The sequence below is a fragment of the Macadamia integrifolia genome, chromosome 10, assembly GCF_013358625.1.
Source record: "Macadamia integrifolia cultivar HAES 741 chromosome 10, SCU_Mint_v3, whole genome shotgun sequence".
Lineage (NCBI taxonomy): Eukaryota > Viridiplantae > Streptophyta > Magnoliopsida > Proteales > Proteaceae > Macadamia > Macadamia integrifolia.
In genome coordinates this window covers 3171388-3315566 of record NC_056566.1, presented here as the reverse complement: position 1 = coordinate 3315566, position 144179 = coordinate 3171388, and the positions used below count along the sequence as shown (strand labels likewise).

Here is a 144179-nt window from a genome sequence, read left to right as displayed (position 1 = left end):
CAAAACAAGGAAAAACAGGGATGAGAAAAACAGAGGATTATTTTCCCTAAGAAATTGGGTTTTTCGGTGTTGAAGTTTGTTGGATACCCTTTGGACTAGGTTTACACAGTGATATCTTAAGAGCTTTTGCAATTATTCCATGCAATAGTATACCTGTGTTATATCATCTCATGCGATAAAGCTTTCATGTTGACGTAGGCTGTTAAAATTCTTGGGAGAATATTTGAAATCCAATTAACTGGTAGGAAGACCGGTTTACCAGGCGAGGTGGGTGCCTAACACCTTCACACTCTTATAACTTTACATGAACCTGTATCCTTGATAAGTAGACCATATGACGTCAAACTTGAGGGTTCAATCACTTATTTGGAATCCAACCCCCAATCTGAGCTGGATCCCCTAACCGGAATTGGGCTCCAAAACGGGGTACTAGGCCTTGAATCATAGATGTCGACTCCAAAAGTCATGCTTTCCCTATCCCCTACAGTTGTCGGACAGGTTTGGAGACATCAACCTGCTAGGAAAATAGGTGAGAGAAAATAAGCAGGAAAATGACAATATGAAACATTCCCAAGAACCCTAGAGAATGAAGAAGAAAAGGGTGTAGGGGTAATCTTTCTCTCTCTCTCCATCCAATCTCATTTGTCCCCCTTACAGCGTGGTTCCATCGTTTGAGTTCATTCCTACTATCTCAAGGATTTTCGTTTTCCAAAACCGATAGCTCCTTGTTCATCTACAGCCAACAAGGGATTGTTATTTATTTTCTGGTCTATGTCAATGATCTCATTATTACTGGCAACAATTATTCTTCTATTGCTGTCCCAGTTTGTGCTGTATCCACTACCTTTGCAACAAAGGACTTGGGACCTCTCCATTTCTTTCTTGAAATAGAAGTCTCTTGCACCTCTGATGGTTTATATCTTGGGCAACAAAAATATATTTTAGATCGTCTTTCTAGCACTAACATGTCAGGGGTAAAGCTGATCTCTACACTGATAGCTTCAACACCACCATTGACAACTTCATCGGGTACATCCCTCTCAGACGGAACAAAGTATCATCATTTAGTCAGTACGTTACAGTATCTCCAAATGACCTGACCTAATATTGGATTTGCCGTGAATCAGGTGGCATAATTCATGCACAACCCAACTGATTTACACTGGTCAGCAGTTAAACGTATCTTAAGATATGTTAATTTTACCTTTTCTGATAAGCTTTTGTTTCATAAACCAAAACACACCATGAGATCTTTAGTTGAGCTTCAAGCCTATTTGGACATTGATTGGCTCACATCTTATCTCATGGTGTTCTCGCAAGCAAAAAACTATCTCACGGTCCTCTACTGCGGCAGAATATAGAGATGCAGCAACATAGCCCCCCTCTTATTTGGTGTGACAACGTTAGGGCAATGTATCTTACGGCAAATCCAATTCTTTATTCACGGAACAAGCATATAGAAATCAATTTTCATTTCATCCGAGATATGGTTGCCAAAGGTCAATTTGTTGTTCGATATATCTCAACCACAGACCAAATTGTTGATGTGTTTACTAAAGGTCTCTCTTGGTCGCAAGTCAATACTCTTAAAGGCAAGCTCATTGTTGGTTCTCCCCGGCTGATCTTGAGGGAGCCTGATGAGACTCGTCAGGCCAAGGATCAAGTCTAACATAGAAAAGGTTTCTGAAGAATTTTTGAATTGGTTGGACTTGCAGAAATTAATCCACATAATCAAGTCAAAAGTACCAATTCTTCTAGTACAACTTTAAAGGGTGTAACTTTCGATTGGGGTGGAGTTACAGGAACTATAATACCTTTAAGAAATGGAAACATGTGCTCTATAGGTTGCCCAAATCAATAGGAATTCTTTGGACCATGAATTCAGGGTCAAATTCTCAATTTTAGAGTTGTACATGTTATCTAAAGTTTTGTCCATGATTTAGGGATCTTAATCTCCTTTTTTATTTTGCTATCTTATTTGGATTCCCTTCTTTTGTAATCCAACCTTCTTAAATAAAGGAAGTTTGTTTTGGACGATCATCTCAAGTTTATGAATCAAATCAGTGTTCCTTGCTCTTCTTCCCAATGGAATTAGAGTTCTATTACCTTACACAGATGATAGGACAGGGCAAAATATGTAATCTCGACATGATGCCAACCAAGAGTAAGCGGTAGGATAGATAGTAGCTAGCTCGGCTCGAAAGGGAACTGACTTTCTTCTAAACTTAGAAGATTCTTTTCCGAGTGAGATATGAGTTCGTTTGGCTCACATAGAATTTGCAATCTGATTCGAGGGGTACTAGTGCTTAGTCCTTACTGAATGAATGTGCTTTTGATCAGTGACCGTAGAAAAGTGAATGCTTTCTATGATATCCTCTTTCTGGCTACCAAACGTGCTAATTGGTCAAAAGAGCTTACTCAAACTCTTTGTCGCCGGTTTCAAGTAGACTAGCTACAAGCGAGTATAAGACGATCTGTGAGCAACATTCGACTTCATCTCTTCCTTTGGGTGATTCTCGCCTAGTTTTGTTGAAATCAAACTAGAGTTGGTAGGATATTGATAACTGACATGAGTAGGACCAAGGAGAATAGGTGAATTTCCCCAAGCCTTCTCTTCTTTAAAGCATGGATATCTCTTTCAACTAGCTCTATTGATGTATTTCATTCAATTACCCTGCGGATAATATTCGTTAGGTTCTGCTCTGGAAGCTGCTTGGTGGAATTCCACAGATTTATTAAGAGGATGGTCGAGGTTGAGCCGATCCACTAGGTAGTAGTAGAGGGGGGGTCCTAGTCCACTTGATCTATTAGCGGAACCATACCGATGGGGAGACCGATACGGCTGGGAGGATACGCATGCCTCCTTCGGCAACGATGTAAGAGCGAGGTTGCTGCTTGATTGAATTCGCTGCCACCAGCAAGCTCAATGCCTTCTCGAGGAGCGGGCTCTTTTAGTTCCCTCGAGTCATGATTTAAGCATCTTGGTGGTGAACGAGGTTTGCAAACTACATGTGTTAAGCATATGGTTAGTTCACCTCAATTCGTTGGGCTCTTCGGGTCCCCTTTAGTCGGCTTGCCAATCAACTAAACCGCTTTGGACAGTATTCGAAGAGAAGGATCCGAATCTCCCATTTTTCAAAGAATTTGGAGAGAAAACACGGAATATATCAATAGTATGAATAGACTACATGAGCTGGAGCGCCAGCGCAGCCCTTAAACCAACCAGGCTAGCGACTTTTTACTTCTTTCTTTCTATATTTATTTATTTTTTCTTTTTGTTCTGATCCCTTTTTTCGTTGGTGTTTTCTGAGTGTTATTGGTCGAATTCCCATAGCTGTGAGGCTTAACAAACAAAGAAAATGGTGGATATTTCTGCGTAGAAGGTGACGACCCTAATGAATCGACTATGAAGGTGGTTGTTAGCTACATCAGCGCTCAAATTCCTTCATCGTTATTGCCCTGGCTTCGATGATCAACCCCTGGCACATTTAGGTTTTGATCTTCTCCTTCGGACCCTCAGGACCCAATACAACTATGAATCCTTTAAAAGATGCAAAAGGTGTTGATACGTCCTATCCATAGAAAGCTTACCCTCTTCCATACCGGGTGTTTCCCCTTTAACAGGAAGCGAGAAAGCTTCAAAAGGCTAGTCCGAAAGAGCTAAGTAAGGCCATGTTAAGGTGGAGCCAGAATAGGTGGATTGGCCAGATAAGCTTTTATCTTCTCGAAGTTGAATCTACAGTCGGGCTACTACCAAGTGCGTATCGCGGAAGGAGACGAGCCAAAGACGACCTGTGTGACAAGCAAGCTATGCACCTTCTTGTACTTCCAGCCAAGTAAGGATTGGAACTGTTCAGCTAAAGCAAAGTAAGGTATTGTGGCTGTTGAGTTAGAGCTAGTAGCTAGGGAGCTAAAGCGAAACTGGAGCATCTGAGTAGGCAGCGAGCTTGACTAAAACAAACAGGTAACCCAGTGATCCAATCCTCTAAATTTGTACCCTTAGCTTCAAGCTTCTAACACCCATTAGAACTTACAGCTAAGTAAAGGAGTTGTAGCTTTGTTGCTCGCCACTCAAACGAATGGTTGCTGACTACTCCCTAAGAGAGAGAATCATAGAGGAAGAGAAACAACTAGCCAACCTAAGAGCCAAGGGGGGGAGATGGCCACCACTGATTGGCATCGATCAGAGCTACTATCATTGGCCACTAGAAAGAGATCAGTCATTGACCAATGATAGCTTATTCAAAGGGAAGAAGATGAGTAGTAATAGTTATAGCAAGATGGTTAGGGGGGTTTGCTGGTTAACGAATGAAAGATAGATATGGCGATATATACGATCCGGTGTGCCTATGCTTGTTCTTACTACTAGGTTCTGCGAGACCTTGTTTGATGCTCCCGCTCCAATTCAAATTCTTTCTATGTTGCTTCGGGCTTGCTTTGAACTTACAACATAGGGGGGATAGGTTAGGGTGGGCTTATGAATTGTGAAGAAGCCATTCCTTGTGATTGAGTGCGAAACCAATTCTTTTTCCCTGGATTCGCCAAAAATCGGAGACGGAAGGCAATGCTAAATTGTTCCAGTTGCAGTGGTCTTTTTCAATTCATTTTGTATTCTTCATACTTTTTCATCATTGCATTTATTCAGTACCTCAATCTCATTTGGTTTTGGAATTGGTTACCAACAGGGAATGTTCAATGTCCTGAGGCCACTGGCTCTATGACCGGGGTTCCTGAGTAGCAAGATGGCCAAGAAAAGGACCAGGGAGAATATAAACCTTCAAGCGAACAAAGAAGATGCCACTCAGTTGAAGTCTCTGCCAGTATCGACACCTCAGGCTCTGGGGAGTGAGAAGAAACAGCAGAATCAAGAAGAACAAGGGTGGTCGTAGATCAGCTCGACCATCGGGAGAGAGTGGTCGTAGAGCAGCTATCGAACAACTCTCATGAATATTTTACCTATGGCTATTCAAAACATTTTCTATTTCCGAATCCCAGTTCATCATATCAAATTATTGACTCTAGAGATATGGTAATATGGAGAAGATAAAACAAAATTGTTTGAAGCACCGACAGAACCGGAAGCGCCCCTTGTTTCAAAGAGAGGAGGATGGGTTATTCACATTTCATTTGATGGTCAGAGGCGAATTGAAAGCCAAGCAGTGGGGATGGTCTATAGGGAGGGCCCCAATTGGTAGAAAAAAACCCACAACCCCTTGGGGTTATCCTGCGCTTGGAAGAAGAAGTAGGAAAAGGAATAAATATAGTGATAGTTTGATTCTTCGTCGCCGTACTAAATAGGAGAGAAAATAGAATATCTTTCTTCGTCTTTACGAAAGAAAAAAAGAGAGCAATAGGAGAAGATGAGATGGGCGAACGACGGGAATTGAACCGGCGCATGGTGGTAGCTTGCTTCCACTGCCTTAATCCACTTGGCTACATCCGCCCCCTACTCTTTCTAAAAGATTCAATAGATTATATTTTTTGCATTCATGGTTAACACTAAAACGAGATCTAGCCCCTATATTTCCTATTGCATCAAAGCCTCTCCAGCAAAGCAACAAACTCCTAACGGAACATTAAGACCCAAGGCAGTTTCAGTAATAATACTCACAAGCAAAGTGTCAAAAATCAATTCGGGTCAGAGATTATGACTAATACCAAAACCAATCCACCAGTACAAATCTAAGGGTAGAAATATCTAAAAAAACAATTTTTTAAATAAACCAAAGGTAGATCCATCCAATCGTGAATAATCCGATACCCATCCGAATCAGCACCGATTGAGATCAATTCTAACTTTTGAAACTATGCTAAAAAAAGAAGTTGATAAGAGCAAAATTCTCAACTCACACAGTCTCAGGTCTCGGACACTTAGGGTATGTACTGTAACGATTCTATTTTTTAAACTTGATTCTGGGTCTGGCACACTTTTTTGCATATCTATTTTTTTGGAGTGATTCTGCGTCTTAAATGTTGTATGGTAACCCCAAAAATAAAATGTTTTTGCAACTTGGAAGAAATAGAAACCTGTATGATTCACACTTAACAGAATCAGTTCTTATTTCAAGTCATAATTTAGGATTGGACACCCCTGTTTTCAGATTTCTAGAGTTGAACTTCTAAGAAAGATCGTGGGAGAAGGGATAGGACTGATTTGGCTTAAACAAACAGAAGATAATAGGAAAAGAACAAGAATGAAATTGGCCAGGGCTGTGACCAGTACTAGTAAATAGTAGCTATAAAGAAATAACATATCACACTAGTCGTAGCATTTTGATTTAGTGACTTTATTTACAAATGGGCAAGGAAATGTAAACACCCACTTCATCAAAAGTAGTCAGTTAAAGCAGGGAACTTGTAATGATAATAACATTCATCAAATATGAAAATTTTCTGATTACATTTCAAAGGGCAAGAAGGAAGAAAATCCATCATAAAGTCCAAAGAAAGATGAATCAAAACAAATGTTTCTGAGAAACTCTTCTTTCTTGAAAGAGTTTTTGAGAAACTCCATGGTTGTCTGTCTCTACTCCAACTGAGAATCAAGTTCTACTTTCTTGAATAGCTTTTTGAGAATCTCTCTTCTTTCTATAAGCTTATCTGATTCTTCAGCATCTATCACCTTTGAAGCTTGTTCAGTAGTGGTTTGCATTTGTTCCAACTGAAAATCAACAACTTTTCTTTTCTTGAAGGGGTTGTTGTCTGGAAATTCTCTTTTTTCTTCAATGTCATCAACTTTCTGGTGGAATTCTGAAGGAGCTATTAGTTTTTCAAGGGCAGCAGCTTCCTTCAAATAGCTCCTCTTATCCAAAGTCACCTTCTGCTCTGTATCTGTTCATGACGGAAGGACTAAAACATTGTAAAAATAGAGCTGACCACAAAATATGCACAACATGCACACAGACAAGATAGAACAAGATTAGTGCATTTGGCATGCCAAGCAATCTTCACATAATTGAGGTCTCATTATGACTAATATATTACCAAATAAACAGGTAAGAAGTGGACAACTCACACAACACAGTGGAAAAGCTTCTCTATAAACTATGAAGTTGCATGATTAAAAGAAAGCTTGCATGTATTCCTTTTATCTGTTGTTTCACAAGAACAAAATATGGAAAAGCAGCTCTCTTGCGTAGACATCACCACCTGGGTCTCCGCTCTTAGCACTTGATCAGAAGCTAGAGTTACATTTGGGTCCAGACAACTTTTAGCTTTCTTTGAGTTACCAAAGGCTTCCATGGTAATTGGATCTAAGTGACCTTCAACCATGGCAGTTGCTACTGATGAAGGGATGTCTCTAAGTTCATTTATGATCAAGGAGAAGACATTTTAAACATATTGAGGATAAACAAAAGCATAATGAATCCAATGGCAGCATCGTAATCAAATATTTTAATGCATATACAATAAGGCATTAGAGTACCAATAAGAAGCGATATATTGAGCACAGTGCACAGATGAGAGAAATTTAACTTTTTTAAAAAATATACTAGATATATTTAGCCAAACCTCTTTTAGTCAGGATAAGGCTTAGTTGAGTTGATCTTTCAATACAGACTACTCTGGAAAGAATATCATCACGGTTCTTTGGATGTTAACAAAATGCCCTCAAGAATGTTCTTTGGTCTCTCATATAGTTCCTTTGGTGGAAGTTTCTGCTCTGCCACCAAAATATTGGAATCTGAGATTTGTGCACTTTACCAGATGAAAACTAACAAAGATGGTTCAACTGACCATCTATGAGGACCTCCTGAACTATGCATGTTGTATAGTGTACTTATTGATTGCAGCCCCATAAACAATTATAGCACTAGAATTTTCTAATAGAAGATGAAAAGGCAACTTTTTCCCAAGTGGAATAGGGTTGTTAGCCTGAACATGCCATGTGGAAAATCCATACTCTCATTTAAGCTACCACACATCCAATTCACAGAAAAACAGGACCCCAATCCTACTCTCTGTAAACAGATACCAGTCCCACACGATGAGATATAAAGTAATTTAGAAAGTTGAGCTTTCTTGGGATTAATTGAACTCTTAGACTGGTGATTTTAAAATGACTAAAAGAGGAAGGATACGGTCCCAGGAAATCCAGATTGCCATCTAGAGATTGCAAAATCTTTTCAAGTAGAAGTTTTATGTGTTTTATTGTCTTTGTGCCAACATCAAATCTACAAAGAAGAGAGAGGAAACAATCATTATAGGCAGAACAAGAGAGAATATGAAATTGAGTTTCAAAATAAACAACTTTAACATACATTCTGGCATGCTGAAATACAGCAACTGCTTCTCTAAAAGACTTTATGTAATCTTCAGGCACTTGATTGTGCTTAGTAAACTTCAACACAGACAAAACCTGTAAAAATATCATAGAATCCAGGCCCCAACAACGCCACAGTAAAATTTTATAAAAATAAGTATCAATCTGGAGTAGATTTCTAACCTTCAAATAAATCTATGGATCTAACCCCAACACTAGAATCTAGCAAGAATTGCAGTAACTCCACATGGAAAAGACGACCGGATTTAGAAAACCGCAGCGACTGAGACCAAACACAATGTGAAGAAATCACATTAGACGACGTTTGCAACTGATCAACGAACACTTCTCTACAAAATCCAACGAAATCAGCGACTCTCTCCATGAGGGGAAGGAACAAGAGAGAGAGAGAGAGAGAGAGAGAGAGAGAGAGAGAGAGATTCACATACCTTTCGTCGATCATCCTTCGCATTTGAGATCAAATCTCCTTCACCATATGCAGGTCGCAAGATCTTAGATTTCGGAGAAAAAGAAGGGATGTGCAATTGAAGCATTCATCGATTTAGGGTTGTGTTATGTTTGAAGTGGCAAATTTCCATTATGCCCCTCGTAAGTTAAACTCACCTTGTGTTTCTCCGCCTATTTCTCAGAATCGATTCTGAAGATGAAAAGCAACAATTTGTTGTGCCAAAAATAGGACTCAAAAGCTTGCCAAATGCCCAGTTCATTTAAAAACAAAAAACAAAAAAATGAACCGGACATACCATACAGTTTTCATCCTATTTCTATTCCAAAAAAATGAAAAAGCACCAGAATTCGTTTTTTAGAACGTTACAGTACAAACCCTTATAAGATCAGAAATGAAAAATAAGAGTGCACAAAAACAATTACTACGAAGCTCGCTAGAATCAATCGGTACCAAATTTGACAAGGAAAAACCCATCAAAATTAAGTGTACAATGTCACTTTTTCCAAAAAAAAAAATAAAATCCAAGGATGTTTTGAGGAGCACTTCTTTATATAAATAAAGTTGCGAGGAACACGTTCAGGTTATGGTCTTAAAATAAAAATAAGCCATTATTTTATACCTAAGGTTCAATACTAAAATCATTTGGATTTTTGTGACATGCAAAGGGAGAAATGGACAAAACCCTTACAGCGACCGGCACAGATCGTGGACAGCAAGAAGATGAAGAAAAAGAAGAAAACAACAATGAAGCAAGGGAGTACCTTGATTTGTACCTCCTCCCTAAAGGTTGTATTTCGAACATTCTATCCCTCACATCTCCTCCAGATGCGTGCAGATCGTCGGCTGTCTGGAAGGTGGCCAATTCTGACTCAGTATGGAAGAGATTCTTGCCCTCCGATATCCAGCAGATTCTTTCCTCATCGGTGTCTGCGTCTCTGTCGACTTTCTCATCTAAAAAGGAGCTCTTTCTTCATCTCTGCGATAATCCCCTTCTCATCGACAGAGGCACTAAGGTAAAATCAAGATCGAATCACCCTCCTTCAATGGATTGAATAGCCAATGCTTTGCCTTATTGCAGACCTTTGCAATGGAGAAACGCAGTGGGAAGAAGTGATATATGATTGGAGCAAGAGAGCTTTCTATTACTGAGGTTGATAACCCAATGTATTGGAACTGGCTTCCCCTCCCTGAATCCAGGTCTCTCTCTCTCTCTCTCTCTCTCTCTCTCTCTCACAATCAAAAGCCTCATGGCCTCCCTTATGATTCATCTTTGCATGTTACAGTTTTCAGAGGTGGCTGAGCTCTTGGATGTTTGTGGGCTTGAAATTCATGGAAAAAAAGAGGCACGAATGCTGTCTCCAAACACAAAGTACGGAGCTTACCTGGTGCTCAAGGTCACAGACATGGCCTACGGATTCAAGGAACTAGTAAAAGTCTCTGTCAAATGGGCTAGTGGTACTGGCCATGCTGAAGAGGGAGAAATGAAGTATGTCTCTTTGGATCCGGTGAACCCAGAGGAAGAATTGGAAGAATTGGATGAAATGGTGTATTCGGAGGAAGAAGAGGAAGAAGTGGCGGTTCCACAATCAGAGATACAATTGCCCAAGGAGAGAGGGGATGGGTGGATGTAGATAGAGATGGGTGAGCTCTTCAATGAAAGAGGTGAGGATGGGGAACTGGAGATGAGTCTTCAGGAGGTCCCCAGTGGTCATTGGAAGTCTAGTCTCATCATCCAAGGCATTGCGCTCAATGTTAGGATTTTTATGGCTTAACTGATACCGATTGATCTATTGAGCCCAAGCAGTTTTAGACCCACTTTAATTAGGAAACTCTTAGCTCTTTCCATTGTGAGAGTGGAATAAGGTTTTAGGGATTCTATTATAAATAGATTACTGATGGTCCCTGCAGCCATTACTTAATGTCTTATTGGTTTTACGAGCACTGCTTTCTCACAAGAGCAAGTGCCTAAAAAGAGAGGAAACCCTAGAGTAAGAGTCTGCAGAAGATCTCAGCAAAGGGACTCCACTTGCATACTTCATCATTGTCATCTTCATGGGAGTAATGTTTAACCACATGGGACAAAGGTTCGTGATCTATGCTCATGGGGCTTCTAAAAGTACTTCTCTATTCCCATTTATGGTTTATGTCATGGGTGTCCCATGCCATTGATTATTATATATATGGTAAATCTATATGATTATGCATTTTAAGATCTATGAAGGGAATACTTTATTGTTCTTGGTTTAAGGACTACACTCATGGTTAATCTTTTATGAGTGGTTTATGACTCTTGTATTCTATACCCTATGGGTTATTCATATGATTCTATGGTAAAGAATCCCCACACTCAGACCAAAGAGAACCAATGAATCGATATGACCCAAGAAGGTTGATTTGGTCTTACTTTCATGATGATGTTTAGATGCCCTTTGTCCACATTTTAGGGATACGAGCTTGTTTGCTATTGTTACCTAATTCACAATGCCCGTTACTTTATACCAATTAGGGAATATTTGCTGTCGTTAACTGGTTCACTGAGTGCAAATATTCCAGTGACTTTGAAGATTGCAGATTGAAGACAATGAAGCTTTGTAGTTGCAGAGTTAAACTATTTCTTCCAGCTTCTGCTTTTACTAAATTGTGGCTGTTCAATTTTCTATTTAGATATGTAGACTGGATCATTGCTCAACCAACACCAATATCATATTCCCATGCCTAGAGTTTAGAGTTTCCTTATAATGAAGCAAAAGTAAAAGCAAAAAAAAGAACAGAACCGAAACCTGTGGGAAGAATTTTGATAGGAACAACAAGGTTTTCTATCATCTAGGGAGACACTTCCAAGTATTGGAGACGGCGATCTTTTATTGACTCTCAAGTCCTTATTTCTCTCTCAACTGCCATTCTTTGATTCTTCCACAATTATCCTTGTTAGGGATTCTACTACATAGAATCATATGAATAACCTCATAGTGTTTAGAATACAAGTATGAATCATAAAAATGATTAACCACATGCTCACCGGTTGAACGTGAGTGTAGTCCCTAAACCAAGATCAATGTTTCACGGATCTTATAACACACAAATAAGTAGATTTACCAAATTTATGACAATCAATAGAACACCCCATTACATGAAATGGGAGTAGAGGAGTACATGAGTGTAAGTTTAGAAGCCCTACGAATATTGATCAGGAATCCCACATGCTTGAAGATTGGTCTACTCAATGGAGCTCCATCTGTTAAGATCTTCTGTAGTCTTTTACCCTTGGAATTCTCTCACATATGCACCACTCCTATAAGGGGAATCTATGCTTCCAAAACCATGAAGGTATTTAAGTAACGACTACAAGGACCATTAGCTTCTATTTATAATAGATTACCTAAAACCCTATTCCACTCCCACAATGGATTGGGTTAGCATTTTCCTACTCAGAGTGGATTTGTAATTGGTTGGGTCCAATAGATTAATCAGTATCACTTAAGCCCACATAAAAGTTCTAACAATTCTTCCTTGGATCTTGTATTGTATGGTTACTGACAATTCATATGGTTCAATGCTTTAAGTTCAAGATTCTCAGTGGTGGCAAAGCTCATATGTGTGTGTTGGCTTGAAATCCACTGTAAGATGAAGACAAGAATGTTGTCTCCATAAACAAAGAAAGTTACTTACATTGTGATCAAATATGTGGAAGACAGTGGGCTTGACCTCTTACCGATGGAAGTGTCTGAAATTTCTAAAATTTCTAAAATATATTTGAACTTTGTTTCCTTTTTATATTTTATATGTCTTGACATTGAAGCAATGGACGTCTCAGATTCACTATAATCAAATCAACAGTTTAGATTTAATGGGCTGAGTTTAATTTCTAAGTGTTGCTACCACACACCCTAAAATAATTCTGAGTCCAATTTTCTTCAATTTTCCATCCTTCTTAATGGATCTTCGTTTCCCGCATTTGGCCCTTCAAGGAGATTGAGACAAGGAGATCCGGTCTCATCTTATATCTTCATTTTATGTGCTCAAGTGTTCTCTTCTCATATGGCCAATCCTCTCAGAACCAAGCACATTCATGGAATTTGCATCTCTCGCAATAGTGAATAAGCCATCTCCCACCTTGCTTTTGCAAATGACTTCCTTCTATATCGCAGAGCAACAACCCAAGAAGCATGAGCTATGTAGAAGATTTTAGGGGAATATTGTTCTTATTCTGGTCAAAGCCTTAATTTGCATAAAACCAAAGTGCATTTTAGTCCCAATGTTTGTTCTTCTACCAAACGCCCTATGCTTGAGAGATTTGGGATTCACCATTCAAATTCCAAAGATACTTACTTGGGTCTGCCTTTCAAAATGGGTAAAATTTCAAAAGAAGATTGTCAAGCTCTTCTTGATAGAGTTACCACTCGCCTTCAATCATGGAAATCTAAATTCTTAAGCTTAGCAAGAAGACTCACTTTCACTAACTCCACTCTTTCCACTCTCTCCCAATAGCATGTCTTGTTCTCAACTTCCTATGGCACTCTCAAGGCAATAGAAAAGGCTTGTAAATCTTTCTTCTTGTCAAATGGAGATAAGAATTTTGTCCCCGCTATTGCTTGGTCTATTGCCTGTAAATCAAAGAAGTCTGGAAGGCTCAATATTAAACTTGGCATTGTGATGAATAAAGCTCTTCTCTGCAAAAAATCCTAGGAGCTTCTGTTTCCACCAAAATCTTTGTGGTGTCAGCTTATGAAATCAAAAGCATTTTCCTACGTGAAATTTCTTGCATGCTTTATGTCCTTGAACAGTTTCATGGGGTTGGAAATCAATTTTCAAACCAAACACTATTTTGTTGAAGGGGCACTTCATTAGAAATGGCATTGGGTTTTCTTTAGATCCTTGGGTTCCAAGAATTTCTATCAGTTTTTCCCCTTATCCACTTCATCATCAAGCTCTGACTATGTAGACACCCAATTTTGTCACCCTCCTCCGGCTATGATGAACTACGGATCTTAGAATCCATGCACCAATACGAGGCCAAACAGAACACTTGTCGTGGAATGAATAAGGATACGATTTTATGATTTCATATGGCCAGAGTGATAATTTCACACCCACCTATGTTTAGTTGCAGGTCTATGTAACCAAGTAATGCCCTGTTTCTCAGAAAAATATTAGACTTTTGACATAAAGTAACTCCAATCAAGTCTGGATTCATTTTATAAAATATATATATATATATATATTAAATTCCACATTTCACAAGCATGAGTTTGGTGTACATTCACCTATATGTACCTGTGAGGATCCAATTCCATTCCCATTTTATTATCAAGATTTTTTTTTTTTAATCATTACAAGGATGAAGAGGGTCAGGTGTGAAACAAGGCCGGGTTGGGCCGGGTTTCTTAAAACCCAACCCAATCTTAAGTCCCCAAATCTCAGCCGAGGCCAAACCCTACAAGGCTTAGGGTCAAGCTGAGTTGACCCTAGCTGGTCCGACATTTTTTTTCCTATAAAGATTCACAAATGTTAAGCTTATATTTACCAAAGGGGGTGGAGAGATGTTAAGACTATGGCCCACCCTTTCCACACTTAATCTATAAATTTGCAACAAGCAAGGTTGTCAATTTGGTTATATGATAGACATTTTATTCACCTGGAATCACAACATCTCCCAATAACTGGATAGACCAAAATTTGACCCAATTATTCATGATTTCAACTGTATCTAAGGTTTATATCATGACAAGAGACACAAAGACAATCTATGTAAAGAAAAGGGGGGAATAATTTAGCCATTTGATCGTCTTAGCTCAATAGGTAAAAGAATGTGGCTAGTGTAACAAATGATGTAGGTTAAAGTCATACAGACAGCTTGTATAATGCTTGTGTGATACATGATGTGGGCCTAGGGGAAGGGGAATACTATTACTAAACACAATAATAAATGGAGGTTAAAATCGGGCCAGGTTGGGCCTAAGTCTCAACCCAAGCCCACCCTAGGGTTGGGTCGAGCTAGACCTGATTGACCCTCATAATCGGATTAGACATGATTCGAATCCAAGGTGGGTTCGGGCTGTCGGGGCCAAGCTTACACCCCTAAAGAGGGATTTAAAAAAAAAAAAAAAAAAAAAAAAAAAAAAAGGTGTCTTATATCTTTTGTACCCAAATTGTAAGAAAAGTAGAGACGTAAACGGATCGAATTCGGTTTGAATACACTGTTGTCCGAATTCAAATCCTACTAGTCTAGTCAAAATTCATATTCCATTTGATTGTCCATCACACAGTAAAAACTAAACCAATTCTGAATTCGCTTAACTATCAAATTTTCAAAAATTATCCGATTCGAATGGCCCCTTCTGGCTTCTGCATAGTTGCAGAGAATCGGTGGAGAGAGAGAGAGAGAGAGAGAGAGAGAGATGCAGCCGCTAGCCGTCTCCAATTTTTTTGCCGATGATGGCGACACTACCCTCACAAAATCAATCCTCAGAGCAAAAAGAAGGAATGGGGGTAATGAAGTGGCAAGGTTTTGCGTGGGTTCAAGCACAACAACCAGAAATCAGTGAACTAGATTTGCAACAATAGATTCGAAAGGCTAGACAAATGGACTCTGAATCTAAACTGCGCAAGACCTTCTACATCGAAACCAGCATCTTCAGTGAAATCCACGATCCCTCCACGACGCCAAGAACCACTACCGTGAGATCAGAGACGAAAATTTTTCTGCCATATTGAGCGCTCTATTCGAGTGTTCATCTCCAACTGCTAAATCCCTTTCTTTTTCCCTCCTCTATTGAAACTTCAAGGGAGGAGAGGACACCCCCATGTCTTCCCACTTGTTTTCCATGTGCTACAAACCATAGTTAGCAAATTCAGATTCAGGAATTATTAGGGTGGAGAATTATTCGGAATAATTCAATTGGTTAATTTAAGGATTCTGTCAAAAAAGCAAACAAAATAAAAATCGGATTTGGATTTAAATTCGTGAATTATTCAATTAAAAAAAAAAAGTCGGGCGAAAAATTTGGATAATATTTTTATAATTTATTGTATCTATTTTATTTATTAAGTAATTAACTTGATATGTACACCTAGAAAGAGCAAATTACTATACAATAAAGTAAAAAACTAGGAAAAATTTGTCATTGAACGGTGGATGCAATGGTTATTGTAATCCAATTTCTACTCATAAAATAGATTCAACCCCAAAACAGTGAAAGCAAGATTACAACCACAATAAAACAAATAAATAAATTGACCATCAAAATTTTTCACTATCCTTTTTGTTTGAGTTCACATGACCCATACTACACCGAGACACTAATTTTTCACAATTAAAGCAACAACATAAGAGAAGATCAAGCGATACCTGAATCAAGTGTTAGGGTTTCGCAATGTGAGAAGGCCTAGACCGGTGACAAAGAACAAAAAACCGGAGTGACCGGAAAATAGAGGACTTCAGAATTTCAGATTCAAAGCTTGAAAAAAACACTCAAAAAAAAAGGGGGGGGGGGTTTAAGAAAGAACACATACCTGTGTAACTGTGTTTGTGACTTCATCTACAGTGTGCCTGCAACCAATAGAGAAGAGTCAAGAGACTCAAGACTAAGTGACCGGAGTATCACAGAAGGGACAAGAGAGAAGAGTGATTAAGCGTGAGCTGCTGAACTCACATTTTCATGGCTTCAGCTGAGCAACCTTTGAAGAAACGGAAGTTTATGAATCTATCCCAGAACCTCAAATTATCCATTAGAGCTTCATATCACCCCTATCTTAGGATGAACCGATGAACTGATTAAGTTATGAGAAAGAAATAAAACAAATAGGAGATTCGTACGATTGTTACATAAGAATTAGGTGGAGAAAGAAGTTGGGTAGAAAGAGGCGAAAATTTGGGGAGAACAGAGAAGAAGATGAAAAAAAAAACCCACAACCGAAATAGGTTTTTTTTTTTTTTTTTAGACTGTTTAAGTGGACCGAATAATTCGGTTTAATTCGATTCATCCCGCATTATTCATGTTTTAAAATCAAATTAGATAAAATTGTGCTTTTTACCGATTTTTATTTTTTTATTCGGATTCGGTCATAATTCTTTATTTAATTTGGAAAAATTCTGTTCGGCCGAATAATTCGCTATTATTCGGCCGAATTGTTAACTAGGTTCAATAGAGAGAGAGAGACAGGGTGAGACGTGGAGCACGTCTATGACGTAAAAGAGTGCCATGTTTTCTTCTTTTTTGTGCTTTTTCACTTTAGACTTTGGAGAGAATACTGAAAGGTCAAAGCCGGCGGCTATGAATAGTAAAGGAAAAATCTCTACCATGTTTTCTTCCTTCTTGTGTTTTTGCACTTTAGACTTTAGAGAGAATATTGAAGGGTGAAAGCCGGTGGGTATGGATAGTAAAGGAAAAATCTCTATCAATTTCATATATTTGACATATATGGTTACACTTATTTTAAGGGAAGAAATAAAGAGAATCCCATGTTAGATATATAGCCGTAAAGATAAAATGTGACAATTTAAAAAGATAATTTCTAATTTAAAATAATAAACGTAAATAGATGGTGACGTGATAGGGCAAGAAAATTGGTACAAAATAAATTCCTAAATCTAACCTTTAGATTGGTATATATTATTCTTAAAAAAAAAAAAAAAATTACATGAATCAATATTGTACATTTCTACATTACTATTAATGTAATAAAAATTAATATTTACTTAATCATATAATTGAAGAAACGGATTCAGAAAAATGGATACGGATATTTTGTTATCATTAGATAGCAAAACGAATTGGATAATTATCAGTCGAAAACTAAGATTATCATATTCGTATCCTCTTAATATTCGGATAGATCCGGAGAGGATTTTTTCGAAATATAAATACTCTTAAACGAATACGAACACAGATCGAATACAAATTTTCGATACATCTGACAAGTAAAACATTGACAAAGTCAGATTTTTTTTTTTTTTTTTTTTTTTTTTTTTTTTGGTGAAAGGATTATTACACATTTAATTAAGAGTGCAACCGACTAACATTCAGGGGAAGCCATTCTTCTACTTTCCCTTACGAAAAAAAAAAAATCTACTTTCTGAGGACACAAGGGAGCGATCCAGACAGACAGCGATCAGCAAGAAGAAGAAGGAAGGAGAAATGGAACAAGGGAGTGCCTTCGATCTGTACCTCCTCCCTGAAGATTGTATTTCCAACATTCTATCCCTCACAACTCCTCGAGATGTATGCAGGTCCTCGACTGTCTCTCCTGTTTTTCGATCGGCGGCCAATTCTGACTCGGTGTGGGAAAAGTTCTTACCTTCCGATATCCACCAGATCCTCTCCTCATCATCTGTTTCTCCGTCTCTGCCGACTTTCTCTTCTAAGAAGCAGCTCTTTCTCCATCTCTGTGATAATCCCCTTCTCATTGACGGAGGTACTAAGGTAAAACCACCGCATCACCCCCCCCCTCCTTCAATGGATTGATCGAATAGCTAGAGACGCCAATGTTTGTCTTAATGCAGACATTCGCATTGGAGAAATGCAGTGGGAAGAAGTGTTATATGATTGGAGCAAGAGAGCTTACCATTATCTGGGGTTCCTCCCCAGAGTATTGGAAATGGATACCCCACCCTGAATCCAGGTAATCCAGGCCTTTCTCGCTCTCTCTTTCTCTCTCTCTCTCTAAAAGTCATGATTCATCTTCGCATATGTTACAGGTTTTCAGAGGTGGCTGAGCTCTTGTGTGTGTGGTGGCTCGAAATTCGTGGCAAAATAGAGACACGACTGCTGTCTCCAAACACAACGTACGGAGCTTACCTGGTGCTGAAGTTCACAAACAGGGCCTATGGATTCGAGCCACTTGCAGAAGTCTCAGTCAAATTGGCTAGTGGTACTGGTGGTGCTGAAGAGGGAGAAGTGAAATCTGTCTCGTTGAATCCACGGAGCCTGAGGTCCAGAAACGCGTCGAGCTCAGAAGAAGCAGTGGCGGATCCACCACCAGAGGGACCCAAGGAGAGAGGGGATGGGTGGATGGAGATAGAGATGGGTGAATTCTTCAATGAAAGAGGTGAGGATGGGGAGGTAGTGATGAGTCTCATGGAGGTCAATTGTAGTATCTGTAAGTCTGGTCTCATCATCCAAGGCATTGAGCTCAGGCCCAAAGAGAACCAGCCTGTTTGATTCTAAGCTCACTCACAATACCCCTACTTTATTCTTAGCATAAGCATTGTAGATGAATACAGAGTTAAATATGTCATTTAATGTTTCTTTTGGGAAGTGTTTTCTGTCTGAAATCGGCTCAGCTCCAAGACATTGGGGCTCTTGCCCCTAAGAGGGCACAGAGACTGTTCTTAGACAGAAAAAAACTTTTCTCATTTTTATTTTGAATTTTTAAGGGATGCACTAAGAACCATTTCTAAAGATACTAGTAAAAATTTCACTACATTGTAAGAAATTGGGCTTTTTTAGTGTGTTAGTGTTCTACATGTTAGGTGATCCAAATGAGCAATTAGAATGAATCCAAAAAAAAATGGCCAATCATTATCCTGCTACTGTTTTGGTGAAAATACTCGAAAGCTTGAGTGAAATAAAAATGGAGAAGAAAAAGCTTAGACTAAAGATTTTCTGCTTTCACAAGTTGGAAGGGATGGATGTTGAGTTCAAATCCTCTGCGGTGATTGGCAGTGAGATTCAACCTGGGAGGACCCCGTCATGCACCCCACCGTTGGATCCTAGCTGCCTCTCATGATTTTTGTGCGATGAATGTCATTTTAATTTGTGATTGACCTTCTCTTCTTTTATAGGTTAGCATACCCACACATTTCAATTTCATGCAAACCAGTTCCATTTATCAGTTCATTAAGAGAACTTTGATTTCAGCCCTTTTATCAATGCTTTACAAAGACGTATACAGCAAATTAATAGATCAATGAGTGCGAATGTACCAGTGACTTTGAAGATTGAAGACGATGAAGCTTTGCAGTTGCAGAGTTAAAACAATTTGTTTCTGCTATTTACGAATTGTCGCAGTTCAGTTTTCTATTTAGATGTGTAGACTAGATCATTGCTCAATCAACACCCATATCATATCTCATGTTTCACAACTAGAGAGACAGAGAGATAGTTTAGAGATTGCCTGTAATAAAGCAAAACTAAAAGAAAAATGGAACAGGCCGGAACCTCTGTTTGTTATGAGCTAGTCTTCTGACAGATAAAGTGGGAAGAAGTTTGATGGGAGCAAGAGGGATTTCTATCCTTTGGGGAGATACTTCCCAAGGCCTTATTTCTCTCCACCTGCCCTTCTATGTTTTCCTTCCTTGGATCTTGTATTGTATAGTTACTGACAATTCATATGCTTCATGCCTTCATGTTTAAGATTCTAAGAGGTAGCAGAGCTCATCTGTGTGTAATTACAAATTACAAGGGAGAGCAGATCCCTGTCCATTTGCCCACCTCTACGCTCAGACATAGGAGGGCACGAAAAGACTGTGCTGTCTTCTCTCCACTTGGATGCCTCCATCTGACCTTCCCCATTGGTTTGCATACTGCACAAGTAGACAGGATTCTTTTGGTCAATTGCAAATTCTTTTGGATGCCTCCATCTGACCTACCAGTGGAAGTGTTGGAAATTTTTGGAGGAGGGGGTACATGGCGCTCACACACTGCTTTGATCCCAATGGAAGCAAAGGACGGCAACACCGACCTGCAAGGGAGCAGACTGGAGAGGTTCTGGAGAGAGGAGATGGGTTAAATTTTCAATGATAGTGGAGACGGTGGGGAGGTAGTGATGAGCTTGATGGAGGTGAGGGGAGGACACTGGAAGTCTGGCATCTTAATCCAAGGAATCAAACTAAGGCCTAAGTAGACAAAATAACTGTAGAATGAGTGGCTTTCTGTAGAGACACATTGTACTTTGCTCTATTTAGGGTTTTGTCTTTCCTACAGTGTCTTGATCTTTCTTTAGATTCGAAACTGAATTTATGTAATTCTTGCAAAGGATAATTTTTTTTTTTTTTAAGAGTGGTTTTAGCAGATTTCGTAACTTTACCTTCACACTCTTGTAACTTTACATGAACATGTATCCTTGATAAGCAGACTATATGAAGTCAAACTCGAGGGTTCGATCCCTCATTTGGAATCCAACCTCCAATTTGAGCTTAATCCCCTAATTGGAATTGGGCTCCGAAGCAGCGTTCTAGGCTCAAAATTCTTGATGTCGAATCCAAAAGTCATGCTTTCCCCATCCCCTATAGTCACCGGACAAGTTTGGAGACATCACCCTACAAGGCAAATAGGTGAGAGAAAATAAGCAGGAAAATGACAATATGAAACATTCCCAAGAACCCTAGAGAATGAAGAAGAAAAGGATGTAGGGGTAATCTTTCTCTCTCTCCATCCAATCTCATTCGTCCCCCTTACAGCGTGGTTCCATCGTTTGAGTTCATTCCTACTATCTCAAGGATTTTCGTTTTCGAAAACCGATAGCTCCTTGTTCATCTACAGCCAGCAAGGGATTATTATTTATTTTTTGGTCTATGTTAATGATCTCATTGTTACTGGCAACAATTATTCTTCTATTGCTGCCCTAGTTTGTGCTGTATCCACTACCTTTGCATTGAAGGACTTGGGACCTCTCCCTTTCTTTCTTGAAATAGAAGTCTCTTGCACCTCTGATGGTTTATTTCTTGGGCAACAAAAATATATTTTAGATCGTCTTTCTAGCACTAACATGTCAGGGGCGAAGCTGATCTCTACATTGATAGCTTCACAATGATGTCTTAAGAGCTTTTGCAATTATTTCGTGCAATAGTATACATGTGTTACATTATCTCACGTGATAAAGTTTCCATGTTGACTTAGACTGTTAAAATTCTTGAGAGAATATTCGAAATCCAAGTAACTGGTAGGAAGACCGGTTTACCAGGCGAGGTGGGTGCCTAATACCTTCACACTCTTGTAACTTTACATGAACCTGTATCCTTGATAAGCATACCATATGAAGTCAAACTCGAGGGTTCGATCCCTTATTTGGAATCCAACCCCCAATCTAAGCTGGTTCCCCTAATCGGAATTGTGCTCCAAAACGGGGTACTCGGCCCTGAATCATAGATGTCGACTCCAAAAGTCATGCTTTCCCTATCCCCTATAGTCGTCGGACAGGTTTGGAGACATCACCCTGCTAGGCAAATAGGTGAGAGAAAATAAGCAGGAAAATGACAATATGAAACATTCCCAAGAGCACTAGAGAATGAAGAAGAAAAGGGTGTAGAGGTAATCTTTCTCTCTCTCCATCCAATCTCATTCGTCCCCCTTACAGTGTGGTTCCATCGTTTGAGTTCATTCCTACTATCTCAAGGATTTTCGTTTTCCAAAACCGATAGCTCCTTGTTCATCTACAGCCAGCAAGGGATTATTATTTATTTTCTAGTCTATGTCAATGATCTCATTGTTACTGGCAACAATTATTCTTCTATTGCTGCCCTAGTTTGTGCTGTATCCACTACCTTTGCATTGAAGGACCTGGGACCTCTCCCTTTCTTTCTTGAAATAGAAGTCTGTTGCACCTCTGATGGTTTATATCTTGGGCAACAAAAATATATTTTAGATCGTCTTTCTAGCACTAACATGTCAGGGGCGAAGCTGATCTCTCAATTGATAGCTTCAACACCACCATTGACAACTTCATCGGGTACATCCCTCTCAGATGGAGCAAAGTATCATTATTTAGTCAGTACGTTACAGTATCTCCAAATGACCAGACCTAATATTGGATTTGCCGTGAATCAGGTGGCATAATTCATGCACAACCCAACTGATTTACACTGGTCAGCGGTTAAATGTATCTTAAGATATGTTAATTTTACCTTTTCTGATAAGTTTTTGTTTTGTAAACCAACACACACCATGAGATCTTCAGTTGAGCTTCAGGCCTATTCGGACATTGATTGGGTGGGTTGCCTTGTTGATCGTAAGTCTACTACTGCATTCTGTATTTTTCTTGGCTCACGCCATATCTCATGGTGTTGTCGCAAGCAAAAAATTGTCTCACGGTCCTCTACTGAGGCAAAATACAGAGCTACAGCAACTGAGCTTCTTTGGTCATGATCCTTAATGAGTTGGGAGTGTACATGCATAGCCCCCCTCTTATTTGGTGCGACAACGTTATCTTACGGCAAATCCAATTTTTTACTCACGGAACAAGCATATAGAAATCAATTTTCATTTCATCCGAGATATGGTTGCCAAAGGTCAGTTTGTTGTTCAATATATCTCAACCACAGACCAAACTGCTAATGTGCTTACTAAAGGTCTCTCTTGGTTGCAAGTCAATACTCTTAAAGGCAAGCTCACTGTTGGTTCTCCCCGGCTGATCTTGAGGGAGCCTGATGAGAATAGTCAGGCCAAGGATCAAGTTTGACGTAGAAAAGGTTTCTGGAGAATTTTTTGATTGGTTGGACTTGCAGAAATTAATCCACATAATCAAATCAAAAGTACTAATTCTTCTTGTACAACTTTAAAGGGTGTAACTTTCGATTGGGGTGGAGTTACAGGAACTATAATACCTTTAAGAAATGGAAACATGTGCTCCATAGGCTGCCCAAATCAATAGGAATTCTTTGGACCATGAATTCAGGGTCAAATTCCCAATTTTAGAGTTGTACAAGTTATCTAAAGTTTTGTGCATGATTTAGGGATCTTAATCTCCTATTTTATTTTGCTGTCTTATTTGGCTTCCCTTCTTTTGTAATCCAACCTTCTTAAATAAAGGTAGTTTTGGACGATCATCTCAAGTTTATGAATCAAATCAGCTTTCCCACAACCCCTTGGGGCTATCCTGCGCTTGGAAGAAGAAGTAGAAAAAGGAATAAATATAGTAATAATTTGATTCTTCGTCGCCGTACTAAATAGGAGAGAAAATAGAATATCTTTCTTCGTCTTTACAAAAGAAAAAAAGAGAGCAATAGGAGAAGATGAGATGGGCGAACGACGGGAATTGAACCCGCGCATTGTGGCAGCTTGCTTCCACTGCCTTAATCCACTTGGCTACATCCGCCCCCTACTCTTTTTAAAAGATTCAATAGATTCTATTTTTAGCATTCATGGTTAACACTAGAACGAGATCTAGCCCCTATATTTCCTATTGCATCAAAGCCTCTCCAGCAAAGCAACAAACTCCTAACGGAACATTAAGACCCAAGCCAGTTTCAGTAATAATACTCACAAGCAAAGTTTTAAAAATCAGTTCACGTCAGAGATTATGACTAATACCAAAACCAATCCACCGGTACAAATCTAAGGGTAAAAATATCTAAAAAAAAAACAATTTTTTAAATAAACCAAAGGTAGATCCATCCAATCATGAGTAATCCGATACCCATCCGAATCAGCACCGATTGAGATCAATTCTAAATTTTGAAACTATGCTAAAAAAAGAAGTTGAGAAGAGAAAAATTCTCAACTCACACAGTCTCAGGTCTCGGACACTAATAAGATCATAAATGAAAAATAAGATTGCACAAAAACAATTGCTACGAAGCTCGCTAGAATCAATCGGTACAAAATTTGACAATTTAAAACCCATTAAAATTAAGTGTACAATGTCACTTTCTCCAAAAAAAAAAAAAAAATATCCAAGGATGTTTTGAGGAGCACTTTTTTTTAGAAATAAAGTTGTGAGGAACACGTTCAGGTTATGGTCTTAAAATAAAAAATAGCCATTATTTTATACCTAAGGTTCAATACTAAAACCATTTGGATTTTTGTGACATGCAAAGGGAGAATTGGACAAAACCCTTAGAGCGACCGGCACAGATCGTGAAGAGCAAGAAGATGAAGAAAAAGAAGAAAGCAGCAATGGAGCAAGGGAGTACCTTCGATTTGTACCTCGTTCCTAAATGTTGTATTTCGAACATTCTATCCCTCACATCTCCTTCAGATGCGTGTAGATCGTCAGCTGTCTCTTCAGTTTTACGATCAGCGGCCAATTCTGACTCAATATGGGTGAGATTCTTGCCCTCCGATATCCAACAGATTCTTTCCTCATCGGTGTCTACATCTCTGCTGACTTTCTCATCTAAGAAGGAGCTCTTTCTCCATCTCTGCGATAATCCCCTTCTCATCGACAGAAGCACTAAGGTAAAATCGAGATCGAATCACCCTCCTTCAATGGATTGAATAGCCAATGCTTTACCTTATTCCAGACATTCACATTGGAGAAACGCAATGGGAAGAAGTGTTATATGATTGAAGCAAGAGAGCTTTCTATTACTGAGGTTGATAACCCAATGTATTGGAACTGGCTTCCCTTCTCTCTCTCTCTCTCTCTCTCTCTCTCTCTCTCTCTCTCTCTCACACACACACACACACACACACACACACACACACACACACAATCAAAAGCCTCATGGCCTCCCTCATGATTCATCTTTGCATGTTACAGTTTTTCAGAGGTGGCTGAGCTCTTGGATGTTTGTGGGCTTGAAATTCATGGAAAAATAAAGGCATGAATGCTGTCTCCAAACACAAAGTACGGAGCTTACCTGGTGCTCAAGCTCACAGACATGTCCTACAGATTCAAGGAACTGGTAAAATTCTCTGTCAAATGGGCTAGTGGTACTGGCCATGTTGAAGAGGGAGAAATGAAGTATGTCTCTTTGGATCCGGTGAACCCAGAGGAAGAATTGGAAGAATTGGATGAAGTGGTGTGCCCGGAGGAAGAATAGGAAGAAGTGGCGGTTCCACGATCAGAGATACAATTGCCCAAGGAGAGAGGGGATGGGTGGATGTAGATAGAGATGGGTGAGCTCTTCAATGAAAGAGGTGAGGATGGGGAACTGGAGATGAGTCTTAAGGAGGTCCCCAGTGGTCCTTGGAAGTCTGGTCTCATCATCTAAGGCATTGCGCTCAGTGTTAGGATTTTTATGTGGCTTAACTGATACCGATTGATCTATTGAGCCCAAGCAGTTTTAGACCCACTTTAATTAGGAAACTCTTAGCTCTTTCCATTGTGAGAGTGGAATAGGGTTTTAGGGATTCTATTATAAATAGATTACTGATAGTTCTTGCAGCCATTACTTAATGTCTTATTGGTTTTAGGAGCACTGCTTTCTCACAAGAGCAAGTGCCTAGAAAGAGAGGAAACCCTAGAGTAAGAGGTTGCAGAAGATCTCAGTAAAGGGACTCCACTTGCGTACTTCGTCATTGTCATCTTCATGGGAGTAATGTTTAACCACATGGGACAGAGGTTCGTGATCTATGCTCATGGGGCTTCTAAAAGTACTTCTCTATTCCCACTTATGGTTTATGTCATGGGTGTCCCATTCCTTTGATTATTATAGATATGGTAAATCTATATGATTATGCATTTTAAGATCTATGAAGTGAATACTTTATTGTTCTTGGTTTAGGGACTATACTCATGGTTAATCTTTTATGAGTGGTTTATGACTCTTGTATTCTATACCCTATGGGTTATTCATATGATTCTACGGTAAAGAATCCCCACACTCAGACCAAAGAGAACCAATGAATCTATATGACCCAAGAAGGTTGATTTGGTCTTACTTTCATGATGATGTTTAGATGCCCTTTGTCCACATTTTAGGGATACGAGCTTGTTTGCTATTATTACCTAATTCACAATGCCAGTTACTTTATACCAATTAGGGAATATTTGTTGTCGTTAACTGGTTCACTGAGTGCAAATGTGCCAGTGACTTTGAAGATTGCAGATTGAAGACAATGAAGCTTTGTATTTGCAGAGTTAAACTATTTCTTCCTGCTTCTGCTTTTACTGAATTGTGGTTGTTCAATTTTCTATTTAGATATGTAGACTGGATCATTGCTCAACCAACACCAATATCATATTCCCATGCCTAGAGTTTAGATTTTCCTTATAATGAAGCAAAAGTAAAAGCAAAAAAAAGAACATAACCGAAACCTATGGGAAGAATTTTGATAGGAACAACAAGGTTTTCTATCATCTGGGGAGACAGTTCCAAGTATTGGAGGTGGCAATCTTTTATTGACTCTCAAGTCCTTATTTCTCTCTCAACTGCCATTCTTTGACTCTTCCACAATTATCCTTGTTAGGGATTCTACTACATAGAATCATATGAATAACCTCATAGTGTTTAGAATACAAGTATGAATCATAAAGGTGATTAACCACAGGCTCACCGGTTGAGCGTGAGTGTAGTCCCTAAACCAAGATCAATGTTTCACGGATCTTATAACACACAAATATGTAGATTTACCATATTTATGATAATCAATAGAACACCCCATTACATGAAATGGGAGTAGAGGAGTACATGAGTGTAAGTTTAGAATCCCTATGAGTATTGATCAGGAATCCCACGTGCTTGAAGATTGGTCTACTCAATGGAGCTCCATCCGTTAAGATCTTCTGTAGTCTTTTACCCTTGGAATTCTCTCACATATGCACTACTCCTATGAGGGGAATCTATGCTTCCAAAACCATGAAGGTATTTAAGTAACGACTACAAGGACCATTAGCTTCTATTTATAATAGATTACCAAAAACCCTATTCCACTCCCACAATGGATTGGGTTAGCATTTTCCTAATCAGGGTGGATTTATAACTGCTTGGGTCCAATAGATTAATCAGTATCACTTAAGCCCACATAAAAGTCCTAACAATTCTTCTTTGGATCTTGTATTGTATGGTTACTGACAATTCATATGGTTCAATGCTTTAAGTTCATGATTCTCAATGGTGGCAGAGCCCATATGTGTGTGTTGGCTTGAAATCCACTATAAGATGAAGACAAGAATGTTGTCTCCATAAACAAAGAAAGTTACTTACATTGTGATCAAATATGTGGAATACAGTGTGCTTGACCTCTTACCGATGAAAGTGTAATACCCTACATCTTAAACCCGGCCTGATTACACGGTTGACCCGATTTAACTATGTAGGACCCGAACCAGAGAGAGTTAGAGCGGGTTCCTTATGGACTATGATGGCAAGGGTGACCTTAAACACCGGCTGGCCCGACAAGTCCGAGCCAATGCCAGAAAATACGAGAATACCCAAGCCATATACATGCACCTATCATAACGCCATGTACGGATAAAGCAGGTATATAGTCGTATATTGAGGTGCATACGTATATTACATTGTACGCCAAGAGTGAGATTCGTGCCGAGGGCCGAATTCTGTCAAAATCCTAAGTTTTGGCCCTTAGGTGGGCGGACCGGTGGGCGCATCCACCCACCTGAGTGACCCACCTATGTGAATTACTTAGTGTTTTAAAGAAGTATATATATATAGCATTTATTTTCTTTTCTTCCTCATTTATGACACTCGGACATTGGTGAGAAGAGTAAAGAGGAGAGAGAAAGAAAGGAAAGAAAAGGAGAAGAGAAGGAAGAGGAAGAAGAGATGGATGTTAACGGCGCCGAAGCGTGATCTTCCCATTTCGACGCCGGAAGAGTGATCTTCAGCACTAGATCTACATTTAGAGGTGAGCAAAGTTTGGGTTCCTTAAACCTTCACCATACCCAAGTAAAACCCTTGATTTGGGTAGGGTTTCTTGAGATCTTGTAAATCCCCCTTGAAATGATGAATCTAAGGTTTAATAGATGATTTATGTGTTGATCTTGAAGGATTTGAAGAATTATTTACAAGGTTGGAGAAGCATTGTGGATTTGAAGTAATTTGGAGGTTTTGAAGGTGTTCTTGTGCAAGAAGTTAAGATGGCTTCCCATTCCTAAAATCTAACCTAGATCTAGGTTAGAACCATCCTATAAGACCTTGAATGTGTGAAGAATGGGTTTGGAAAAGCCCCATTTGAATCCCCAAATAATGGGGGAAGTTGGGAAGAAAAAGCAGGTTTCCCGCCAAGACCGGTGGGCCAGACCAGTGGGCCATCTGGCCCTCCTGTGGGCACCCGCCTGAGAGGGCAGGGCCTCGGGCACAACCGGCGGGCCAACTAGCGGGCCACCCTGCCCGCCGGTCTTAGCAGACCCCCTAGCCCAACCGGTGGACCAGACTGGCGGGCCAACCGATGGCCGACCTACCCACCGGTCCAGACCGGTGGGTCTGACTGGTGGGTCAGACAGGTGGGTTGTCAGACACACCCGAGAGGCTCCGAATGTGATTCTTTCGTCCGATTGCAACCAAATCAGACGTGTCATTGGATCATGTTAATCTTGATTCCAAAATGGTGAAATACTAACCCCGCTCACTCGTGATAGGTTCACCAAATCCTACGCTTCTCGCACCAGATCTCACCCGTCCCGAGCGTGAATCCTTGTAAACTACAGGTAAGTGGGGAAAGGACGTTTGGCCTTATTTCAAGGCATTGTTTGGCATTCATTTAATCATATCTAATCTAGCCATGTCATCATGAAAATGCTATGTAGATTAGTCATCCTCACATTGTTATGCATGGGTGTTGTGTTTATTTTCTAAATGCTAAGTGATGATATGCTTATGTGATGAATGTTGACATCATTGTGCATGATGCATTAATAGACTAGATGCCGTAGTCGACTTGGAAATGAGTGCATTGGTGGCCCGTGGTATGGGACGCGATGGCACTATGCAATCGTACTATTGTCATATAGGAGCATGAGGTTTAGGATAATCACCTTCCCGTGCTACGACCCTTTCCAATAGGGGTTAAGGTGTTGGGTTATCATTTGGGGGGAAGCAGTGGTTGCAATTGTCGGGTCACTGTGGCGGTTAGACATTACGCCCGGCTGGTCATTAGGACAGTCGGTAACCCCGGTGATATATTCAAGAGGGCCAATCGTACTGCTTTTAAATTGCTGGAGTCAGCACCTTTAATTTCTGTCATTTATTTTATGTTGAGAGCCGGTGGTCGGCATGTTTTTATTTTTCTGAGTACTCATGGTGGGCCTTCTCCGACAGCCCTATGAGCGTATCGCGGGATGGAGTTCGCGGCTCGTACCCGGAGCATACGCGCACTGTGGTTGTAGTAGCACTAAATCAAAGACTTAGTAATGTTCCTTAGGTGGATGTGATTTAAAATGTACTGCATAGCATATAGTGCATATGGTTGTGATTTGTTGTGTAGACTGCTGTGTGGTCCATCTTTCCACTTACTGAGCTAGTGAGCTCATCCCACGTGTGCACCTCTTTTAGATGATTTTACAGGTCATCCATCCGATGAGCACAGGGCAGGTCCCACAGTTGAGTTCCCTGAAGAGGACTGGTGGGTCCCTGAGGAGTTAGGGCACGGCACTGATTGCTCGTGAGAGAGTTGTGCTGCGAGATCGCAGTTCTGAGGCAGAGCTGAGCTCCACTTTTGATGCCGAGCCGAGCTCTACCTTGTGAAGCCGAGCTGGGCTCAACCTTTAATACCGAGCTGAGCTCTAGGTTCTGATACCGAGCCGAGCAGTATACTCTGATTTTGATGATTTCTTTTATGTACTTGATGTGTGAATTGTACTTTCATTATGTAAATATCATGCCTTCGGGCCCACGTGTATATACCTATTGTATCACAATTCGGGTATCAAGTATTATGGGGATATTCACAGGTAAAACCAAGTCTTCCACTGATCTGATAAGCTTTTATTAGTTGTGTGTATGCTGTGGTGGAATACAATATCAGATGATCCTGACAGGTTTGAGTTAACTGGTGTTAACCCGGTCACTGACCCGATTCGGTGTGAACGGGGTGTGACAGGAAGTATCTAAAATTTCTAAAATTTCTAAAATATAGTTGAACTGTGTTTCCCTTTTATATTTTACATGTCTTGACATTGAAGCAATGGACGTCTCAGATTCACTATATTCAAATCAATAGTTCAAATTTAATGGACTGAGTTTAATTTCTAAGTGTTGCTACCACACACCCTAAAATAATTCTGAGTCCAATTTTCTTCAATTTTCCATCCTTCTTAATGGATCTTCGTTTCCCGCATTTGGCCCTTCAAGGAGATTGAGACAAGGAGATCCGGTCTCATCTTATATCTTCATTTTATGTGCTCAAGTGCTCTCTTCTCATACGGCCAATCCTCTCAAAACCAAGCACATTCATGGAATTTGCATCTCCCGCAATAGTGAATAAGCCATCTCCCACCTTGCTTTTGCAAATGACTTCCTTCTATTTCAAAGAGCAACAACCCAAGAAGCATGAGCTATGTAGAAGATTTTAGGGGAATATTGTTCTTATTCTGGTCAAAGCCTTAATTTGCATAAAACCAAAGTGCATTTTAGTTCCAATGTTTGTTCTTCTACCAAACGCCCTTTGCTTGAGAGATTTGGGATTCACCATTCAAATTCCAAAGATACTTACTTGGGTCTGCCTTTCAAAATGGGTAAAATTTCAAAAGAAGATTGTCAAGCTCTTCTTGATAGAGTTACCACTCGCCTTCAATCATAGAAATCTAAAATCTTAAGCTTAGCAAGAAGACTCACTTTCACTAACTCCACTCTTTCCACTCTCTCCCAATAGCATGTCTTGTTCTCAACTTCCTATGGCACTCTCAAGGCAATAGACAAGGCTTGTAAATCTTTCTTCTTGTCAAATGGAGATAAGAATTTTGTTTCCGCTGTTGCTTGGTCTATTGCCTGTAAATCAAAGAAGTCTGGAAGGCTCAATATTAAACTTGGCATTGTGATGAATAAAGCTCTTCTCTGCAAAAAAAACCTAGGAGCTTCTGTTTCCACCAAAATCTTTCTGGTGTCAGCTTATGAAATCAAAAGCATTTTCCTACGTGAAATTTCTTTCATGCTTTATGTCTTTGAACAGTTTCATGGGGTTGGAAATCAATTTTCAAACCAAACACTATTTTGTTGAAGGGGCACTTCATTAGAACTGGCTGTGGGTTTTCTTTAGATCCTTGGGTTCCAAGAATTTCTATCAGTTTTTTCCCTTATCCTCTTCATCATCAAGCTCTGACTATGTAGACACCCAATTTTGTCACCCTCCTCCGGCTATGATGAACTACAGATCTTAGAATCCATGCACCAATACGAGGCCAAACAGAACACTTGTCGTGGAATGAATAAGGATATGATTTTATGATTTCATATGGGCAGAGTGATAATTTCACACCCACCTATGTTTAGTTGCAGGTCTATGTAACCAAGTAATGCTCTGTTTCTAAGAAAAATATTAGACTTTTGACATAAAGTAACTCCAATCGAGTCTGGATTCATTTTATAAATATATATATATATATATATTAAATTCCACATTTCACAAGCATGAGTTTGGTGTACATTCACCTATATGTACATGTGAGGATCCAATTCCATTCCCACTTTATTATCAAGATTTTTTTTTTTTTAATCATTACAAGGATGAAGAAGGATAGGTGTGAAACAAGGTCGGGTTGGGCCGGGTTTCTTAAAACCTAACCCAATCTTAAGTCCCCAAATCTCAGCCGAGGCCAAACCCTACAAGGCTTAGGGTCAAGCTGAGTTGACCCTAGCTGATCCTACATTTTTTTTCCTATAAAGATTCACAAATGTTAAGCTTATATTTACCAAAGGGGGTGGAGAGATGTTAAGACTATGGCCCACCCTTTCCACACTTAATCTATAAATTTGCAACAAGCAAGGTTGTTAATTTGGTTATATGATAGACATTTTATTCGCCTGGAATCACATCTCCCAAGAACTGGATAGACCAAAATTTGACCCAATTATTCATGATTTCAACTGTATCTAAGGTTTATATCATGACAGGAGACACAAATACAATCTATATAAAGAAAAGGGGGGAAATAATTTAGCCATTTGATCATCTTAGCTCAATAGGTAAAAGTATGTGGCTAGTGTAACAAATGATGTAGGTTAAAGTCATACAAACAGCTTGTGTAATGCTTGGGTGATACATGATGTGGGCCTAGGGGAAGGAGAATACTATTACTAAACACAATAATAAATGGGGGTTAAAATCGGGCCGGGTTGGGCCTAAGTCTCAACCCAAGCCCACCCTAGGGTTGGGTCGAGCTAGACCTGATTGACCCTCATAATCGGATTAGACATGATTCGAATCCAAGGTGGGTTCGGGCTCTCGAGGCCAAGCTTACACCCCTAAAGAGGGATATAAAAAAAAATAAAAAATAAAAAAAAAGGTGTCTTATATCTTTTGTACCCAAAATGTAAGAAAAGTAGAGACGTAAACGGATCGAATTCAGTTTGAATATACTGTTGTCCGAATTCAAATCCGACTAGTCTAGTCAAAATTCATATTCCATTTGATTGTCCATCACACAGTAAAAACTAAACCAATTCTGAATTCGCTTAACTGTCAAATTTTCAAAAATTATCCGATTCGAATGGGCCCTTCTGGCTTCTGCATAGTTGCAAAGAATAGGTGGAGAGAGAGAGAGAGAGAGAGATGCAGCCGCTAGCCATCTCCGATTTTTGTGCCGATGATGGTGACCCTACTCTCACAAAATCAATCCTCAGAGCAAAAAGAAGGAATGGGGGTAATGAAGTGGCAAGGTTTTGCGTGGGTTCAAACACAACAATCAGAAATCAGTGAACTAGATTTGCAACAATAGATTCGAAAGACTAGACAAATGGACTCTGAATCTAAACTGCGCAAGACCTTCTACATCGAAACCAACATCTTCAGTGAAATCCACGATCCCTCCATGACGCCAAGAACCACTACCGTGAGATCAGAGACGAAAATTTTTTTGCCATATTGAGCACTCTATTCGAGTGTTCATCTCCAACTGCTAAATTTTTCTGCCTAGATTCGGGAATTATTCATTTTAAAAAAAAAAAATCGGGCAAAAAATTTGGATAATATTTTTATTATTTATTGTATCTGTTTTATTTTGTTAAGTAATTAACTTGATATGTACACCTAGAAAGAGCAAATTACTATACAATAAAGTAAAAAAACTAGGAAAAAATTGTCATTGAGCAGTGGATGCAATGGTTATTGTAATCCAATTTCTACTCATAAAATAGATTCAGCCCCAAAACAGTGAAAGCAAGATTACAACCACAATAAAACAAATAAATAAATTGACCATCAAAATTTTCACTATCCTTTTTGTTTGAGTTCACATGACCCATATTACACTGAGACACACTAATTTTTCACAATTAAAGCAACAACATAAGAGAAGATCGACTGATACCTGAATCGAGTGTTAGGGTTTCGCAATGTGAGAAGGCCTAGACCGGTGACAAAGAACAAAAAACCGAAGTGACCAGAAAATAGAGGACTTCAGAATTTCAGATTCAAAGATTGAACAAAACACTCAAAAAAAGGGGGGGGGGGTTTAAGAAATAACACATACCTGTGTAACTGTGTTTGTGACTTCATCTACAGTGTGCCTGCAACCAATAGAGAAGAGTCAAGAGACTCAAGACTAAATGACCGAAGTATCACAGAAGGGACAAGAGAGAAGAGTGATTAAGCGTGAGCTGCTGAACTCACATTTTCATGGCTTCAGCTGAGCAACGTTTGAAGAAACGGAAGTTTATGAATCTATCCCAGAACCTCAAATTATCCATCAGAGCTTCATATCACCCCTATCTTAGGATGAACCGATGAACTGATTAAGTTATGAGAAAGAAATGAAACAAATAGGAGATTCGTACGATTGTTACATAAGAATTAGGTGGAGAAAGAAGTTGGGTAGAAAGAGGCGAAAATTTGGGGAGAACAGAGAAGAAGATGAAAAAAAAAACCCACAACCGAAATAGGTTTTTTTTTTTTTTTAGACTGTTTAAGTGGACCGAATAATTCGGTTTAATTCGATTCAACCCGCATTATTCACGTTTTGAAATCAAATTAGAAAAAATTGTGCTTTTTACCGATTTTTATTTTTTTATTCGGATTCGGTCATAATTCTTTATTTAATTTGGAAAAATTCTGTTCGGCCGAATAATTCGCTATTATTAGGCCGAATTGCTAACTAGGCTACAAACAATTAATTCAATAGAGAGAGAGAGAGAGAGAGAGAGAGAGAGAGAGAGAGAGGGTGAGACGTCGAGCACGTCTATGACATAAAAGAGTGCCATGTTTTCTTCCTTTTTGTGCGTTTCCACTTTAGACTTTGGAAAGAATACTCAAGGGTGAAAGTCGGTGAGTATGGACAGTAAAGGAAAAATCTCTACCATGTTTTTTTTCCTTTTTGTGCTTTTCCACTTTAGACTTTGGAGAGAATACTGAAAGGTGAAAGCCGGCGGGTATGGATAGTAAAGGAAAAATCTCTATCAACTTCATATATTTGACATATACGGTTACACTTAAGGGAAGAAATAAGGAGAATCCCATGTTAGATATATAGGCGTAAAGATAAAATGTGACAATTTAAAAAGATAATTTCTAATTTAAAATAATAAATGTAAATGGATGATGAGGTAATAGGGCAAGAAAACTGGTACAAAATTAATTCTTAAATCCAACCTTTAGATTGGTATATATTATTCTTAAAAAAAATAAAAATTAACATGCATCAATATTATACATTTCTACATTACTATTAATGTAATAAAAATTAATATTTATTTAATCTTATAATTGAAGAAACGGATTCAGATAAATGGACACGGATATTTTATTACCATTGGATAGCTAAACGAATCGGATAATAATCGGTCAAAAACTAGGATTATCATATTCGTATCCTCTTAATATTTAATATTTGGACAGATTCAAATAGGATTTTTTTGAATAAAAGTACTCTTAAACGAATACAAACACTGATCGAATACAAATTTTCGATACATCTAAAAAATAACACATTGACACGTCAATGACACAGCCAGTCACCAAAGTCAGATTTTTTTATTTTTTATTTTTTTGTGCCCTTATGGTGAAGGGATTATTACACATTTAATCAAGAGTGCAACCGACTAACATTCAGGGGAAGCCATTCTTCTACTTTCCCTCACCAAAAAAAAAAAATCTACTTTCAGAGGACACAAGGGAGCGATCCAGACAGACAGCGATGAGCAATAAGAAGGAGGGAGAAATGGAACAAGGGAGTGCCTTCGATCTGTACCTCCTCCCTGAAGGTTGTATTTCCAACATTCTATCCCTCACAACTCCTCGAGATGTATGCAGGTCCTCGACTGTCTCTCCAGTTTTTCGATCGGCGGCCAATTCTGACTCGGTGTGGGAAAAGTTCTTACCTTCCAATATCCACCAGATCCTCTCCTCATCATCGGTTTCTCCGTCTCTGCCGACTTTCTCTTCTAAGAAGCAGCTCTTTCTCCATCTTTGTGATAATCCCCTTCTCATCGACAGAGGCACTAAGGTAAAACCACCGCATCACCCCCCCCCCTCCTTCAATGGATTGATCGAATAGCTAGAGACGCCAATGTTTATCTTAATGCAGACATTCGCATTGGAGAAATGCAGTGGGAAGAAGTGTTATATGATTGGAGCAACAGAGCTTACCATTACCTGGGGTTCCTCCCCAGAGTATTGGAAATGGATACCCCACCCTGAATCCAGGTAATCCAGGTCTTTCTCGCTCTCTCTTTCTCTCTCTCTCTCTCTCTAAAAGTCATGATTCATCTTCGCATATGTTACAGGTTTTCAGAGGTGGCTGAGCTCTTGTGTGTGTGGTGGCTCGAAATTCATGGCAAAATAGAGACACGACTGCTGTCTTCAAACACAACGTACGGAGCTTACCTGGTACTGAAGTTCACAAACAGGGCCTATGGATTCGAGCCACTTGCAGAAGTCTCAGTCAAATTGGCTAGTGGTACTGGTGGTGCTGAAGAGGGAGAAGTGAAATCTGTCTCGTTGAATCCTGGGTGGCCTGTCCATTCGAATAATGGAAGGACAAGGAGACGGGCGATGCAGCGTAGAGTTAACATGGGAACACTTCAGTTGTTTCCACGGAGCCTGAGGTCCAGAAACGCGTCGAGCTCAGAAGAAGCAGTGGCGGATCCACCACCAGAGGGACCCAAGGAGAGAGAGGATGGGTGGATGGAGATAGAGATGGGTGAGTTCTTCAACGAAAGAGGTGAGGATGGGGAGGTAGTGATGAGTCTCATGGAGGTCAAGGGTGGTACCTGTAAGTCTGGTCTCATCATCCAAGGCATTGAGCTCAGGCCCAGAGAGAAACAGCCTGTTTGATTCTAACCTCACTCACAATACCTCTACTTTATACTTAGCATAAGCATTGTAGATGAATACAAGAGGTAAATATGTCATTTAAATATTTAATGTTTTTTTGGGAAGTGTTTTCTGTCTGAAATCGGCTCCTAGACATTGGGGCTCTGGCCCCTAAGAGGGCACGGTGATTATTGCGCACCAATAATCTAGGGCACAGAGACTGTTCTTAGACAGAAAACTTAAAAACTTTTCTCATTTTTATTTTGAATTTTTAAGGGATACATTAAGAACCATTTCTAAAGATACTAGTATAAATTTCACAACATTGTAAAAAATTGAGTTTTTTTAGTGTGTTAGTGTTCTACATGTTAGGTGATCCAAATGAGCAATTAAAATGAATCCAAAAAAAAAAATGGCCAATCATTTTCCTGCTACCCGATTTGGTGAAAATACTCGAAAGCTTGAGTGAAATAAAATTGGAGAAGAAAAAGCTTAGACTAAAGATTTTCTGCTTTCACAAGTTGGAAGGGATGGATGTTGAGTTCAAATCCTCTGCGGTGATTGGCAGTGAGATTCAACCTGGGAGGACCCCGCCATGCACCCCACCGTTGGATCCTAGCTGCCTCTCATGATTTTTGTGCGATGAATGTCATTTTAATTTGTGATTGACCTTCTCTTCTTTTATATGTTAGCATACCCACACATTTCAATTTCATGCAAACCAGTTCCATTTATCAGTTCATTAAGAGAACTTTGATTTCAGCCCTTTCATCAATGCTTTACAAAGACGTATACAGCAAATTAATAGATCAATGAGTGCAAATGTACCACTGACTTTGAAGATTGAAGATGATGAAGCTTTGCAGTTGCAGAGTTAAAACAATTTGTTTCTGCTATTTACAAATTGTCGCAGTTCAGTTTTCTATTTAGATGTGTAGACTAGATCATTGCTCAATCAACACCCATATCATATCTCATGTCTCACAACTAGAGAGACAGAGTTTAGAGTTTGCTTGTAATAAAGCAAAACTAAAAGAAAAATGGAACAGGCCAGAACCTCTGTTTGTTATGAGCTAGTCTTCTGACAGATAAAGTGGGAAGAAGTTTGATGGGAGCAAGAGGGATTTCTATCCTTAGGGGAGATAGTGCCCAAGGCCTTATTTCTCTCCACCTGCCCTTCTATGTTTTCCTTCCTTGGATCTTGTATTGTATGTTTACTGACAATTCATATGCTTCATGCCTTCATGTTTAAGATTCTAAGAGGTAGCAGAGCTCATCTGTGTGTAATTACAAATTACAAGGGAGAGCAGATCCCTGTCCATTTGCCCACCTCTACGCTCAGATAAAGGAGGGCACGAAAAGACTGCTGTCTTCTCTCCACTTGGATGCCTCCATCTGACCTCCCCCATTGGTTTGCATACTGCACAAGTAGACAAGTAGACAGGATTCTTTTGGTCAATTGCAAATTATAAAGCTTATAATATGATCAAATTTGTGAAAGGTAATGGGCTTGACCGTATACCAGTGGAAGTGTTGGAAATTTATGGGAGGAGGGGGTACATGGCGCTCACACACTGCTTTGACCCAATGGAAGCAAAGGACGGCAACACCGACCTGCAAGGGAGCAGACTGGAGAGGTTCTGGAGAGAGGAGATGGGTTACATTTTCAATGATAGTGGAGACAGTGGGGAGGTAGTGATGAGCTTGATGGAGGTGAGGGGAGGACACTGGAAGTCTGGCATCTTAATCCAAGGAATCAAACTCAGGCCTAAGTAGACGAAATAATTGTAGAATGAGTGGCTTTCCGTAGAGACACATTGTACTTTGCTCTATTTAGGGTTTTGTCTTTCCTACAGTGTCTTGATCTTTCTTTAGATTCGAAACTGAATTTATGTAATTCTTGCAAAGGTTGATTTTTTTTTTTTTTTTTTTTTTTTTTGTAAGAGTGGTTTTAGCAGATTTCGTGGTTTTAATTTGAAATTTTGGGTGTAATTTTGAGAGGCTTGAGGATTTGCTGTTTGAGGATTTCGTGGTTTTAATTTGTTTGTGGGTATTGATGTTTTTCTATTTTAAGCTCCGATTCCAATTGGGTTTCTATTGTTTTAAGGAACTTTGGGAGTGGAAGGGAACCTGTTATTTCTTCATCTTTGGTATGAATAGGGCAAGTGAGATTCGATTTTGGGATTTCGTGGAAGTCTGTGTTGGCAATTGGAGCATTTAGTTGCAATTCTTGGATGCAGAACGATTGTTTGCAGTTTGGTATGAACTAGGGTAACTGTGATTCGATAGTTTGGTAAATATGTTACTGTTTCTTTGTCATTTTAAACATATAGAATTTTCAGGTTCTTATTGAGTTTGATGCTAGTCTTTGGTATCAATTGTTAGTGCGTTGTTAGTTGCTATGATTTCAAATTAAAAGCTATAAGAAATTTTTTTTTTTTTTCATGTTATATGAATAATTACATGACTTCCTAATTAATTGAACCAGTTCCTTCATTGGCCTTTAGGAAAGTAAAACAGAGCACTTGATCAAGGAAGCCCCTCTTCAATCTTTTGATGGAATTGCAGTCCGACCCCAGGGAATCCATTTTCATGCCCATCCGGTCAGCTCAAGACCCACCAGCCCTTAAACCATGTCGATGGGAGTTCTGGCTTCAATATATTTGTCTATCACCTACAATCGTCGCCTGTTAACGTCGCTTGCAACCATCACCTGATCACCAATTCACTGGAGATGGTGAATACCTCACTCAGATGGGAAAAAATGGTTTGAGAAGAAATATAGGGTAAAATAGGTATTTAAATGGTTGTTAAACTACAAAAGGTTAAAATCGTCTTTTATGATTGAAAACTAACACCACACTAACAACATCAGCTAACAGGGAGATAAGTGTAATTTTTTAAAACACAGGAGAAGGGAATGTAATAAGAGCAACAGGGAGGTAAGTGTAATTTTTTAAAACACAGGAGAAGGGAATGTAATAAGAGCAACGTACAGGGAAGAGGGATGTAAATTACTTATGAATCTATATAGGATGCTCCTTAAATTCTGATTGGCCCAAACTTGACAATTATTGGACCAGCATCACTGATTCACAGCACTTATCTTCATTTTCTAGGCTAATGGTGTATGTAAATTCCCAACTAAACTCTGGAATTTAATGTTTTATCAAGGTTTAAAAGGCATATGTTACACCTATTTGTTAGAAATGGATACATATTCCCTTTTTCAATGATGACAAGTATTATGCTCCAATCCAAATAGAATGGATCAGACGAATATCGTAACACAACCATGGAGGGATAATTCTACCATCATTTAACATCCCAATAAGAAGATCTCTGTCAGCTGAATTCTCTCCAATTGTTGTGGAGGTTCAATCAGATGATGAAGGTGAAATGAATGTGGTCGCATCAGTGGATACCGATGTCGCTGCTGTGGTAGAATTGGTAAAAATCCCTTGGGCTTCCATGGCTTCATGTGCCGCTTTCTCCTTTGCCTGCTTTGCTCTCTCCAACACTTCCTCCTGCATCACTGTGTTACATTAGCTATATGTTCTTATAAAAAAAAAAAATTAGCCATATGTAATTTGGTAGCACTCAGTAATGCCCAATAGAAAGATGACGAGTGAGGATCCCCCATTTCATGTTTTATCAAGTATCATAGGCAGTTAATTTGTTTCCTTTAAAGTTCAATCATATTCAACTGCGTATTAAAACAGCAGAAATTTCTAAATGCTTTACTATTCACTAGAGAGGTAAAGAGTATGACTGATTTTCAGCATTTTCCTCTTCTGAGTGGTTACATCCAGAAATCAAACACACATGTCCAGTTTTTCCGTTTCCAAATTTTGGCAAGTTTCCTTGTTAGAAACTGTCTATTGACATATAACCATGTTCATGTCCACATATCACAGGAGCATCGACAAATAACAATGGAACTAAGAATGCAGAAGCTATTCAGAAATTGGATGTGAGTTACCTGGAATTCTTGGACTTGCTTTTGTTGCTCAGCTTGCAGATTGCCAACTGCACTCAACAACTCCCCAACTGTAGATTCTATGCGTCGATTAATTGCTTCAGCCACAGCCTTGCCTAAGAAAAAGGCATCTAGAATGGTCCTGTTATCATTATCACCTGCAAGATACAAATCCTAACATCATCAAAAACAACATAAGCAGCAGCATACATGACAAAAATTCTTGCTAAATCTTTTTTGTTGGGCAAAATCAACCACATCATCGACAGAAAAGACAGGAAGCTGCAACCAGCAGGCAATTACGAACATCATCCCAAGACACGCATGGCTATTGGAACATGAACTTGTAAGAAAACACAACTGAACATCATGCCTCCCCTCCCCACCCCCAACCCAAAAAGAAAAAAAATGAAAAGTACATAGCCTCCAAAGTACACAAGCAACACATGACAGGCATGGATGATGAAACATGAATACGTAAGTAAACACATACGCACATCATACAATACCTAAAGAATGCCACATCTAAGGTTGATTGGCACTGTATATTGGGTAGAAGAGGGTAAGGCTGGAAGGGAGAAGAATTCACCACAGCAGGCACCTAAAGTTTACTTAAACATGTGCCACAGGCGGCAAGTGGAAATTTCTTGAGCATGTGGCACAGCAGCCGCCTGAGTATCAAAATAACAATAAAATTAAAGGATCAAAACAATTAATCGGGAAATGTGAACCTAAACCATTTGTACCTGACATACTTAACGGGTTACTTAACTTAAACCAAGGATTGACATTATAAATCATTTCCTCTTTCGAGAAACTGAGCTTTAATAAGAACCTCATACAACAACAACAACAACAACAACAACAACAACAACAACAAAGCCTTATCCCAGATGCGTGCAAATATGAACCTCATCTAATTCATTAATATATTATGTGATTAAATCCGATCTTAAAAAACTGCTCCCAGAGAAGTATAAAAAGCCCTGCCCTAACCAACAAATATTTGTTAGAGAGTCTTAGTTCTTGCAACTAAACAATGATGAATTTGAAGAACAAAAAATCAGAAAAATAAAAAAGAGAAACATTAGCCTGATAGAAAACAACATTGATTATGAAAATAATAGAAAATAGAATTAATATATTTGAAAAAATTTAGGGCATGAAGCACAAAATGTATCTTAGGTGCCACTAGCTTCCTCCTTTTTATAGTACCAACCCAATAACTTCTACAACAATAGTATCCTAATACAACCTTACACACATCTGGACAACAATAACAAACAATAACAAAAAACTCAGCCTTGTTCCAACTTAACGCTACATGGATCCGTGCAAAACAAAGAGAAGAAATGAAAGTAAATAGAAAGAAGCACAGCATCAGCAAGTCATGAAAATCTCAGCTAAATGGGATCGGCTACATGGATCCTTACCTTCCAATCGGCTCCATCTAAGGCCATACTTGGGACAAGACCTAGATTATGCACGTCATTCCTCACTACTTCTTTTATGGTCATTCTAGGCCCGCCCCTAGCTCTTTTAGTTCCTTCAATCAAAATCAAATCACTCCTCTCTATTGGGGCATCCCCAAGCCTCTGTTGAACATGGTCTTACCACTTTAAGCGACTTTATCGATACTTGTCATTGATCGCAGCAACTCCCAAATAAGTTCTAATACGTTTATTCATTACCTTATCCTTCTTAGCATTGTTGCGCATCCATCTTAACATCATTATCTCTACTACACATAGCCTCTCTATATGAAACTTCTTAACTACCCAACATTTCACCTCAAACATCATAGCCAGTCATACAACAGTTCTATAGAATTTTCTTTTAATCTTTAAAGGAATATGTTGGTCACATAACACTCTCGTCGCACTTCTCCACTTCATCCATCCCACTTTAATTCACTGTGAAACATCATCCTCTATGTCACATTATTTATATATCTAAAATAGTCACTTTGTGGTATCTCTCTTTTCTCAATTTTCACCATATCGTTATCCATCGTAGTGTGACTAAAGTTACACATCATTTGCATGTGTTTGGACAATATGGATGGAAAAAGAAATCATCACAGTAAATAGTAAGAGTAAGAGTAACATATTGTTTCAACTATAAAAGAGTCAAATGGCATTTCATAATGAGAAGGAACGAGGAGTGGGGTGAGTGGATATCATAAACTCTATCTCAACCTTATAAGGCGAGAATATAGGTCGTAGCAAACAATTCTCCCATGAATAAGGAACTCACAACAGCAATATAATGGAAGTCAAGGAAATCTACAAGGACGGTTTCCTCAGGTTGTAGCTGCTAAATTCACATTCATATTTTTTTTATCAGTATTGGCATCAACACCACCAGCCCACTGGAGGTGACACCAATTCCCCATCAGCATTAGATTACATCCATTTCAAGAACAATGGAGGAAAGATAAGTTTCTCAGGAAACATGTTCTTTTTCTATTAGTGATAATACATAAAAAATTCAGTAAAAAGAGGAAATACAATAAAAAAGTACTACTCCATAAAAATAGCAAAGGGGAGAGTATACAATAGACAAGAATAAAGACTGCAACTAATACAATGGAAAATTGCTACCCAAAGGCATTGCCATGACATTCCCCAGTGACCAAATCCTTTAGATCAATTTTTCCTTTATGCCTGAAAGTCATTGATGGTTCTTTCAATTTTCATTAATTTTCAAATGCATATCAAATATGAAGGCTCCATCTCTTTCGTCGTCCAGTACTCTTCTTCTCACCCTAAACCCCCCACACCCCCCCCCAAAAAAAAAAAAACTCTCTCCACAATCAAGGACCCAAAAAAAATTGCAGGGAACAAGAAGCAATATGATGCCAAGTTTCCTATGAACTCTATCTGAGAAACATGAGACAAACCTGATACCCAAAACTAAAAACAAGAGGAGATGATGAGATTTGCTATGGTAAATCACTCCCAGCATATAATTTCTCTCTAACAAATTTGCTTTTAGTTGCAGTCAACATGTCAAGCATACTAGGCATCCATAACCAAGGATTAAACCTATCCAGAAAAGCAGCTAACTCCAAAGGCACAAAAAGACACAAGGCAATCTCAATCTCGGCAATAATACTCATAACAGAATGATATTAGCCCTCAACCACAAGTCTAATATATTCAAAGGGAAATGGCAAAGTTCCTCCTCACACAGTCTCAAACACTTGTGGGATCAGAAATGGCATATAAGACCGCACCAATTACTAAGTAACCCACCAGCATCAATCGGTACCAGATTTGATAAGGGGAAAAATCCATCAAAATTAAGTTGATTACTTTTGATTCAATGTTATCTATATATAGAAGGGGGAGGGGTAGAACTAACTTTAGAGAACCGATATCTCAAAGTCAGACAAGGAAATGCAATCAAAGAATCTGGAAATTCAACAAAACAAGATTAACAAATAGAAGCTCACGATCAACCCGGAAGAATGGAAAATAAAAGAAACTCGTTTCACACATCAAACCAACTCTTCTTTCGCAGCAGAAATATGAAATTTATATACCAAGAGATCCATGAAGCCCCACTAACACTCTTATGTGATACATTCACCGCGTAATCGCAGAAACAAGAAGTCAATCCAATCCAATAAGTAGAATATCTTAACAAAAAATGAAATTTAGAAAGCAGAAAAAACTCATTTGCGTAATTCACCTGGCTCAGGAGCTCCAGATCTGCGGCTGCGACACTGTAAACTGAGCTTGGGGAACCCTGCTCTGAGGCTAATGCTCTTGAATTCAGATTCTGAAGAATAAAAAGGGCGTCGAGAACAAACGCAGTAAGCAACAGAAGAAGTAGAGGGAGAAACACAACTGTTACTTTTCATTTTCAGTTGAGAAGGAGAAAGGGTAGGTGGCGGAGCCGAAATCCCACTCATCATTGATCTCTCTCTCTCTGTGTCGTGTCTCCGCAACGACGGCAAGTGAAATGGTGTTTAGGCGTCGTTTTTGTCGGGGTCGGCGTGTATTGTGTGTGAGACTACAGGTAGTTTTTTTTTTTTTTTTTTTGGTTATGAGACTACAGGTAGTTTGGTGCATACGAGCTGCCAAGCGTCGGATTAGTATCCTCTCAAAAGTATTAAAAACCAGACTGGAGCTTGGACCATTCCGGCCAAATGGTCGAGCTGCGAACTAGAATCTTAGGTCCCGTTTGATTTTGTTTTCAGAAACGTTTTTTTCCATTTTTCTATGCTCAGAAACAGAAAAATACCCGATAGTTCACTCGACCTACTCAAACCTCAATCCATTGTTGAAACTTTTTGCTATCCAGATGCGGCAATTCCAACTTGTCGTGTGAACTCACAGTTTTGGATTGCCTTCATCCTTCTAAAGCTCATCTTTATGAAGCATACCTACAACTCCAAAGTGATGCCTTCACTTCTGAGTTGCATTCCTACAATGTCGTGCCATCACTTATGTCTTAAACTCGACTACACTGTTGAAAATGTTTTGAGAAACAAAAAAATCAAACACCTTTTTTCAATTCAAAAAATCGTTTCTTAGCACACAAACGGAAAAATCCGTTTCTGATGTTTCTAGACACAAAAACGAGAGAAATAAAATCAAACGGGCCCTTAGGGACTCTGGAACATAGGGAAATTATTAAGTTGCGTTTGGTAGTTATCCAAAAAAAACATTTTTGACATTTTTTCTGTTCTATGGGAACAAAAAAATGGAATAAAGTGTTTGGTGTCAACTTAGTGGTTTTCAGTTTTTTTTTTTTTTTTTTATCTTTTCTTTTCTTTTTAAATGAAAAAGGGGGGAAAAACGTTAGAAACACAAAGTGATGGAATGACGAAACCTTATTCTATCATTTCGGTTTCGTTCCAAATCAAAAAAAAAAAAAAAAAAAAGAAGGTGAACAACTAGGGTAATCGTGCTTGAAATAGGTTCACTAAATACCATTTTTTGTTTTAAAACAACATTTTGACACATAAACTAAATATTATATTTCTTATACGAAACGTCGTTTTTGGAACTAAATGACTACCAAACGTAGCCTTGGTTGGAAAAAACAATGCTACCCATTGTGGTTGCGCAGGTGCACGTCAAGACATAGCATGTGCAGAAAGACTGAAGATGCTTTTGTGAGCCTTCCCATTGGCTCATACGTTGGCGTTTACCTATGCTAGTAAGGTAGAGTTATCTTGCCCTTAAGAGTGAATTTTGTTTTCAGAGAATCAGAGGAGCGTTCTCTCATGAGCGAAGGGTGCACTGGCACCTTCCACTACCTCTCTCTCTTCTGGGCAAATATGTCATTTCATATGAGAGAGGAAAGAAAAAGATAGTGGGAAATGCTAGCGCACCCTTCGCACCCAAAATTGTCCCTTATTTTTGTTTGGGAAAAAAATAAGCCTAGAAGGTAGCATGGCCTCTACACCTAGATATAAGGAGGGTCAAATGACCACCCACCTCCCATAAAAAATAGAATTCCTACCACTATTGATGCTTCTATGTGTGGTTCTATCACTCCACATGCAAGTGCAGAAGTTACATTGCATTTTAGGAATCCTCTCCCTTTTTGTTTTTATAATGGGCAAGAGAACGCTACCTTGCTAGCATAGGTACACTCCAGAGCATGGCCCAATGGGAGGGTGTGAGGGAGCTTCTTCAGCATGAGGGCGGCATAGTCTTTCCACACCCGCTGTGTTCAGGTGTGTAATTGCACCAACAGGCATGGTTTTAAGTATCGATACATATTGTATCGTATTGGTCGATACGTATCTGTATCAGCCCTTACTATTGCGATACACACCAAAATTTTTAAAACCCTTTCGTATCGATATGTATCCTACGATACACATTGATACACCATTGATACACATCGATATGATACGATACACACTGATACATACCTATACTCTATGGAAAAAATAAAATCAAGTGAAATGTACATTTCAGTATGTATTAGTATATATCGATCGATACATACCGATACGATATAGTGCGCTACAATCATATAATGGCCAAGTTGGGTCATTTTTTAGAAAAACATGATTTTTTAGGGGTTTTTGTTTCAAAGTTGTTGCCATCTATATTTCTCTATAACTAAAGTGGAAATCAAGGTTGGGAACAAAAATTTTACATTTATTGGACAACTACAAACATTGAATTCTTAGTACGATACCTTCAATTTAGTGTTTATACATAATACATGTTACAAATAGCTTTTTTTTTTAACAAATTTTTTATGCAAAAGTGTATAAAAAAGTATTTCCTATCCATTTATGTGTATATCTTTAGCGTATCTCCGATATATACAATACCCTCCAATTTTTATCTTAATTTTGACCGATCGATACGACGACCAATAACGATACTTTAATCATTGCCAACAGGTAGCATTATTTTTCATTTTATAATACAATAATGATGAGAGAGGAGCCACGCTTTGTATCTAGTGTAGGAGCCACACTGCTTTTTAGGCTTCTTTTTCCCTATATTTTGTTGAAGCCTTTGGATTTATCTAAAAAATTGGAAGTGTGTGATCAATGTAACACAATAACCTTTATTAGATTCAAGGGAATACCATGGTCAATCTATTTTTACCCGAAGCTAATAGAAGACATGTTGTCGTATTACAACAATGGGATAGAGTTTTCTGTTCAAGAGCAACCTCTATGCCACAAACACAAGGGTGCACAATGACCACCATGGCCTTTTGGGGTGCAAACCTTTGTGTATGGGCAAGGGTGTTAATCTGGTCGGTTTCGATATAGACAGGTCGATGCAAGATTTGTTAAGTAAAACAAAAATTGAATAATTTAATAAACAGTTTAACATATTAAAACTGAAAATCATTTATAAATTGTTTTGATTTAAACAGTTTCCTTATGTTTTTTATTTTCTTATCCAAACAACTTCTTACCTTTAAAAACAACAAAGCTCTGAGTCCACGCGATGTGTTGTAACTCCTCACACCCACCCCTTAATTCTCTCTCTCTCTCTCTCTCTCTCTTACTTTTCCCATCCAACGATGGTGATCTTTCTTCCTTTCTTTTCTTCCTTCTTGGCTCCGTAGAGTGACTGCTCCAACCAACGTGGCTCTGCTCAGTGCCCTGATGATCTCTTTCTCATCCTCGTTTTGCCTTCTTGATAAGGGCTCCTATCAAGTACGTGGCACGAACTTGATGCTTTGAGAATTGTTAATCCCTTTTCCTCTTCTTCCCACTTTCTCTATCCCTTTCTTTCCTGTCTCCTTTTTCTTACTCTAGCTGCTTCTCGATGGACCACAAAAGCCACTTTCTACCCAACCTGCTATTCGCCCAGTCTTCATCTCTATTCTCCCATCTTCTTATAATCCCTCTGCATTCTCCAACCGTCCTCGAACCTACGCTTCTTTGGCACGATCAGTTTAAGGTATCTGTCTACCTGGACTCTCTAAAGAAGACCCTCTCACTCGACACTGCACCACATCCCCTATTACCCTTTTCGGTGCCTTTGTTGGCCTTCCCAAACCTCGTCGTGATCAACTCTACAGCTTACTCTTCGACCTGTGGCCTCCGATGGGTGCAAAATTCATCGTGTGCTTTGAGAAAGGCTTTTTCTATGCGGAGTTCTCCTCGGAGGAAGAAAGGAATCGGATGCTTACGCTGGCTCCATGGTGGTTCACTGGGGACTTGCTCCAACTGGGGGTTTTTGAGTTGGATCCTGAAAACTCCATCGATGAACTTGACTGCGTCCCTTTGTGGTTCATGTGTTGGATATTCCTTCATACTGCTTCAATCCAGTCTCCATCAAAGCTATTGTTCTGGTGTGGGGAGCATGATCCAGATTAATCTCAACTTTATCTCGCTAGGTTTGGTCCCTGGTACAGACCGTGTCAAAATCTCCTTCAAGAAAAAGCAAAGTAGTCTGCCTTACTTCGCACATCCACAATGCCAAAGATGAGATCTTCCCAGTCAGATTGAATTGTTTACCTTTTGCTCATATTGCAACAAAATCACCCATCTGACTCAGTCATGCAATAGCTTGAAGTGCACCTCCAAAGAAGCTCTGCTCGCTCCTATGACTTTCTCTTAAGCAACTGTTACGCCTCTGATGATCAATGGCACTCGGGTGACTCCACTAAGTAATACCCTTCCCCCTTCAATATCCCTTATTGTCTCCCCTGCTCCCTTGCCTTCTTTTTGCGGTGTTGAGCCGCAACCTCTCCCTCCTTTTTCTCTCATCCCACCACCATCCCCACCCCTCCATTCTCATCCCACCCCCCTCTATTCCTCCCCCATCGCTAGCTTTGGAACCTATTGCCACCTTTGTGGCTTTCATTTTTGTCTCGTCCCTCGCCTCTGTTGATGACATCTTTGATTCCATAGCTCTCTGTCCTCTGGAATAGCTGCCTGAAGCTCTCCCTTATCCCCAAGTACTTCTGACATCAACTTCGAGCCTCTTCCTTGAGGTTCTTGATGTGGGCGGGTCTTCTGGATTCCAGTTTATGGATACCCCATGCATTACTCCGGTTGCCACTGATGCAGTTCATTGCACCCCTACCCCACCCCGAGCTTAATGCCTTTGGAACCAAACCTTCACTGTGAAGATATCCCTTTCTTCCGCTTTCACCGCTCTAAGAACATCACCATACACCAATAAAACTTTCGGGTTGACTCCTATTCCTCCCTTGGTCTTCAACAAGCCCAGTTCGAGACTCTAACTCATCCTCTTGTGCCACATGCAACCTTACCATTCAAACGTAAAACGAGCTCTGCATCCAATTCTGTTGATTCCGAGGAAATCATTGGCCTTCTCCAGAGGTCCCTGGCTCAAACAACCAACCCCCATGATCTCCTCCAGAAAATCAAGGATGTGATTTGAGTGAAGGAAGCTGAGGAGGCCCCCCTCCCCTACCGAGTTGACAATCCTGATCTTTTCGACTCTGGGGATGGTACGAGCCATGGTGGTGTTTTGGAGCATTCACTAAGGGAACGGATAAATGTATCTTGCTCTACCCCTGATTTTGTCATTTTCCTTTCTACATTCTACTGTGTGTTGCTTGGCTTGTGCATATCTTGGTTCAAATTACACTCTCGTTATCTTTTGTACCGGTTCATCCCTAGGTGTTCTTGCTCCTTTCTTTGCTCACACTGGTGGCGATTCTTGTGGAAACTCCATATCCACCCCAAATTTAAGTTTTTCTTTTGGCGACTATTGCACAATGGCCTTCCGACAACAAATATCATTGGACAGTGGACTCCTGTGGACACATCCTGTGCCTTGTGCAAGACCTACAATGAAACCCTATGGCATCTCTTCCTTTCTTGTGAGATTACCAAGCATATATGGGCGGCAAACTCTCTGGGTTGCAAACTTCAGCCTTTGCGGGTTCATCATTTCATTCCCTCATCATGTACTTTTTTAATCAAATGCACCTTAAAGGGAAGGACCTTAAGCTTTTGTTTTCAACATTTATTATGTTTTGCTATTTCATTTGGTACAATAGAAATAAAATTTTATTCTCTGCTTGGAAACTCAATCCACATCAAATTACCAAGCATGCCTCATGGTGGGCTAACTGGTATACTAAGCCACTGCATCTAAATGGAGGAATTTAAACCAATTGGGTCGATCATACAATGCAACATCTCCTTGCTCCACAAACTTGTTATGATTTGTGCTATCCATACCAATCAATCGACTATAGGATGGGTTGTGCGTTTTATCTATAATGGTTATTGTCTCTTACTAACAACTGATTATACAATGACAGAAGACATTTATGAGGAATGCGCGAGGGCTCAGCTATCCGGGCTCAAGATTGCCTTAGATAGAAATTGGGAAGTAGAGGGAGTTTGGAGCAATACTACGTTTTTGTCAAAACTAACTTTTGATCTCTCCTCCACTTTTTGGCCATTTAGTGTGGCACCATTATTTTTGGATGTTTACATTGGCAACATCTAATATTTTGTTTCAAGCCAAATATAGACATTGTAAGCTCAGTCTCTGATCTCGCCTTCCAAACTCTCACACAGAAGGAAATGATGCATATTACCCCCTGGAGATAGATGTACTCTTGTTTCTAGCCTTTTTCATTCTCATTAAAAAAAAAAAATTTCTTACCTTTAAAAAATTCATCGAAATGGATGTTAATTGTAACATTGAATTGAATTATTTATTTTTATATGTTTCTTTTCAATAGTTGTTTATTTAATGTAAACTTATTTTTATTGAAATGTATGTAAAATTAAGATCGAATAATTTAAACTACTACGCATATGTTAATCGGTTTAACAGTTTATTTAAATGGTTTACTATGGGTTTAAACTTTAAATCAAAATCGAACCATTTAATAAATAGTTTACGATTTCGATGTGAACAATTCAAAATGATTTCGAAAATGATTTCAATTTTAAATTCACATCCTTAGTTAGTCTAGGCGCATGAGCCACTCTCGGACAAAAAACACTTACCCTATAACAATTGTGATCCTATCCACACAATGGAAGCCATGTTGATTCATTATGAATTTCTTGATACTCCAAAACTTTCAAAGTTCTCAATTCATGGTCATGTAGTGTGTTTAACGTGTAAACTCCCAACACCCCTGACAACCCCTCCGGGCTCTTTACTCAGGAAAATAATCCTCTGTTTTTCTCATCCATGTTTTTCCTTGTTTTGCTACCTGCAGAACACGACACGTGGACAACTTTAAGACCAACGCACTGGATGTAATAATCCTCACCCAACCTTGACTGTTGGATCTTCTGTTGTCCACGTGTCGTGTTCTGCAGGTAGCAAAACAAGGAAAAACATGGATGAGAAAAACAGAGAATTTTGATCCCTTTACCCATAGCAACCAGCCTTTTTCCTGACCCGGTTGCGTGGCATCAGTTCTGGGTCAACCAAATCATACCGGTTCAGTAAGAAAAGACCAGTCGCCAGACTCAGCCATTCGCCAGTTAACCTACGTTGTCGACACCCCTGCACAGTTAGTACACCCGTCCAAGAGGTAGTCCTCTTTACACGCGCCAAGCACTCATGCGATCTGAAAAATTAATTAAGCAAACAGAATGAAACGCAGGGACAATTCTGTAAATTAGTGATGTCTGGATATGGTTTCCTTCCCTCCGTCACTGCAATTCTTCGTTACCCCTTTTCCCCTTTTCGTATTTCCCAAAGTATATGATGCGAGGGTTTCAATCAACCATTATTTTTTCATTTTTTAGACAGATTCATATAAAAAATTATGTTTGTTCTGATTCAATCGGATCTGTGATCTAAATTCCGAATCTTAATTGTCAAGAATTCGAATTTCCTGCTGAACTCAATTTTTTTCTCGTCTGATGATCGTCTTTCGAGCTTGAGGTAATTTTTTTTTTCTAGTTTCCTTATTTTTTCATTTGCATGCATTCGTTTCTAGGGTTTTACTGGTTCTTGTTTTATTGGGACATTGTGTTGGACGAAATGGTAGCTTTGGAGTGAGGGTTTAGTCCGTTTATTTGATAGTTATGTGATGGAATTGTCTCTGGAGTTGCTTGTTCAGTTGAATTAGGTTCATGAGAAGCAGTTCGTACTAAATATGAATACATTTTGTTTCTTCTTGGTGGCTAAGGATAATACATTGTGCTGTTGAATTTTTCCTCCTTTATCTGTTTATTTGTATTTGTAATAAGAGATTTCATATTCATTTTCCTATGTTTTTGGTTTTGATCTTGACTGCGTCTCAGTTAGGGGGTACGAAAACTCTGTACCTACTAGTTTTCAGTTGTTTTGGAATTGTGTTGTTGTGAAAGCCACTTAACAGTTCGTTTGTTCAGAAGCCACTTAATCCAGTGAGAAGGATCAGTTTGGGTGACAGTAATAGTTATGCTGTTATGCATCAGAATTCTAAACCCATCATAATCTCATTGACAAACTTATTCTTTCACTGCAAGCACACGGAATTTGAGTCGGTGTTTTTGAGTTGTCTTATATTCTGACTGATACCTATACATTAACTAAGTGGCTGAAAGAAATATGAATTACTGTGGTTTTGTATTTTCCTTTGTTGGGTTGGGAGCAGGAGATTGGTATTTGGGGAATATGAGACATCACGCATGCATCTTGTATGTGATGCATCATTCTTATTCCATAATTGATTCTCTTGATTGGTCATCAGCAATGGGTTGCTAATCAGTTCTTCAGAGTATGTGGAGCACATGGTATGTTATAGGATGCTCCAGTCTTGTGCCATTTGTCCTATACCTGATATGACCCAAGTGATCAAACCTTTTATTTTGATACCTGTGAGGTACCAGATTAGGAAGTGTAATGTTACTGGAGTTAGTTAATGACCAGACCATACTGATGGTTACTGAAGTTTGGGAATGATATTGTGGTCTTATTGAATATCCCCTCCTAAAGCAACTCTTATATAATGTCATAAATTTGCTTCCCTGTTACCCTACCACTTTCGGTAGCAATAATCTCCCTTTCGTTGTTCACTGCCATTTCCTCCCTTCTACCTAACTTCAATGGTAGAATAAAAGCCTTTCCATTTGCTATAGTCGAGACCAGCCCACACATTTGTGCCGTCAGACTTATAGCCCACTAAGAATGTCATCTCAGTTTGTCTCTTTAACATTTTGGGCGGTAAACTCATCAGTAATGTATCAAGACACTCATAAGTATTGGCTCATCAACCTTGTTATACCCTGTGTGAGAATATTTATAGTACTTAATTTTAGAGAGATTTTCTGGTCAAATTTACAGAATATTTGTAGAACACAAAGTGCCTGAAGTACTATGAATGGTTTCCTATTTAACACCCAACATTTCATATCCTTGAGAGTCTTTGTTACTAATTTCCTGAGAACTGTATAGATCATAAGCAGGGAGTTGTGGCTCATATACTCATGTTTGCAGTATTTGGGTGACAAATGTTCTCTTCATGTGGTTCTGAATCTGAAATCAGGAGACTCTCCCTGAATTTACCTTGAAAGAGATCGAGACTGTGAATCTGTTGATGTTTCAATCAAATATACCAATGGTTTTGAGTGTGGGTGTTTTGTTGATTGTAGCATCTGAATTCTGCTATATTTTCCATACCTCTATTATTATTTAGAGGCCCGAAGGAGAGGAAAAATACTTTCCAGATGCTAATTGCATACTTGCACTACCCAGCGAAACAATGCAGTGAGATCACCCATCTTTTTTTTTGGGGGGGGGGGCGTTAAAGGTTTTTTGAATCCCACTGTATCGTGCAATATGGTGCGATACAATGTGATACCGTCGATACCTCTCTTAAAACCCCCATGTGTATTTTATCTCAGTTGGGAATTTTGGAGGTCATTTTTTTTTTCCTGGTTTCCTTAGGTTCTGAATCGAGAATGAATCCACATGGGGTTGTCAATTTTTTATTTCTGAAAATAACCGAAGTATTTGGATTGGGGTCAATATTGTGCCTATGTTTGATCGATGGACAACATCATCCTAGTTACTCCTATTCTTAAAAACCCTTTGAGCTATGAGTTTGAACAACCTTGACATTGTTCATGGCATTAGACTCTTACTACATGTTAGAAACCTCATCCTTTATAACGATTTTAATTGAATTTATTTAATTATACATTGTTCTTTGTTTTTGTGTTTATGCATGATACATGTTTTATATTGTTGATTTAATACTATTTTTTGTTCTAGAAGTGTATTTCCATCGTATCTTGACCATTTATGTGTGTTGTGTCTTCCGTATCTTATATGATACGTCTCTCAAAATCACCCGATCAATACGATACGTGATATTGATACTTTAAACATTGCTTGCGCTCGATAATGAATCGACATTATTGTGTTTGGGTTAGGGATTTGCGGTTCTACTCACCAACTTGGAAATCTCTAATTCACTAAGGCCCAGTTTGTTTCATGGAGAAAAGTGGAAAAGGTAAAAAGGGGTGGGATAATTTGGGTCTTTTCCATGAAATCCCAAAAACAGTGGTTGTTTGGACGCCTTTACCATGATACTACTAGACAACTTGAAGCTACCTCCCCTCCCCTCCCCTCCCCTCCCCTCAACAAAATCTTTCCATTTTCTGTAGAACTTTGTGGGAAAAGGAGGGGAAAGTGCAACCAACGTTGCAAAAACTGAGACAACTTGAAGCTACTCATTCACCAGAGAGATTTTTGTGATCGGATGTTTCCGTAGATAGCAATGCTGCAATTGCGGGAGTTGTACTTTGAGAAGGGTTTTTGAGATCGGACGTTTCCGTCGGGCAACTCAATTCACCACTATTACTACTTGAGCTCATGACAAGCTTGCTCTCTCTCTCTCTCCAAGAATTTTTGTCTGGGCTTTGTGGAATTGGTGGCTTGAAGGTTAAAGGAGAGGAGAAATGGGGGATAGAACGAAGCTGATGATGAATGTGTTCAAGGGAGCAAATGTGTTCATGCCTTGGAAGCTCGTTCTGCCTGAAATCTTCGATACTCTTCATGAGGCTCTTGAGCAGAACAATGCCGAGGCTCATCTCCGCCACAATCTGTCGCGAGCCGGTCCTAACGATAAAATCGAAGGCAGTAAAGGTGAAGAAGTCGTCTTATTTATTGGGCTGATTTCTTTGTTGGGGAACATATCTGGATTACTCAATTGGATTCGATAGTAGGAGGTGGCCAATTTCTTTGCCTGCCGAACAATGGATTCCATCATGGACTGAAAAGTATTATCTTCCTATATGTAATCTTCTTGTTGAGGCATTGCAGCAATGATGGGTGGGGCAGAGGAGAATTGCAACAACAATGGATGAGGCGAAGGGGTGTTGTGACGACCTTGTTGTTTCGTCGGTTGTCTCCACAAAGAAGAAGAAAAGAAAGGAAAAACAAAGTAGAAATTTGCTATTTTATTAATGTGGGGCCCTCAACAACAATTTCCCATTTTTCCTTTCCTTTCCTTTCCTTTGCTGTTCCTTCACCCCATTTATAGTGGGCCCACTCCCTTCACTATCCTACCCCTTTTTCTCCAGCATACAAACAAGGCCCAAGTTCTTTGGTTATGTGCTGACTCAATGCATTGATTTTTGGGGTACTTCCTAGGTATGCATGTTAGTGGTTAGTGATTAGTGGTTGGAGATGGGGATCTGTCATATCCACTCTCTTTATTGATGAAGCAAGATGTCAATGTCTTGCTTATCTAATTTATAGTTGATGCAGATTAATCATCAAAAAATGATTATTTTATTAAGAATAAGCCTAGGGTTGGGTTCCATACATGTTGGGCCTTTGATCCCATGTGTTTTGAGTGTAATAGACCACTTGATGGTCTAAAATGGGGCTCTAAGATTGAGTACGAGATTACTAGTTAGTTTCAATTTTTCATGAGTTTCCTTTTTAGTTGGGTTTGATTTGAGTTATATTTGTTTCCTTAGGAGTCAATTTATTAATTAAGTTAAGTCATTAGTAGTTAGTTTCCTTTTTCAACTAGTTTCTAATTTCAGTTCTTAAGAACTATTGTATTAGGAGAATATTTGGTTTCCTTTTTTAGGAACCTTCTATTTTGTAATTCCCTCCCCCATCATCATAAATAAAGAGGAGGCACCTAAAGCTGAGATGATTTTGATAAAAGAATTAATGGCTGCTGCTATTGTCTTCTCCATGAAGATTTGTCTTATGTTGGATCAAGGCTGATGGATTTGGTGTTTGATCCAATTGACTCTCTGCGGTGTGAAGCCCGAGAGGTTCCTTCAACTTATTTCTCTTCTCTTCTATTATATTCAAGGTGTTGTAGAACTGGTCTACTGTTACAGGTACTTAAATCACTTTTCTCTCAATTCTGACCAGCCAATTTGAGATATTAGAAATCTCTGATTTCTTGTCCTGTAGTGGTTTTACTGGAGCAGAACCAGAATCGATTGCCTGAGCAGTCCTACCCTGTTTCTGTAGTGTCTACTGCTGATTTGGGACTGTTAGCATCTTAGTACTACTGCTGGTTCATCCTTTTTTTGATCGATACTGATCTGTTCTAAGTAATACTGGATGTTCAAGTCAATTGCTGCTGGTTTGCCTTATATTTCTGTTGGTCTGATTTTATTGGTTTGTGTTGGTTGGCATCTGGTTGTTCTTTGATCAAAAGTTCCTGCAATTGAGACTTGGTTAGACCCCCTATCATAGTCTACATTACAGTCTATTTATATATTTCATCTTTTGTTTGAGTTGTTTAATTTTGGGTTGTGAGCCCACAACTAGGAAAAGGTATTTCTTAGAATTGATGGGCCCGTTTTTATTTGAAGTTTAGAATTGATTGGCTAGGTCTGAAATAAATCTGCGAGATCTTAAAAATCCTACTGCTTAAGCTCATCAAACCATGGTAAGTAGAAATAACAAGTAATCTCTAACCCCCCACCCCCCCAAAAAAAAAGTAGAAAGAACAAGTAATCAGGGGCTTCTAGAACAATGTAATGTCGTTAGCATCACAAACATTAACTCTCAAAGATCATATTCTTTGCAATCTGTTGACCAGAATTTGCTTTTAATGTGCCTTTGAGCTCCCAGTCTTTCATATATTTCATCTTTTGTTTGAGTTGCTTAATTTTGGGTTGTGGGCCCATAACTAGAAAAAGGTATTTCTTAGAATTGATGGGCCTATTGGAATTTGAAGATTAGAATTGATTGGCTAGGTCTGAAATAAATCTGCGAGATTTTTCGGTTCTAAGACACTCTTCAGGCTATGGCTTTGTACATTTTGTTAGTTCTATGATACATTGATACTAACTTCATGAGTGAGTCGGCCACTAGGATTAAAGTATCGGTATCGGTCGTCGTATTGGTGAGTTAGATTTAAGATACGTATCGGAGGGTATTGTATCGGTATCGGAGATACTTTAAACCTGACTTCATCATTTGAGTCATTTGTGGAACTGATGTTTCTTTCAGTTCTATTTCAATCTTTTCCTTTATATATAAGACAATCGATGGTACTTTATTTATTAATACAGTAGGTTTGTTTTCATATCTCTGTTAACAATTAGTTCACACTCAGAAGGCAGCATTCTTAGCAGATCAGGTGATAATCAAAATAGTTGGGCTTTGATTCCTAAATTTCTGCCATCTTTAATGAAAATATTTTACACTTATTTCAATCCTTTGTTGACCTTTTTAAGGATTAAAGGTTACTTCAGATCTGATGCACAGATTCGTGGCTTAACCCGGCTTGACCAGTCTAGCCAATTAGATTGATGTGAACTGGGTCCCAGTAATGTATGACTAGATTTGACGAACCAAACTAGACCCAAACTGCAGGAAAGTTTGAACCAAAGAACAACCACATAACCTCCACAATAATCCACAGCAGACTAATATTAAACTGATATAACAGAAAAATTCTGAATTTCTGATAGTTGAAATCAACAGTTGTAGGAACACTATAATGAACTAACAGCCAAGGAAATATTGTTGCAATCCACAAAATTAAGAGGCCAAACACTAGGTTACATACTCAACAGATTTCAGCAAAAACAAAATAGAAATCAGAATTCAAATCTGGGCAGAATCCATAATCGGCCAGAACTGAAGAACAGTCCACATTAGCTGAACCAATGGCCTGATTAGCCTAAAAATTGGGTTGAGTCCCCTTCTGAGTAAGACTGACCTTTGACCAGAATTATAAGGCCATCGGATGGCCAGAGCTCCCAAAACAGATAGGCGACACTAGAGAAAACAGAGAACCTCAACCCAGAAATTCGTAGACAGAATAGAGCACTTACCTGACTGGCTGAATGAGATTAAGAACAATAAGAAAACCAGAAAATATGAAGATCCACTCGGACTTCTTGCCGCAGAGTGTTGACTGGATCAAACACCAGTCCCTAGACCTTGATCAGACACAAGGAACAACCATAGAAGCCAGCGGCAGCAGCAACAAGTTAATTTTTGTCAAACAGAAATCGTGGGCTGTAGTGTGCCCTCTTCTTTATTTATAATAATGATGGGGTAGTGTTTACAAAATAGAAACTTAAAAGCTTCTAAATATTGACTTACTAAACTACTAACATGTTGTTACTAAAACTGAAAATCGTAAACAACTGAAATTAGAAACTAACGAGGACTGAAATTAGAAACTAATTTAGAACTTGAAAGTAGGAACTAAATTATGACTAATTAAGTAACTAATATAACCCATTAGTAGCCCAACCGTGGGCTATCTTAGGCCAGATCTGGTCGACCCAGTCAGCCACTTGGGTCGACCCTCTTGTTCCTCCTAGTGTAGACCTTCGGTACTGCATCAACTCTCCCCAGCTTAAAAACATTCGTCTCCGATGAATGGACAAGGGACATGTAGCGCTCATCTAAGTCGGGATCAAGCCTCTTGAAGTCATCAGCATGAATTGAAGTACAATCACTACGGGGACGGCCCTTCTACTTGACAAGAAAACTGTGTTAATTGGTGCCACAACGGGAGGTCTTGTAATTGTCATCCAAGGCGTCTTCAATAACTTCAGAAGTAGGTGGCTTCAGTTGGGGCTGCCTCAAAATTTGTTCTGTGTCTCCATCATCCGAATGGTGCCCAACACAAAGGTGAAGATCAGCCACATTAAACATGTTGCTTATGGTCACATCATTAGGCAACTCAAGCACATAAGCATTGGGTCTTATACGTTTCAGCACCTTATAGGGACCCATCTTCCATGGATGTAGCTTGGTATTGACACCTGTCTGAAACTGTTCAGGATTTACTTGAATAATCACCTTGTCCCCGTGAACTCCACATAACACCGATGACGATCAGCAGAAGCCTTATACACCTCATTGTTCAAGGCAATATGTCATCAGATGTTGGCATGTACCTCAGTAATATGGCGCAAGAACTCATCAACCTCAATACTAACTCGAGCTTGGGGTGGGAGTGACATAAGATCAATAGGTCGCTTAGACTGAACTCCAAGCAATATCTCAAAAGGAGTACGACCCGTTGTCCTATTCACTTAGCTGTTGTAGGCAAATTCTACAATATCAAGAATGGAAGGCCATGTCTTCTCATAATCTCGAACCAAACACCTCAACAAGTTTCCCAAGCTACTACTCACCGCCGCTGTCTGTCCGTCCGTCTGTGGATGAAATGCAGTTGAAAAATTCAGCTTTATATTTGTCTGCAACCACAATGTCTTTCAAAAATAACTCATGAACTTAACATTACGGTCAGACACAATACTAGTTGGCAGCCCATGTAGTCGCACTACCTCTTTGAAGAAGAGCTTTGCAACCTGATAAGCATTAAAAGTCTTACGACAAGGTATGAAATGAGCCATCTTAGAGAAGCGATCCACAACCACCATAATGGAATCATATCGTTGTCTAGTAGGGAGTAGTCTAAGAACAAAATCCATGCTAACATCAAGCCACGGTGTATGAGGAATAGGTAGTGGAGAGTATAAACCTGTGTTCAGTTTTCCTCTTGCCAACTGACATACACGGCATCTCTTGATCACATGATCGACATCCTTTGCAATGCATGGCCAATAATATCGATCCGTCACCTGTGCAAGAGTCTTATCCTTCCTAAAGTGTCCTCCCAATCCTCATCCATGTAATTCCCGTATGATGTGATGACGTATGGAAGAGTTTAGAATACAAAGCCGTGCCAAAGAATAAGTACCCATCATGACTGGAGTACTTTAGGTGTTGTCCACCCTATTGCAACTCTATAAAGACAGTGCTGAAATCAGGATCAGATGTGTACTCACCCCGTATCTGATCGATGTTAATAACATGTGCTGAAAAAGTGTTAAGTGTGAGCACTTTCCGGCTAAGTGCATCAACCACTGTGTTCTCTTTTCTCGCCTTGTACTTCATAGAAAATATAAACTCTTGCAAGTAAGCTACCCATTTGGCATGTCTGTGGCTAATTGACTTCTGTGAGTGAAGGTGCTTCAAGGCCTCATGATCAATGTATAAAATGAACTCCTTACCAATAAGGTAGTGTCTCCAATGGCGTAGCACTTGGACGACTGCATATAACTCCAGATCTTATGTCAAATAGCGCTTCTTGGTCTCATTCAGTTTCTTGCTATAGAAAGCGATGGGGTGTCCTCCTTGCATTAACACTCCTCCTAGCCCAACATGTGAAGCATCTGTGGTTACCTCAAATACTCTGTCAAAATGTGGTAGGTTTAGAATGGGTGCCTCTATCATCTTCCTCTTCACAAGAGCATAGGCTTTGGTCGCTATTGTTGTCCATTCAAATTTTCCCTTACTTGCCTTTATACATTTAGTGATGTGTGCTATAACTGCACTGAAATTTCGAACAAATCTCCTGTAGAAGGAAGCCAAACCATGGAAGCTACGGACTTCTGTTTGTGTCTTAGGTATAGGCCAATCAGTGATGCTCTTGATCTTCTCCGGATCAGCTTCAACCCTCTTTGATGACACTATAAATCCAAGGAATACAACCTTGGGCAGCATAAAGGAACACTTCTTGAGATTGATGTATAACTTCTCTGCACGGAGTACTCTCAAGACTTGCCTCAAGTGATCCAAATGCTCTTATTGGTTCTTATTGTATATCAAAGTATCATCAAAGTAAACAACCAAAAAGCGACCAATGAAAGGATGAAGTACCTGTGTCATAACTCGCATGAAGGTGCTAGGTGCATTCGTCAGACCGAAAGGCATGACTTTCTACTCATATAAGCCATCCTTAGTCTTAAAGGCGGTCTTCCACTCATCTCTAGAACAGATGCGAATCTGATGATAGCCACTCAGATCTAATTTGGAAAATACCTTTGCCCCAGACAGCATATCCAACATATCATCTAGTCGTGGTATAGGGAACCTATACTTGACTGTTATCTTGTTGATAACACGACTGTCCACACACATATGCCAAGAACCATCCTTCTTTGGTGTGAGTAAAGCTGGTACTGCACAAGGACTTAAACTCTCCTCAATGAAGCCCTTCTGTAATAACCCATCCACTTGCCGTTTCAGCTCGGCATGTTCAGTAGGGCTAAGTTTGTAAGCGGGAAGGTTGGGTAAAACCGAACCGGGTACCAAATCAATAGCATGCTGTATGTCTCGCATGAAAGGTAGCTCATTTAGGAGATCATTAGGGACTAAGTCAGAAAAATCAGATAGGAGCTCTCTGATAGGTGCACTATGCATTACCTTAGGTTGGGGAGTGACTTCCTGAGTAACAAGAGCCATAACCATTCCAGTCTCATGACTTATGCGTACGAGCTGCTTGCGGGGAATAGTTAGCAACTTCTTTGTGGGTATAGCTACTACCTTCTTCTCAATGTCAATATCTTTCTGATTTGATCTTAGGGATCTCCGTCGCCGTATTTCAGCCGGCACATTTACCGGGTAGAAAGTAGTAGGAACACCCTTCCACATGAAGGTACACTGATTTTTCTTCCCTCCAACCATGGCATCGTTGTCATACATCCAGAGATGACCAAGCAATACATCTGTGAGTTTCATTGCATCACATCACACCAAACTTTCTCTTCATATTGGTAAAGTTTCAGAGGGACTGAGCACTTCTTGTTCATCTCCAAGGTATTGTCATTCAGTAAGGATACCTTATAAGGTTGATGATGTGGCTCAGATTTCAAGGTTGTTTTGTTCACAAAGGCTTCAGAGACAACGTTGACACAACTGCCACTAACAATAATAAACTGACAAGTATGCTCACCTGACTTCATATGGCTATAGAATATGCAGTTACGTCGCCATTCCTCTCCTTTGATTTCTGCCACCAAAATGCACGTAACAATATGTATTCCATGGGTGCCATCCTCATTAGGGTCTTCCATGTCATAGTCATATCCGCCATCATCATCATCATCATCATCATCTAAAGGGTAGGGTAAAAGAGCTGACTCATCTTCCTCACTGTAGTCTTCAACCGGATGCAGTTGCACGATGGACTTAGAAAGAAAAAATATCTTTTGATTTGATTTTCTATTGTTTTAGAAATAATTTCTTTTTAAATTAGCTAGCTTCTAATTTTAGAATAGTTTCCTTTCAAGTAGTTTCCATTAATTGTTTGATTTTTTTCCTTTATATTGGACATGTTAATGATGGAGAAGTTCAGTTTTAGATTTTGAAGAATAGAAATTTGAAGGTTTTTTTTTCTTGGTTTTGAAACCATGGCTGCCGATTCTCTCTATCTTCCCCTTTTTTTCTTTCTTTGATATTCTTCTTTCTTCCTCTCTATTAGTCTGATTTTTTCTCTTCTCATCTGCTTCTTTTCCCCTGTTTTCTTTTCCTTCTATTATTCTTCTTCTTTTCTGGTTTGCTTGTTCTTTTTTCTGGTTCAGTCCGGGCGGTACTGGCAGCCAGTGAAGGAGTTTGAACTCCTTCGTTTCTGCAGCTATCAACCTGAAATTTGGGGCATAAGTGCTTCCCCTTGAGGCGATTTAAACCTAGCTTCCATTCCAAGCTTTTGCGAGTAAGCGGATATAACATCTGAAAACCAGAACTCAGATTTGAGTCCTCCGGCAGGTTCAGGTCGCAGGATCCTCCCCGAGGCTGTAGCTTCTCCTTTTGAACTGATATTGGTTGTAATCAAGAGCAATTTGAGTTCCGATCCCTCTCCCAAAGTTTCGGTTTGATTGGATTACAATTGAGAGAGCTCTGCCGATCGAAGCCAGCAAGAGGTTTCGTTTCTAATGTCTTGTTCTCTAACGTTACCTAAGGTTGAAGATGATGATTCCTTTATTTACACTCTTTTAACCTATTTTCTTTAAAATCCCAGAATAAAGTCCTTATGCTTAATTTTCAGTTCTAAAACTACTTAGCTGCCATCTAATTACTTTTAAAGCCCTGTTTGTTTCTGAAATTACAAGAATACCCCCTAACCATTAAATTTGAGATTTTTAGTCATTTTTGGGGCCCTAAGAGATCCGATTTCAGTCATTGGAATCTGGATCCGCATCACAACCTTAGCTTCTGCATTAACCCTCTGTTTATGTGGGCAAGACTTAGCAAAATGTCCTACCTTTTCGCAATGAAAGCACTGTACCTTATTACTACCTATCATGGGTGCCTTTCCTTTGTGATAAGCCCGTGGAGGAAAAGTGGACCTTAGGGGTGCTGAGCTACTAGGTTTAGTGGCTGGAAAATTTTTCTTGACCTTCCCCGCTTGAAAACCAAACCTTCTACCTGACTGTGCTATAAGTTCCTTTGCTCGTTGCCAGTCGTAGGGCATTGTCAAAGCAATCCCTCATTGAGTACACATCAACCACACCAATCCCCCTGTTGATTTCAGCCCGCAATCCCAGTCGAAACCGAGATAATAGTTGCCTCTCATTCTCCCTTATGCCTATGCGAGAATAAAATGCATCAAACCTGTTCATGCACTCTGCAACAGTCATAGTCCCTTGATGAAGAGAATTCAGCTGGCCTTGTATACGAGCTCTGAAGTTGTGTGGCAAGTATTTGTCAGATAGTTCAAGCTTCATTTCCTCCCAAGTGGTAGGCTTTCTACCACGGTCTTCCAATTCTTGCTCATAAGTCCACCAATCACGAGCAACCTCAACTAGCTTAGCACGAGCTAGTTTCATCTTCCGTTCCTCAGGTAAGTCATAATAGTCAAAATAGTCATCCAAAACCACTACCCAATCATAGAACAGTTGGGGGTCATGTCTCCCATCAAACTCCTTCAAGTCAAGCTTAACCTTATGTGAGTCTCTGGAGTACCTCTGTTGTACAAGACGTTCAGTCTCAAAGTATCCCCTTATGTGTTCGTCAAAAGTAGGTTGCTCTACAGGAACCCTCTGTGGTGGTCTCAGATTAGGGACAGCCCGGACAGGTCTCCTGTTGGCCAACTGAGCAGTTACATTTAATGGGGCTTCTACCTCAGGTGGTGTATGAGAAGCACGGGTATGTTGTTGTGATTGGGTCTCCATAGCCAACAACCTTACATTCAGTTCATTCCGCAAAACTTGTTGTTCAACCTTCATCTCAGTTCTCATATTCTGTAGCATCTCCATAAGAGAAACTAGGATGGGGGTGTTATTTTCAGTCATGCTCTGATACCACTTAATGTAAGACTAGATTTGACAAACCAAACTAGACCCAAACTGCAGGAAAGTTTAAACCAAAGAACAACCACATAACCTCCACAATAATCCACAGTAGACTAATATTAAACTCATAGTTTTTAAGGCGCTGGTAAGGCGACGCCTTAGCAGCGCCTTGGCGCTGATGCGGTCTAGAGATGGTAAGGCAGTGCTCCGCCTTATGTGAAGTGCCGCCTTATGGGGTTTTTTTTTTTTTTTTTAAACACATTTTAAAATTACTTGATGAAGATTCCAAATATAGATTTTTTATTGGTAGGTGTATGGTTTTGTTAACACTTGAGATGTATGGGATCAACTTTACTCCATCAAAAATAACCAAAACAAACAAAACAAAAACACGATTCACAAACAAGGGTTTGGATTTTGTCAAGGGTTTTAAGAAAGGGCTTTGAGAAGGAATCAAGGAACAAGGAAGAACCATTGATCCAGGCCACCATTTTGCTCTGGCAGCATTGAACTTCATTCTTCTTTGACGGGAGTAGAAATATAGTGGATGACCTTAGGACTTAGGCACTCATTTTGGCATCATAGAGGTAAGTATAATAAATACTTGTATTTTTTATGTCTTCTTTTCTTTATATTTATAATTTTGTTTTATAATTATGTATTTATATTATATGTTAATATGTTATGATGATTAATGAATGAAGATGAACTTAGTTTATTCACTTTATTGATTTGTTTTCATTGGTATGAATATGAACCTTTAATATTTATTTAACATATGAGTAATAGGATTCAACTAGGATTTGAGCCAAATAGATTGGTTTTATAAAAAAATTACACATAAACGCTTTAGTCGATAAGGCGATGCTTTATGCCCGCCTTATCACTAAGGCGCTCTGAAAGACCCTCAAACGCCTCCATCGCCTTACCGCCTTAAAAACTATGATTAAACTGATATGACAGAGTAAAATTCTGATAGTTGAAATCAATAGAGTAAAATTCTTCAGTTCTTCAATCTGGTAGAATCCATAATCGGCCAGAACTGAAGAACAGTCTACATCAGCATAAACCAGTGGTCCGATTGGCCTAAAAATTGGATTGAACCCCCTTCTGAATAGGACTAACCTTCGATCAAAATTAGAAGGCCATCGGATGGCCAGAACTTCCAAACTAGGCCGATAGTAGATGAAACAGAGAATCTTAACCCAGAAATTCTGCAGACAGATTAGAGCACTTACTTGACTGGCTGAATGAGATTAGAAACAATAAGAAAACTAGAAATATGAAGATCCACTTGGACTTCTCGTCACAGAGTGTCGATTGGATCAAACACCGGTCCCTAGGCCATAATCAAACACAAGGAGCAGCCATAGAAGCCAGCGGCAGCAGTAAAAAGAAATTTTTGTCAAATATAAATCGTGGGCTATAGCGTGCCTTCCTCTTTATTTATACTAATGATGGGGTATTGTTTACAAAGTAGAAACTTAAAAGCTTCTAAATATTGACTTATTAAACTACTAACATGTAGTTACTAAAACTGGAAATTGTAAACAACTGAAATTAGAAACTGACAAGGGCTGAAATTAGAAACTAGTTTAGGACTTGAAAATAGAAGTTAAATTATGACTAATTAAGCAACTAATATAACCCCATCAGTAGCCCAACCATGGTATCTTGGACCAGATCTGGTCGACCCAGCAACTATATAACCTAGTGTTGGCTTCTTACTTTGGTGGTTTGCGACAGTAGTCCTTGGCTGTTAGTTCATTACATTATTCCTGAATTGTTGGTTTTCATCTATCAGAATTCTACTCTGTTATATCAGTTTATTACTGGTCTACTGTGGACTGTTGTGGAGATTATTTGGTTGTTCTTTGGTTTAAACTTTCCTGCAGTTTGGGTCTAGTTTGACTTGTCAAATCTAGTCCTACATTAAGTGGTATCAGAGCATAGCTAAGAACAACACCCTTACCCTAGTTTCTCTTATGGAGATGCTACAGAATGAGAACTGAGATGAAGGCTGAACAACAATCTTTGCGGACTGAACTGAATGTGAGGTTTCCTATGGAGACCCAATCACAACATACCCGTGATTCTCATACACCACCTGAGGTGGAAGTCCCATTGAATATAACTGCTCAGTTGGCTAATAGGGGATTTGTCCCTATTCTGAGACCACCACAGAAGGTTCTTGTAGAACAACCTACGTTTGAAGAACACATAAGGGGATACTTTGAGACTGAAAGTACTATACAACAGAGGTACTCTAGAGACTCATAGAAGGTTAAGGTTGACTTAAAGGAGTTTGATGGGAGACATGACCCTCAACTGTTCTTTGATTGGGTAGTGGCTTTGGATGACTATTTTGACTATTATGACTTACCTGAGGAACGAAAGATGAAACTAGCTCGTGCTAAGCTAGTTGAGGCTGCTCGTGAATTGGTGGAGGATTTATGAACGAGAGTTGGAAGATCGTGGTAGAGAGCTTACCACTTGGGTGGAGATGAAGCTTGAGCTATCTGACAAATACTTGCCACGCAACTTCAGAGCTCGCATACAAGACTAGCTAAATTCTCTTTGTCAAGGGACTATGACTGTTGCAGAGTATATGAACAAGTTTGATGCACTTTATTCTTGCAGAGGCATTAGGGATAATGAAAGGAAACTATTATCTCGGTTTCGACTGGGATTACGAGCTAAAATCAACAGGGGGATTGGTGTTGTTGATGTGTACTTAGTGAGGGATTGCTTTGACAAGGCCCTACGAGCAGAGGAGCTAATAGCACAATCAGGTAGAAGGTTTGGTTTTCAAGCTGGGGAGGTAAAGAAAAATTTTTCAGCCACTAAACCTAGTAGCTCAGTACTCCCGAAGTCCACTTTTCCTCCACGAGTTGATCACAAAGGAAAGTCACCCATGATAGGTAGTAATAAGGTACAGTGCTTCCATTGCCAAGAGGTAGGACACTTTGTTAAGTCTTGCCCACATAAGCAGAGGGTTAATGCAGTAGCTGAGGTGGAAGACTTCAATGAGGAAGATGAGTCAGCTCTTTACCCCTACCCTTTAGATAATGAAGATGGTGGATATGATTATGACATAGAAGACCCTAATGAGGATGGCACTCATGGAATACATATTGTTACTCGCATTTTGGTGGCTAAAACCAAAGGAGAGGATTGGCGACGTAACTGCATATTAGCATACTTGTCAGATTATCATTGATAGTGGCAGTTGTGTCAACCTTGTCTCTGAAGCCTTTATGACGATAGCAACCTTGAAATCTGACCACATCCTCAACCTTATAAGGTATCCCTGCTGAATGGCAATACCTTGGAGGTGAACAAGAGGTGCTCAGTTCCTCTGAAACTTTACCGTTATGAAGAGAAAGTTTGGTATGATGTGATTCCAATGAAACTCACAGATGTATTGCTTGGTCGTCCCTGAATGGATGACAATGATGCCATGGTTGGAGGGAAGAAAAATCTGTGTACCTTCATGTGAAAGGGTGTTCTTACAACTTTCTACCCGGTAAATGTGCCAGCTGAAATACGGCAACGGAGATACTTAAGATCAAATCAGAAGGATATTGACATTGAGAAGAAGGTAGTAGCTATACCCACAATGGAGTTGCTAGCTATTCCCTGCAAGCAGTTCTTACACACAAGTCATGAGAGTGGAATGGTTATGGCTGTTGTTACTCAGGAAGTCACTCTCCAACCTGAGGTAACGCATAGTGCACCTATCAGAGAGCTCTTATCTGATTTTTCTGACTTAGTCCCTAATGATCTCCTGGATGAGTTACCTCCTATGCGAGACATACAACATGCTATTGATTTGGTACCCGGTTTGGTTTTTCCCAACTTTCCCGCTTACAAACTTAGCCCTACTGAACATGCCGAGCTAAAACGGAAAGTGGATGGGTTATTACAGAAGGGCTTCATTGAGGAGAGTTTAAGTCCTTGTGCAGTACCAGTTTTATTCACACCAAAGAAGGATGGTTTTTAGCATATGTGTGTGGACAGTCGTGTTATCAACAAGATAACAGTCAAGTATAGGTTCCCTATACCACAACTAGATGGTATGTTGGATATGCTGTTCGGGGCAAAGGTTTTTTTCAAATTAGATATGAGGAGTGGTTATCATCAGATTCGCATCCGTTCTGGAGATGAGTGGAAGACCGCCTTTAAGACCAAGGATGGCTTATATGAGTAGAAAGTCATGCCTTTCGTCTGACGAATGCGCCTTGCACCTTCATGCGAGTTATGACACAGGTACTTCATCCTCCCATTTGTCGCTTTTTGGTTGTTTACTTTGATGATATTTTGATATACAGTAAGAACCAAGAAGAGCATTTGGATCACTTGAGGCAAGTCTTGAGAGTACTCCGTGTAGAGAAGTTATACATCAATCTCAAGAAGTGTTCCTTTATGCTGCCCAAGGTTGTATTCCTTGGATTTATAGTGTCATCAAAAGGGGTTGAAGTTGATCTGGAGAAGATCAAGAGCATCACTGATTGGCCTATACCTAAGACACTAACAAAAGTTCGTAGCTTCCATGGTTTGGCTTCCTTCTACAGGAGATTTATCCGGAATTTCTGTGCACCCATCACTGAATGTATGAAGGCAAGTTAGGGGAAGTTTGAATGGACAGCAGCAGCGATCAAAGCCTTTGCTCTTGTGAAGAGGAAATGACAGAGGCACCCATTCTACGCCTACCAGATTTTGATAGAGTATTCGAGGTAGCCACAGATGCTTCACATGTTGGGCTTAGACGAATGTTAATGCAAAGAGGGCATCCCATCGCTTTCTATAGCGAGAAACTGAATGAGGCCAAGAAGCGCTATTCAACATATGATCTGGAGTTATATATAGTTGTCCAAGTGCTACGCCATTGGAGACACTACTTCATTGGTAAGGAGTTCATTTTATACACTGATCATGAGGCCTTGAAGCACCTTCACTCACAGAAGTTGTTTAGCCACAAGCATGCCAAATGGGTAGCTTACTTGCAGGAGTTGTATTTGCTATGAAGTACAAGGCGAGAATAGAGAACACAGTGGCTGATGCACTTAACGGGAAAGTGCTCGCATTTAACACTTTTTTAGCACATGTTATTAACATTGATCAGATACGGGGTGAGTACTTATCTGATCCTGATATCAACACTGTCTTTGCGGAGTTGCAACAGGGTGGACGATGCCTAAAGTACTCCATTCATGATGTGTACTTATTCCTTGGCTCACGGCTTTGTATTCCAAACTCTTCCCTACGCCATCACATCATACAAGAGTTACATGGAGGAGAATTGGGAGGACACTTTAGGAAGGATAAGACTCTTGCACAGGTGACGGATCGATATTATTGGCCATGCATTGCAAAGGATGTCGATCATGTGATTAAGAGATGTTGTGTATGTTAGTTGGCAAAAGGGGGAAAACAGAACACAGGTTTAGCATGCATTTTGTTTTTGGACTACCCCTACTAGAGAACGATATAATTCCATTATAGTGGTTGTGGATCGCTTCTCTAAGATGTCTCATTTCATATCTTGTCATAAGATTTTTGATGCTTGTCAGGTTGCAAAGCTTTTCTTCAAGGAGGTAGTGCGACTACATGGGCTGCCAACTAGTATTGTGTCTGACCGTGATGTTAGGTTCTTAAGTTATTTTTGGAAGACATTTTGGTTGAAGACAAATACAAAGCTAAATTTTTCAATTGTATTTCATCCACAAACGGATGGACAGACAGAGGTGGTGAACCGTAGCTTGGGAAACTTGTTGAGGTGTTTGGTTTGAGATTATGAGAAGGCATGGCCTTCCATTCTTGATATTGTAGAATTTGTCTACAACAGCTCAGTGAATAGGCCAACTGGTTGTATTCCTTTTGAGATATTGCTTGGAGTTCAGCCTAAGCGACCTATTGATCTTATGTTACTCCCACCCCAAGCTCGAGTTAGTATTGAGGCTGATGAGTTCTTGCATCATATTATTGAGGTGCATACCAACGTTCGACGACGTATTGCCTTGAACAATGAGGTGTTTAAGGCTTCTGTTGATTGTCATCAGCGTATTGTGGAGTTCAAACCTGGGGGCATGGTGATGATTCGAGTAAATCTTGAACGGTTTTAGACGGGTGTCAATACCAAGCTCCATCCACGGAAGATGGGTCCTTATAAGGTGCTGAAACGTAGAGGACCTAATGCTTATGTGCTTGAGTTGCCTGATGATGTGACCATAAGCAACGTTTTTAATGTGGCTGATCTTCACCTTTATGTTGGGCACCATTCGGATGATGGAGACACGGAACAAATGTTAAGGCTGCCCCAACTGAAGCCACCTACTTCTGAAGTTATTGAAGACGTCTTGGATAATAATTACAAGACCTCCTGCCGTGGCACCGGTTATCACACTTTTCTTGTCAAGTGGAAGGGCCGTCCCCGTAGTGATTGTACTTGGGTTCATGCTGATGACTTCAAGAGGCTTGATCCCGATTTATATGAGCGCTACATGTCCCTTGTCCGTTCGTCGGAGACGAATGTTTTCAAGCCGGGGAGAGTTGATGCAGTTTCGAAGGTCTAACCAAGAGGAACAAGAGGGTCGACCCAAGTAGTTGACTGGGTTGACCAGATCTGGTCCAAGATAGCACACAGTTGGGCTACTGATGGGGTTATATTAGTTACTTAATTAGTCATAATTTAGTTTCTATTTTCAAGTCCTAAATTAGTTTCTAATTTCAGTTGTTTACAATTTCCAGTTTTAGTAACTACATGTTAGTAGTTTAGGAAGTCAATATTTAGAAGCTTTTAAATTTCTACTTTGTAAACAATACCCCATCATTATTATAAATAAAGAGGAGGGCACACTATAGCCCACGATTTATATTTTGACAAAAATTTCTTGTTGCTGCTGCCACTGGCTTCTATGGCTGCTCCTTGTGTTTGATCAAGGTCTAGGGACTAGTGTTTGATCCAGTCGACACTCTACGGCGAGAAGTCCAAGTGGATCTTCATATTTCTGATTTTCTTATTCTTTCTTATCTCAGTCAGGTAAGTGCTCTAATCTGTCTGGAGAATTTCTGGGTTAAGAGTCTCTGTTTCATCTACTGTCGGCCTAGCTGTTTTGGAAGTTCTGGTCATCCGATGGCCTTCTAATTTTGATCGAAGGTTAGTCCTATTCAGAAGGGGGTTCGATCCAATTTTTAGGACAATCAGACCACTGGTTCATGCTGATGTGGACTGTTCTTCAGTTCTGGCCGATTATGAATTATGCCCAGATTTGAATTCTGATTTCTGTTTTGTTTTGTTGAAGTCTGTTGACTATATAACCTAGTGTTGGCTTCTTACTTTGGTGGTTTGCGACAGTAGTCCTTGGCTGTTAGTTCATTACATTATTCTTGAACTGTTGATTTTCATCTATTAGAATTCTACTCTGTTATATCAGTTTATTACTAGTCTGCTGTGGACTGTTGTGGAGATTATTTGGTTGTTCTTTGGTTTAAGCTTTCCTGCAGTTTGGGTCTAGTTTGACTTGTCAAATCTAGTCCTACATCAAAGGGTGACATTAACACGACTCATTGCCCAAACAACTCAGCTGGTTCAGAAATCAGGTACATCTCCATATCTGGTTTCAGTACTACCGCCAGGCTTGGTTTGCAGAGAAATTATCAGTTTGTTATTTTAAGATTTGAAGTTGTCGTTGATCGATCTTAAGAGGGATTGGTGTTATGAGCTTATGCCAAAAATCCTACCTTGAAAGGTGCTTAACTTTGAGAGTTCTATAGCCTGCAACTGAGCCTTGTTCTTCTGCTGGTTGTTGGTTCAAAGGTTGAAGACAACCTCATTGAGGGTTGTTGAAAACCCTTCTTTTGTTCTGTCCTTTAATACTCCTGCACTTTATTTCTTATTCTCTTTTGTCCTTTTATTTTGGTTTGTTCCTTACCGTTAATAAATTCTAACATCCTTCATATCCTTCTCTACCAAGTAGCACCTTAAGATATCTGGTTAGTTACCGGATTGCTTACAACCCCCGTGCAAACTTGGAGTTATTTACAGGATTGCCATTATTTATCAAATTTTAGCTATTGTACGCTTGAGTTGTGGGTCCATGGCGAACCCAAACAGGGTTTTCAAACCCCAGGATTGCAACAAATTTGTATAAGAGCAAACCTGGCTGATGGATCCAACCCTCTTGCAGAGAATTTCAAAGAGACTCAATGACAATGCAAGGAATTCCAAAATCAATTGCTGGTCACATTTGATCGTATGTACTCTTCCTTCAACAAATTGATCTCAGTCGTTCAGCAATGGATGGAAGAGCCAGAAGATGAGCCATAGATGATGGGGGACAAGATGGCACAGCTGATGGGAATTCATGCAGATTCGTGGCTGAACCAGCTTGACCAGTCTGGCCATCCAGGCCAAGATTCGTGGTTGAACCAGATCCCCTCCCCCTGGGGGATCGTTCTTCTTCATTCGCTTGGTTCTCCTTTGTTTCCCTTCTTTTTTCTGTTCTGTTGCCCTGATGTAAGGCTAGATCAAATAGGACCTAACCCCAGGAAGGATCTGAACATCTGGGCTGAAATAGTATAAAATTGAGAACTCACACATCGGGGCTTGGATGAGCCTGAAATTTTGGCTGAAGATGGCCAATAATGTTCCCAAACTATCCTCCAAATTTGGCTTGAACCGAATAAGTAGGGGTACGAAACCAATCACGATCACAGATACCACAGACAGGAAAAATAGGGTTTGGAGAGTTCAATATGGAGAAAACTAGTAGACGGCAGACCTGACCACCAATGGGCACCAAGGCTGGTCGAGTGCTTATTTTATGGGGACGAACAAGTCCTCAAAAGGCTTGGTTGAATGGCCAACAGATCTGAGAGATCTGGTTGTCGACCAAGGGAGAGAAATCCTTGCAACGGCTTGGATCGAATTATGTATTTCGGGGATGATCTTCAATCTTCAATATATGATTGTCTTTAAGGCTTCTTCAATATATGATTGTCTTTAAGGCTTCAAGTAGGCTTGATTTGGTCACTCAATCACTCAATAACAAAGGTAAAACAGAAAATAAAGAAAGGGAAGAGTGAGAAAAGATTGTAGAAGAAGGGGGAGGGTAGGGGAATGGCTATCTCAGCCTGGGTCTCTCACCCCTAACTCTCTCAGTTGATGAACTACACCTGTCTCATGCTGAATAATTGCAAGCAAGCAACTTTGTTTAATTAGTCCATCTGCCTATTACAATCGATGGGGGCCTTTTATATAGGGCTACACAAAACTGATTACAAATTAGGAAACACTGAAAATAGAAACCAACTCCTAAGACTTGGAGACTAAGAGACAAATAAATATAGAACCAAATAAACTCTTAACTTTTCTAATAAATAAAAGGAAGCAAATAGGAAACTAACGTCTACTAACAATAAAACTAACTTGCTTCCTAAGAAAAGACTAAAAAGGAAACAAAATCCTTACCAAGTATGCAGAAATCGATGGAATGCTAGCTGGTTCTTCTAGAGTCTTCTTCCTTACATATCTGATAGGATGGCTGTATTCTTCTAGAAAGGACCATATGGGGCACCAGCTGTGTTCACAGTTAATGTTCACGTGAACAGTACTTCCTGTTCACTCTCTTCTTCCTCATGCTTTGATCTACATCATGCCTTGTCCAGGTCATTATATGTGATGAATAGAGAGTGCCCTCGATCTTTCTCGTTTCTTGTTCTTTGGGTTTCATAGTAACGCTAGACTCTTGCCCCCAACAACTCAACTGGTGGAGAGAATCAAACGCATCTCCAGATCTGGTTTCAGTTCTACTGCCAGGCTTGGTTTGCAGAGAAATTTTCAGTTTATTGCCTGAAATTTGGGAGCCTTTGCTGATTGATCGTAAGAGGGATAGGTGTTATGAACTTATGCTTAAACTCCTTGATGCAGTAGGGCGAAGGAATTTTTAGTTACCTTTTTATGTTTGATTTACTTCTTTATTTAAAATAGTTTGGGAGTCAAGTTTTATGTGATTTGGATTCTATATTTGTTTCAGTTTTAGAATAGGAAAGTAGGTTATTTCCAAGTCTTTAAATAGAGTTTTGTACCCAAAGATGGGACTGGATTTTTGAAGAATGGATGGATGTTTGCCTGATTAAACTATGGCTGCTGTGAGGCTTGCGTAGCCCTCCCTCCTTTTATCTTCTTCTTCTTCTTTTGAATTCTTCCTTATTTTCCTGCTGTACTTTCCCTTTATCTGGAACTACTCTGTTTATGGTGACAGTTGCAGCCCTACGCAAGCTAATCGATCTCCTTTGTGGTTGACCTGCTCAGGCTGAGGCTTTGGTCGAAGGCTTTCCTCGCTTGGGCGACCCTAGCCCTCACTTCTCACCGCTAACAACTCGACCTGTTGAAATATTCAACCTATTTCCACATCTGAAACCCTAACTACTGACAGTTTCAGTTGCAGGAGCCTTCCCTAGCCTCATATCTGCCTTCCTGGTATGATTAATGCTTGCATCTGATAGGGACATGAGTTACAAACTTGCTCTTCCAATTTCAGCCTGGTTGGGTGTTTGATAGTTGAATTTCATCACCTGGATCTGAGAGACATCCACCGCTGGTTCGATTTCAGGTTGATGAAGAAACCCTCTTCTTCTTAGTTGTTGATAAAGACATAATTTCTGGTATTTTCATAAAAGCCCTCTTGTTCATTGAATACTTATATTTCATCTACTCTTCAGTTAATTTACAGACCACTTTTCCAAACTAAAATTACTGTTTATCCCAGACTCTTTTAATCCTTTTCACAAGGGTTCTAATTGTGCTGAGAATTTACCAGATTGCCTCTCAACCATAAATTTGAGCTATCTATCACACTTGTGGGCCCATTAGCGATCCGATTCCCGTTTTGGAACCCGGATCTGCATCACTCCTACCTTGAAAGGTACTTAAGTGAGAGTTCTATTGCCTGCAACTGAGCCTTGTTCTTCCGCTCATTGTTGGTTCGAAGGTTGAAGACAACCCCATCAAGGGTTGTTTAAGAAAGGTTCTTTCCTTTGGTACCCCTGCCCTGTATCTCTTATCCTCTTTTGTCCTTTTCTTTTGGTTTGTTCCAATTTTACCCACACTTAGGAAGTACTAATTCCCTTCATATCCTTGTCTACCAAGTAGCACCATAAGAAATCTGGTTAGTTACCAGATTGCGACTACCCCTTGCAAACTTGGGAGTTATTACAGTATTGCCATTATTTATTAACTTTTTGGCTATTGTACAGTTGGGGGTGGGCCCATAGAGAACCCAAACAGTGTTCTCAAACCCTGGGATCACACCAGGATCTTTTTGCTTGTTTAACTTACAAATAGCTAGCCTTCCATGATTTTTCTATTGCATTTTGGGGGTTTGAGTAGTTCTTTATTGAAGATGAATTGTTTTATGTTTTAATTTTTTATTTTTGTTTGATCATTTCTGGAGAAGAGATGTCATTACTTTTCTTCAAATCCCTTTTAATAGGAAGGTTGTCCTATTCTTGTAAAAGAATGCTGTAAATTGTCTCAGTTTGTCCGTTAAATGTTGATAATTTTCTCATCTGACTTTCTTTTTTGTGGAACATCTTGTTGACTGTTGATTAATGCTGCATCAGTAAATATTTCAATGTGATTTTAGGTGCTTGAGATTGATGATCTCAGATTACATTTTTAATAGCATATCTTCCCTTTTATTTTTTGTTTCATCTGGTTTGTGATACATATTTTTGTGACTGCTCATTTATATGGTTTTCCTTAATGGGTAGTGTAGTCTCTCTCTTCGTTCATAGATGAATCTCTGGAAATCCTATGCCAAAAAAAGAATTCTTGTGCATAATGCTAGTACCCCATCTACAATATTTCCTTTTATTTCCACATGGATCAATCAATGTTTATGGCATTACTCTTCTATTTGGCTTTGATTTGTCTGTGTTAGTAGTTAATGGATTTTTTCTCCCTAATTCTTTTTGTTCCCTCCTGGTGCAGCATCTGTACATCATTCATAAAAAGAGACTCCCTGGAAAATTGTAGGTGCTTCAAACATCAATAAATGCCTTCCGGGATCATGATTGCCATAACACCCACACAATTTATTTGTTGAAAGTTTCTCAGTGGGATTTATGCGTTTGCAATACCAAGGATACCTACATTTGGGGAGCATAAATTTTCCGCGGATGGTATGAGCAGAAGCTTTTGTATCACCAAATAACTGTATCGTTTCATATTGGTGGATTTATGGCCAACAATTCTCTAGTTCTGGCCGACAATTCTCTAGTTTTGGCTGACAATTCTCTACTTCTGGCTGACAATTCTCTAGTTGCAAATTCTCTAGTTGCGACTGATAATTCCTTGGTTATTGGACAAGAATTCCCTGATGTTGAAACTTGCAGAAGAACTTTAAAAGAGATTGCTATTGCTTTGCATTTTGATCTTCGAATAGTAAAATCGGATCGAAGTCGGTTTATTGCCAAGTGCTCGAAGGAAGGATGTCCATGGCGTGTCCATGTGGCTAAGTGTCCAGGTGTTTCAACCTTTACAATTAGAACCTTACATGGAGAGCACACTTGTGAAGGAGTTCGCAACCTTCACCATCAGCAGGCATCAGTAGGTTGGGTTGCCAGATCTGTAGAGGCACGGCTTCGAGATAATCCACAATACAAACCAAAGGAAATATTGCATGACATACGTGAACAGCATGGAGTTGCTGTGTCTTATATGCAAGCTTGGCGTGGGAAGGAACGTAGCATGGCTGCGGTTCATGGAACTTTTGAAGAAGGATATCGCCTACTTCCTGCATACTGTGAGCAAATCAGAAAGACAAACCCAGGAAGTATTGCATCAGTATTTGCCACTGGGCAGGAAAACTGCTTCCAGCGCCTCTTTGTTTCCTATCGTGCATCAATCTATGGCTTTATTAATGCATGTAGGCCACTTTTGGAGCTTGACAGAGCACATTTGAAAGGAAAATACCTGGGAACTTTATTTTGTGCTTCTGCTGTTGATGCTGATGATGCATTATTTCCATTGGCATTTGCTATTGTTGATATGGAGAGTGATGAGAATTGGATGTGGTTCTTGTCTGAGTTGCGGAAGCTTCTTGGAGTAAACACAGAGAACATGCCCAGACTTACAATATTGTCTGACAGATCAAAAGGCATCGTAGAAGCTGTGGAGACGCATTTTCCAAGTGCTTTCCATGGGTTTTGTCTGCGTTATGTTAGTGAAAATTTCCGTGATGAATTTAAGAACACAAAGTTGGTGAACATATTCTGGAACGCTGTTTATGCCTTGACAGCTGTTGAATTTGAAGCCAAAATCACTGAGATGGTAGAGATTTCACGGGATGTCTTGCAATGGTTTCAGCGCTTCCCACCTCGCCTTTGGGCTGTAGCATATTTTGAGGGTGTGCGATATGGCCACTTTACCTTGGGTATCACAGAGTTGTTGTACAACTGGGCACTTGAGGGTCATGAACTCCCTATTGTGCAAATGATGGAGTTTATTCGTCATCAGCTGACATCTTGGTTTGATGATCATCGTAACAGGAGCGTAGGGTGGACTTCAGTTTTAGTGCCTTCTGCTGAGAAGCGCATTCACGAAGCGATTGCAGATGCTCGTTGCTATCAGGTGCTTCGTGCAAATGAGGTCGAGTTCGAGATTGTGTCAACTGAGCGGACAAACATTGTGGACATACGCAGCCGCCACTGTTCATGTCGCCGCTGGCAGATCTATGGTTTACCTTGTGCACATGCTGTTGCTGCACTGATCTCTTGTGGGCAAAATGCCCATGTATTCGTAGAGCATTGTTTTACAGTGACCAGCTATCGTGACGCCTATTCACAGATGATTAATCCAATTCCAGATAAAAGCCAATGGAGAGAGCCTGGTGAAGGAGCAGATGGTGGAGGTGCTAAAGCTGATATCACAATACGCCCTCCTAAGACTCGTCGACCACCTGGCCGGCCCAAAAAGAAAGTGCTCCGTATAGAGAGTTTTAAGCGCCCAAAGAGGATTGTTCAATGTGGTCGTTGTCATATGTTAGGACATTCTCAAAAGAAATGCACAATGCAAGTTTGATATTATATTTGAAATTAGCTTTAGGTGAGTCTATTTATTATCTTTAATGTCAAATAGAAGTAATGGTGTGCCCCTGTAATTTTAGTGGTATTTTATTTATTTTATCATAATTAAAGTGTTTATTCCCCCATTAGGCAATTTCCATCTCTACTCCGTCTTTCTTCTGGTGTTCTCAGATCCATTACCTCCAGGAGTTTCGTGGTTCTGAACCAGAGACGTAATGTAAATCTTGGGTGATCAAGTATCAACCACATTCAGTAATATCAAGATATGATGATATTTTAAGAAACTGTACTCACACAGTTATATCGCAGTGGAATGGGCACATCTGTACTATTGAAACCGAATGGTCAAGAATCATATGACCATAAGCCCCACCTTTCATGTGTGTGTGCGAGGTTTAGGAGGCAAGAACTATTTAGTCATAGTTAGTAAATTCACGTATAATACGTGGATTTTTGTCGTATCCGAACGTTTAAATTAAAAAGTCATAATTTGGCATATCAATCCAAAAAATTCATATTATATGTGTATTCTATAAGTACACATATTATACATGTTTTAACCGTGTATAATACGTTTTATTTTTACCAATACGTTTAATTTGGAAAAAGAAAAACTCAACCCCAAAAGTCAAAATGACACTTCTCCCTTTCTGTAGGTTTTTTAATTTTGAGAAAAATGTGGATGACACATGTCTTCCTTTCTAATTTTATTAATTCCAATTCCTCTTTCCATATTGCCTCTCTCTCTCTCTCTCTCTCTCTCTCATCTGTTATCTTATACCTTTTATTTAACTTCATTGCAAATTTATCTTAAATCTATTAATAAGAACCTTATGTGTCCATCCTCTTGTTCCTATCCATTAGCCTTTTTTTTTTTTTTTTTGTTGGTAGAATCCATTAGCCTATTAAGTCTACTTAATTATAATTTTGCTATCCAATTTAAAATATTCCCCTAATTATGAATCTACCGTTAGATTTTATGATTGAATTATTAAATATTTAAATAGATTTATAAACGATCTGATTCCAGTTTTAGAATATGGATCCACATCAATAAGGGTTGCTGTGGGTTTTCTTGTTTGATAAGATAATATCAATAATGATATTTTAATTTGTTAAATAATTATCCACATGCTATTATTATTATTATTATTATTATTATTATTATTATTATTATTATTATTAGTATTATTATTATTATTTTGACAAATATATGTTATTATTTACTATGATAGAAAGTGGTTGATGGGTCACCTATCAACATTGGTTATGATAGACATGACTAAACTTAATAAATATTAGATGTAAAAAAAAAAAAAAAAAGAAATGATCTCCAATTAGAAACCTAGATTGGATTTAGGTGTTCATGAGAGCATATGATATTAGAATTTAGTTGTAAATAACTAGTTTTAGTTCATTCTTAATACAAAAAAGAAACACGTATTTTTGCTCCCGGATTTTTACATAGCAATTGTATTAAACACGTACCGTATCATTGCCGTGCACGTTTTATTGCACCAAATTTCTAAAAATGTATTATTTTCATATGGCCCATTTAATTACCATACATATCCGTTCCTGAACTTACTAACTATGGTCTTACATCGAGAATGTTAAGAGATTGTTTCGATTGCTTAACCACCAGGTTGTAACATTGTGTTTTCTGAACTCGCAAACCCTTCATCTTTGAAATTTGGAGAGAAAAGTGCTTACTTGGTTGCAAAAGAATCCACCTTTTGTGACTTGATTATTTCAAATGATCCGTGTAATAAACATGCCAAATCAAAGTTTGTTGCTTACATTGATGATAGCCATTGTAGCCCATACCTTATGGTTCGGTCGAAATAGGGTGGTTTCAAAGTGTCAAGATTCTCAAGACAATAGATATAGATAAAACATGAGCTATGTTGTGATAATGCTCATTTCATGTCCCAGAGGAGCTGGTGTTTCTATCCTGCCCAAGTTAAAAAATCCCCTCTTATCTTTTCTTTTCTTCTTCTTCTTCTTCTTTTTTTTTTTTTTTCATTTAGCATTTTTATTAAAACTGGCCATTGAGCACTTGGATAGGGGAAATGTTGGTTTTGTCTGAGAGAGGATAGGTGACAACAGTATAGAATTTTATTTCTGAAAGACAGGTGAGTTCCCCTAGTACGATTCAATTGGGGTGGTGGGGTGGGGTGGGGGGGGGGGGGGGTGTTTACTTGCTAGATAGAAACTCCATTTTTGAATAGAAACTTATTCACAAAAAATGTTCAATGCGATGATGTTGTGTGTAGGAAGGGGTTGCCTCTACCTTCTCATTGTGAGTTGTGTTATGATCACCTAGAATCCTTTCATCATATGTTCTAAAATGTGATTTTTTTTGGGGGGGTGGGGGTGTGAGGTACAAACATGTGATATGGATATGGTTGGTGTACCAAGTAGTTCACATTTGTAGACTTGAAGTGTTGGTACCTAATAATGTTAGCCATACATCTCTTCAATTTTCATGGGCTCTTGTGTTCCATTGGTTAAATAGAACGTTTTGCTTAAAGCTGTTAGGAATCAATCAATAATAGTTAAGAGCTAGCAGTTCAACCAATGAGAGGGGCATAGGAGAGATATAGACATAGATATTGGTAGTTTCGATTTTTATAAGGGTATTTTTGTGTTTGAAAACAAAAAATTATCCAATTGATGTCATACCTTAAGGAATATTTCCAAATAAAGATTGACGAAAAAGGGTCTAGTTTTAATTGTCAATAAGGTAAAGACTAGAGAGTGTTTTGTTAGTAATGGCATTCTTTACAAGGTGAAATTACCATAAAATAAATGATAACTTACAGTGCCACCCCCTAGAGGATGATAGTATTATAGAAGCACCCTCCTATGTAATACCAAATTCAGTCTCTGTTACAGAATATATCGTAAATGCTAACATCATAATGTTTTTTTTTTTTTTTTACCCTATTACCCTTCAAAATGTTGAAGTACCAATATGACCATCACTTATCAACACATAACCCTTAACCCCAAATCGTCTAAAACCCTAACTCCTCGAACTTTAGTTCTAATGGATCACCGAGCGACAATTAACCGACAACGACCGAGCGGCCATTAACCGGCGGTCAAAGCTATTCATTAAAAAGAGTCTATTCTATGATTCTTTCATGAATGTAATTGACAGAACCAATCATTCAAGATCTTGCCTGTGTCTGTCCCTTCTCTTTCGGATTTCTCCACTTTGAAATATATGGTCCGGTTACCAAGAAAAATAGCAATGATCCGATGGGTGATGAAATTGAACCCAATTTATGACAATAAAAATCCATGTGGAAATTGGGATAATGGGATGCCTAATTTCATCGTTGATTCATATTAGCTGTATGCATATGCACCTAAAGAGCATCTAAAACCATCAATGGAGTCTCTTATCTCCCTTCGTTTTTTCAAGTTTTTTCTACCCGTCTGCTTCCACTATTGGGATTTGGGACTTTAACACATGTGGGACCACCATGATTTATTGATTTTTTTTTTCCTGCTGGGAGCCCATATGAGCTATCTCACAGTACTGGGAGAAAGAGCGGAGCTGGCAAACCTTCTGATGCCACTATTGCTTACCGTTGTTGACGGTTTGAGGTTGATAAAAGAAGGTGCGAAGGGAGAGAGAAGAAACATCGTTTCTCTTCTGCATTCCCTTATCCTTAAGCATTGGTTATCATTCTCGACCGTGGGTCGAGCTCAAAATTGGACATAAAAACATAATTTTTGTATTTTATTCAAAAGGATTAAAACGTCATTTCATAGTATCACTTAACAGCGACTAACGGTAATAGGACTAAATGTAATTTGATATTAAACAAGAGTGTTTCTGTAATACTGACATTCTCTAAGGTCGAAGCTGTAAATTACCCAAAAATAAAACCCCACTTGCCGGCACGCTATTGTTTTCCCGCCAAGAAAGCAAAAAACTTTGCCTTGGGTTTTCCTTTTCCCAACATTTCTGGTCTCCTGACTCTCCTCGCGCCTTGGCGAAGGATTTTTTCCGCTATCAGTGAACATGGACATGGACGTTCCCCTTCCGGAAGAACTCGAATGGCTCGAATCGAACGCTCTGATCCAAGAAGAAGAAGAAGATTACTACTATCCAGAGGAAGAAGAAGAAGTTCAAGAACAGCAGCAACAACAACAACAACAACGAAAAGCTCTTGAACCTCCTCGTACAAATCAACCTAGTTCATCCACCTCCACTTCACATATTGAATCAACCTCCGTAGCAGATCTATCCTTGGATCCTAAAAACCTTCTCAATGGCAAGAAGAGGCCGCGGTCGGACAATTGCGGCTCTGATGTGTTATTTTCCGGTGATGAATCATCCGATGGAAAGCGAAACAGAGTGGATCCTCCTCCTGATATTGAAATTGATGACGAATGGCTTCAGAATTTACAGCCAAAGGAGAATTCTGACTCCGCACTGCCGGTCGTTGAGGAGGAAAAGTTTATTTCTCGGTTTGCATCGGAGATCAAAGGAGCTTATATGCCGATAACTGGACCTTCTGGAGATAGGGTTTATGCGAAGATGAGCTGGGCAGAGGTGAATGATGATTTTAAGAAACTAAGGGTACAAGGATACGGAAATGGTATGCCCATTTCTCTGTGAAACCTTAAGTGTGAGCTATTCCATTTTGTTTTTTTAATGCAATTTCTGGATTTCAGAATAAATTCCCAAACACATAAGCTTAGATTTGTTTGGGTTTGAGATAGATGTTGATGAACTCTTTCTACTATATTTTTGCTTTGGAGTTTTACTTTCCGTTGTAGTTAGCCCAATTGTTATATATTCTTGTTAACAGCGGATGCATATCCTGCTGTTTCCTCCAAATAATGTGTTTGGGAATTGGCCAACTGTTATGTAGTCATAGTCATGGTTTAAACATGACTAAACATTATTGGTTACTGGAACGATTTCCTGAACTTAAGTCCTTACACTTTATGCAGATTTAATCTCAAAGCCTATCAATGTTCTAATGGAAAACGTGGAACAGGAGGCATTGGCAAAGGTATACATTCTTGCCGATAATGTCTTCATTGAAGTATATATTGTATAAGATAAGCTTAAAATTTATATCCTGATTCTAACTTTGAGAATTATGCTTCGCCGTTTCCTAATTTTCTTTCTTAAAGTTTTTCTTGTCTCCTCACTCCTAGCATGTATTCTCAGTGATAAGTAATGTTGTAAGCCCATGAACAAATTCTCTTCTTAATCACTTAAAATTTCATTCTCTCATAGGAACCCAGTCAAAACCATACTGAGTCTTCTTATCAATTTTATTAAATAGTTATAAGTGAAAGTATGTGCTTATTAAAAGTTGAGTGCAAACTGTGAAGGAATTCTGAAAATGCAAATGCTTGTTCACATTGAAGGTTTTGCAAACAAGCTCAGAATCTCCCAATGATTTGATTCTTCCTGAAGTGCCAGTGGTTACTGAACAACTTTGGGTGGATAAATATGCACCAAATTCCTTTACTGAGCTTCTTAGTGTTGAACAGACAAACCGTGAGGCAAGTTTTCTTAACCAGTTGTGATTTTATGGGATGTTGTTGATTTATTTTGGAGCATCTATCTGTTTTGGCCTTGTGATTCAATATTTATTTCTAGTGTTTTTGATGATCTGCAGGTCTTACTATGGCTGAAACAATGGGATTCTTGTGTATTTGGATCTGAAATTAGGAATACCACGGATGATGTATTGTCTGCATTGAGACGACATTCTGTGCGCTCTCAAAATAAAACATATTCTGATATGAGTTCTTTTGGAAAGAAGAAAGGATTCCCATTGAGTTATCAAACTTTAGGACACTCAAACAACGTGTTCAAAGAAAATGACAAATTGGAAGGCATTCAGGAATTATGGAACAAGAAATCAAGAACTACTAGTCCACTAGAGCAGAAGGTGAGTCAGTGGTTTTCTTTTAAATATGTAACTAGCAGAGTAAACTAGTGACATCATTCACAACACTCAATATATTATATACTTGTGTCATTCTTTTTCTATGTATTGAATGCAAAATTTCTTTACTAGTTTGTTTAACCTGCACTGACTTTCTTATATGTTTTGATAAAGATAGCTTAATTTATAGAAAATATTTGAGAATTATTATAATCATAAACACCTTAATATATATATATATATATAGAGAGAGAGAGATAGATAGATAGATAGATAGATATAGATATAGATAAATAAATGTTGAGATATCAAGGCTTAGTTAAATTTTACCTAGTAGTCTCATATCAATGTGTGTTTAGTTACTGTAAATCTTAATTCCTTGCAGTAACCGCTTTAAACATTTTTTAAAAACCACTTGTATTGAACCCAGTTACTTCATTGAGATCGTATTAAGCAATTCAGCATTCAGAAAATGTAAAGCACTCCTTGGATTTCAACAACAAAATGATTACTGAGAAGTATCATAAGAAAATGAAGGAACAAATCTGCATCAAGAAATTCATTTGAGTTTTCTAATTCAAAAGGCCTCTTTTATTAAAAATAGGAAAAAAGTATTGACATCTTTATGTATAGATGTATGTTCAATATATACTACTTATATTCATATTATATATTGTTGTATCGGGTGGCAACCCAAGAGGGGGTGAATTGGGTTATGTGGAAAGATACAACAATTTGAGAACTTTCACCCAAATCAAAAGGATGAAAGAAATTTTTGTTAAGGAAAATAAAGCACAATTGAGAGAAGGGGGAAAGGGACAATGGTAGATTCAATATGATATAGAGTGGTTCGAAAACCTTGCCTACATCTACTACCAACTGATACACACTTGGATTTCCAAAATGCTTCTTACAATTGTTTTCCAAGATCACAAAATCCTTGCAATGTAGTTTTCCACTTGGCTCACCACAAATTTTTTTTTTCTGGCTCACAACAAACCTGAGTGTTTTAGCTAGCACTCAAACCTTACAACGATGGAGATTCATCAATCTCCCACTACAACTCTTTGAAGAGTGATTGAGAGTTTTCACTCAAGATGCAAAGCCCCTAAAAGGAAATATTTACAAATGAAGGCTCAAAGAACAAACCTTTAGGAAGGTAGAGTAAGCAAACAAACCATACCTTAATGAATCTCAAAAACCTTTTAAAATAATACTAAAAGATTCGAAAATGATGTGCCAAAGCCTTCTAGGAAATTACCCCAAAGTCCTATATTTATAGGTCAAGCAATCCCTGTTCAAAAACTAACCATTAGGGCTCAAAATAGTAATTAAACTGTCATTTTTCAACTTGTACGGATGTCTGTGGTCTGTGGGGACGTCTGCACAAGAGCATGGATGTTTGCACATCAGTTCATATGCACTCAAATGCCTCCGAACAATGCTCGGTAATTTGGCCATAACTTTGGATTGACTTGATTCTTGAACCATTAGAAAAAAGACTCAGAGAGCTACGCTTTTCATATTTTGAGCTCAGGCCAACTATGAATGCAGGGGGTTCAAAATTACTCGTGAAGTTGCTACATGTGTAGAAGCAGGGTTCTGAAGAGCATGGACACTGTCCTGTGTGTGACCCATAACTTCTTCTCCTTATATCCGATAACTTGATTTCGAAAACCCAATGAGAGAAGACTTGATCACTTCATGGAAAACTCATTCTAAGTTCAATCATTGCATCCATGAAGTGCTTGGATGGGTTAAGTCAGCCGTAGCTCGCATGCGGATGTCTGCACAAAGGCACGAACGCCCTCAAACAAAGGACCTGAGAACATCTCAATAAGTTCCTTTTTTGTTCGAATGTCCATGCAAGGGTGCAGAGGTTTGCACTTGAGTCAAGTGCGGACATCCATGATACAGATTTTTTGTGTCTAGATGAAGCTAAGTCGCAAAATAAAATCACCTAAGTTTGGGGGTATGTTCTTTGTAGCTCTTTACTCTTTAGTGACATAATTAGGGCATTTTAGGCGCGAGAGATATACAAATATAGGGTTACAAAGAATATGCAAATTAAAGTAGAAACCCTATGCTATGGAGCTTGATCCCAACTTGATTGCTTCCAAGATTTCATGTCTTCAACTCTTGATGCCTTTGCGTCATGATAAAGCTTTCCATTGTAATTCTTCAAGCTTTTATGACTTTGCTTATGAGAGATACTTGCTAAACAAATGATGAATCTCTTTGAGGCTGCTTCACAGTTTGGGATTGATTAGTCCTTGCAAGGCTCATACACGTTAGAGATCCAATGAACCATCATCCATCTGTTTTCATCATGAAAACAAGAGGCATGAACCTATAGTTCAACATATGTATGCCAATATAGATATGATTATGCATGGAAAAAGTATTCCTAAGCCCTTGGAGCGTTCATTCCCCATCCCAGGCTTCACAAACCCCTCTAGGGTTTTAGTATCTTCCTAAAATACCCTCCCGATACCCCTAGCATGCATCTCGGGCTGTCTATTATAATTCAAACGAATAGTGCAAAATGGATCACTACAATTGCAACCGAATTGAAGTAGCACAGGTTTTTCTTGAAGTGAAAATAAAATTATAAGTGTACAGTAAGGGGGCCATACTCAATGGATTGTACATTCTGAAATCTGAAGAAGAATCCAAAAATCCATTGTTTATTTGATCAAAAAGGTGTTCATCTGAGTGAGCCAATGCGTAACTATTATGTCATTTGGGGTGGAATAGAAAATGTGAATGAGATTCTTTTAAGAACAGATAAGTCATTAGGCTTTGTTTATTTATCTCTTGATCTCCAATCACTTTTTTTCTTTTCCGTGGCTGCCAGTAAATCCAAAAACCAGTCATCAGATATTGAATCTTATCACTTTTGCAGGTTCTTTTACTATGTGGATCCCCAGGGCTTGGGAAAACAACACTTGCGCATATAGCTGCTAGACACTGTGGCTACCGTGTAGTAGAGGTTTGGAGCTTTATAAGTAAAATGTTCTTATGCTTTGTTAGCGTCCACTTTACTGCCTTATGTGTTCCTTGGCCATTGTCTTTTGGTTACTCTTAGCTTCTTTTACTTGGTTAGTTTCTGAAGGTAAAGATTTAACATGGGACAACTCTGCAAGGATTTCTTCTCATAATTATGACTCAAGATTTAGAACCCACATTCATCTTAATGCATCTGATTTGTTCAAGTTTTTTTGATACATTGACACATGTGAGGATTTTCTCTTCCCTGATTGGATTTGTTTGCAGTCATCTATTGATGCATCTCTATGGTTTACAGCTCCTCTCTCTCTCTCTCTCTATATATATATATATATATATATAAATTCTATTAAATTTTTAACCCATTATCTATTATCGTTAAGAAATTTAGCACCCACTCATGCAATTCCATAATCTCATGTAATCTACTGTTCGTGGTGGGGGTATGGGATTCAAACTAGATGTGCAGAAAGCATATGATACCTTGGCATGGAATTATTTATTTGCTGTTCTCAGGAAATTTGGGTTTTTAGAAAAATGGATAGGGTGGATCCATGAAATATTGGTGTCGTTAAGAGTTTTGGTTCTCTTAAATGGGGGTCCGGTGGGGTTTTTTGGTGTGGAAAGGGGTTTGCAACAGGGAGATCCTTTCTCTCCCATTTATTTATTTTGGCTGAAGAGGTATTGTGTAGAGGCTTGAAGATGCTTCTGAACAAGGGGAAAATAAAAGCTCTCCCATGGCCGAGGGGGGTCAAAGTTCCAAGTCATTTACTTTTCGCTAATGACTTTTTCATCTTTATGAATGCATCGGCCAGATATGTGAAAAATTTGAATTGTTTTATTGACAAATATCAGGAGTTCTCGGGGCAAAAAATTAATCTTGAGAAGAGCAAGCTGTTCTTGGTAGAGTTGCTCCTCATAGGAAGAGATTTATTTCATACTCTGGGTATTCCTGTGGCTGTGTGCTCTCTTCCTACTCGATACCTTGGAGTAGAAACTTTTAAAAGTTGTGCTAGTGAGGAGAGATTGATGCCGATGATGGAAAAAATTAAATCTCGCCTACAGGGATGGAAGGGGAAGCTGATGTCGATGGCTGGGCGGGTTAAGCTTATTAAGTCTGCGGTGACAGTAAGCCAATTCATAACTTTGCGGTATATTGGTGGCCTAACACAGTGATCAAAAGAAGAGAAAAATGGATGTGAAATTATATCTAGATGGGAGAAATTGACACAACAAAAAAAATAGTTGTGAGATGGTCGGACATGTGTAAGGCTATCAAGGAAGGAGGGTTAGGGATCAGGCGTTTGAGAGATGTAAATAGAACTTGTCTTTCTAAGCTCGTGTGGCAGGTCAAGCATTGAGATTCTGCTCTGAGTCGCTTTCTGAGAGCAAGATTTGTGAACTGTGGCGGCTCATTAAAGGGATCTTATAAGTCTTCCTCTATGTGGCCAGGGATCAGGAATCTTTGGAGCTTTGTTGCAAAGAATGAGAGATGGTCAGTGGGGAATGGCAGGAAAATATTGTTTCGGCAAGATAGATGGTTAGGCTCAAAGGCGTTAATGGAGTTAGCTCCTATGCATCCTTACTTTTTCCATCGCCAAGATATGGTCTCTAACTTTATTGTTAATGGAGATTGGTCTTTCCCATTAGTCCAGTCAGACTTTTTGAAGGCTGCGGTAGAGAAGGCGGTGGAGATGGATATTCCTATGGAGGGAGAGGACCTATGTAGTTGGAGCTTATCCCCTTTGGGTGATTTCACAGTGAAATCTGCTTGGGAAGGTCTAAGGAATAGAAATTCCGATGTGAGTTGGGCAAAGCTGATATGGGGTAAGCAGGTTCTTCCCAGACAGTTTTTGTTTGCTTGGAAACTGATTCTTGGCAAGCTGAGTTGTGATAATTTAGTTAAACAAAATGGTATTTGTTTCCCTTCTAGGTGTGAGTTGTGTCATAAGCAGAAGGAATCTATTCACCATCTGTTTATTGAGTGTGAATGCATTAAGTTTCTATGGTCTTCTTTCTCGGAGTGCTTTGGAGTGGTTTGTCCTAGTAACATGGCAAGGTGTGTGGAGATTAGCAGGTGGTGGCAGCGTAAGGCTAAGGTGTTGGGCTGAAGGATGCTTGGAATGCAGGTTTTATCCTGATTCCATATTTTGTTTGGATGGAACGAAATGCAAGGAGATTTAATGAGTTTTCGAGAACCAGGGAGCAGATTTAATGAAGGTGATAAGAGAGCTCAGGTAATTAGCGGGTCATCATAGAGGAAGAATTTGCACGGTTGCTGATCTAATGTGTGCGAATCGTTTGGGTGTGAAAATCCCAAGAAGTCATCCTCAGATTATAAGGGAAGTTTTTTTGTTTGTGCCTTTCCCGGGCTGGGTCAAATTAAATATAGATGGTTGCTCTCTCGGTAACCCTGGTAAAGCAGGGGCTGGTGGGGTTTTAAGAGATTGTGGAGCTCAGATCTTAGGCTATTTTAGAGATCTTTTGGGAGTAACAACAAATTATGAGGTGGAGTTTTGAGTGCTAATGGTGGGTCTTAAAATGGCTAAGCTTCTTGATATTAAGAAGCTATGGATTGAAAGTGATTCAGCAGTGGTGGTGGTGATGGTTTCTAAGCGGGTTCTTCCTTGGTACTGGGTTACAATGGTACCTTAATCATATTGAGTGGAAAATAACTCATTGCTTCAGAGAGGCAAATATGGTAGCAGATTTTCTGGCAAGCCAGCGGCTAAGCATGAAGCATTGAATCCTCTTTCTGAGTGGCCTTCTATTATTCAGAATTTCTTAAGTGAAGGCGGTCTTGGTCGTCCTTGGTATAGGATGGATTAAGTCTGGTGCAGTGTTTTTGCTGTTTTTTTAGTTCCTTCTAGTTTCTTCTCCTGCTGATGGCAATGCCGAAGGTGGGGTTGGATCTAGTGGATTATTGTTGATGCATTTCTTTTTCCTGGTGTATTGTCCAGGTTCTGTATTATTCTCATATTTTTTCCTTCAATTCAAAGTATCTTTTAGAGGAAAAAAAAAAATGAAATTCAGCACCTGTGTCAGTGCCATGTCCATCTCTGACATATGTTAGACTTGACAAGAACACCACCTATTTTGAAGTTTCTGGGTGGCATATCTAACAGCTCTATAGCGATTTAGTTTTTCCTTTTTTTTTTTTAATAATATATTTTCACATCTTGGGATTTCTTATATTGAATATAATTTAGAAGAAAAAATATTTTTTTGTTGGTCTTCAAACTTGACATTTTTTTTGTGCACAATACACCTGAATTTGGTAGAGTGAGAACCATACTTCAGTGACAGGGAATTGTCCTACAACAGCTTTAACTTTCTATTTATGATGCCAATTTTCCGCATGTTCTTTAATTTGTAGGCTGTTTCATTTTATGATCTGAATATGGATACACATTAACTTTCCTTCAAGGGCATTATTGAAGCACTCATTTTAAATTTTGTAAATTCTTCACAGATTAATGCTAGTGACGATCGGTCATCATCAACAATCGAAGCCAAAATTCTTGATGTTGTGCAGATGAATTCTGTCATGGCCGACTTGAAACCTAAGTGTTTGGTGGGTTTTATTTTGTAAAACCTGCAGGAAAATTTCCATTTCTTTTGTAAAACTTGCGGTAAATTCTTCATACAAGTAAAAAATAATTAGATTTCTACAGGTAATTGATGAAATAGATGGAGCTCTTGGTGATGGTAAAGGGGCAGTGGAGGTTATACTAAAGATGGTAACCAGTAAATAATTTCTAAAACTTTGTTTCTTTAAGGAAACTTTCATTATTTCCAGGTTTTCATTCTTTGCTGGTTGTCATTTTCTATACTAATTGTTTTCTTCTCTCAATAAAACATCTTACCTTTTTGTGTGTATATGCATCTTTGCCATGATATGTGAACTTGAAAATTTTGAGACATGGTCAATGGTGTGATTTTTGGGGAACTCAAATTTTTAGAATTGATTTTGGATCTATATCATAGGGTGGCTTATGTTCTTTTTTTTTTTGGTTCTTTCATATTTTCCTTGGAATATTAATTTGGTTTTTGAGTTGCTGTATTTTTTTTTTTTTTTCCAGAAATTTTGTTGTTGAACTTCATTTATGGAGAACTGTTTCTACATTGTACTGGGAATAACTTCTCGCCCTTATGACTGATTTGCGGCATGCATTAGTTAATAATAATCAAATCAAACAGTTGAAAATTTTCTGGTAGCATGAACTTATTTGAGCAAGTTTGGATTATTTCTGTGGAGCTTGATTTGATCCTTTTCCACGGTAAACTATAGATGTAGATCCAATATTTGATTATTTCTGTGGAGCTTGATTCTATAACCGAGCAGAAGAGAAATATGTTGCTAGATTAAAAGTTAAATAGATCATACAACATACATGGGTACTTTTAAGCAATTAATTTGATTAGTTTTTCTTTTAGAATCATGAGAAGGAAAAGGAAATTGACTCCAAGTTATAGGTGGATTTAGTATTGTCCTTTATTAAAGTCCTCTTTCTTTTGTGATATGTTTCTTTGTTCAAGTCATATTGAAATTCCTTTGGAATTCAGTGAGGACTAGATTCAAATTATCCATAGCAACTCATTTTGCGCAATTTTATTGAGGATGGTATGTTTATAAAAATCAAATCATACCCTCATTTGTGCTCACCCGTATATGCTACAACAATGATAAACCAAAAAATAAATTAAGAAGTAGCTGAATCTCCTACATGCAATTCTCAATTTCTAGCAAATTTCTTAATTGCAGTCACCTTTAGGATAGATACCTCGTCAATTGAAAGCCAATAATTACCCTAATAAATATTTTTGAAGGTGTCGTGGCTCTTTGTTGTGTCTGCATATTTCTTTTTTATATAAGATGCAGGGGAAAGATTTTAAGTGATTAGGAAAGCATGCAAAGACTAAGAGAAAATATATTATTTTACAGTTGTAGAGATTTTTTTTTTTTTTTTTTTTTTTTTTTTTTTTTTTTTTTTTTTTTTTTTTTTTTTTTTTTTTTTTTTTTTTTTTTTTTTTTTTTTAAATATAGTTTTATGCTTTGAAGGATGTTGAATGTACTTCTTTTCCTCCTCTCTGAAGGTTGCAGCTGAAAAGAAATATGAAGTTGGAAAAGGCAATCTTGCTCAAGAGGAAAAGCCTGGAAAGATTTCCTCCAAAAAAGGACGTAAAACGACATCACTGTCAAGACCTGTAAGTTTTAGAATGATCAACCTACATTATCTCTTATGTGTTTGAAAGTGAATGTGTAATGATGTTGTGTTGGATATTTGTTGAAAATGAAAGGTGATATGCATTTGCAATGACCTATTTGCACCTGCCTTGAGGCCATTGCGCCAGGTAGCAAAGTAAGTTTTCACTAATTTCAATTGAATTTTTTTTTTACACCTTCATTCTGAACTTCTATAGGACTCTGTATTAGCACGAAGTGGAGACATTATGCTTAGTTTTTGGTAAGCAATGTGATTTCTCATGATAAGTTCCCTGTTTGCTTCATAGGGTGCACATGTTTGTTCAACCAACAGTTAGTCGTGTTGTGAACAGGTAAACCACTAACTGCTGATTTTCCTCATTGGTGTAAAATTTTCAAGTATGCTGAAGAAAATTTCATTTTTTAAATTGTCATTTTCTTTTTTCAAGGTTATATGATAAGATTCAATGTTTCTTTCAAAAATGAGATCTTGATTTATCCAACACTTTTTATTGCAGACTTAAATATATTTGTAACAAGGAAGGATTCAGGGCAAGCTCAATTGCATTAACTGCACTTGCTGAGTATACTGGTACTTAGCCGTTATCCTCACATTGAAGATCAACTTTATAGACTTAAGTTTAGATTTTGATCTCATTTTCTCCCCCTCTTGAAAGCTGAAATTTTTGTCTTAAATAAGCAGAAATTGCTAAAGGGAGTTCTTAAAGTAGGAAATTTTGCACTTCAAGAAAATGATCGTATACTATACTTATTTTCCAAGGATAAATAAGTTCTTTATGCCCTGGGAGCTTTCAACAGCTATAGAGAATCAAAGTATATGTAATCTAGTTCCTGGAAAAGTGAAATTTTTTTGAGAACGGACTACCCCATCTTTATGTGTTGAAATCTACTTGAAATCTTATTCAATTCCATCAAGGGGATGTTTCAAAAGAAGAGTATGAGTATGGTAATGCCTGGATGAACCCTAAGAATTTGAACAAAGCTCACTGGATAGAACTACATATGCAAGGATTGATGCATGTTTCCATTGATGGTTGATTTCACAGCATATTTTTCTCTTTTTAACTTTGGATTCAATGATTCCTTGATTCTCTGATCTAAGTTGAACTTTAACCATTGATGGAGAACCCTTAGGGAAAAAAGGGGAAATCAGAGTAGAGAGGGGGAAAAAGGAGAAGCACTCACTTCACTAGTGCACAAACTCAGTATATTCATTCAATAATCAAAATCACTCTCCAAATCTTCAATCGATTACAACCAATATATAGGAAAATAGGAACATGAAATTAGAAACTTAACTGAAATGGAAACTAGCCTAAACTAGGAAACAACTATAAAAAGGAAACCAGAGCAAGGAAATAAATCCTACTCCTACGTTCAAGTCTGGAAAATAAAAGCATGAAATAAAATACTAAGTAAACTACTAATTTTATTTCCAACCCTTGTTGGACCAAAACCCTGGGCTGGACCGGTTCTTCTTGGCTTTTGGCTTCCAAAGCCAGTCATGCTGGTCCAACCAAGAAAGGGCAGCCGTATCTGCATCAACCATCCATTATTTTGATGGATCAACATCTAACCATTTCTGGATTGAGAACTGTTGTTCGGGAGCATATAGTCAATCTTCCATGATTCCTTAAGGATATCTGAATAGAAAGGTGTACAGCAAGGGGGTGGGAAAGCTTGTTGAGAAAATTTCAAGAATTGAATAATTGCTCAGCTTTGTTTTAGTGCCTTGAAGATTTCTCTTAGTGTTTGTACTCCCCTCATACACCACATAGAGAAAAAGAAGAGAACCTTCAAGTTGCACTTGTCCATAATTACCAGGAAGAGAAAACTGTTTACAATGCATTGAATGCAAATCTTCTAAAGATAAAAAATCAGTATACTATATTGGTATAAGGGGATGGATTTATTCCAGTCGATCTTGATCCTATCCAGTGGCATGATTGGACAACCCACTGTGGATGGATAGATATTGATCACATCACCAATGATGATGCATAGGGTTGAGGCTCCCTAAGAGACCTTTCCTGCTAGAGTTGAACCAACCAATAACTATATCTGAATCACCCTCTATCACCAAATCCATAAAAGAATCATTTTAAATCCATTCAGTAGGACCTGAGAAAACCTGTATCACTTTATATGAACTGCCTCTGGATGCACCACGATCCCTGAATACACAGGTTTCCCAGAAACATTCATCAAATTGAATTGACAATGCTAAAGATGGAGCACATTATGACTAGATGTGAAATTGGAGGGAAGAAGAATTGAACACCTCTGTCCAAATGATATCATCATCATCAGCAGCAGCAGCAGAGGGAGCATTATTTCTTTTCTTTTACAATTAATAGCAAAATTTTAACTACTTGACTCTTGTGTGAGGACTTGCAATCACAAAATTTACCTTAAAACCATTTCTTTCTTTTTCTTCATTACATTTCTCTTTCAACATTTTCAGCTTCATTTCATCTCTAACCCTGATGAAGAAGAAGAAAAAAATTTAGTGAAATAGTGTTAAGAAATTTCTTGCTGTTCATGGCAATTCATGAACATTCTTAAGCATTTTATCCCCTACTATGGACCATTGGATAAGTTTTCTGGGTTTTAGGAGATTTATTGATGATCTTCCTGATGTGGGAAATGGCATTATCTTCAATTATAAAAAACGACAACAATTATGTAATTTATCTTTCAGTTTTGTTACAATTTGTTTCTCAATCTGGATCTTTATCTTTATCTATTTATTTCATTGCTCGTGTGTTTTGATATTTCCTTTTATTCAGATTCAGATTTCTTCTTTCTTCTCCAGATTGTGACATACGTTCATGCCTGAACACACTTCAATTTCTCAACAAGAAAAAAGAAACTCTCAATGTGGTATGCTATTGATGTGCCATTTCTCTCCTAAAATAACTGTGACCCTATACAAGTTCATTTACTTATTCTGGAGTGCAGTTGGAGCTTGGTTCTCAAGTGGTTGGTCGAAAGGACATGACAAGAAGTGTTTTTGATGTTTGGAGAGGGGTATTGTATAGCAAGTTATGCTTATCACTGTGTTTACTAATACACTATTTGATGTCTAATTTGCTTAAAAAAACATGAGGACATCTATCATCTATGTGCCCTTAGGTTTTTCAAAAAAAGAATGTGAAACATGGAAGAAAATCTGTAAACGGGTGCATCAGTACTGCCAGTGATTTCGACTCTTTGCACTCTCTCATATCCAACTGGTTGGTTCAAAATTCCCACAATTGTTCTTGTTTCCCTTACATATTTTCCAGCAGTAGCTGTTGTCCTTACAATTTAATAGTATTGTGCAGTGGCGATTATGAATTGACTATGGGTGGGATTCATGAAAACATTTTGCAGCTTCGATATCATGATCCAAGGATGCAAAAGACTGTGAGCCTTAAACCACATTCCTGTTCCACTTGTCTATGATTTTCGTAAAACATCTCCAATGGTAGATTTAGGTCTAGAAAATATCTGACTTTTCAATCATTTGATTTGAAGGTCAAATGCTTGGATGTTCTTGGCGTTTCTGATTCCTTGCACAAGTACATCATGCGGACTCAGCAGATGCCACTTTATGGTAAACATAGCTTGCTTATCCTTCAATATTTGCATCCTCCTGAGGATATTTGAACTGGGTAATCTGTTGATTCCTGTGCTTCCTTTTCAGTTTATCAACCTATTGTTGCAATAGCTATTCATAATCTAATAGCCCAGGTTGAGAAACCAATTATTGAGTGGCCAAAATCTTTTCAAAGGTAATGCTCTTTTTATCTGAAGATTAGAACTGTTGCAATGTAGCACCATGACAATCCACTAATTCTCACTTTCAGATACCGAACAATGTTCATGGAAAAGAAGGATATTTTAAGGTCTTGGAACAACAAAATCTCACCATCTATTTCAAGACATCTATCAGTGGAGTGTTTTGTAGAAGATGTTGTTTCTTCATTGTTACATATTCTATCACCTCCAACCCTGAGGCCGGTAACTAACTCACTCAAACTTCATTTATGTTGTTGTGCTTCTTTTGGTTCTTCCGTCTTTTCCATTTGAGTGCTAGGATATTTTACTTATTACCTGCATATATGTTGGAGTTTTAGAAGCATAATGAAAACATTAGGTAGCAGGAGCATGTATTCCTTTTTTCATAATTTTTTCACTTCATATTTTGTCCATAGTTGGGAGTATTTTAAAGTTGCATAAGCAAGTCATTTAAGAATCTGTTGAAAACTCTGATAACTGTATTACTTTCCAAAAAGTGATTTTTAAGGTTAACTGTAATTTTTTTTGCAATTTTGGATGGCTGACTTAGTTCAAGAGGAGATTCATGTCAATACAGCTTGCTATGAGTTTTGAGTATGTTCGAATTGTCCAGAATTGACACCGCACATGACAAACCCATTAAATCCTTTGCCTTGCTGATCTCTTTTCCCTGTCATGTTCTTGTGATGTACATAGACCAGCATTGATTCATTCAAACTGGACCCAAGAGATAAGAAATTGTGATTTTTTTTTTTATTTTTTGGGTTTCTGAAACATATAGAAGAGAAGCCTGTATTAAGAGGTCAAACTACTGACTCTACAGGTGACTAAAGCCCACAGAAATAAGCCTACTACGTAAACCGCTTCTTAGTCGTTGACAGCAAGGACCAAAAGAAGATTAGGTCTTTAATTTGAGGAGTCACTCTTGGACATAAGCAAAGTTGTCATTCGATTTTCCCCCCTTTCAGGATGCTCCATCAATGCTGAAATAGAGATCTTCCAAAAAATGCTGAATGCCCCCCAAAAAAATCTGAACATTGATTCACAATTGTAAATAGGATTGATCAGCCCCCTTAGTAAATCAAAGAAATACCTACGAAGAAGACAACGAACTACCACTCCTATCTGGCAAAAGCGTGTTAGTAAATCAAAAGAACACCTAAGAAGAAGACAACAAACTCCTACCACACCTATCTGGCAAAAGCATGCTGCATAAGGATGCATCTGCTGGTTCCCATTTTATCTGCAGAGAAATCACATTTTGTCAAGGATCATACTCCTGTTCATGAGATTGCCCACAATAAGAATTTAATCGGGGAAACCTGTGTAGCGATAAGGCTATATTGCTAGACTGGAGGCTCCAAAATCCATTTCATAGGGAAAAAGTTGAAGGATGTGAATCATAGGAGTGCCAATTGAACTGACCTTCACCTATCCTTCAGCCTCAAATCTCCAAGTCTGATGGTCATGAACCCCCTATAACTGTTGAGTTATGTTCTTTTTCCTTTTTTGGTTTAATTTGGTGAATAGGCTAACTATAGAATCTCTTTCCTTTGACTTGTGGATGGTTGTTATTTTTCTTTCAGGTGGCATTGCACATGCTTTCAGACAGAGAGAAGGATGATGTGGCTCAGCTGGTTGATACAATGGTCTCATACTCTATAACATATAAGAATATGAAAACTGAGACTCTGCCCAGTACTCCAAGACATGAAGGAGCTTTAGACACCTTGGCACTTTCTTTTGAGCCCCCTACCAGAGACTTTATAAACTTTAAGGCACGAATTATTGAATTTGCTTTTTTATGCATGAAATATAGCTAATATTGTTTATTCTTTTGACTGGATCTCTTTCCACTGTTTTTAAACAGGGTTATATATCTGGACACTCTGGACTCTCTTTAGCTATGAAGCAAATCTTGGTGCATGAGGTGAGTGATGTAATTTGTTTAGGCAGGGTAGCTTTATTCTAGAGGTCTTTAACTCATCCTTGGATACACACAGATGGCAGTCATTGGTAGATTGATAGAATGAAGCCAAAATAACCTAGGCTGCTATCAATCCAACTGACCTAGGGCTTATAATGGTCTGACGTGTTAGGTCAGTTCGAGCATGTTTAGATCTGTCTTGGGTCCAAGATTGATAATCTATATCTGATACAAGATCTAGATGGATCCTAAATATGGATTGTATGACTCAATACTGGATATTAAAGCCTGTTTAGCTCTTTTTTATATATAGTAGATGCATAGAGACAATCCTTTTTAAGATCCCAAATTTGATCTTGATCTGACGGACTGACTTACAGAAATTGGATCCAACTGAAATTTAAGACAGATTTGCTTTTCAAAATCTTTAAATATAGTGGATCTATGGATGCATAAGGCCCTCTAAATAAGTTGCTGCATTAATGATGGGTTTCTAGAAGCCTAATGGTTTTGGATCAGAAACTCAGTAATAAACCAGAACCACAGTGAAGAATTAATGCCTGGAATCAAAGAAAATTCAATAAAACAAGATCAGGATATCAGGGTTAGAATGTAAGGATGGGTAGAGAACAAGAGGATGGAAGGTTCACGAAGAAGAGGAAGAGGAAGAAGAAGAAGAAGAGAAAGAAGGAGAAGAGAGAAGAGAATAGTGGAATGTTTTGTGCAGAGAAAAGATTCTCTACCACATATATATTACTTTAGTAACAAGATGTAAAGAATTACATAGGGAGGTAAAAGGGAAAAATAGAAAATAATATAAGAGACAAGAATATGATAAACTTGTTCCAAAAGTACCCTTATTACATAAACTCTAACACCTCCTCAAGCTGGAGAATAAATATCATACATTCCCAGCTTGCATAGAAGGATACTAAACTGGTGACAAATGAGCCCATTGGTGAAGATGCTTGCCAACTAATGCTTTGTCTTCACAAAGCAGTATGAAGATGTTTGTCAACTAATCATTTGTCTTCACAAAAGGAGTGCAAATGTAACCAGAGCCTATCTTCTCCTTTATGAAATGCCGGTCCACTTTAATGTGCTTTGTCCCGTCATGTTGCATCGGATTGTGAGTAATGCTTATGGCTGCCTTGTTATCATAGTAGAGCCGCATAGGCCCTTCAATGCCAAATCCCAACTCTTGAACTAGCTGTCTCAACTATGTAAGTTCAAACTCCATGAGGCATTGCCCTAAATTCTGCCTCTGCACTTGACCTAACCTCAATAGGCTGTTTTTTGCTCTTCCATGTGACCAAGTTGCCACCCACAAGGCAATAGCATGATGTAGACTGTCTGTAAGAGATAGATCCAGCCCAATCAGCATTTTTTTATAGCCTTCTATCTTCAAGTAATTGTTCCTGGCATACAATAGTCATTTCCCTAGAGAGGACTTCAAGTATCTGAGGATGCAGTATACATCATCTAAGTGCCTGCTTTTGGGAGCTTGCATGAACTGGCTCACCACTCCTACTGAATAAGTAATATCTGGTCAGAGACCGATAGGTCAACTTCCCCACTATCCTCTAGTATTTCCCTACATCAACAAGGGAGGGACCACAGATCTCTCCTAACTGGTGATTCCACTCAATAGGGGAACTTACAGGTACAACCCAACATCCATGTTTCTTACAATAGGTCAACACAAATTTCCTTTGGCATATATTGATTCCCTTCTTAGACCTTGACACTTCAATTCCCAAGAAATACTTCAAGTGTCCTAGAACTATAATCTCAAATTGTTTGGCTAAGTAGGCTTTCAACCTAGCTATTTCATCTTTGTCATCTCTAGCCACCACAATATCATCAACATAAACAATAAACGCTTTGATGGTACCATTACCATGCCGAGTAAATAATGTGTGATCAACTTGACTCTGGGAATATCCATTCTTTAGAATGGCTTGCCTGAACCTCTCAAAACAAGCCTTTGGTGACCGGTTGAGACTATATAATGCTTTCTTGATGAGACACACCTTGCCATCAGCTACTGAAAACTTGAAGCTAGGAGGGGGCTGCATATACACTTTCTCCTCTAAGTAACCATTGGAGGAAGACATTCTTCACATCCAACTGATATAAGGGCCAATCTCTGTTTGCCACTACAGATAAAAAAGATTCAGATTCCAAGATACAGAAGAAATCCACTTGGAGAGAACTCTCAAGAAGTGATATCAGCGAAGGTGGACTGGTCTTAGAACGATAACATGATGTGATCAGATCAGAAAAACAGAACTTAGGTGCAATACTTGATGATTTAATGGAGGACAGAAACCCAAAATAGTGTTTAGATGATAGTATTAGCAAATTTAAGAACTTAGGATTCCGAATAATCTTATGAACAAATATAATGAACGGATTTTGAAATCAATCAAACCATGCAGTGACTCAGAATAGCATCTGATTGCAAGATATATTATCATATTTGAAATCAGGGACACATTCATTGAGAAATCTCAGATTCAAATAACAGTGTATGTGCAGGAATTTAGAGTTAACCTGGTTGGAGGGAACAATGAGGAAGATATGTCTAAGCATCCCACCTAGCCACAACTGGGATCCCACCAGCCATTATTGGCATCCCACCAATAGATTGCCTCATCTCATAGAATAAAAGAAGGCAAAGAGTTGAAATAAAAGAATGTGAGAATGATTCGGCTTGTCTAATACGAAAGAGGCCACTTTTATTTATAACAAGAGATTAGGGTTACAAGTAGCATAAGGATGAGTCACAGGTCTAGATACATCGAATCTGGTTACTTTAATACTCCCCCTCAGGTTGGTGCATATATGTCACGCATGCTCAACTTGCAAGGTAAAGGTTGAAAAACGTTACACGATAAACCTTTTGTGAACACCTCCAGCTAGCTGATTCTCTGAGGTGACAAAGAACACCTCCAGCTAGCTGATTCTCTGAGGTGACAAACAGAATACAAATGGAACCTTGTTCCAGTTTTTCCTGATGAAATGCTAGTCTATCTCAATATTCTTGTCCGGTCATGGTTTGAGCGATGTTGATAGCAATCTTATTTTCACAGTAGAGCCGCATAGGACCAGAAGTAACAATCCCAAGATCACTGAGTAGAGCCCTGAGCCAGAATAATGCAGAAATCCCCTAAACCATAGCATGGTATTCAACCTCAACACTGGACCTCAAGACAACATTATTGTTTCTCGCCCCTGCAGAGCGACGATCATCAACAAAACCTGCCCAATTAGCATCAGTAAAGACTTTGAGTCTAGTATTGTTGTTGTTCGAGAGCAAGGGCCCTTTCTTGGAGCAGATTCAAATATCTCACAATACGATACAACGGAGCATGGAAGAATTGACTCAATCCCTACAGCATATGTATTGTCCAGATGGGTGTGAGAAAGATAAATCAACTTGCCAACAAGTCACTGATACCTTTCTTGATCAACTGGATCTCCACCATCATTGCCAAGATGATGATTAACCTCAATAAGGTTATCTGTAGGTTTGCACCCAAGCATGTCTGCTTCACTAAGAAGATCCAAGACAAATTTCCTTTGTGAGATGAAAATGCCTTTGTCAGATCGAGCAACTTAATACCAAGGAAACATTAAAGAGGGCCCAGATCCTTAATCTCAAACTCCATAGCAAGTTGAGCCTTGATCTTGGAAATTTCATTATCATCTCTCTTTGTGATCACTGTATCGTCCACATAAACATAAAAGCAATAATTATCACCATCACGCCCGACAAATAAAGTGTTATCGGCTTGACTTTGCTTATAACAAAAAATGTAGCATAGCCTTACGGAGCCAACCAAACCAGACCTGGGGAGACTGCTTTAGACCAGAGAGTGATTTTTGTAATGGGTATACTTTCCCAACAGTGGATGGAGACTCAAAACCTGGTGAGATGCCCATATAGACCTCTTCTTCCAAATCACCATTCAGAAAGGCATTTTTGATATCTAATTGTTGGAGATTCTACCCAAGGTTGACAACATAGGATAGTAAAGCCTAAGCAGAGTTCATCTTAGCCACTGGAGCAAAGGTCTCTTGGTAGTCAATGCCATAGGTCTGAGTGAAGTCCTTGGGAACCAATCTGGCCCTGTACCTCTCAATGGTGCCATCTGTTTGGTCTTTACAGTAAAGACCCATTTACACCTGAACAATTTCTTTCCCTTTGGAGAAGGAACAAGCTTCTAATATCATTCTTCTGAAGAGTCTGCATCTCCTCCACCATATCACCTTTCCACTTACGATCAACCATAGCATCTTTCCAACCCTGCGGAATAGAAAAAGAGGACAAAGTGGAAACAAAGGCACTGTAGGATAGAGATAGGGATCAATAGGAAACAAAGTTAGAAATAGGATATTTAGTGCATGTCCTAACTCCTTTTCCTAACAACTATGGAAATATCAATATCAGAAGAACCAATAGCAGTAATGGGGGGGATCATATTACCTGACTGAGTCATAGGATGTGGATCTAGGAGCATTGATCTGTGGGGAGTCGCATGCAAGTTGTTTCTCCCTGTAAGAATATGTAGGTAAGCCCCCTTTACTACTTACCTTGAGAGGTGGCTCCCCCTCAAGAGATTGAGGTGGAGGTTGCTCTCTTCAAGATAAACATGCTCCCCCTCAAGATGAGTAGTGTCAATGATAAATGGACTTGAAGGAAGCTCAGACATTGCATTCTCCCCCTCGAGAGGTGACTGGAAATAAGGCTCAGATTCATGGAAAGTGACATCCATGGTACAAAGAGCCGCCAAGAGGGGGTGATAGCATTTGGAGCCCTTCTGGGTAGTGGCATAGCCAAGGAAAATGCAACAGAAGGCACGACGATCAAGTTTAAAATGCCTAGGGGGTAGAGTTGTGAGCATAACAGACACAACCAAAGACCCGAGGGGCAAGATGGGAGGCAAGGGAGGGTCTGGGAGATGCCTAACAAGGGTTTTAAAGTCCAAAACACTTGAGGGAACCCCATTGATAAGATAAGCAGTAGTAAGGATTGCATCCCCTTAATAACCCTCAGAACATTCATGGTAAGCATGAGGAAGCGGGTGACATCGAGAAGATGACAATTTTTCCACTAAGGAATACCATTATGTTTTGGAGTGCAAACACAGGAAGTCTGAAACACAATGCCCTAACTATCAAGGTACTGGCGGAAGTTAGCATCAATATATTTAGTTCCATTGTCACTCCATAGGATCCAAACCTTGGCATCAAATTAGGTCCAGACTATGGTGAGGAGCAATTGGAAGCACTAAAAAGCCTTAGATTTATGACAAAAAAGACACAGGTTAAACGGGTGCAACCTGAGATGGACCCCACACATTAAAATGAATAACAGAAAAAGGATGCTCACTTTTATTAAAAGAAATAGAATAAGAAGTTCTAGTGTGTTTAGCAAGTTCACAAGTTTTGCAATGAAAAGTCTCATGACTACAATGCTTTATTAACTGAGGAAATAATAAATGCAAAGGACGAAAGGAAAGATGACCGAGGCACTGATGCCATCGGTGTACACTTATTAAAGGACACTATCAGCTAGAAGAGTGTGAGCAGAAAGAGGGTGTGCACAGCAATTGGGGGCTGATTCCAGATAGTACAGCACGTCCCATACCCTACCATAGCCAATCGTTGCGGCCGTAACCAGATCCTGAAAAAGACAATGGGTGGAATTAAATGAGACGACAATTGAGTTCAACGGTAAGACGATAATTGAAAGCAGGTTAGCACAAAGTTTGGGGAAATGAAGAACAAAAGATAAAGAAATAGTAGGGGAGTATTGGACAAAACCTTTACCAGAAATAGAGGTCAAGGAGCCATTTGCAACCTGGATATTTTCCTTATCAAAGCTAGGGAGGTAGGAACAGAACAAATCTGATGACTAGTCATATACTCGAGGTATATTGTATCTGTATTTTAAATGGTGAATATATAGCATATATGCATGCAACGATTGATGTTCTGTTACGTTATTGTGCTTGTAAATTTGTATATTATGGATGAATGCATACTTGATAACATAGTGATAATGGCTAGTATCCATGTTTGAGTATATATAACCAAAAGGATTGTTTGTCATAGCATAGGTAGTTGTATTATATTTGGTTGTTATCTTAAAATTCATATTTATTCTTATGTGAGCATCATGCAGATTATTATTTTAATGCATCCTTTTTTCTGTCTATTTTTTGTGTATATTAAATTATTCAATTGTGTAACATGATACTGATTACTGATTCCTCATATTAATAGTTTCAACGAACCCATCCTCCCTATGGGTGGTTTTGCTGCTGCATGCCAACATGTGTTCCTCACAAATAAATAGTATATTTATCCATCTCAAGCTTTTATATTTCATGAAACATTGAATTATTTTCCAGGTGGAAAAGCAAAAGATTCTGCGAGAAAGCATTGGTGGACCTAGATACTCAAATGAAGAAGGCAATAAGGAAGACAAAGCTTTGCTCAGGGGAGAAAGTGATGAAGCATTCTCTACTAAGACTTATGGAATGGCTTCATTAAAGAGCATAGAAAATGGAAAGGACAAGTCGAAATACATGCTATCAAAAGCCAATAGCTTCGCAAATTCATCAACGTCAGGCCTCAACAGAAATGCTACAACAAGCACAAAGGGGACAGCCTCCAAAAATTCATCAACATTAGACCTCAACAGGAATGCCACAATAAGCACAAAGGGGACAGCCTCCACTGCTTCAAAGATTCGTACTACTAGTTCCTCTAGTTTCTTTGACAGGTGATGATCTAGCTCTACTCATTATTTTTTTTCTCTCACTTCTTTAAAACATGGAGATCGGTGAAGATGAAGATTGGAGGAAAAGAGAAGGAAGAAAGAAGAAGGGAGAACCCCACCAAGGTTTACGTGGTTTGGCTATGGGAGCCTACACCCATGCTAGAGGAGAGACTGTTTTCTGATTGTTTCACATAATTAGAGTCCTACTTTAAAGAAAACCCTAACTAGGAGATGGATACGTGTTGGTGTTTGTTGATATACATTGTTGTGGCCCTCACTAGACCGTTTGAGCTTTTGGGATAAACATTGTAACAATACTCCTAGTCCCTCTCAGGTCCCACACCAAAGTGGGTGTGGACCCAACCCAATATATCGAACACTCCCCCTCAACTGTGAGCTTCACATTTGGATCTATTGAGTATCCAAAGGCTTGGACCCTAACATTCCAGTCTATGTCAGCAAATCTAGAACATATTCCTCTTAGAGAGGGAAACACCTTTTCTTGATTGAGCGACCTCAATACCCAAGAAATACTTCAACCGTCCTAGATCCTTGGTCTGAAACTTCTGCTGTAGATGTGTTTTTAGACTTTGGATCCTTTCAATATTATCTCCAATAATGACAATATCATCAATATAAACAACCATAAATATCCTTCTTGTACCAGATTTTCGATAGAACATTGAATGATCACTGTCACACCTGGACAACCCAAACTCATGAACCACATCAGTGAACTTGCCAAACCATACCGGAGGAGATTGCTTCAAACCATATAAAGATTTCTTTAGTTTGCACACCATTCCAGACTAAAGCAAGACCATTCTAGATGAGGTTCCTTGATGTATGCTCTTCGCGGATGACATTGTTTTAGTGGATGAGACTAAAACAGGGATTGACGCTTAGTCGGAGCTATGGAGATCTACCTTGGAAACAAGAGGCTTTAAGATTAGTAGATCGAAGGTGGAGTATATGATGTGTAACTTTAGCCACTCAATAATGGACAATGAAATGGTGAAATTTGGGGAGAGAAAGATTCCTCAAATGACTATTTTAGATATCTGGGGTCAATTATGAATAAAAAATGTGACATAAAGGATGATGTTTCATAGAGAATTAAAGTGGGATGGATGAAGCGGAGAGGTGCGTCCGGACTGTTGTGTGACATACGGATCCCTTTAAAGCTTAAGGGGAAATTCTATAGGACTATTGTGTGACCAACTATGATGTATGGGAAGAGTGCTAGGTAGTTAAGAAGTGTCATATAAAGGAGCTATGTGTAGCTAAGATGAGGATGTTAAATGGATGTGCGGCAAAACTAGGAAGAATAAAGTAAGGAATGACCATATTAAAGGTAATTTGGGAGTTGCACTGATCAACGACAAGCTTCGCGAATGTCGTCTGAGGTTGTATGACCATGTTCAAAGGATGCCTGAGTGCGCCCCATTAAGGAGTGATCTTATTCAGATTGAGGGAACTAAAAGAGCTAGGGGCAAGCCTAAAATGACCATAGACGAAGTGGTGAAGAATGACATGCATATTCTCGGTTTTGTCCGAGTATGACCTTTGATAGAGCCTATTGGAGGGTTAGTATCCATGCAGCCGACTCCATGTAGCTAAGGTTCTCGACTTGTTGGCTTGTTCCTCTTTCCTCTTACTCTCATCTTTTTACTGTCACCCTTCTTCTCTCTTCTCTCATCTTGACATTGTTATTTGGATTTTTTTTCCTATTATGTTTTGATTGGATCCATGTTAATGACCCCATTAAGTTGGGATTAAGGTTGAGATTGTTGTTGTTGTTGTTGCACACTATACCGGATTCTGTCTGAGCAACAAATGCCGGTGGTTGCTCCATATAAACCTGTTCATGTAAATCTCCATGAAGAAAAGCATTCTTCACATTGAGTTGATATAACAACCAATGAGAAGAAGTAGCAAGAGATATCAGAATACGAATATAAGCTAACTTGGCCACAAGAGAAAAAGTGTCCAGGTAATTAACTCTATACACCTATGCATAGCCCTTAGCCACTAACCAAGCCTTCAAGCAAGCAAGAGAACCATCTGGGCTTACTTTAATGGTATAAACACATCGACAACTAATAGCGGACTTACCCTGAGGTAACTGTACAAGATTCTAAGTATGATTTGCATCCAAAGCCAGTAACTCCTCTTTCATAATTGTCCTCCAGTCAGGACTAGATAATGCCTCTGCAACAGACTTAGGAACAGGATGACAAGACAAAGTAGACGGAGAATTATGAAAAGAGGAAGAGATACCAGAATAAGAAACAAAGTTTGAAATGGGATGTTGGGTATAACTCCGAACGCCCTTACATTGTGCAGTAAGAACATCAATATCAGAAAGAGAAATACCTGGGTTAGACCGTAGGCGAAGATGATGAGTTAGGGACCATAGAGACAGGGGGTACTGCTTCTTTACAAGGAAACAATTGATCAACGAGTGGTGGGGCACTACCATGGAAGGCGGAGGCACCACTAGTGGTGATGCAGATTAATCACCAAAATAGGCTTATTTTATTAGGAATGAGCCTAGGGTTGGGTTCCATACATGTTGGGCCTTTGATCCCATGTGTTTTGAGTGTCACTTTTATGGGTCTAAAAGGGGGGCTCTAAGATTGAGTACGGGATTACTAGTTAGTTTCCATTTTCATTAGTTTCCTTTTTAGTTGGGCTTGATTTGAGTTATATTTGTTTCCTTAGGAGTCAAGTTATTAATTAAGTTAAGTCATTAGTAGTTAGTTTCCTTTTTCAACTAGTTTCTAATTTCAGTTAGTTTCTAATTTCAGTTTTTAGTAACTATTGTATTAGGAGAATATTTGGTTTCCTTTTTGAGGAACCTTCTATTTTTTAATTCCCTCACCCATTAACATTATAAATAAAGAAGAGGAGGCTCCTAAAAGCCAAGAATGATTTTGATAAAAAAATAATGACTGATACTATTGTCTTCTTCATGAAGAGTTGTCTTGTGTTTGATCAAGGCTGAAGGAATTGGTGTTTGATCCAATTGACTCTTTGCGTGAAGTCCAAGAGGTCTCTTCAACTATTCTTTCTTTCTTTTCAAAGTTAATTGCAAGGTTTTTCAAACCAGGTAAGGGATTTGAACTGCTTTTGATTTCTGGTTCTGGAAATCTCAAGTTTCTCTCCCGCTGCCCCTATATTGTTCTGAAGATCCAGCCATCCGATGGCTCTCCCCTTTTGATTGATTGTTGGGTTTATTAAGAGGGAGGTTTGACCTTAATTTGGGACCAATCAGACCATGGGTTTGTCTGATCTGAGGTGTTTTATATTTCTGGCCGACTGTGTTTCTGCCCAGATTTCAGATCTTGTTTGACTTACCTGTTCCTGTAGTAATTGTTTCTGATTGTGGCTTATCTAGTACTCTATACCTACTGCTGGTTAGTCTATTTGTTTGGTGCAATATCTGTTTCGGAAATTCCAAATTTTGAGTTTGAACATTCTGGTTTACAAGGACTGTTTGACTCTTACTTCTGGACTGTTGTTTGCTGCCTAATTTTGGGTGATTATTGGTTGTTCTTTGGTTTAACTTTCCTGCAGTCTTGGGTCTGGTTTGGTTGTCAAATCCATTCCTACATTAAGTGGAGGTGGTGGTGGCACCACTACATCTACGGTAACCTGTGGAAAATAATATTGAACAACATAGAGAGGAAGATCATCATCCATTTCAGACACAATAACGGACTCATCTGGATAAGAAATAGATTCAAAGAAGGAAACATCAGCAGTAACAATATTTCTGAAGTGTAGGGCAATAAGAACTATAACTTTTTGAGTACGTGAATATCCCAAAAAGGAACACCTGGATCCAACTTCGACAAACCTGGACGATGATCACGAATAAAACAAACAAAACCGAAAATACGAGTAATAAACAAAGGGAAGGAAACAATAGAGAATGAGGAATAAAACCTTGTATAAATGAGGAAGGCATTCGATTAATAAGATAACAAGCAATTAAAATTGCATCTGATCAAAATTGTTTGGACACCTTCATCTCAAACAAAAGAGATCGAGCAACCTCTATCATGCAGGAAGATTGATGTTTTATACCACAACCAGTCATAAACTGAGAGAAAGGGCTAGAAAAGTATTCCTTGTCAATTATCACTATGTAAAATCTTGATAGTTAAATTAAACTGATTCTTAATTTCAGCAACAAATGCACAAAAAATAGAGAAAAAATCAAAACGATGCTTCATTAAATAAATCCAGGTAATTTGGAATGGTCATTAATAAAAGTAACGAAATATCGAAAAGCTAATTTGGAAGTAATGAGACAAGGACCCCATACATCCGAATGGACCAAAGAAAAAGGGTGTGTAGACTGTCTTACACGGTGAAGCTTCCCTAATTGAAATGACTCACAATCTAAACTGGAAATAGAACGAAAACAAAGATCAATCTTCTATAAACTTTGTAAAGATGGATGACCTAGTTGACAATGGATCTTATGGGGGCTGAGAATTCTTGAACATGCAATAGAAGAAGAATTGTCCTAAAAAAGATAAAGCCCTCAACTCTACTACCTCTACCAGTTGTCTTCCTCGTTGTAAGATTTTGAAAAACACATGAATCAAGAGAAAGAGTTACGGAGTAATTGTAAGCTTGAGTAAACTTACTCACAGATAAAAGATTAAAAGGAAAATTTGGTAACTCAAGAACAAAGATAATGACAAAAAAGAGTTGAGACGAAAATTTCTAGTGCCTTTAACTTTAACAATAGACCCATTAACCAACAGGACAGTAGCAAATGACTCTTGAAAGGAGGAGAATATACCTGTCATACGAAACATATGATCTAATGCTCTTGAATTAATTATCCAGGGTTGAGAAGATGAAGAAAATCATGCAGTAGCATTAACTGTCTGGACAAAAGTTATCGTGGAAGGTTGAGGAGATGGAGTTTGAAACTGAGTATACCGTGCAAATTCTACATTTGTCATCTTAACCAATTTACCTTTAGTTTGTCCAGTCTGAGAAGGTTGAGAAGACTCAGTAATGTTGCTGAATTGGAAAACTATTTCTGAAGGGTTTGCCATGAAGTTTCCAACAAAAGCGCTGGATATGTCCTGGTTTACCATAATGATGGCATGTTCGTGTTGTCCCTTAACCATCTGAAGTGTTGGAAGTACCAGAAGGTTGCCCCTTGCCACTTCCACTGCTAGTATTACGAACCCTACCTCAATTATTATTTTGAGACTCAAGAGCAGAGCCACTTCAAGAAGCTTTCTTTGGTTGCAACAAGTAACCGATTTTGGTATGGTTATTCGCCAAAAACATGCTCCACCCCTTCATTGGAGGAAAAAAGAATGAAATTTTCCCTTCCAAGGAGGCTGTGGTTCCTCCCCTAATCTTCATAACCATTTTTGGAATTTTGTCAGATTTTTTTAACTGACTGAACCATCCAAGAAAAGGTTCTCAGAAATTTGGTAGATCAGATAATCTCTTTACATCAAGATTGAGGTTCTCCGCATTTTATCTGCTGGCCTTTATCATAAGATAATATCAATCGAGCAATTTTTCCCTAATCTCGTAAACATCGCTCCCTTGATTTACTTCATGAATTCAAAGTGCTTCTTTATCCGTTTCTGATTTGAAGCAATTGAATCTCTCTCTCCCCCCCCGGCGCCCGGTAATATAACACAGTTGCACATGCACAAACACAGCTCTTTAGCCTCTATGTCTGCCACATGACAGCTTAGTTGGCATCTGAAAATGGTCCAGATGTTGCATGCAATGTCCCTATTTCATATGGGAAGTCCCAGCTTTGAGTACAGTTTTCCACATAACAAGGTAAAGTTCCTTTTTGTTTGTTGACCTACATCAGTAGGCCATCAATGATAAGTGCTAACCAGAAAACCAATTTCTGAATACATAGACCTATATTTGTTTATCTTTTATCAGTTGTCATCATTCTACTTCATTTCAATTAGCAAAAAATATTGGTGGTTTCACCTGAATATTTTGATCACACTAGATCTTACTACTACTTTCTATAGGAGATTTTTGTCACTTTGTTATTCAGTGAAATTAAAAGATGGGTGCAAGTCCATTGATTTGGCAAATTCAGTTTCTTGATATAGTTGAAATTCTTACTGTTGCCAGTGTTTTGTGAAGAGGTGCGGGAGAGACTATTTTTCCACCAGTGCTTTAGCTATATTGTCCCTTTAAAGAATATGGAGCTACATCTCAAATCATGTTGTTCTCACTCCTGGCCCCTGAAAATCGAATGCAATTCTGATTTGGTTTGGTCTTGAACAATTTTTCCAGATCATGGTGAATCAAGTAAAACAATCATCAGGAATGTGGTATTTGAATAGAAGTTATCCTGAGCAGTTGAATAGCCATGCTAGCATTTACACCAATGTAACTGTGCTTAAACTTGATTGTTATTGTTCTGACCTCTTCAGTTTTCTTTCAATTCAGGTTTAGAAAATCTGCAAGCAATGATTCACAAAATTCTGGGAATGCATTGCCAAATCCAGAGACGTTAGAGAGAGATTCACGTCCTCTGCTATTCAAATTCAATGAGGTATCTATCCTTTGAAAATAGTGATTTCAGTCCCCCACCCGACTCAAAAAACTTGATACAAGCCATGCAACATACATATGCATCCAATTATGTTCATCGGATACCAAGATGTTCTTCTACGCATAGGCTATTGTTTAACACCTATGAGTAAATTCATGGGGAAATTACCTGCTAAAAAACATGTTGATGCAAAACAGTGAACATAATGGACTAATGTGGAGACCGGGTTTGAGTTTCACCCATTACTCAACCATTCTTCCTGTCATCTGTTTTTCTTGCCAAACACTTGTTGCTTGATGAATTGTTTTGTTAACTTATTTGAAGGTCAAACTCATAGTTTCTCTTTTTTCCCCGATGGCAGGGTTTTACAAATGCGATAAAAAGGCCGGTCAGAATACGTGAGTTACTGATATGAGGAGGCAAACTTTTTGTAAGAAAATGCACCAGTAATTATTCTTCTTCTTCATGAATTTTATGGCATGAGTATTCTCTCTACTTTATTAACCTTGTAATTAATCTCTTTAAAGCTTCAGTTGGTTCAACAGAAAAATTTTCACTGGAAAAGGGATCGGAAATTATTTTACTTAATGTGGTACACAAGTGTAAAATGGCATCCATGTAATCTTTTTGGATGTACCCACCTCCCCCCCCTCCCCCCCAAAAAAAAAAAAATTGTTGTATTATTGCTCATGATAAATTTCCTTTCTTGGAGGATACCATGCCATCATGCATTCTTTTCATCACTCAGTTATGCCAGCATATGCTTCCTTGTTATATACAATCAGAAATTAAAGTTTTATAAATTAAAGTTGATTTTTGAGGAAATTTTTGCCCATTGAATCAAAATAAAGCCATATATAGTCTGTTTTAGGCCTATCTATTTTTTTTTTATTTGTAATGGTATACAAACTTCTAACCTTTTTTTTTTTTTTTTTTTTTTGGTAAATACAAACTTCTAACCTCAAGTAACCAAAAAAAGAGGTCTCACAGCAAACTGAGCTGTTTGTGAGAAGCCTCATAACGAGATGTATTCTTATTTTAAATTGTTCATGATAATATATCTTGGCTTTTTTTTTTTTTTTTAAATTGTTAAATATGATTGGAGTAGAAGGTTGAAGATGGGATAAAGATCCCAAGACCAATGCCAGCTTCCAAGGATGGATTTTCATGGCCGATACTTGATGAGCTGTTGTCTCATATAGAGAAATTCTTTTCTCACTGGTCTGAATTTTCCACGCGGTATAGATTATAGGTTGGTGACCTAAATCTGTGACAAGATTACTGCGTGTTGGCTTTGTATGATCCAAGCCCTCTAACAATAGGTCCCTTCTAGGTGCTCCCAGGCACACTGTAGTAAAGAGAATCTCATAAATTCTCCCCCCCAAAAAAAAAAAATCTCATAATTGATATAGGAGAAAAGAACATTTGCCCACTTGTGTGGCTTTATGCCGGGACACAGGTGAGAGTAAAAAGACCATGTTCCCTCCACCCAGATGGTTTCGTGCAGTCCCCAATTGGTTTGTGTGTTGGTGCAGTGATTCTATTTAAAAATTTTGGTGCCACTTTCACTTGCTTTTGGTCTCGGCTGCATGATCCATCCTCTTGTCTCCTCCAATGGTAAGATTAGGAACATAATTTGATAAGCATCATCTATATCTATATATATATATATATATATATATTAATTTTTAATTGCTGAGGTGGGGAATAGGTTGAGAGAAGCAATCATAGAAAGATATTGAACCCTAGGCCCCAACTGATGATCTTTTATAATTTATTAGGAAAAAGAAGTCTGAAATGTAATGTGACCCTAGACCAAACATAAAGGAGCCAAAATGTTCGCATTGCCCCTCATGAAAGGTGGATATCTCTTATAATATTGTTTTGGGAAATTTATATCCACCACTCCTTGTGTTTGCCCTTGATATATCGTCTCCCTTCGAGTTTCATTTATTACCTTTAAACCCAAAAATCTATTAAACCCAAAATTCTAAGATTGGTGTTAGTTTTAAAATTAAAAAGACATAATTGCCCCTTCACATACCCTTTGACACATTTTATAAAACAAAATATGAGTCACAAAAGTTTGCCTAGCTGTAAGCATAAAAAATTAAGAGTGCTAAAATCAAGCAATTGGATTCTACGATAAAAATTGTCACTACCTTGTCTTCCGTTGTAGGAATCTAGTTGTTGTTGGCAAACGTTTGCCTCTTGATCTTGCTCATCATCTTTCTGTAATTGCACACAAATCAATCAAGGTCCCAAAGCATTTCCTTGTCCAGAATCTCAATGTCCAGCTCAATCTCATCTCCATGTTGTGCCACATTAGCATTCCTCTTCCTTATGATATGCACCACCTAATCCATTTTCTCCTGTGGGAGATTCTGCAAATTCATTCCTAGCTTTTGTTTCTCTTCGAAGCTCATCTCCCGTTTGTTTGGATCCTTTGCTTTGGGCTTTGGCTGCTTAACGGTAGATGATCTTCCTGTCGAAAATGGTCTTTTAGGAGCCAATGCTGATGTTGATGCAGGAGTGTGCACTAGTGATGGGTTCGAAGGAGGAGCCACATTGGGGATCGAGATCGGATCAGGTTTCTTCGCACCAATCTCTGTAGTTGGATGCCCAGCACATGAGTTTCCCGGCATCTCTTCCGTGGGAAACACTCGCCGCTACGTATTATGCAATTTATTGTACGCGAGTTCAAACATACCGAGCCAGCAATTGCTCCACCATTGCGTAAACATCGTGGCCCTTGGGATTATAAATCAAGCCATTGTTGAAGGTCAACCGCACATCATAGGCAAAATCAAGAGATGACCCATAGAAGTTCTTGTTGAGCTTAGTTTTCATGGTCCCAAGTAGGGGTGTCAATTCCTAAATCGAACCGGTAAAACCGGCCGGATCGAACCGATAACAACACGGATCGAATCGAACCGAAGCCTTATTGGTTCCGTTCGGTTTGGAGTATTGCAACCCCAAAACCAAATCGAACCGCACCGGAAAATGGATGAACCCAAAATCAAACCGAAACCGGCTCAAAACCCAGACCGAAACTGAAACCAAACCGGTAAGAAACCGAAACACTCCAAAATTCGTTAAAAAAAATCAAAATTTGCATAGTTTTGTATACATTTGTATGGAAAGTCGAATCCAAACTAGACCAAAAACCAAAACCAACCCAGTTACAAATCGATTTAAGAAACCGAAGACAAACCGAAATCAAACCGCATCGAAACCGAAACCAAACTGAAACCGGAATTTCCTTATTGGTTCGGTTTCGATTTCAACTTTCCCACACCGAAACTGACTCAACCCGGATCGAAACTGAGCCGGACGGACCGATTGACACCCCTAGTCCCAAGATGTATGGGATGCTTGATAATCTGGTTGTAGTCGTGAAGACCCAAAAATTTAGACCACAAAATGGAGAGCTTAGGGTATCACCGTCACCTAAGAAGCTAAATTGGGGAAGAACGAACAAACCTTAGGGTATCACTTCTTTCATGTATAAAGGCATCAATTTCACTGGAAAAAAACCATAGACCGTCGAAGAAGATAGAGCCATTGGGACTTCTTTATCGCTGGAGAAGGTAGCTGCTATGAAACCTTTGCCGGAGAAGATAAGAGTCGCAATGACTCTTTACTTGGCTTGAGAAGAACATGTCTTTCTCTTGTTCGTTGGAAGGTTGAAGTCAATATAGAAGGGCAAAGTGGGTATTAAGTAAAAAGTGTCTCCCCTTAACGGACTGGCAGTCAAAAGTCTCTCATGATATTAGATTTTTGAGTTTAAATGTAATAAACAAAACTCGTGGGGATAATGTAATAAGGACAAATGCAAAGGAAAATGAATATAAATTTTTTTATTATTTTTGCCGATGTGAGATGAAGGGCAGCCATGTACATACACGACCATAAATGAAAACCAAATCCAAAAAACTAACGAAATTCATGGAAGTCGATTACTCATTACAGGGGAAATGAAACCCCAAATCAAGACTGTATAGAAGTGCTTGGAATACGACGTCCCAATCATTTAAGATTATCATCACCTACCACTAACAAGACTGAGAACAAACATTCTTACCTTATTGAGGAACCTAATTCTAAAGCAAATAAATAAATTAATAAATTGGAATATCAACTTAAAAATCCAAACAGCATAAAGAATACATTAAAGATAGCTGCAATCTTCAACTACTCCTATATTTAAATAAGTAAAAAAATCCCATTATAATTTAGGCAACCAGCTCCTATCTCTGTGTGTGAGAGAGAGAGAGAGAGAGAGAGAGAGAGAGAGAGAGACCCTAGTATTAAGCAACATGGAGATCTCCTTATATGAAGCAACTTGTGCTTGAAATTTATAAAGTTATATACTTTTAACAGCAATCTACTTTAAAATAAGGAAAACCAACGAGAAGTGTGTTCATATTTTATATAAAAAAATAGTTATGTGATAAAATTGGTCATATTATTTTAAGGAAGAAAGAAAGCTATCCTAGGAGTAATGATTGTCTACCGTGGGTGTGGTGGTGCAGTGAGCATCGGACGGTCGAGATGATATCGGCACGTGCCTTGATGTCGTCTCGATCATCTAATGCTCACCGTATCGCCATATCCACGGCAAAGGATGTTTTCACATCCACTAGTGTGTATATCTAGACGCAATGGGTTCAAAAAGACTGCATTTGCTCACATTGAAGATGTTTATGCATGTTCTCTCATTGGCGATATCTTAACATGTACCTATGTCAGCAGGTAGCATTCTCTCTATTTAATACGTGGAATAAGAATTTTATTATTATTATTATTATTATTGTTATTATTATTATTATTATTTATGATTACCATTTAAAAATCATACAAAGGACCCACATAGGAATCAAAGAAAGGATCGACAGATTTCAAACTTGGATCAAAACTCCATCAGATGCATTACATGACACAGATAATACTAAACATCATGGAAACCCACAAATTCTGCCGCTCACCCAACATGTAAACATCATGGAATAGGACAAACAATGAATATTATGACTGAAGCATATAGATACTTTTCGTCGGAAAACAATTAGCTGCTGCCTGGGTTGTAACTACTTGGCTGCAACCCCATGTTGCAGTCAAGGGAATGGAATATCAGAGACAAGTTTGAAAATATCCACTTTGGATGAATTTTTATATTCTTACCCTGAGATTCCATTCCCTTGGCTGCACCCAGGCAGCTACCAAGTTTCGTTACAACTCACGCATAGCTAGACCGGGAAAGACCCAATAGTGACCAATAGAGACCCACAATGGGTTTAAATAAGTCTCAAAGTGGCCAGCTGGGAGCCTCCAAATAATTTGCAGTGAGTGGTGAAGTTCCCCAATCGTTGGATATTTACTCACTATACCTCACCGTCTCAACGTAGATGATTTTGACGCTAGAAGGGAGGTTAATGGGCCACAATTACTGCAATACTTAAACTATTACTATATATATTTTTTTTAAGAAGCTAAAAGGGTTAGGACCCTAGAACGGTTGAACCGATGACGTTCCCTAAACCTATACTAGAACCCAACTGATAACTGCTTTCTAGCTCATCCCATGGGAACTCATAGGCATGGATTTAGGGGACGATATAGGTATCAGTATTTGTGATCCGGACCAGATCAGATCGGTGAGAATTGATTGTTTTACCTTCACTTTTTTTTTTAAGGTTTCTTTTCTTACTATTTTACCCTTGAAACGATACGAATAATCGATCCAAATCGGTCTCAATCGATATTGATACGATACAACCAATACGATATCGATACTTGAAACCATGCCCACAGTTCAAGAGGGTCATAGAAATGAAAAAGATCCGATGATTATTCTATCTACATCGTCATTTTCATCGTGGCCTCCTATTATTCTTCCTTAAAATGTATAAAGATTCTAAAAGAAAAGTAGATTATATGGGAAGAACCGAGGAAGGCTTTTTTCTGTTGTCGCTTCTTAAGAACGGGACCTCTTATGGGCAAGGATTTGGGGGATGGTATCGGAATTGGTATTGGTATTGGTATTGGTGTTTGTCGATAATAGGATTGATGGGTATCAATCGATTTTCCCTGCTTTTTCTGAAAAGTATTAATTTTTTATTATTTTACCCTTAAAACAATACGAATAATCAATCCAAATCGATGAAGAATAAGGGATTGATCTCAACCAATACCAATCAAATATAACCGATACGAGAGCCATACTTCAAACCATGCTTATGGGTCATACTCACGCCTTTTATATAAATATATATCTATATATATATATATATATTTTTTTTTTTTTCTTTTATATTTATATTTATAGTACTTAGAAGTATGAAAAGGAAATCCGAACAATAATAAATAGAAGATGTCACTCTCACGTCTCACCTCATGAAAATGGACGTGGACCGCCCAGCTTGTTGATGATGGTTGGGGCGTTGAAATTCCGGTTTTAACCCTCCATGCATATCATATTTTCATTCCCTCAAATTGAGCAACCCTTTTTTAACCATAGGAGGACATTATAAGTTTATAACCCTTGGTTTATTTCAATACGACAAATATAACTTGTTATGTCTATATGTGCCTAATATAATCATTTGGGACATAGAAGTATAAAAGGCAGAATGGCTCCTATGCTTAGACACATTGCAGGTCGAAATGACAGTCTCATCCTTCATGAAAGGTGGAATTTTTACCTTTGTTGATGTTTCTAGTAGTGTTCTCATTGGCTCATGCATTGTTGTAGAGGTTACGCTGTCTTTTATGGATTCCTCTCCCTAATCATATTATTGATTTTATCTTAATAACCTCACCCTCCAATGGAGAGAGAGAGAGAGAGTTTTTGCATGCCCATATAAAAAACGAGGGGTGTCAATCGGTCTGGATCAATCAAGTTGAATTGGTTTTAGGAATAACCGGTGGTCAACATATCAATGTAACTAAAATGTGGCAAAATTGCAAAGATTTTTTGGACCAAGAATCTTGGAAAATATTTTGCCATGCGAAGTCCAAGCAGGCAACTCAAGAACTTGTAATTGTAATTTAGCCATTTGGAGGGTCCATGTGGCTAATACTCACTCAGCATGGCTAATGCAAAACCAGTGTTTTTATGTATATGACTACCACAAATCAATTTTATGATGTCAAACCTGAATGTTACACTCTTATAATTCTTATTTTGACTTTATAGGTAAATATTGACCATTATTTTCCTGTGTAAGAGTCCATTTGTACACATGGAAGAGTCAATCAGTTTGGTTCCAATCAACGTAAAGAGTAGCCCATTGCATGAGGATTCTGCCATTGTAGGGTTTGGGAGAGGCACATATGTCCCTAGCCTTACCCCACAGAAAAGGTTGTTTCCAAGTTTCATATTTGAATAAAAATTTTTAGCGCTAAATATGTTGCCATATGGTAATAATAAATTATACACGTTACATGCCTCTTCATGATATCTGTACAACTACTCCTTTTAAAATTTAAGATCCATTCCTCATGAAAAATGAAAATTTCATCTTTAATGATAATTTCATGTCTCTTATTGGTCCTCACGCTGCCCTCTCCCAGAAGGAGAGAATTATAAGAAACAATGGCATTCTTGATATTATCTCTGTAGAAGGAGGGTAGTTTAATAAATTGGGCTTCACAAGTAGTGGAGGTGTGGACCTACCTTCTTTCTCTCTCGCAGTTTTGTTCTCTCGGGTCGCTATATTTCCTTATTCCCAGACATATCTTATCTATATAAATACTTTATTTCGGCTCCTGCGCCGAATATTTCTCCGAATAAGAAAAACCAGAAAAATCAATCCATCGTTCTCCGATTGTTTCGCTCTCTCCCTCTCTCTTTCTCTAAAGTTCGCTTCCATTATCTGAGTCTCTGCGTCTCTGCAACTGCTAGCGTTAGTGTTAGGGCTCGTAAGATGGGGCAGCAGTCGTTGATCTACAGTTTCGTTGCTAGAGGAACGGTGATCCTTGCTGAATACACAGAATTTAATGGCAATTTCACCAAAATCGCATATCAATGCCTTCAAAAGCTTCCAGCTAGCAGCGACAAGTTCACTTACAACTGCGATAACCACACCTTCAATTATCTCGTTGTGGACGGTTTCAGTAAGTCATCATTTTCCCTCCTGGATTTGTAGATTTTGTCCCCTTTTTTTTTTCCGTTTTTGTGTAAGGATAGGTGTTCTGTTTTAATGTTCCTGTTGGTTTTTATGGCGGTGATTCGTTTTTATCGGACTATTTCTTAGCTTTTCCTGTTTATTGTTTCTTATGTCGATACAAAATTTCTATATTCTGGTTCATTTTCTTTCCTAGAGAGGAAAAAAAAAACCGTCATTCCCCCCCCCCCCACGGGTTTTTGTTCTCCCCTTTTCTTTTATCTGATCGTATCTGTTTCTCGCTTCTTGTGATTCGATTCTGTCTGCCTGATCTGTTAAACAATGATCAGATTTTTTTTTTCAGAATACGCTGTGGTCTGAAACACAAGGCGTTTGGGTATAGATTTTTTGTAATAGAAGAACGATCGTGGATTCGTGATATTCACGCCAATATTTTTTATGGTGTTGTTTCCTCTTTTGTTTCTATGTGCCTTTATTTTCTGGTTAGAATAAGTTGTTCAACTGGAAACTCAAGATTGGTATCTAAAAGCCTTGGATTATACTATTTGTAGGAAAAAAAAAAAACTTGAAAGTCCAGTAAACTGCCTTGTAAGTAGCAATTCAAGGATGTTTATAGAGGTACTGCCTGCTGCTTGGTTCTGTGAGCTTCTCTGTTATCTGATTTTCTGGTTAGATCGCTTGTCCACACCTAGCTGATGTCCTCTCTTCTGTTACCAGAAGCTTTATCCCTGTAATATTCAATTGAATGTCATGACTTGTGGAGATGTTGGCTGTGTTTGGTATGCATTCTTAGAACGAGAATGCACATTCCCATTCTGAGTACCCAGAATGCATTCTTAGCTGTGAATCAGAACATTGTTTGGATACCACTTTCACTAAAATGTATTATTGAGTATAGAGTGTTCATACATTTCATCAAACAACTCATGGGTGATTTTCCATTACATATAGAACAACAGAATTCATAATAACAAAGGATTCAAGTCCTTTCCAACTTGAATTTAATGTAGATTTTCAATGGATAAAAGAAAAGAAGAATTCAAATATACTAAAGCCAGAGGTATCTCTATTGAACCATCAATCTGCGACTTGCAACCTGCAACCACAACTCCAAGGGCACTTCTTCCCACCATTCTCCGGCCACCGAACCACAGAAAATGGAACAAGAAGAAAGCAATCCTTCAAATTTGAACCCATTAAGGAATCCATCATCTCTTGTGAGATGACCCGTCGATACATGATGGATATGATCACCTATGCTGATACTGATGTCGTCATTGGTGCCAACTTGGTGATCTCTCCTATGCCTACGAACTCAGTAAGAACCCATCAGTCCATCATGAGCAAACTCGTGGCCAGGCCTAACTTCAAGCTCTTCAATGCTGTGATTGTGGAGGATTTGATTGTGAAACAGGGGAGGGTTTTCTGGTGTGGTTACTAATTGGACTCTAGTGTAGATGAATCAAGATACACAGTCATGTATGGATCCTAATGTGATAGAATTAAAGATGGTCCTGAGCTCTTGTGGTCACCAATGTATTGGATGCCCTTTGTATCTGATTTTCGAATTTCTCTGCAGCAGCACCATGTTCGAAGAAGCCACTTCTATGGGAACAAGAACGCCAGAATGGGGCTTTTAGTCCGTTCCAGAATGAGGCTTGTTCTTGAGCCCATTCCAGGGATTTAGAATGGGAATGTATATCAAACAACGTTTCTATCGTTCCAAACGTGTTCTACACTTAGAATGTGTTCCAAGAATGAATACCAAACACAGCCGTTGTATTATTATGGATTTTGTTCTAGTTCTGGGTATTAGTTTCCTAGTTTTTTCAGTAGGTCATTTTCGTGATTAGGTTTCTTTTCTAGTCCCACTTATTTACCCATATTTGCTATCTATCACTGGAACACTTAAAAGTTTTCTCCTAAAATTTACTATCAGTTTTTCTAAACAACCAGCATTTAAATAATGGAATGGTCTTTGTTGGAGATTGTTTATTTGGCTTCGTGACTTATTGTAGTGTAGGAGTTCAGGTACTTTACAACCTGCCTTTTGACAAACTGTTGACTTGGGTTTGGTCTAATAATTTCAAATCCTACATCGTTTTTAACTGAAATGTTTCATTACCTGCTACATCATGTGTTGATCAAATGAAGTAATTTTATTTTCTTAGTCATGTAAGGGTTTTAATATGGTGTGATGATGGTAAATCTGCCAGCATGAGGATGCAGTTTTGAGTATCAGGGAAATCACTTCATGAAAAAGATAGCCGAAGTTAGGACCGACACTAGGGTCTACTTGTGCACCATATTTATTGGTTTGGTGGATTGCCATGTGGAACATGTCAGTTGGGATGTGTTGTTAAGCTTGGCTACACATTCTCACCTACCCAAACTTAAAATGAAAGTTAATAAAATTGTAAAGTGCTTTAATAATATGAATAGAAAACTTATAACCTACCAATAGGCTACCATTATGGGTATGTTTCAGATACTTATTAGATTCTTCAAGTTTGATTCCTCATAAGTACAGAACTTTTAGAATATCAGAGATCCTATTCAATTAAACTTGGTGGTCTGCTGGAAAACCTGCTGTATTTAATGTGTTGTCGTTAGGGACATTGTTCAGAAATTCTCTGTGCTGCATCAAATCTTTGTTATCATTTGTTAGTTAAAAGGGAGAGAATCACTGTTTTTCCCTTCATTTTAATTATAGGTGCTTCCTCTTCTTGGGTTCTAGGACTTCTCCCCAAGAATCAAAGTTTAGCTCTTCATGTTGCTGTGATTGTTTTCATTTGTGTGTGATATGTTTGCTTGCTGAGCAGCGTAGTTTGATTTTCTTCAGGTTTGTGATTACCTCAGATGGAGTTGAGGAAGGTAAGGAAAAGGTAAGAGCCATAGTGGCCTACACCGAAATCTCTCATAGAAGTTTGAAGCTTCCATAGTCTAGGTACTTTCTACAGGTGCTTCATCAAGAACTTTTAACAGCCAAGACCTTGTACCCCCCCCCCCCCTAGACTAAATATCTGTTTGAACACTTCTATCCAGAACCTCCTAGTGAACCTAGGGTCCTGTCATTGATGATGGTCTGGGGTATGCCCTAGTCAAACAAGACTAAGAATGGATGTTCTGAAAGGACACTCCTTCAGTCTCTCAGATTTCGATGGATATAAAATTGTCTCACTGCCAAACCTTGCGAAGATGGAAATCCTAGACAGTCAGTCAAAGTCTAGTCCTAGTATTGCCTAGCAGATCCTTGTTGCGCATAGTTCTTTCTTTCTCTGTTTGATCATTCTCCACACCTTTTCTAGGAGGGGCCTCTTTGTGTTTGTCCCATTAATGACAGGATTTTTGTTGGCTGTCAGCCATGAAGTTAGACCTCTAACCAGTTAAGAGTAGCCCCCTAGTCACTAGAAAGAGGGCGAAATGCCGACTACTTCATTCCTGGTCAGGTTTGATAACGCTTTGGTATAAGGTCAATGGATCCCTTCCGACCTGGAGAATGTGTACTTTAGACCCAGCTTGAAGATATAAGTTTTATAGTCTAGTAACCTCTGTCTCACATAGTTGTCACGGCGTCTTGGCAACCCAAGGCGTTGGGGAGGGCCTAGACACAAACTCCCGTGAGTGAGTCCTGCCTAGGCAACCTAAGGCGTTGGAGGGGACCTAGACACAAGGCATCTGGACGCCTAGGTGACACCTTGACAACTATACTTTCTCGGAAGTATAAAACATTGGAATGAGGTATGTACACCTGTGACCTGAACTGCTCTCTCAATGCGTGTTTGATGCTCCTCTATTGTGCTTCCTTATATAAATGTATCGAATTAATGTTTTGTACACAGAAGGAGATTGAAGGCACGAGTTCGACCTTGATGTAGTGATTAGTGAGTTTTGGAATGGGTGTATAATTGAAATGTCATTCACAAAAACTTTCTATCCATTGGCAAGTCAAAGTAGAGGAAGAGGGTAGGATGCTTGGTTGCTTGATGAATGGTTTTCTGCGACGCTAGTGAAAGAATAGTCCAAACCAAAACTAACTAAGCCCAACCACTACACTACACATACAGACGCAAAACCCCCTCGTACTGTTCGTGGGACTCTACCTGCATACGGCTTGTGCACAAACTCCTAAATCCATCAGGGGCAATTTATTCCACCTCTCCTCCCCAATCCTCAATCAAAATTGTGTTTCCCAGGTGTGTGAATTTTTTTTTTTTTTGGGGGGGGGGGGTGGTGGTGTGCTTCCTTCACCTATTGTATGTATTGACTTGGCCTTCACTCATGCTGGGCTCACTGCCTTTCATTTCCAAGCACAGTGACTAGATGTGGGTTTGAATTAAGCTCAACACCTCTGTGGTCACCCCCTTTAGTGGCTCACTGCCAGTCCGTTTGTTGTCTATGTTTGCATGCAAGGGTTATAGATCTTACGTAGTGTTTTTTGTTTAGGTTTCACCATATTTCTTACAAACTCTTAAAATTTTCTGACTCACAATTTGTGTTCTTTGATTCAATCCCATGTTTACTTAGAGATCTGAATCTTAGATAAAAGTCTAAATGTTTGATTCAATTTTGCTTCTTATGGTTAACCACTAGAGCTAGAGGTAGGCCTAAAATAACAAAAGAGAAGTGGTGAGGAAAGATGTGTATGGCTTAGGACTGGAATCTTGTTTGGCTTTGAATAGAGCTGATTGGAGAAATAGGATCCATATAGCTGTCAGCTGAGCCCACTAGTTGGGATAAGGCTGAGTCCAGTGGTTTTAAATCTGTTGCTGTTGCATCCTTGTGTGTGATGTTTTTCTCTCCCCATGAAAATGTACACCCCTGCCTTTTTTTTTCCTTTTTTGTGAAACTAGCTGGTGATTCTGCCCCCCTTTTTTGTTTTTTTGGGGAATTGCTGTAACTGCCTTTAGCATGTGATCTGTCCATTATAAGAATGGAGAGATTGGTCATTACAATGATTCTATATGATCCGTCAATTTGAATGAGACAATGGAGTAGGCCATAATATGTAGGAAATGAACTAAACCATGTATGTTGTAGTAGATATTTTGATGATTTCCATAATTGAATGGTAGATGGGAACGTGAGTTTTGATGTTTTTGGGTCTCAAATAAGATGTCTGTCCACCTTGTTTGGGTAGTATGTTGTCCAAGTTCATATCTTTGACCCTAAACATTCTCTTGATGTGGATCTGAGTGATTTATCTGGACACTGTAGCCTTTTGTGTGGTAGCAGTGGAGTCTGTTGGTAGACAAATTCCTATTGCATTCCTTGACCGAGTTAAGGAGGATTTTAACAAGAGATATGGAGGAGGAAAAGCTTCAACTGCGGTTGCCAACAGCCTGAACAAAGAGTTTGGGTAATTCTATTTTTGTAACCCTTTATCAGAATGTCCTTTGTATTCATCAAACCATGGAACTAATAAAAAACCTCATCATTAATGTTTTAGGTCAAAACTGAAGGAGCACATGCAGTATTGTGCAGATCATCCTGAGGAAATCAGCAAGCTTGAAAAAGTAAAAGCTCAGGTTACGGAAGTTAAGGGAGTGATGATGGAAAACATAGATAAGGCAAGAGATTGTGGTTTACCGTGTAACTGTTACAATAAAATTTACTTTATGTATTTTTATTTGGAAATTGAGATGCAGTTAAGTTACCCAATCTGATTTTTGATTAGGTTCTTGATCGTGGTGAGAAGATAGAACTTCTGGTGGACAAAACAGAGAATCTTCATTCACAGGTTAGAAGAGGCATAAACCTAATATATTTTGCAGTAATTTGACTGCAGCAGACTCTCTCCCTCTTCTTGTTTTGGTGGGGTGGGGGTTGGGGGGAATAAACTTTTTTTATTATATATTTTATAGCTGACAACAGCTTAAGCCCCTAGAACTAAGTCATGCTTTCAGGTGAGATTCCAGATTGGTTAGATCAAGCTCTTTCTGTGAGGTTATATATGTACAGGAAAAAAGAATATGGAGGTCATTTCTCTCCAGTTTGATGGAGATTGTTGGATTTTAACCTAGTTTTTTAGTCTGCATTTCATTCCATTTGCTCCATCATTCCTGCTATTTAAACTGTGATGTGATGTTGGCTTCCATATTATGTTTTGTTACAGGCCCAAGGTTTCCGGGAACAGGGAACCAAGATGAGGAGGAAGATGTGGCTGCAAAATATGAAGGTTAAGCTGATTGTTTTGGGTATTATCATTGCTTTGATCCTCATCATAATTTTGTCAGTATGCCATGGCTTTAAATGTTGATTCGGCCCTCCTACTTCCGCTGGATGTGCTCAACTTACACAATTATGCATAGATACATCTTACATACAAGGTTGGTGTCCGGCATTCTGTTCAAATGTCCCTGTGAATGAGTTCTCTTGCCATCGCCCACCTCTTGTTCTGTATTCTTTTTTCTCCCTCGTCTTAGTCTTGTTTTTGGATATCCTGCTTCCGTTTCTGCTAGCCCTTTGGCGTGGGAGTGTTTTGTGTTGTATAACATTGCTTGTACAGGTTGAATCCTTTGTATCCGAGTAGGCAGTTTCCTTGAGGCTGATGTGAAATTTGTTTGAATGTCATTACTGTTTCCTTATTGTTATTGAGGGTTGTCGGAAGGAATATTATATGGGTTGTAGAACTATCTTTTCTGTGCAACGTCTAATGCCACTATTTTTTTGGTTCTTGAGCATATCTAATAACCCTATAACCTGTGTAACGACCTCCCTGGCCCCTGCCTCCCTTTAATTATACCACTTGGGAGGGGGGGAGGGGGGGATGAGTGGGTGTTTCCTATATTTCCGGACCGGAAACATTTTCCCAAGAGTTTTCAAAAATATTAAAAAAGTGCTTGGAGTCATTAGGTCAGCTATTAAAAGTCGAATATTATTCGAGTAGGCATGTGAAATGATAGGATTTACCTTCAATGGAAAAAATGAAACATGTAAGTTTTTTTTCTTTTTCACCAACATTGGTACAAGAAGATTTTCCCTTAATATTACACATAAGGGTAACATAAATCTTACAAAGAAATCCATTTATATATGATGCACAATCATAACAGGGGAAGGAACATCATTGAGAAAGATACTTTTATTCCAAAGAAACCAAATATTATACATGGTTATTGCATAAACGAAAGCAACCAAGAGATTTTCAGATTTGGATGGTGTTGGAAATAAAACATATATAACTAGGGGAATAAGGTACTTATTTTAACTACAGACAAATCCGGGTTGTTGATGAAAAATTCAAACACCAAACATAGCGTCATGAACCAAAAAATACATGGAGAAAATTAAGGAATCGGTGGAGCTAAGTTGAGTCACCAGTCACTCTCTTTAGAAATATAGATGCCTCAACCTCTATGGTGCAAATCGGGTTTTTGTATATCAGACTCCCAAGATAAAGTAGCCCCACAAGCCCCTCCAATAGTTGTTACACTTGCTTATTAAACCATGTCGAGACACTTCAGAGCTGCACTCATTTGAACAAAACAAAACCAAAGTGTAGAGAAGGCCGAAAGAAAACAATATTTGGGGATTTTTTTTCAACTGTTTGAAATGAGTTTAACCTTCTCTTTATACATAGGAATCGAAGGGACGCAACTGAAGAGTGTCTCTAAAAGACATGCCCAAACAACATGTCTTCTCCAAAAGACACGCTTAAACAACATGTCTTGTGGGAAAAGACATGTTTGGGCTCAAGATTCCTTAGTTTTCTCACAAGACATGTTTGTTGACAATTCAAACATATTTTTTAGTAGACAAACATATTGGTAATTTAAGTGTTTATTAGGAAAAGACATAACCCTCTAACACACCATTTACAAAATAATATTTATTTTGAATGATCTATTTTAAAAACATTTAAAATTTTAACAATCCCTCATATAATTCAAAATATACAAAACAATTAGCAAATCCAATTGGGCACATTAGAAAAGTAGAAGGACACATTGTTGCAAATATCTTTTAGACTTGAATTTATACTAAGTTTGATAAACCACGCTACAAATTACGAGTAAAGTCAAATTTTTTAAACATTTCCTCATAAGTCCCTTTTGATTACGTGGACATTTATGGCATTTTCTCCAGTTCAGAATCATGGATATTTAAGGAGTTCCCTCTAAAATTCTAATCGATAAGTGCTCTCACCGCCTACATTCACTCAGGTCTTCTCATAGTGTGCATCATGGTTAACATGCCCCTACGATTGTAGAATATATGGCTAATTAAGAGTTTATACGCATCCTCTATTCATCATGATGAGTGCTCCACTTTCCCATCTAACCAGATTGAGTAAAAATATTAGTATTGGTCAAGTCATTTGGTGACTTCTTCTATATCCTTTGAACTTAATTTCAGAGATCTCTTATCATATAAGTTGTGTATCCATCACATTTCACGGACTTTAGGGCTCATTCCTTTAGAAGATATCACTTTAGTATTCATATAAATCCAAGACAGATTATTTTTTAATTTATACAGAGTTGATAACGCTATCTCAGTAGCCTCACGAAATATCTATCCAAGACATATATGCATGTTTTCTTTATGTTAATGACATTTATTCTCCTTTATAAAGAGGCACTGCCTTAAGTTCTAACAATATAAATGTCACTTATATTTTTAGCCATTTGGACTTTTGATCTAGCCTTTTTTCCTAAATAAGCTTTGCTTCTACGGTGTATTTTAAATCATAAGCTTGATTAACCAATTTCTATAAAATCGTCAAATAATATAAATATATAATCACCAACAACCACAAGTCCGTTTGAGTCAGAAAAAACTTGTTTTCACAAAATATGATAATGAATTTTCATAACCTAATCTAAGCTTTTCCTCTAGATTCTGTTCAAAGCCTTCTAAGCAAAATTTACATCAATAGACTAATATCATCTCTTTGACCACAACATGCAATGAATTCTTAACAATATATCCCCACAATATTGGATTTATTGAAATATTTTATTTCCATATGCTAACCTACATTGATAGAATAACAATACACTAGTGGGTAATTAAAAACCCCACAAACCAATAGTCTTTTCTATCATGATAATATATAAACACTTGCATGTAACAGTTGTATGTTATAAAGCAATACATGTATAGCCAATAAACCAACAAAATACTTCTAAATATTGATATACTAAATATATAAAAATTCAAATTCATAAAAACCCTGGCATTGCTTCAGTTTACCAAGTCACCAAGTGGGCATGATTTGGGTTAAAAAAATCCATTGACAGGTCCTTATAATAGTTTTCTAAGAAACAAACAGGCCTTAATGATAAGTTAGAATATGATTTTCAAATATCATCTTCTCTCTCCACAAATGAAGAAGTTGTCAATGCATGACTCCTGGTCCAAGTCATCTTAAAAGATAAGCATCAACAACACTTGGTACACTTGACTTGTGGTGCCAATCAATTCTTTAGATTAGACCCCACAAGGTTATTAGGCCTTAAATCTCACAAATTTGGGCCCCACGGATTCTAAGTGTTGAAACCTGCCTTGCACATGGTCTGGGTTACTTATGCTTGACCAAGACTTGTGAGTCTGTGGTTTGTGTTGAGGCCCATGGTGTGCGACTTTGCTTCAGCTATGTTGTTGTTGACATGGATGTTGCTACAACAATGCTAACACCCTAGCAAGCTTGCTTGAGGCTTGCACACATGGCAAGACAGACAACCATCCTGGCTCTTACACCGGCTGACCTATATCAGCCTTGCTCACACCCAAATTGGTCTCTGTATCAAGGTTAAAATAGGCAAAAGTGGAAGGGTAGAATATGGTAAAAGTCTGGAATGATTTGGTGGACGTGCATAACCTGATTCAGGATACTAGCACCTGTTCAAGGTCTTGAAGTGTTGTTCCTTTTTTTTTTGAATATTTATAATTTATGTTATTATTTAAACAAATTGCCTACCTTGTTATGCATAAGGGATTAAAGTTTTTGACAAGGGAATTAAAATGGATGTTTTAAACAATCTCAGTTAATGAAGTTTTTATTTTCCCATAATTTTTTTTTTTTAAACAGGTGTTAAAACCGACGAAAAGCTTGAAATAGCCCATTGATTGGAATCTCAACGAAAGAGTGAAACAATGACTACAAGTATACCTACTAATCTAGTTTACACACCTTGTAATTTAAGACATTAAATTCAAATTTCCTAACATCATTAAGTCAGTAAGCACAATGTAACCTTAAGTTCAAAAGTCACCAAACCGCCAACATGTGGTGACCAAACATCGTCAACTGACACCACATTTTAGACCAAACACTGTCAGTAGTAGTTGTAATTCAAGATTCGGCTCTTCTCCAGAGCTGTGATCGTCTAGGTCTTGTTCATAACTACTTGGACAATTGGTACTTGTTCAGGCGTTGATTCAATAGTTCTTAGAACCTCGTTCTCCATGCTTCTTTCAAAGCGTTGGATTATCGTCTTGACACATAGCACTCGCCTAGTAACTATAGGCCGATATGAGCAAACAACGCTAAGGAGAGGAGTTGGATCCTGTGATTCAACCTACATCTTCATTATTTTAAGAATTCTTTTCTTCAAAGGAGGTGTGCATGGATGGGATCATCTCTCAGGCATTGTTATTATGATTCAATGGTGAGCTTTGGGCCATAGACTAGACATTGTCATGGCAACAACGATTTTTCTTTGCACAATTTGTTCCCTTGGCTATTGTCTCATTGTCTATAAAAAATTTCTTGATCATTATGCCTCTTACCAACCATAGTAAAAACCAATCCAAAGACATCATCTAGATCATACATGAATTAAAAATATTTTAATGGTCATTAATAAAGTTATTTGACTATATTATTTTTAATGGGTTTGTCAAATTGGTAATCAGAATTGCAATAAGTAATTCTACGATCTTAAAAATTGTTGAAAATAATTATCTAAAACATACATATCAACATATGTAGCTAAGGGTATAAGATACTTATCTTAACCGTAGACCAAGGTCACCAAATATAACATTATGAACTTGAAAATACATGGAAAACTTGATGCCTTATGGTGCAAACTGACTAACTGAACTCTTGCGAACCAACCTCGAGGACCAAACAATCCCGTAGGCCCCTCCAATAGCCATTGCACTGGCTTGTTGGGTCATGTTGGGATACTTCATAGTTGTACTCAATTAGATAAAACAAAATCGATGTGTAGAGAAAGCCAAGAGAAAACAATTTTTGGATTTTTTTTAAATTGTTTGAAAAATAGGCTTAACCTCCTCTCTATGTATAGGAGAGGAAGAGACTACCACTAAGGGGTGTCTCTCAAAGAAATGCTCAAACAACATGTTTTTTCTCCCAAGACAGGTTTGTTAATCATTTAAACATATCTTCTATTAGACAAACTTCTTGTTCATTTTAGATGTCTATTAGGAAAGATACAACCCTTTAATACACCTTTTACAAAATAAATTATTTTTTTAATCATCTATTTAAAACACATTAAAAGCTCCAACATATAGAGAGCTGGACAAAAGAAGAGATTCATAGAGGTTAACAATAAAGAATGGAAGTACACTATGTGAATCCTCTAAAGCCCAGCCACCCAAATGTGTTTAGAAACATTACAAGACGAGAGAAGATGCCATACAGAGTCATTTACAAATTTTCAAAGGGAGCAACGAGGGTCAATTGAAATTAATTTAATCAATTTATCTTTAGTAGTAATTTCTCCACTTAAAATTTTTTTCACAAAAAAGGTTTAAATTTGGGATGTATTTTCAGTTTCCATAAAGCTATTCACATTTTTCTTTAACCCTTCATACATCTATCACCAAAACCATTTTAAAGTAGATACTTAACAATGAAATGGGTTTTAAATTGGAGTTTGAAATGGGTATTTAAATTGAAGTTTAACTACGCCTAACAATACATAGAGGAAACATGTTATACAATATATCAGAGTTCCAGAATTAGGGAGATATTGAGTGATTCACAAGAACTTGAACAGCTATTTTTGAATCATAGTACACCCCGTGGCCTTGGGGCATTATTCCTCTTTTTTTTTTAGATGTATATCATTTTTTTTTTTTCCTTATCCTATTTTTTGTCTCAGACCTAATAAGAAGTGGTACTAGAAATGCATAAGATAGTGCTTATGGTGATAACTAAACAATGCTTCTGGTGATAACTAAACAATCTCATATTTCTTTCCTCAAATCTTACAGTGATGTACTATGGTTTCTTTTATCTTAATGAATCTTTGTTGTTTCTCCCACAAAAAAAAAAAAAGTTAAAACAATCACTAAGAAAATCATTCACAGAGAGGATATTAGTATTGTTGACACGGTAAGTAGAATTTTTGACACAGGAACTAATGTGGATGTTCTAAATTATCTTAATTAATGAAGTTTTTATTTTTCTCATAAAAATAATTTTAAAATAGGGGGGCAAATGATTTAAATTTGTTAGAATAAAACCATCCAAAAGCTGGGTTGACTTCAAATCAAATAGCCCATTGATTGGAACGTCAATAAAAGAACAAAACAATGACTACAAGTACACCAACTACTCTAGTTTACACACCTTGTAATGTAAAATATTAAATTAAAATTCCTATCATCATGAAGTCAGTAAACAGAATGACCTTAAGTTCAAAAGTCACCAAACCGCCAACATGTGGTGTGACCAAACATCGTCAACTGACACCACGTTAGACTAAACACTATGAGAGTAGTTGTGATTCAACCAACAACTTTGTGAGTCTACATTCTTTGCAGCGAGCGGTGAATTAGAATAAGTATTAGACGATTGAGAGTATTTAAACAAATGCTTCAATGGGTTCCCAATCACGTGATTGTGAATGTCTTTCACACCATCTCTGTCATTGTAAGAATTAATTCTTTTCTTCAAAGGAGGTCTGCGTAGATGGTTCATCACAGACATTGTTACTATGATTGAATGGTGAGTTTTGGCCACGGAATAGACCTTGTCACTGCAACAACAATTTTTCCTTGCACAATTTGTTTCATTGGCTATTGTCTCATTAGCCATAAGAGGTTTCTTAATCAGTATGCCTCTTGCCAACCGTAGTAAAAATCAATCCAAATAAATTATCTAGATCATGCATTAATCAAAGAATTGCAATAAGTAATTCTACAGTCTAAGGAATTGTCGAAAATAATTATCAAAAATATACATATCAACATATGTAACTAAGAGAATAAGATACTTGTTTGAATCGTAGACAAACCAAGGTTGATGATGGGAATTACAATCACCAAATATAACGTCAGAAATCTGAAAATACATGGAGAAATTTAAGGTATTGGTGGGCTAAGTCATACCACTGGTCACTCTCTTTAAGACTCTGGATGCCCTATATTGCAAACTGTGTTCTTTTGAATGAGCTTCGAAGATCAAACAACTCCACAAGCCCCTCCAGTAGTCGTTCACTAACTTACTGGGCCACGTCGGGATACTTCAGCATTGTACTCAATTAGACAAACAAAACTGAAGTGTAGAGAAAGCCAAGAGAAAACAATATCTGGGATTGTTCGAACTGTTTGAGAAATGAGTTTAATTTCCTCTTTATGTATAGGAGAGGAAGAGACACCACTAAGAGGTTTCTCTAAAAGACATGCATGCTCAAACAATATGTTTTTTTTCTAACAACATATAGATATGTTTGTTGATCATTCAAACATATCTTCCATTAGATAAAATTCGTGTTCATTTAGGTGCCTATTAGAAAAAGATACAACCCTCTCACACATCTTTTACAAAATAAAATATATATATCTTTTAATCAATTATTTTAAAAATATTTAAAATTCCAACAGATAGAGAACTGAACAAAAGAAGAGATTCATAGAGGTTAACAATAGAGGAAGGATAGAAGTACTCTATGCAAATCCCAAATGGCACAGCCATCCAAATGTGTTTAGAAACATTACAAGACAACAGAAGATGCCATATAGAGTCATTTACAATTTTTCAAAGGAGGCAACGAGGGTCAATTGAAATTAATTTAACCAATTTATCTTTAGTAGCAATTTCTCCCTTAAATTTTTTCATAAAAATAGAGCTTAAATCTGGGATATATTTTCAGTTTTCATAAAGTTTCACATTTTATTTGACCCTCCATAGACCTACCAACAAAACCATTTTTAAGCAAATAATGAACAATGAAAAAAATGATTCAAGTTTGTATGTGTTGTAATTATAGGAAATCTTTCTACTCTTGTTTACCTATAAAGGTGATCCATAAATATATAATTCCTATTTAAGTTACAGTTTCAGACAAAAGACATTATCATACATCATTAGGTGACAAAGAGATGGAAATTTGGAGTTTTAACTATGGCCCTAACAATACATGGAGGAAACATGTTATACAATATATCAGAGTTCCAACAATCACTACTAATAAGAAAATCATTCACAGAGAGGATATTAGTATTGTTGACATGGTAAGTAGAAGTGATGGACCCAAGTGTCCTCCCAAACAGAGATAAATAATATAGAATTGAACCTCAAACTACTTAATACAGATTAATCTACTTGAATACACTGCAGAATCCATAGACAAAAAAAAAAAGATAGAGAGATTCTAGTATGTTGTTTCGAAAAGAATAAAAAAAATTATAGTTGATATTTAATAATAATAATAATAATAATAATAATAATTTATATTTAATCATTTGGATTCATAAAGGTGAATATTCAACAAATGTCCCAAATTTGCTTGGGACTTAAAATGTTTAATGGGTTTGTCTCGGAAAACTCAACTGGTTCTTTTCTTCATCATATCTGAACAAGTTGTAAACAGAATTGTTCCACATAGAACTTTCCTTTGTGTATCAGTGGCATTAATTAACAATGAAATGGGTATTTAAGACAGACAGACATAGGACAAATCCGTCCATCATTAGGTGGTAAAGAGGTGTAAATTTATTGTGGCCTTAATAATATAGGAGGAAACACCTTATACAATAAATCAGAGTCCCAACAACCACTAATAAGAAAATCATTCACGAATAAATAATATATAATTGGGCCACCAACAATTAATCGAAACTGACTTTAATTCAGTGCACAATATACAAAATAAAATAGAAGGTTCTACCATCTTATTTTGGGAAGAATCAAAGAAATTATAGTCTAAAAATTAATAATATATATTTAACCACTTGGATTCATAAAGACCAATATTAAATTGGTTATTTCCTTCACCATATACCATATCAGAACAAGCTGTATATAGGATTCTTCCACAGAACTTTCATTTATCAATCAATGGCATTCCAAGTGCTTTTGGTTGCAGGCCACAAACCCTAACTCTAAACCTATTAATATAATTTTAGAGTAAATTCAGTTTGATTCAATTCTAACCGAATAGCTTCACCTTCGAAACTGAAATCAAATCAAACCGAGAAAGAAATCATTGTTGTAAAATAAATAAATATTAATACTTCTTTGGTTCATCCCGGTTTTAAGCAGTTGATTTTAATTTTCAGTTCCAGCTCCAAATTGGCACCCTTAGGGTTGGGGTGGGGGGGGGGGGGGGGGGTTTAAACATGAACTAAGAGAGTAAAAGAGAAGTTAAAGAAGTGAAAAGGGGAAGAAAAAAATCAGAGACAAAGCAGCTATAACTACCAGCTTTATTGTTCAAGTTCTTGCGAGAAGAACCAAGGATACCATGATCACCAACCAACCTATGAGAGAATTAAAACATTCACATGCCCCATTATTATTTGACACTATTTACAATCTACCCATATCTGCCTATCTCAATAATTTTCCTTATTTGTTGGTAAAACCCTTTGCCTTCCTTGGCAATCAATCTAATCTACTAGACCCACATTCTTTCTGAAAAAAAAAATAATATATATATATATATATATTCCAGACTCTAACAAGCTACTTGATCCCTAAATTGAGAAATCTCTTCAAAGATGGGCAGTCTCTTGGATCTTAAAGGAGTCCATTTGCTCAAAAGCTGATCAAGCCCTTCCACGAAGACTTCTTCTAGATTCTGATGACCCAATTGAGTCGATAAGAAATCAGTTGACTCTAGCGATTCCAACTCTTGCATCAATTCCTCTGCACGATTTCTCGACTTTAACTCGTCTGAACCCATAATCCTAACTTGCAGGACATCTTCAAGAACAGACCTGGCTTCATCGTATCTCGCCTGCTTCATTAGGCATAGCCCCAAGTTGCAGGCTTTGTTTGCGTCAGGGTCGATCAACTGTGCTTTTCTGTATACCACCTCTGCAGCCACATAGTTCGTTTGTTGCATATAGGCCCAACCCAGATTACCCTGTTTTGCAATTAGCAATGGGATCATTAGTTTCAGGCCAATCAAGATCAATTATTTCTCAAGAGCACAAGATTATACTTCAATATATAAATAATAGTCAAGCTCAGTTTAGTTTGTTTGTATAGATTTTGAAAAGCCCAAAAGCAATAAGGATGCATCTTTTTTTTTTTTTTTTTCCAGAGCAAAGAGGACTGATTAAATATGAGAATCTAAGGCTAAATTTCTCCCTCTCTCAATTCTGTTGTACTAATTAGTATATGAGAAGCTCAGAGGGCAATTAACATGATAAGTTATATACCAGTATCCTGGAAGTCTCTTGCTTGATAGAAACCTGGAACTTCTTCCCATGGGAGCGAGCTGTCTTGGTGGGCTTTCCATTGAAGGCCTCCCCTTCGTATATCATTCTGAGCTTCTGCTTTAACAACTCAATCTGCTCATCTGTTCTTCCACATTTCTGTCAAAACCCATTAATTGAATCATCGTCATCAGCAGCAGAGCATGTAAAGAATCAAATTAAAGATCAACCCATTCCTTTATGGTAATGAGAGGGATTATCAACTTAAAATCTTTACCTTATATAGGTCAATAAGGACATTATCTAGTGATTCTTGGGCTTGTTTAGAGCAACGATCCCTAAAGGATTTAATGGCTTCAATTGCTTCTTCAGCTCTGTCTTGCTGCTTCATCACCACAGCCATGTCCTTGAGAGCACTATCTACTCTATCTCCTGCATTAATTGCCTTCCAGAACAAAACTATAGCCGCTTCTGGGTCCTTTAGAACCAGCTGAAATCACAAAACATCAATCTATAAATATATAATATTGGTTGGAGGAAAAGGCAGGAGCGAAAGCACGAAGAAACAGGGCTATGGTTTTGTTCAAAGCGAAATGAATGAATGATAAATGCCGAGTCATGACTCATGATGAGTGAGTCACCCACTTCATAACTCATCATAAAATTACAGGTAGTATCAGATTAAAAGAAAGAAATTAAGCATGGAATAAGAGCCCAAATGTCCAGATTGATGAACAAGTATCAATCGACCTGAATCACAGAGACATTTGCAGAACCGAATTTGAATCCAGAAAGGAAAGAATAGGAAAAGGAAATGGAAATCTTAAAATGGCATTTCAGATGTAATTTTGTAACAAAAAACTAAGCAGCAAATGTTTGAAACAACGAAAACAGAATACGAAATAAAAGGGTTGTGATTTGTTATATCCAATCTATGACAAATTGAAATCAGGATTCAAGAAAGAAAGTTTCAGAAACAAGAAATCTCTATTTTCTATTTTCTTCCCCTGACATTTCCTAACTGTAAGTCGAATTAAACCAAAAAAATAAGATAAAAAAACCCACAAAAAGAGATTCAAGAATCTTGAATTCCCGAAAAAAAGTACAGATCAAATCCCAAAAAAGAAAGTCATATGTAATTCGTACCTGAACATACTTAGCTCGAACATAAGGACTATCGCCCGAAGGAACCTTGTGGATAACATGGAAAGGCTCCTTTTCTCCTCTTCTCGGGCTCGTCGTCTTCCTATTCCCTCCTCCTCCTTGCATTTTCTCTGTTTAGCCTTTAATATCTCTCTCTCTTTCTCTCTTTTCTCTGTTTCTCTTTCTGGGTTCTCTATTAACTTTCTCTCTATCTCTTTCTCTTACACTGACATCGTCATCAAAGGAAGGATCGAAGGGGGAAGACTAACAAGTGAGAAAGATAAGAGATGATGAAAGCTTTAGCAGAGAGGGAGACAGGCACGAAAAGGGAGACGATGAAAGAGGCTTAGATATAGAGCAAACTTGGAAAATGAACCTGGACACATTTCCGTCCCTCTTCTTTCTCTCTCTCTTTCTCTCTGTGTTTGGCTATACCCAATTGAGTCTAGCCCAATCGTTCGTGTCACGTGTCTTCACTTAGACTTCCAATGGGACTCTCCCGCCACGTTTTTGCGATTTACCCGTGTCCACTTACTCCTTTGGATTAGGTATTAGGTAACTTTTACCATTTTTATCTCTTAATTACATCCCATCCCCCTATTTGTTTTTTTAAGGTCAAAAAAAATTTTTTTTTTCCTATTCATTATTTATATATTGAAGGATGTATCTTAGTTTTTGGTTTGTTATAAGAGATATTTGTGATAATAATAATTCTTTTAATTATTAAAAAAATTTATTACTCGTCAATTCGAAGATGGGACAACATAGTCTAACTATCTACTATGAAGAATGTATTAGTTAATATTTCCTTATTGGACGAAGTTAATATAATATTTTCACGTGAAAATTGTTCATAGCCGCTGCATTGGTGCAGTGAGCATTGGGTGGCTGAGTCCCTTGAGATGCGTATCCAGATGCTCTCAATCGTCAAATGCTCATCGCACCTCACCGCTCGTTGCATAGGATGTGAACTCGATGCTTCCTATTAGCATACAAGTCATTAGGACTCCTCTTTTTTTATGCCGTCGATCAAAAAATCTCTTCCCTTATTATTATTATTATTATTATTATTATTATTATTAGAGCATGTGAAATTACATTATCCACATAAGAAGGTTTCCCTAACATATATCAAATGTTTGTGGACAAGTAAACCTTAAGGAGTTTATTCATAGATTAAATTTCAGCCCCAAATGGAGTTTGTTAATTATCAAAACTAGACTTTGAAAAATTAAAACTATAAAGGGCCATTTGGTATTGTTTATGTTCCAGAAACTCCATTTCATTTCAAAAACGAAAATTTCAGTTTCTGTGTCAAAACGCTATTTTTAAACGATTTAAGGTTGTTTGGTGAATCTATTTCTGGAACAGTTTTAGAACAGAAAACCGACAATTCTGCTGTTTGGTAATGCTTGTTGCAGAAACTTTTTTTTTTAAGTCAATAATTACAGAAATAATATTAAAATAGGTTTAGAAATTGCTAATCCTTTGGGACAATAAAGTATTACATACCAAATAAAAAAAAATGGTTTCAAAAATACAAATAAAGTATAGAATTAACAATGCCTTGTCCAAGTTAATTATTACATAATTCTCCAAATTTTCATTTTTTGTCCTCTAAAGACTTGAATGCATGAAGGATGTCTTTCATCTTATTTGTTTGGTTCTCTAATCCTTTAAGTATCCCTTCCAGATATCCTTTCATCTATTTATTCAAAGTGGACGGTGGTGTGGATGATGTTGATGTTGAACTTTCTGAACATAATGTATATTGTGTGGTAGAGATATATGTTTCATCTTTCAACCATACAAACATACCACATCCACGGCTATCAGCCTATATCAAATAATAGATGTGATTAGGGTCGTTGAAATTTAATATCGAAGTAAAAAAAATCTAAAATTATATATAGGTATAAATCAATCGTAGAAATAAATTACTCTAGTTGAATTTGGGCAACATAGAAAATATTGTCCCTTCTTTGAACTTTTCTTCACAGCTCGTACTTTGCATTGACCTTTACCACATCTACATAGATGTAGTTGGTCCACCCACATGAAAAAAATTACATGAATCTTAACACTTAAAAAATTCTCTTCCAATATTTTTCTCCGACTTGGTTGTATATTTAGTACAACTCTTCCCATAAATTTCACAATTTACTATTATGAGTGGGGACATAGAAAAAGTCATCTGTAACAGTAATTTAAATATCAAATAAATTAATACAGCATCCAATACATGACATTCATAATAATATATCAATTTGTACCATATACATAAATGTAACATAAAACAAGTACTATATCACTTGAAATATCAATTTAGGTTTTCAGTTTTGTCAAAATAGTTAACTAGTTCAGACATCCTTTACTATCTAGCCATTGCATTTGTAATTCTTAGTCTAGTGGTATTCATCTCTTTTACCCTATTTCGTTGACTTGATTGTGTTGCAGAATGACCAATGAAATCTTCATGTGGCGGATTCAAGTTATCTTCTGAAACTTTTAAATCATCATTTATCCCCATGAATTCAGCATTAACAATATGCTCTTCTCGAATATAGTTGTGTAGCCCACAACATACCAGTACGATTGATGCCTGAACTTTCACTAGGAACTGGTGCATTAGCCTTAAAATTTGAAATTTGTTCTTCAATACCCCAAATGCACATTCAATGACATTCCGAAGTGATAAATACCTATAATTGAACAACTCTTTTGTTGTTCTTGAGAATCTTCTACTCCCTTTATAGTTCGGTAGATGGTATCTCTCACCCCTAAATGGTGTCAAAAATTCAGATTGGCTAGCATACTCAGAGTTGACAACATAATATTTTCCTACAAATGAAAAATAATATATGTTATTACGTATGCACTCAAATGAAAATCTAATATACTAGAATAAAGCTAATATCTAGAGGTGGATGTAGAAAACTCAATCGAGGATCACTTCTTGCCTGTTCAAGTACTCGACAATCATTTACACTACCTTACCATCCCGCATACACATATGTGAATCGCATGTCAAATAAATATACACACATCACATTTTGAGTTGTGATCCCGTTCCGATTCCTATATCTAGTTTGATCCTCTCTTGGAACCACAGCATAGATGTAAGCACCATCTATGGCACCAATACAGTGCTATGATACATATTGATAATTAAATGGTCACTACATTTAAGAATATAAATATTCATATATTTAATTACAAACATGTATTATATTAACATATTTATCTTTAAAAAATGGTAATATTTCAGGTTCTGTGCAATCTCTGTCGGTATCATACTGACGTCTGACGGTCTGATTTTCTCCTTAGCTAGGCGTTGTATTGCAATCAAGACAACATTAAATGTTCGACTAACTGTTTCTCCTGAGTGGTTAAAATGATTTTGGGTATCCCTATTACTTGAACCCTTCCCAACAGTCCATTGGAGCATTCCAAGTTGTTCATCCACTCAGATGTTGGTCGTGTCTTTCAATCACCCTCTATGTCTAACATAATCACATAGGTTGAAGAAGACATGACGTTCCATCATAAACTCTTCATTGTATCTGTTGGCATGTCCATTCAATATCTCATGCATCATGACAGCACCTGAAAATACACTATCCCTACATGGTTCCCAAATATATACAGCATCACTCAATAATTCCATTCCCATATAAATGATCATATCTTCTTCATCACTAGAAGTTTCACATAATACATTTGACATAATTGCAATAAATTGACAACTACTTATCAATTTCAAATAAATAAATGTAAAACATAACAATCTGACACATCGTCTCAACCCAAAACACATGTTCAACATTACACACATCAATAAAAAAAAAACAAAAGAAATAAAACACAAGTAGCCATCATCGAAAGTATTATCTTGAATCCAAAATCATCAAAAGTAGTATTCAAACACAACCATCATAATTAGTCTCAATAGTAGAATCAGGCAAAGGGCTCATTGCCCCCTTAACTACTCCAAGGCATCTAAAAGTCAAGTCCTCTTAACAGGCTCTGCATAGACAAACAACTCCCTCCAACTAGGATTAGCACACATACGACTGGTGGCCTTTAAGTATGTCTCCTTTGACATATCCGGTATGGAGGATAATACCACCTCACATGCACTCACACTGAAATCTCAAGGACGAGATACACCTTCCCCACCATGAACAGGAGATGTAACGGAAGTACTGGATGCTTTCTCAATTTTGATGGATAAATACTTTCCATACAAGTCCTTGACGTGGCTATCTCCCTTATTGGCTCTCTTTATTCTTCGTCCCGTGGGCGTCTTATCAAGATTTCGCTTTGTGGTGGTCTGAGTTGGAGTTGAAGTATCCTCATAGAAGGGGTCATTCATGTCTAAATGCACCGAGGTACTAGGAGATTCAAAGACTTGCTCAATATCAACAGTATTATTAGCTTCGATGTCATCCAAATCTTGAGCACTGTCAACCCCTAAGCTTCCTTTAGCATAGGCATCCCCAAATATCATGCTCAAATATAACCAGTTGTTTAGTCCATACTTCTTGTATTTCAATCAATCTGGATTTTCCTGTATAAGCAATCATTGTATATGTCATATGTACTGTTCATTGCAATCTAATTTTGAAATAATTCAACTAGTTAGTGAGATTTATTGTACCTGTATTGCCCTATCCCATATGGACTCATCATCAACTGTGACTGATTTTGTCATTGAGTTCCACCGAAATCCAGTTGTGTCAAGTAGTCTCTTGAATTGTTGGTACTCATGTTTCAACTTGTTCATCTTGTTACGTAATTGTTCTCTCCCAACTGTATGATTTAAAGTCTTCTGAAATTGCTTTGTAATGTCCTCCTATCCAGTTTTGTTATATGAATTACCAGATCCGTTACCATTTTTTACAGCTTCTTTCATTGCCTCAATAAAAACAATGGTCTCAAGTTCTGACCACTTAACGGCAGTGATGCTACTTCCAGACATAATAACTAGACATCATAAGTTAGCGTAAAAAATTGGCATACTAAGTTATTATACATTCTTCAATAATACAAGATTATAAAATCAATGCAATTTTGAGATAGAAAGCCCAATATGTATCTCAAACTTCAATTCAATTGTCATCAATTTTGTGCTTAATTTGGATAAAATAGATGAATTTTCAATCAGAGTAATGACTAAGAAATTTTGTAAGTCCAAAGTTAAAGGTCCAATTAACAACCAAACTCAAACAACAAAACATGAATTGAACATCTCATTGAGGCTAAAATATGAAGCGCAAGACCTGTCCCAGTTTGACAACTCCAGAATACTCCAAAGAAATGACTAGGAATTGCATTTTTTGTTTGGATCATCACCAACTACATCTAAGGACATAAATATAAAAATTGATCAAAAATGGAGCAAAAATAATTGTAATTGATCAATGGTTGTGATCATGCATTAATCAAGTACAAGATGATATAAATGTCCAAGAAAGAGGACCCCTCCAAAATATCAAGTGATTGATCATTCCATGTGCTTCATGTGTCATGTTCTGTGAGGAAAGACATCAAACACTGTTTGACCCAATTCTTTTGAGATAGCTTCTATGATTTTTAAGGTCCCAATATGTATCAAGGGCACTTGTGGTGCCTCTACTGTCTTGTTAACAATGTTATTCCCTAAGAAAAGAGGAAGACAAATGGGTGGTGGGCTCTTCTTTTGGGATTGCAATTATCACTATGTACTACTCTATGTGTCCTAGTATCCCTAAAAATCCAATGGTCTGATCTGATACTCTGATGACAAGATATGAATAGTTTCCTTCAAATAAGTAGAAAATGAGCCAAGGTTGCATACAATATCAATATTCAATAATTACATAGTCTCAACTTGAGAACCAATGAACTGAAGCTCTTATTACATTACAAACAACTCAAAATAGAAACTCCAAAAATATTATATTCCATTTAAACAAGATTTATTGTGAGAAATTCTTATCGATTTCCTTCTTCCCATGAATGAGAAACTATAAACATTTAACAACATAAGCATTACAGAGGTTTGGCAACTAAATTTTATCAGCATTAAAAAATAAAATTTGCTTTCCCTGGGTTTGATGGTAAACCTGCAAAAATTTTCATTTGTAGGTTTCATTGAAATTGAGCAACAGAAATATCATGTGTTAAGCAAACCCATGTTGTTCCCTTTTTTTTAATCTGGAATGAAACTGGAATGACGAAACGACAAATTGTCGTTCCGTCATTTCCTATTTCTGTAGTTTTTTTTTCCACTTTTTGTTT

At 38.2% G+C, this 144179-nt stretch overlaps 7 protein-coding genes and 3 pseudogenes across 10 annotated transcripts; 7 read left to right on the top strand and 3 right to left on the bottom strand.

Moving 5' to 3' along the window:
• Positions 1-6195: 6195 nt before the first annotated feature.
• On the bottom strand, positions 6196-8158 carry LOC122091088. Its single transcript, XM_042660917.1, has 3 exons — positions 8082-8158; positions 7079-7300; positions 6196-6833 (listed from the first exon to the last, which is right to left on the bottom strand). The coding sequence occupies exons 2-3, from the start codon at positions 7270-7272 to the stop codon at positions 6527-6529; spliced, it is 501 nt and encodes a 166-aa protein (XP_042516851.1). The 5' UTR covers positions 7273-7300; positions 8082-8158; the 3' UTR covers positions 6196-6526.
• Positions 8159-9403: 1245 nt separating this feature from the next.
• On the top strand, positions 9404-10363 carry LOC122091571 (annotated as a pseudogene).
• Positions 10364-10369: 6 nt separating this feature from the next.
• Positions 10370-18988, top strand: LOC122091569 (F-box protein PP2-B11-like). The gene is made up of 4 exons (XM_042661580.1): positions 10370-10469; positions 17739-18154; positions 18235-18353; positions 18430-18988. The coding sequence occupies exons 1-4, from the start codon at positions 10370-10372 to the stop codon at positions 18890-18892; spliced, it is 1098 nt and encodes a 365-aa protein (XP_042517514.1). The 3' UTR covers positions 18893-18988.
• A 5577-nt stretch (positions 18989-24565) lies between these two features.
• Positions 24566-25434, top strand: LOC122091568 (annotated as a pseudogene).
• A 10109-nt stretch (positions 25435-35543) lies between these two features.
• Positions 35544-37105, top strand: LOC122091085 (F-box protein PP2-B11-like). The gene is made up of 3 exons (XM_042660915.1): positions 35544-35948; positions 36030-36148; positions 36229-37105. Exons 1-3 carry the CDS (start codon positions 35640-35642, stop codon positions 36776-36778), a joined length of 978 nt encoding a protein of 325 aa, XP_042516849.1. The 5' UTR covers positions 35544-35639; the 3' UTR covers positions 36779-37105.
• A 2781-nt stretch (positions 37106-39886) lies between these two features.
• LOC122091087 (uncharacterized protein At4g13200, chloroplastic-like) lies at positions 39887-44737 on the bottom strand. Its single transcript, XM_042660916.1, has 3 exons — positions 44433-44737; positions 40740-40894; positions 39887-40284 (listed from the first exon to the last, which is right to left on the bottom strand). Exons 1-3 carry the CDS (start codon positions 44656-44658, stop codon positions 40135-40137), a joined length of 531 nt encoding a protein of 176 aa, XP_042516850.1. The 5' UTR covers positions 44659-44737; the 3' UTR covers positions 39887-40134.
• A 7026-nt stretch (positions 44738-51763) lies between these two features.
• Positions 51764-78928, top strand: LOC122091531. Of its 4 annotated transcripts, none has more exons than XM_042661541.1 (2): positions 51764-52075; positions 76700-78928. In XM_042661541.1, exon 2 carries the CDS (start codon positions 76949-76951, stop codon positions 78788-78790), a length of 1842 nt encoding a protein of 613 aa, XP_042517475.1. In that variant the 5' UTR covers positions 51764-52075; positions 76700-76948; the 3' UTR covers positions 78791-78928. The 4 variants fall into 4 exon arrangements, with proteins under 4 accessions (XP_042517475.1, XP_042517478.1, XP_042517476.1 ...); XM_042661544.1 differs by lacking the exon at positions 51764-52075 and adding an exon at positions 74382-74587; XM_042661542.1 differs by lacking the exon at positions 51764-52075 and adding an exon at positions 74382-74600.
• A 3808-nt stretch (positions 78929-82736) lies between these two features.
• LOC122091897 (chromosome transmission fidelity protein 18 homolog) lies at positions 82737-112725 on the top strand. The gene is made up of 23 exons (XM_042662137.1): positions 82737-83414; positions 83773-83834; positions 84199-84336; positions 84453-84728; positions 87631-87717; positions 91207-91308; positions 91409-91474; positions 92832-92942; positions 93036-93097; positions 93249-93293; positions 93459-93532; positions 95777-95844; positions 95923-95991; positions 96097-96197; positions 96288-96369; positions 96481-96559; positions 96650-96737; positions 96813-96966; positions 98331-98522; positions 98615-98674; positions 105094-105467; positions 111933-112038; positions 112400-112725. The coding sequence occupies exons 1-23, from the start codon at positions 82835-82837 to the stop codon at positions 112451-112453; spliced, it is 3030 nt and encodes a 1009-aa protein (XP_042518071.1). The 5' UTR covers positions 82737-82834; the 3' UTR covers positions 112454-112725.
• A 7069-nt stretch (positions 112726-119794) lies between these two features.
• Positions 119795-126816, top strand: LOC122092412 (annotated as a pseudogene).
• Positions 126817-135769: 8953 nt separating this feature from the next.
• On the bottom strand, positions 135770-138238 carry LOC122091178 (protein SULFUR DEFICIENCY-INDUCED 1-like). Its single transcript, XM_042661026.1, has 4 exons — positions 137901-138238; positions 137032-137244; positions 136758-136913; positions 135770-136459 (listed from the first exon to the last, which is right to left on the bottom strand). Exons 1-4 carry the CDS (start codon positions 138021-138023, stop codon positions 136049-136051), a joined length of 903 nt encoding a protein of 300 aa, XP_042516960.1. The 5' UTR covers positions 138024-138238; the 3' UTR covers positions 135770-136048.
• Positions 138239-144179: the final 5941 nt, after the last annotated feature.

Coding starts and splice junctions, on each gene's coding strand:
- LOC122091085 (XM_042660915.1), top strand. CDS start 35,640: ATGAGCAATAAGAAGGAGGGAGAAATGGAACAAGGGAGTGCCTTCGAT. Junction 35,949..36,029: donor TCATCGACAGAGGCACTAAG/GTAAAACCACCG, acceptor ATCTTAATGCAG/ACATTCGCATTGGAGAAATG. Junction 36,149..36,228: donor ATACCCCACCCTGAATCCAG/GTAATCCAGGTC, acceptor CATATGTTACAG/GTTTTCAGAGGTGGCTGAGC.
- LOC122091897 (XM_042662137.1), top strand. CDS start 82,835: ATGGACATGGACGTTCCCCTTCCGGAAGAACTCGAATGGCTCGAATCG. Junction 98,675..105,093: donor AGCAAATCTTGGTGCATGAG/GTGAGTGATGTA, acceptor ATTATTTTCCAG/GTGGAAAAGCAAAAGATTCT. Junction 112,039..112,399: donor TGCTATTCAAATTCAATGAG/GTATCTATCCTT, acceptor CCCCGATGGCAG/GGTTTTACAAATGCGATAAA.
- LOC122091569 (XM_042661580.1), top strand. CDS start 10,370: ATGGGTGAGCTCTTCAATGAAAGAGGTGAGGATGGGGAACTGGAGATG. Junction 10,470..17,738: donor GTCTAGTCTCATCATCCAAG/GCATTGCGCTCA, acceptor TTTAATTAAGAG/TGCAACCGACTAACATTCAG. Junction 18,354..18,429: donor ATACCCCACCCTGAATCCAG/GTAATCCAGGCC, acceptor CATATGTTACAG/GTTTTCAGAGGTGGCTGAGC.
- LOC122091087 (XM_042660916.1), bottom strand. CDS start 44,658: ATGATGAGTGGGATTTCGGCTCCGCCACCTACCCTTTCTCCTTCTCAA. Junction 40,895..44,432: donor ATCTGGAGCTCCTGAGCCAG/GTGAATTACGCA, acceptor TGTATCTTGCAG/GTGATAATGATAACAGGACC. Junction 40,285..40,739: donor AGCAAGTCCAAGAATTCCAG/GTAACTCACATC, acceptor ACAGTGATGCAG/GAGGAAGTGTTGGAGAGAGC.
- LOC122091178 (XM_042661026.1), bottom strand. CDS start 138,023: ATGCAAGGAGGAGGAGGGAATAGGAAGACGACGAGCCCGAGAAGAGGA. Junction 137,245..137,900: donor TTCGAGCTAAGTATGTTCAG/GTACGAATTACA, acceptor TTGTGATTTCAG/CTGGTTCTAAAGGACCCAGA. Junction 136,460..136,757: donor AAGAGACTTCCAGGATACTG/GTATATAACTTA, acceptor ATTGCAAAACAG/GGTAATCTGGGTTGGGCCTA.
- LOC122091088 (XM_042660917.1), bottom strand. CDS start 7,272: ATGGTTGAAGGTCACTTAGATCCAATTACCATGGAAGCCTTTGGTAAC. Junction 6,834..7,078: donor ACAACAGATAAAAGGAATAC/ATGCAAGCTTTC, acceptor TCCGTCATGAAC/AGATACAGAGCAGAAGGTGA.
- LOC122091531 (XM_042661541.1), top strand. CDS start 76,949: ATGGCCAACAATTCTCTAGTTCTGGCCGACAATTCTCTAGTTTTGGCT.